The 123,332-nt window shown below is 34.6% G+C and overlaps 10 protein-coding genes and 1 pseudogene across 10 annotated transcripts; 5 read left to right on the forward strand and 6 right to left on the reverse strand.

Annotated features, from left to right (window-relative positions):
- Positions 1-11,323: 11,323 nt before the first annotated feature.
- LOC131845316 (motile sperm domain-containing protein 2-like) lies at positions 11,324-12,700 on the reverse strand. Its single transcript, XM_059194364.1, has one exon. It carries the CDS (start codon positions 12,698-12,700, stop codon positions 11,324-11,326), a length of 1,377 nt encoding a protein of 458 aa, XP_059050347.1.
- A 3,442-nt stretch (positions 12,701-16,142) lies between these two features.
- LOC131845314 (adenosine 5'-monophosphoramidase HINT3-like) lies at positions 16,143-20,408 on the reverse strand. The gene is made up of 4 exons (XM_059194362.1): positions 20,294-20,408; positions 19,970-20,174; positions 17,584-17,777; positions 16,143-16,712 (listed from the first exon to the last, which is right to left on the reverse strand). The coding sequence occupies exons 2-4, from the start codon at positions 20,169-20,171 to the stop codon at positions 16,686-16,688; spliced, it is 423 nt and encodes a 140-aa protein (XP_059050345.1). The 5' UTR covers positions 20,172-20,174; positions 20,294-20,408; the 3' UTR covers positions 16,143-16,685.
- Positions 20,409-21,625: 1,217 nt separating this feature from the next.
- LOC131845319 (EEF1A lysine methyltransferase 2) lies at positions 21,626-24,838 on the reverse strand. The gene is made up of 4 exons (XM_059194368.1): positions 24,305-24,838; positions 22,973-23,109; positions 22,153-22,312; positions 21,626-21,783 (listed from the first exon to the last, which is right to left on the reverse strand). The coding sequence occupies exons 1-4, from the start codon at positions 24,498-24,500 to the stop codon at positions 21,626-21,628; spliced, it is 651 nt and encodes a 216-aa protein (XP_059050351.1). The 5' UTR covers positions 24,501-24,838.
- A 371-nt stretch (positions 24,839-25,209) lies between these two features.
- LOC131845347 (alpha-1,6-mannosyl-glycoprotein 2-beta-N-acetylglucosaminyltransferase) lies at positions 25,210-77,161 on the forward strand. The gene is made up of 12 exons (XM_059194396.1): positions 25,210-25,675; positions 44,404-44,829; positions 45,837-45,935; positions 46,721-46,860; positions 58,244-58,387; positions 60,003-60,100; positions 61,444-61,589; positions 63,360-63,520; positions 65,915-66,046; positions 74,430-74,647; positions 75,744-75,923; positions 76,438-77,161. The coding sequence occupies exons 2-12, from the start codon at positions 44,715-44,717 to the stop codon at positions 76,505-76,507; spliced, it is 1,503 nt and encodes a 500-aa protein (XP_059050379.1). The 5' UTR covers positions 25,210-25,675; positions 44,404-44,714; the 3' UTR covers positions 76,508-77,161.
- LOC131845261 (uncharacterized) lies at positions 28,062-33,329 on the reverse strand. The gene is made up of 2 exons (XM_059194300.1): positions 29,550-33,329; positions 28,062-28,544 (listed from the first exon to the last, which is right to left on the reverse strand). The coding sequence occupies exons 1-2, from the start codon at positions 33,327-33,329 to the stop codon at positions 28,062-28,064; spliced, it is 4,263 nt and encodes a 1,420-aa protein (XP_059050283.1).
- LOC131845341 (uncharacterized) lies at positions 47,147-56,608 on the reverse strand. The gene is made up of 8 exons (XM_059194391.1): positions 56,523-56,608; positions 55,578-55,741; positions 53,306-53,453; positions 52,263-52,364; positions 51,309-51,460; positions 50,832-50,903; positions 48,938-49,049; positions 47,147-47,548 (listed from the first exon to the last, which is right to left on the reverse strand). Exons 1-8 carry the CDS (start codon positions 56,550-56,552, stop codon positions 47,300-47,302), a joined length of 1,029 nt encoding a protein of 342 aa, XP_059050374.1. The 5' UTR covers positions 56,553-56,608; the 3' UTR covers positions 47,147-47,299.
- Positions 77,162-86,290: 9,129 nt separating the features above from the next.
- Positions 86,291-88,285, forward strand: LOC131845345 (uncharacterized). Its single transcript, XM_059194394.1, has 3 exons — positions 86,291-86,494; positions 87,130-87,308; positions 88,091-88,285. The coding sequence occupies exons 1-3, from the start codon at positions 86,344-86,346 to the stop codon at positions 88,223-88,225; spliced, it is 465 nt and encodes a 154-aa protein (XP_059050377.1). The 5' UTR covers positions 86,291-86,343; the 3' UTR covers positions 88,226-88,285.
- Positions 88,286-91,937: 3,652 nt separating this feature from the next.
- On the reverse strand, positions 91,938-94,835 carry LOC131845340 (uncharacterized). The gene is made up of 2 exons (XM_059194390.1): positions 93,993-94,835; positions 91,938-92,437 (listed from the first exon to the last, which is right to left on the reverse strand). Exons 1-2 carry the CDS (start codon positions 94,833-94,835, stop codon positions 92,246-92,248), a joined length of 1,035 nt encoding a protein of 344 aa, XP_059050373.1. The 3' UTR covers positions 91,938-92,245.
- A 205-nt stretch (positions 94,836-95,040) lies between these two features.
- On the forward strand, positions 95,041-95,768 carry LOC131845346 (uncharacterized). Its single transcript, XM_059194395.1, has 2 exons — positions 95,041-95,384; positions 95,508-95,768. Exons 1-2 carry the CDS (start codon positions 95,199-95,201, stop codon positions 95,745-95,747), a joined length of 426 nt encoding a protein of 141 aa, XP_059050378.1. The 5' UTR covers positions 95,041-95,198; the 3' UTR covers positions 95,748-95,768.
- A 130-nt stretch (positions 95,769-95,898) lies between these two features.
- LOC131845343 (uncharacterized) lies at positions 95,899-96,952 on the forward strand (annotated as a pseudogene).
- A 1,180-nt stretch (positions 96,953-98,132) lies between these two features.
- Positions 98,133-100,148, forward strand: LOC131845339 (UDP-N-acetylhexosamine pyrophosphorylase-like protein 1). The gene has a single exon (XM_059194389.1). The coding sequence runs from the start codon at positions 98,452-98,454 to the stop codon at positions 99,913-99,915; it is 1,464 nt and encodes a 487-aa protein (XP_059050372.1). The 5' UTR covers positions 98,133-98,451; the 3' UTR covers positions 99,916-100,148.
- Positions 100,149-123,332: the final 23,184 nt, after the last annotated feature.

A 123,332-nucleotide genomic window follows, 5' to 3' on the forward strand; every position in this document is an offset into this window, starting at 1 on the left:
AAATAAACACATAATGTTTACGTTGTATTAAATGAATAGAGTAATAAGTTATTACATGTGTACATCTGTGCAATTCTGCTCTGTTAGGGTTTTCATTAACACCATATGTACGTAATTCATTTATTATTGACATTGTTATACTACGCACGATGTTGTTAAACAAACAAACGAGTAATTAATATCATAATATATATATATTCATGACTGAAAACTGAAATGGGGTACTCAGGTTTACCTATAGGAGTTCAGCTGCCAACCTTCCCAGAAATTATATATACACTAGCTACTCGCCCCGGCTTCGCACGGGTGTACATGTATTATATATATATAAACCTTGTTCTTGAATCACACTATCTATTTAAAATAACAGCTTCAAAATCCGTTTGCGTAGTTTTAAAGATTTAAGCATAACATAGGGACAGACAGCGACAGCGACTTTGTTTTATACTATGTATTACATAGGCGACCTCGTGGTCTAGCGGTCTAGCACACCGCTTTACGTCCGATGGCCGCGGGTTCGATTCCTCGCACGGCACAAACATTTGTATTCATGAGTATGATTGTTTATATCGGTCTGGGTGTTTTCTATGTATAATATGTATTTACGAAAAAAAAAATCTATGTATTTGTATCAGTAATCTAGTACCCATAACGGCTTTAGCTAGCTTAAGGTCTAGATGACGCAGTATGAATTGTCCTGAGATTATTATTATTATTATGTAATAATAATAATGATAATGACTATGTAATGATGATAATGATATATTTGACCCCATTGTTTTGCCATATAAATTTAAATTGCTATTAAAAATAGGGGTTGAATATAAATTTAGGGTTGTATATATTTTAATGCTACATTATAAATATAAATTGTTGTCTAAAAAAAAAAATATTAGGGTACCCTAATCACTTAGGGATATGAAAATAGATAGTAACCGATTTTCAGACCTACTGACCATACGTATAAAATATTATAAAAATCGACTAGGCCGTTTCGGACGAGTGTGGTAACTAACACACGAGAATTTTATATATAAGATTATTATTTTTCATAGCGGACCAAGCTTGCGGCTGACCAGATGGTAAATGATTACCGCTACCCATGAGCACTCGCAACACTAGGGTATTGCAAATGCGTAGCCGGCCTTTTAAGAAGGTATAAGGTTCTTTTCCTGAAGGTGTATGTATATGTATATGTCGCAATATGAATGTAGACTCAATAACAGTTGGAAACTTCCAGTACATCATATGAACTGATCACCATTAGATAAAGTTGTAACGGTAGTCAAGTTTCCACACCGAATATTTGTGGTCTCACACATACTAATTGTAGCGGAATTAAACAATAACATAAATTCATTAAGTAGTTACTAAAACTGCATTCCGATGCTTCTACTATTAATATAGTTAATTATAGGTGATTTCCATTACAAGATAAACATTAAAATAAAGTGTACCTAATAATATCCATAACGGTCAATTTTCTGAGGTGATAAAATGTTTCATGCGCCTATAATAATTTGATTCATAATTTCTCACTTTCATGATATTGCTATTTATTACCATCAGGCGTTCAGTTGTTTTATTCAATAAAAATTTGTGGCAATCACTACATAAAATACCACCACTGTAGGAACATCGCATGCTATTTTATAAATATCCTAGTTGATATATTTAGTTATATGTAGTATATAACCAATAGGATAAGTAAGTTCCTTGCAGTTTTTGTGTATTTTACAAAATAAAACAACATAAGATTTTTACTCATACCATATAAACTCTGATATCCTTACGCCCATAAATTGCAATATCTTCTGCTACTCACTAAGACTGCTCACCATTGGGAAGTGGTGTACCAAATGTCGTCATGTGATATCCATAATACTTTACCATTCCTAATGACTATTTGTTTTAATGGATGATAATGCAATTTTTTTGCAAGATTTTTTTCTGTCTATTCTAATGCTAATATAATAATGCAATAAGGGGCGAGTGCAGAGGAAGGACTTATGGAGCGGCTGAAGGACAACTCCCGTCTGACGGATACGACTTTAGCCTGAGGGCACCGCTTAGGGTTCGAATCTCGTTTCAGGCCGTCGTAATTTCGATCCCCGTTTGAATTGATCGGGGTAAAAGGTTTGTTTAACTATATAATATTATCTGTGGTATAACGTATCTATTACCTACATTGCATTTCTGTCTATGGGTCAAACATTAAGCACTTACGATAACCTTTCTTGCACTCCAATCAAATGAAATCTAAATATATTTATTCGTGTAGCTCTATTACAAACATTTATGATAACTTAATAAAGTACTGGTAAGAAACTCAGCAACTCAGCACTAACTCATAAACTCAGCACTAACTCATACGGTACATATTAAAAATAAAATTTTACATTCTCAGTTCAAATAAAAAAAATCTGTTTTCGACTGAGACTTATACATTATTCTGATAATTACAGGTATGTACTTAACTAGCGTAGCTTACGGCCTACCTTATGGTAATAGTAACTGTCATTTGTATAAATGATAAGCCTTATGAACATCACGTTATCATGTGACGATATGTATATCATGCCTCTTATCCTACAATTTCACCCCTCCGATCGATGACCCGTCCAATTCAAACGGGGACTGATGTTACGACGACCTGAGACGAGGTTCGAACCCCTAGCGGTGCCCTCACTAAAGTCGTATCGGTCAGGCGGGAGATAGCCTTCAGCCGCTCCGCTCCATAAGTCCTTCCTTTGGTTTGGAGTACCATCTGCACTCGCCCCCTATCGTCCGGTGAAGCTGTAAACGCCAGCTGCGGCCAACAGCATTAGAATAGTACGAAAAAAACCTACAATTTCACTTACTGATTGATTGAGAATGGGATTGTTAGTAATGTGGACTGATGACCCCACTGCAATGTACCATGTCAGGTTGACCACCATGTGTTTCCCCTGGAAACCATCATAAGTTATTGGTGAATTTGCCAGGATGTCCTAACTGACCTGACCTCATGTTCATCCTATCATCCTCCACTGGTGCCCCGCCAGCGTATACCGTCAGAGCAGGCGGGTGCACCATACCATTACAGACCGTATCAAACTATTATACAGACTATATATTAGTTTTATAATATTAATTCATATGTATGTTAGTCTATAAGGTATTTATAATATGGGCCTAGTTGGCTGAAATATAAAAAACCCACCAATACAAAAAATCTAAATAAAAACACAGAGTTATTAAATTTTTATATTCTGTAATTATATTTATTATCACACTACAATACAGCAATACAATTTATAAATAATACACCTACATACACAATATTGATTTGTGCATTATTAAAAAAGTAACGTTCTTAATTCAAATAGTTAACAGTTTTAAATAAAAAAAAGCGGTAAATTTTTAATATTTTTTTTAAACATAATTTATGCGTACAGATAAGGCAGAGTATACAGCTATATTTGATACATTTATTCAAATATTGATACAGTAGCTATCAAAGACAAATCATGAAGGCACTTCTTCCAATGAGTCAACAATATTTAATCTGTGTCATATTGGGTCGAGTAATTTTTTTATTTAATATTACAGAAATTTCGACAAATACTAAACTGTCTTATTGTAATCCCTCTCTTAATATTTTGTATCTATGTTCTCTATTAGCTAATCTATGGTATTGCAGTTTGTGATGTTTCAATTACATATTTATATGGCTGCATGTATTTTAATAGAAATATTGGCACACAAATAGACTTGATTTTATAGAAATGGTAAGTTTTATATCAATAAAATGATATATTTACAATCTAGTGATAGAATAGTGGATATGACTACATTAGATCTAGTGATATCCACAGATAATAAAAGGTTTACAAAAATTGGCGCCAAAAATGACACATGCATAGATACAAAATCCGAGCACGAATGAAATATACATTAATAGTAAAGACATGGAAAATAAAATTTGATTTGATTTATAACAAATATTTGGTAGACTAGTTATAATAAAAAAAGGAGTTATTTTCTATCATTGACATATTCCTTCTAAGCAATCTGTTAAATGTTTTGTTTTATAAAGCGCGCGCAAATTGGCGGGAAACAATCAAATAGTAGAAAATGACATTCTTTTTTTAAAAAAGTCAAATTGAATTACAGATACATTATCAGAAATATTAAAAAATTGTTAAAGTTATCACATACATTAGCCTATATTTGTTATTAAATAAGTTTTTTGGTTACAAATTAAACACAAATACCTCTATAGCAATAAATTACTTATAACTATTTTTTTTTATTATCTACCCAGAACATATTAATCCTATACAATTAAATAGGCATAGTAAAACACTTACATAATAATACATCACATTTGTTTAAACTCTAAGTTTAAATATTTAATTGTTCATGTTAGTTAATATCATTTATTATAAAGATTTTCAACTCTTATTTTTTATTTTTATAAATGGAATGTTATTTAACTTTTTCTACTTTTAGTACAAAGGCAAAAGAACATAGACTACAGTGATAATGTAATAAGATATATTTTAGCATAGACCATAGATAAAATTAAATTTTATTGAGACTTTACAATTTTCCTTTAATAAAATTCTTTTTTTTTTTTATTTGTATTTTCATATAAAACAATAAATAACAATAAACGTAAACATCTAAATATTTGATAGATATAAAGATTCTTTTAGGAACCCTAATATTGGATTAAAAATAGGTTTATTTTTGTTTTGGTTACATTTACTTTTAATAGCATTTTTTTATTATTCTAATACTGTTGGCCGCAGCTGGTCTTTACAGCTTCAACGTACGATAGGGGCGAGTGCAGATGGCACTCCAAACCAAAGGAAGGACTTATGGAGCAGCTGAAGGACAACTCCCGTCTAACGGATACGATTTCAGTCTGAGAGTATCGCTAAACAAGTTAAATGTGAATAGTGGGGCACAAGATGATGGTTTTAAGCTTTAAAAATGACGGTACTTCCATACAACCCTTCATCTCCCCTTTCAACCCCTTACAACCCTTTTTTGCATTAAAAAGTAGCCTATCTCAGGATGTAAATTTCATTTATATCGGTTCAGTACGTTTTGAAAGCGCAACAGACAGACAGACAGAGTCACTTTCACATTTATAATATTAGTAATAATTATTGATCAATACTCAATATTGTAATTTAAAATACAGATAATATTATCTGTAATTGATAGATATACCTATCTAGATAAATATATGTAACATAACATAAAATGCAATTGTTATTGTTAGACGGTAACTAAGGATGTTGTATTCAAAATAGGACTGTGTAGTTCGTGAATGAACTAGTTCAAAATAGCGCTCCCGATGAACTGCGCAAACTCGCAAACTTCCGCTCTTTAGTTCGTTTGATAAAATATTCCAGTGTGAACTACGAACTAATTCGCAGACTTCGCTCTTTAGTTCATTTGATAAAATAGTATAGAGGTCTTGGATAATAAACGTGATCAGTTACAAGCAAAAGGATACCACGATACATAGATTGATGGTTCCTCGCATAATGAAAACATTTGTATTCATGAGTAAGATTGTTTGTATCGGTCTGGGTGTTTTCTATGTATATTATTTATATATCTATATAAAAATGATTTTAATTATTTCTATCGATTGTCTAGTAATACAGGAGCTCTACTTAACTCGGGACTAGATTGCTTTGTATAAATTGTCTAGGATTATGATTATTATATTTATGACCTGTAAAAACTTAGACACAATATATTTCTAGCGTAGGAAAAAACAAGATATTTATAGGAATACAGGCTGGTTACCTAGCCTTTTTTTAACTCGATTTGGGAGCGCACGAACTAAAAAAGGAACTATATCGCGGTACACCTGTAAACGAAATTGAGCATATAACTCAAGTTGGGAGCGCACAAACTAAACACGAACTGATTTTCAGCAGACCTGAGAACGAAATAGAGCATCTAACTTAAGTTGGGAGCGTACGAACTAAAAAAATAACTAAGTTACAGTATCTTTTTGAACGAAATTGAGCGTCTAGTTGGTTCAACTTAAGAAAAATGAACTAATTCGCAGTAGACCTGAGAACGAGATAGAACGATCAGAGTGGCGAACTAAACATTAAAACGAAGTGGCATAAGTATAAAATTTAAAATTCTATTTCATCTGCATACAGCTTTGAACGAAATTTACAGTCTAACTCGAGTTGTGAGCGCACGAACTATATTACCGTAGATCTGAGAACGCAATAGAACGAGCAGAGTGGCGAACTAAACATTAAATCGAAGTGACATAAGTACAAATTTAAAAATTATATTTTATCTGTACTTACGTATGTAAAATGTATAATTATAACTGTAAATGTATATTTAACATATTGGGGCCATTGTATTAACAAATATGGAGATAAAATTATCAACATACGATACTACCAACGTCATGAATTACTGATTAATGCCAAATACATTTCCAATAATATTTATACATTTGTCTATCTATAAAATATATGTTGTAACACTCTTAAATATACTTGACTAGATGTTGTTTCAGGATTTGAACGTGGAGTGTGGTTATGTTGATCTTATTAATATAATAAACACGAAAATTTGTGAGTATGGCTGCATGGATTTTGTAATCTCAGGACAATTCACAATGTCATCTAGACCCAAGTTAAGCTAGCTAAAGCTTGTGTTATGGGTACTAGATAACTGATATATATACATAGATATTTTTTTTTGTAAATACATACATATTATGCATAGAAAACACCCAGACCGATACAAACAATCATACTCATGAATACAAATGTTTGTGCCGTGCGAGGAATCGAACCCGTGACCATCGGTCGTAAAGCGGTGTGCTTGACCGCTAGATAACCGAGGTCGTCAAATGGATGAATGTTTGTTACTCTTTTATGCAGAAACTACTTAATAGATTTTGTTACAATAATATAGCTTATGCATCAGAATAACATATAGACTATATTTTTTATACTGAAATTTAACGCAGATGAAACCGTGGGCTCTGCTAGTTAATATTATAAACGCGAAAGTTTATGAGTATAAATGGATGTATGGATGTTCGTTACTCGTTCATGCAAAAACTACTGAAAGGATTTTGATGAGACTTTACTGCAATATAGCTACATCAGAATAATACATAGGCTACAAAATCACGCGGGTAAAACAGCGGCTAATATTTTCATTTTTTTTTATTGGCAAACAAGCTAACGGCTGACCTTATGGTAAGTGATACCCGTCGCTTATATATATATATATATATATGTAGATGCATCATCTGTCTTTATGCGAGCAGCTAAGGAGTGGAAATCTCTACCAGCGTCTATTTTTCCTGCCTCTTACAACATTGGGTCTTTTAAGTCAAGAGTAAATAGGCATTATTTGAGCTTGCGTGTAACAGCTTAGAGCACATCATCACTTAACATCAGGTGAGATTGCGGTCAAACGCGCTCAAATTATGATAAAAAAAAAAACAAGTCATCATGTCATCATGTGATGACCGTGATACATCTCATGACTTGCCTCGTACCTTGTCATATCCTGTAATTTCTCTGCCATATCTCAACCTCGACCTAAACACATCTTACAAAGCAAGAATTTGTACATACTATCTCGCGTGAAATACAAAACGTTACACGTTTTCAGTCAATATGATGCATAGATTAATAAATATCTGATAGTTAAATATTTGTGATAGTGTAATATACTTGGCCGTAAACAATTATTATCGGCTTAGTTGTTTTTATCTTAACATAGATGTATGTCGTTATACCTTGTACATTTAATTTTTATTCAACGATAATACATAACCTTATGAAGTGTTGAAAGAGTGATTTCAATGATTTTGTAAAGTATTTTTAGGTTATTACGCAGACGAGTTTCTGCAAAATTCTATTTCTGTAACAAGTTTAGTGTATTCCTATACAAAATTAAATAAAACAATCATGCTTATAGCGGAAGTAGGTGATTGTTCGTAACGCCGGCTATTGACCCCATTGCTAGCAATGTACCATGTTAGGTTGACCTCCACGTAGTTCCCTCTGGAAAGCATCGTGATAAATTCTCGGTGAATTATAAATTACCCGAAGACTTTGTCACTATGTGCTAACTGACCTAACTCATGTTCATCTTATAATCCTCTACTGGTATGTCTTATGTCCTCCGCTAGCGTATACCGTTATTGAATTCCTGGTGAATTTATCACGATGTGCTAACTGACCTGACCTCATGTTCATCTTAACTTCCTCCACTGCCAGCGCTAAACCAGCGCCAGCACTATTCCATTATCATCCATTAAAAAAAAACATACTTATATCATATTGATAATAATAGTTTATTGTTGATATGAATAGAAAATGATATCGTAATAAAAAATCTATTTATCAGACGATTTGCGTGCGAATTACGTATAAACAGTTATCATGAGTCTTTTTAATTATAACAACTTATATACGTTTAATCGTTTGATTAAGTCCAAGGTACTATGCGATTTTGTAATATCAATCATGCGATGCAAATTCTAGAGCTACTCGCTGATGGAGCACCAGTGGAGGATGATGAGATGAGAAGTCAGAACAGTTAGCACATCCTGGTGAATTACTATTATAAAAAAACATTGGACGCTGCTTAAAAACCATCAGGACGTGGGACGCTCCAAAAATAAGTCTTGTACTGGGAAAACGGTACGGTTGGTAATTCTAGTTAATAAACTATTTTTATGAGTGATATTGGAATGGTGCACCCGCCTGCGCTAACGGTTCTGACAGGGCACCAGTGGAGGATGATAAGATGAGAAGTCAGTTCAGTTAGCCCCTCCTGGTGAATGACAAAAATGCATGGCAATGTTCATGCACGGGATTCTCATTTTATGTTAGACATAAATACCTATATAAGTATAGAATGTAAAAAACTGGCTTGAAAAAAAAAGAAAATCAGTTGAGTTTCTTGCCAGTTCTTCTCAGTTGTATCTATATAATTAGACGGTAGGGAAAAAATGTTAATTACAAAAAAAAACGTTATGAACGTGATTCTTTTAGCAGCTGTTGTTCTACTTGAATAAATAATTTTTTAATTTGAAATCACAAGGAATTTCTTACGATAGTTTCTAGTGGGGGGCGTGGAATTTATCACAATAGTTTCTACCGGGCCCGTGTAAAGTCTAACTAATATAGTAGCAATGGAATCACTAATACCCATTATTAATTACTATGTAGCTTATCAGGCTTCTCCTGAAACAGCCATAGTTAACCTTGCAATAATTTATAATAGACTGAAATTATTAAAATTTATACTTATACCACTTTGGTATTTCAGTTATAACGTATTTTTTTTGAAAAATTCTAATACTGTTGGGCGTAGTTGGCCTTTAAGCTCACGGAAAGACTTCTGAAGCGTCTGAATGCCAATTCCTGTCTGAAGTGCAGTTAGATTTATATCTGACATAGAAGTATATAGTTGAAACTTATTATGTCTCAATATGCTGGTCTCCAGAACAAATCAAGGACCATGTGACTTTACTACTGTAAAACAAATATGCAATAATCCTATATTATAATAAATAGCTTCTTTTTCGGACTACTCTAATACTGTTAACCGTAGCTAGCCTTTACAACTTCACCGGACGATAGGGGCCGGGTGCAGATGGCACTCCAAACATAAGGAAGGACTTATGGAACGGCTGAAAGCCAGCTCCCGCCTGACGGAAACGACTTTAGTACACCTACACCGTAACACTAGTATATGTACGTAAATTTCGAATATCTGTTGTGGAAACAGCGTGTGAAGCTTTAAATGAAATTTTTGTTTTAATATATTTAAAACAAAAACTTTTGATTAAACAAATCGGTATTAATAAGGTGGTAACATTATTTGAAAATTAGACATTTACACCTGTCAATTTAGTCTCCGGGATTAAAAAATAGTCTGATTTGGTTCTGGCCCTGGACCAAAGGGGCAGTTTTTCTCTTACGGGTACAAAGTCGCGAGTTTAACTAGTAGAAATACAGTTTCGGTATTTAGAATCAAGAAATAACAGAAGCCACTGAATAATGTTCAAAGAATTGTCACGTACATGGCATAGATAAGTGTCTGCGATAGGTACATACGTATTTCTATCGAAGTATAAGAGACCATAAAACGATGACAATAGAGCCGAAATTCCAACTACACCAGTAATAGAATACAGTAATAAAAATAAATAACTTGGTCCTTGGTTTTAAGGTAAAGGATTTTTTCATTGTAAACAAGTTGACTATTTGTATGGTGATAACGTACTTAAATTATTTACATATCCTTATGATTGTATGACTGTGTATATAGCGACATATAAAAAAAATAAAAAAAGATGTCTTCCATAATGGCGCCAATACAATTAAAAAACATTTGTCTTATTTTTTCTTTTTTTAAATTAATGACAATTTCCTTTGCTAAGGATATGAATACTGTGATATTTTTTTTAATCTGTTTATGCGCAAATGGAAAATATCTGTATAAAATTTTATTTTAATTGTAACTAAATCTTTTATTATAAGAAGTTGGTAACATCGTTCATTTTGTTTTTCTCTATATTGTGTATAATTTACTTAATTAAAAACCTGTAAACAATACCTACGATACCATCGCCTGCTTACAAGTAAAATGTTTTAATTATAAATACCTATTAGATATTTATAGGTTATTATATTTATCAATTTTCTTTTCAGATTTCAAGGTTATAAAATTAGTTATTTCATATAAGAATTACTGTGAATTTAATTACTATTAGCATAAACAGTTATTAAAATATGTATTTTTTTTTATTATGTAACGGGAAGGATAATCTGACTAGCTGTTAGGTGACAACCATTGACTGAACAACCCGGATATAAAATAATAAAGTCTAGGCTATGGCTATATATATCTTTACATTATACCTTGTATTTTCACTGCTGTATACCCTACCTTCAAGCCAAAACAATTAATAAAGCAAAGCTGGCAGCTGAAGTAGGTACGGCACATAGTCGTAAACAGGCGATGTGTATACTCCTTGTTTAATAATTAAATAAAAATAAATAAAATCTATATCTACCTCACAAACCTGTGCTAGTAATTACTATATAAATGATATTACACCCAGATTACACCTAGAAATAGCCCCAAATTAAAATGCATTATGTTTGACTATATGCAATAATTCAACTTTACGCACCAAATGACAATATATTACAAACATAATTGTGTTTATCATTAATATGACAAGAAGCAAGCTGTTCGAGACTGTGTTTGCTTCGAATGTGGTGTTGAAAACCACAAAATTTAAAGGCTACATGCGCTCACAGTACCTCTCGCTCGTGCTCGAGTGTAAATATACCAAATAACCTAGCAAGACAGAGACAGCTGTCATGAATAACGTTAAGAATTGGAAAACTTTCAACCTCTTAACATCTCTGTGCAGCGTTTCATAGTTTGACTGCAAATTGTTTAATGCCTTCGTAACTGTATCTTGTTTCTCCGGTGACTTACCATCCACTACTGTTCCGTTCCTTGCTATCTCTTTCTCGGGGAAGAGACACTTCAAGCGATACTCGTCCACTTTGCTGCCAGTCGAATTCTGCCAGATGTCAGCTAGTTCCTTCGGAAGCAAATCTGTTTTTGGAATCTGTACAGACATGACGAGGAACCTATCCTTCGCAACTGTACGTAGCTGGAAACCAGGTTGAACCACGATTAGCACTGTTAATGATGATCCACTAGCTAATACGCCAGAGCTGGGACGAACACGGAACTTGTCGGGTGAAGTTGTTCGTATTTTGAATGATATTGCACTTGCATCCATATTAGTTATAGTGAATTGACCTGTGACATCATCATTATCGTGTTTAAATACAATTGTATCATTCGGATTCAACCGTAACATCTCACCAGGAGAATGCTGGCTGTCTCCCTGTTCTGCGAACGTCACTTTCTTTGGTGTTTGCTCCGTACTTCTATTCTCCGGGACGAATTCATACTTATAATCGTCCTTACTATTTATCGCTTCAGCCAATTCGGGTGGCACAACATCCTTCAAGTTATCCTTTCCGACAAACTTCATTCGTTCCACAGCCTTCGCTGGCAGTAAGGATTTAACAACTTTAAAAGCAGCAGACAACACCCACGGCATTTGATAAATAACAATATAATTCAAGAACGCAGGGTAGTAATACTTGAACATACCAATTAAATATTTTATAAGTTCCATGTCCATGTTACTGAGCCCGCAGCCATCCATATCGAAGAATAAAGTAATAGGTTTTCCATTCTCCTCTCTTTCTATCCTATCACACCAGTAAATGATCAACTTCTTCAACTCTTCAAAGTCCTTTTGACCTTTTATATGTAGTTTTGCTTTTAGAACGAGTAATAACGACCCGTCGACGTCTCTACCCCTAGGGTAGAACGTCCCATCTTTGAGGTAGTCCAGACGAATAGTACTTTCATTAATATCGCTCGCTCCAACAGTCTTTCTCCATGTTAGTATATCCCATAGCATGTCAGCGGCGGCTTGCGGCGACTTCCCCTGGTGGGCTAGAAGCCTTTTCATATACCTATCATTTTTAACCCGCTCTAAATCGACAGGGTTAAACTCCCCGGGTGGATTCGGTACACCTTCTCTTAGTTTCTCCTCGAAAACCGCTCGTACGTCTGCCGGGGTGGCCATTTTCTTATAAAACAAATTATTCTATTCAAATAATTAGTTATGGCTAATAGATTTCACAGATAAATAAGTTTTTATTTTAATTAATGTAATAGATAATAATATAAAGGAAAGAACTTTGATACACACTTGTATTAATTGCACTTGACAGCGCACTTGACAATTTTGACATTTAAGTTGAATAATGTTGCTAGTTATTTTTATTTGTTACACCTAATGTAATTGTTACGGATGCCGTATAATTTTGAAATACAATTATTTTCTGCATAGTAAGAATAGTACGATAACTTTCTGAACCTACACCCTCTTTGAAAATAATTAAGTAAGAAACAAAATAGCTTTTGTTTCTTACTTACAACTTCTTCAACAAACAAAACAAATGTATTACAATTTCATATAAAATTATAATAAAATTAGTATTCACAATTAAATTTAGCGTAACTTAAACATTATGCCATATTTCAAGATTTTTCTTTTAGCTTCACCTGATGAAACAAAATCATTAGTTCGTTATGTGATAGTCATCATTCTAGTGGCACAGATGTCATCATTAAAAAACAGACCAAATTTGTTCTTGTTCCTACAATCAATACCATAGTCAGTTATAGAAAATATAGATTTAATATTGAAATAATACACAAAAACCTTTTATTAATTGTAGAAAATATTAATTGTATTAGTGTTTAGATGTTGAAATGTTAATATTTCAGAAATACTAGATAATTTGTATCAAAATCAATATGGTTTTAGTTAAACATATGGTTTTAGAAATTAATTAATGAAAGAATTAACAAAGGTATGGACTTTAATGTAATTAGTAGATTGCTTTATACGTAAAGTCCAGGTTTATTGTGGGCACACGTGACACAGTGCTCTCTGCAAGCGTCTTTAGGTCTTATTACTTCGAAATTAAAAATTACAGTAACCGTAAAATTATATTGAGTTATAGCAACACTGGTGGTGTGATAAGAAACTGATAATTGATATACTTATTACCCACGTACCAAAATACAGTAATTAGTAATTAATTGATAATTGTTACATTAAATAGATCGGCCGGTACTAGGCAATGAAGTTATATAATTGAAATATTCATACTCGTTATTAGGGTCAATGTACATGAAATAGATGTGTACATTACACTTAACATGGCCACTTCACTTTTTTACATGCGTGTGACGCTTTTGAATTAAAAAAAAAAATTTCAATAATTTTGTATAGGTTTTTATTTGCTCATACCAGACATAAGCGAATATTAAATATGTACTTATACTTACCGAATCTTGTTTTATCGAGGTTTTTTACCGCGATGCTGGCAAGTATACGGCCCGTCCGATGGTAAATGGTTGCGACCCTTAAAACACCGGTAGTAATGGGGACAAGAGCCTCATTGCTCGGAACGGCGGGCCGTCCTCCACGCGGCTAGAAACTATTATGGTAGACACCTTATAAAGTATAATAGACAAGCTACAGCCTGTTTTTTTCAAGAATTATTTATTAAAACGATGTATTGCAAATATTTACGTTAATAATCTCAATTTTTCTCAACAATTACAAACCATTCGGGAATGATATTCATGTATTTGATTTTTCAATCTTTGACATCCGCTCCGATCGATCCCCCGTACAATTCAAACGGGGATCGAAATGACGACCACCTGAGCTGAGGTTCGAACCCCTATCTTTGTCCTCAAACTAAAGTCGTAACCGTCAGGCGGGAATTGGCCTACAGCCGCTCCATAAGTCCTTATTTTGGTTTGGAGTGCCATCTGCACTCGCCCCCTATCGTCCGGTGAAGCTGTAAAGGCCAGTTGCGGCACTAGGTAGTCCGAAAAACTTTTACATTATTTTGATTGCTCTCGTTACATGATTATTTTTTGTAGCAGAGAAAAAAAAATTCAAAGAATGATCTTATAAAACATAGATTTACATGGTATAAGAAAATTGGAGTGATTTAAGACTAAAATTTTCCAGTGCAGTGGTTAATTTGTTTTAATTGCAATAAATAAAATATTTAGAATATATTGTACGTTGACTTCAATAATGACGCCACGGAATGTTCGAGAAGTCTAAAATTGTATATAAAATAACATCGATGTTCTGTGCCTGACGTTCGAAATTTGAAATTTAAAATTTTATTTTTAAATAAAGTAAAGGGCTATTTGCGATCGCAAACACTAAGCAAGAAATGGCGGTAAAGTGGTAGTTAAATAACAAAAAAAATATTTTCATACCCATTTATTAACATTACAATAAATAATTGTTAAATAATTTACAATTCTATAGTATTTATATAACATTAAATTCAAATTCAAAAATCATTAATCATGTAGATCTTCCAGCTAGCCGCTTATGAACATCTAATTTTTTATATTATATTTTTTCCCTACCGTCCAGTTCAATATATACATCCAATTGAGAACTGGTAATAAACTCAATTGAATAACAATTGAAACAAATTATATTTATATATAACTCAAAGGTGACTGAATAGTGATCTATCAACGCACAGCCCAAACCACTGGACGGATCGGGCTGAAATTTGGCATGCAGGTAGATGTTATGACGTAGGCATCCGCTAAGAAAGGATTTTGATTAATTCTACCCCCAAGGGGATAAAATAGGGGATGAACGTTTGTATGAAACTTTGCCAATTTTAAACCGATCAGGCTGAGACTTTGCATGCATAAATCTACTATGACGTAGGCATCCCCTAAAAAAGGATTTTGATAAATTCCACAACTAAGGGGATAAATTAACTTTGAATTTGAATTTATAGATTTAATCAAAATTTTTAAATATCTAACTGTAAATATAAATTACTTTAACAAATCGTCCATTAATAACTTACATTGAACTAATGGTACTAAGTTATTACTTACGTTATATTTTAATAAATAAATATGTTTAAGGGGAGGACCAGAAAATACAAAAAAACACTTCACTTAATTTATGGGCGCCCCTTTACGAGTATGACGGTTTCATTTATATTATTCTTACTTCCATTCCATGGAGAAAAAAAAAAGATACTATGGAGTAGAGCCGTAAAACGCTGACTTTACGTAATTATAATAGAATAGAAAATCATTTATTCAAATAAACTTACATTGAAGCACTTTTGAATAGTCATTACATTTTTTTAATTTACCACTCGTTCGGAAAGCTGTCTCATCACAAGAAACTTGCGTGTTGCTATTTTAAATAATTTTATTATTACTTTAGATTTTTAAGTTTAAGTGTGTGAATACAAACCACCAATTTGCACTAATTCAATTAAATACTCAAATAGAAAAAACATTGAATATATAACCAACTGGTTAAACAATTAATAAGAGGATCAGTCATAGTCATTAGAGCAGACCAGTCCCTACAAGCAGCACCTGTTCACGAGTATGACGGATGAGCCATCACTGCACTCGACCATATTTTAGGGAGCCCAATGACCCGGGCCACCACGCCGCCACAAGTCTGGACATTTTAGTGAGCATGACTACTCAAAACACTAGACTACGTCAAAGCTACTTAGAAAACTGTAATTACTTACTAAAATAATTACATAAAAAAAAATACCAAATAGAGGAAATGTCAGAAAGGCGAGCAAATGTAGAAATAAGCTATAAGGCTTGTGTTCTAAATTTTTATAGGCCTTAATGAACGAGAAAATCTCCCCCACAACCCTAACTTCAACCCCCCCCCCTCATAAGTCCGTTACTAATGTACTAAATCAGAGGGGGGACGGCGAACTCCAATCTTGTATCATTCAATGACTAAAGGGTGGAAAGATGATGATGATGAAACTTATATGGACGCCAAAAACCCCTTACAACCCTAACTTCAACCCCACAAATACATTACTATGGACTAAATTGTCGAACTCCAATCTTGCATTTTTCAATGGCTGAAGGGCAGGAAGATGATGATGATTAATAGCACCAGAAGACAGACAGACAAAATATATCACAATAAACCGGAACCCGCAATAACTTCATCATAGCCTTGAAATGACGTACTCGGGCTGAAAAGAAAAAAAGTTATATGAGATCTGAGAAGCAACAAAACGGACATACATATTGTCATGGCTGTAAATATAAATGGGATTTTTTTTGGGATTGTTTTATTGCTTTGAGCTATTGTCAGGTGCCTAAGTAAGACCTGTTTAGGTCTCTGTCTGTGTAGGTCCTAGGTGTAAGTGTCCTATAGATCTATGCTCGCCCTTTTTCAGAAAAATAGTCAGTCATCTATACTTATAATTAAAATTGGAGTGTCTGTTTGTAACATTGAAATAACCGTTTTTTACTACATGCATATGAATATAAATACGGTACATACATCAAAGTAACATTTTTTACAATTTTTGTCTGACCTGACCCGCGACTTCGTCCGTGTTGAATTTTTTTACTTTATTTTTCTAAATTAAAAGTAGTCTAAGTTACTCCTTATTACATCAGCTACTTGCCAATAAAAGTTGTGAGAAAATCGGTCCAGCCATTTTAGAGATTAACCGAAACAAACAGATAGACAGACAGACAGACAAAAATTGTAAATTATGTTATTTTGGTGTATGTACCGTATTTATATTCATATGCATGTAGTAAAAAACAGTTATTTCAATATTACAAACAGACACTCCAATTTTTATGTATAGATCCCGCTACCAAGACCCGTCAGGGACAAGAATTGAAGGATATTCTTAGGAGTTATAGTTTTTACCTCCTCAGGAAAGAGTGTATACTTTCCAAAGGAGATATTATTTGTTTTTTATATATTTATAATTCTTTATTGCACCAATTAATATAATTAATTAAATTAATTACTTTATTTATTTTTTTTTTTTTTTAATTTTTACTACTTAATTAATTAAATACTTACAAACACAGAATACTTACAGAGACAAACCAATATGAATCCTTTTTGAATACGAGTTTAGCCAAGAACCCCATCTCAGACTCTGGTGCTATTGCATGTAAATGTAGATGTTTGACGCTGGTGAAGGGGGGCCAGTGATATCCGAACCTTGCGTCCTCTAACGATAGCTCGTTCTTGACTATTTGATCTTTAGCCACCGACAGCATATGGGTCACTGAAAATTTAATAAAACATAAATTAAACCAGTTTTCTCGGGACATAAAGAACCAATTTTATTGTTAAGGAGGGCAATTCGAAAATGGCGAATATACACTTTGTTAATATTATATGGAATACTAGCTGTACTCGTGACTTCGTCTGCGTGGAATTTAACGTCATTTTTATAAAATAAAAGTAGCTTAAGTTACTCCTTATTACATCAGATATCTGTCAAAAAAAGTCTCATGAAAATCGGTCCAGCCATTTTAGAGATTAGCCGGAACAAACAGATAGGCATACAAAAATTGTAAAAAATGTTATTTTGGTGTATGTACCGTATTTACATTCATATGCATGTAGTAATAAAAACTATAATGTGTACTCACAATACAAATAATTCAATTTTTTTTATTGATTATTCAATACAAAATTGCATGGCAATAGTAGTTCATGCATGGGATCTTCATTTAAAATGTTCATAAATAATAATCTCAGTACTATTCACAGAGCGCCATCTAGACCCAAGCTGAAGCTAGCTAGAGCTTGTGTTATGGGTATTAAATAACTGATACAAATACATAGATTTTTATTTTCATAAATACATAAATATTATACATAGAAAATACCCAGAATTACACAAAAAATCATATTTATGAATACAAATATTTGTGTTCTGCAAGGAATCGAACCCGCAACCATCGGAAGTAAGCTAAGGAAGTGCTACACCGCTAGACCATGGAGGCTGTCAATATAATAATGATTAATTTTAATTTGCGGACGTTATAATTTCCTTTTCATACTGCTTTCTTGATATATGATTGCGTAGCGGCTTTTGTAGTGATTGCCGCATGCATCCTCATGTAAAGAGCGAATATTGTATCTACCATATAATAAATTTAAATGAGTAGCTATGATGAGGTCGAGTGGAATGAGTAGTCATGCTCACTAAAATGTCCAGACATATGGCGAGGTTGGCCGGGTCATTGGGCTCACTAAAATATGGTCCAGCCCAGTAATGGCTGGCTCATCCATCATACTCGTGAACAAGTGCTGCTTGTAGGGACTGGTCTGCTCTTATCACTACAACTGATTTAATCTTATTGTGTTTTTATATTTGAGCCTAAATGAATTAGTGTTGGTTGGTAGTTTGTATTCACATGTTTCGACTTGTAAAATGTGAACCTACAAGGATTGTTTAAAAGAGCAACACACAAGTTTCTTGCTTATGCTTCTTGTGATGAGACAGCATTCTGAATAAGCGGTAGATTTAAAAAAAAATTGTTGACTATTCAAAAGTGCTTAAATTAAGTTTATTTGAATAAATGATTTTCTATTCTATTCTAATGTTTTTAAAGTAAGAAGTTATGATGAATGTTTAGAATTTATAATGTATTATTAATGCTTGGATTAAAGGATTTGTATGCTGGAAACAGCAGAATATGATAAAATTTATATTATATAATTACTACCATTGTACATACCATATTCTAAGAAATAAATATCTTTTTTAATTATTTTCCTTCTCAGCTTTCACTGGTAGTTATGGTATGTACTGGCCAAAGTCAAATATGTAACAATGTTACATTTTTAAGTGTCATATACTATGAATATCGGTCTAATCTGTTTGAAGAAATTTTCTGCCTAAGTTGTATGTATTTAAGATTACAGCCTATTATTAAAAGTTAGACATAGACACCTAAATAATTAAACAATGTTAACAGACTTAAGAAAAATCTGTTGTATTACTTGGCACTTTTTTCTTGCCGCAATTAAATCTATAATATACAGAATGGGACTAAATAAATATATTAAAACATAAAAAAACTTGACTTTCTTAAGTGGCTAAATGTCCAACATAAATTATTTTAGATTTGATTTACATAAATAATAATAATAATAATCATTATCTTTAATCTCAAACAAAAACTTATACAATTGCTACCCATCATTGCTTAGTATAAAATAAAGTTGCTGTCACTGTCTGTCCCAATGACTTAAATCTTTAAAACTACGCAACTGATTTTGAAGCGGTTAATTTTAATAGATAGTGATTCAAGAGAAAGGTTTATATATATAATACATGTACAGCCGTGCGAAGTCGGGGCGAGTAGCTAGTAGAATAATAAAATCTAAAAGTTACGAAGGAGACAAAACGGTCTATAAGTCATAAAGATAGCAGTAAGCGTGTTACAGATTAGAAACTCTTACCTAACTCCTTATCAGCAGAAGTAAGTGATTTCGCATCTGGAATATGTCGTTTTGGCACTGTAAGTATATGATATCGACTGGCCGGTTTTATATCCCGGAAAACACAAACTTCATTATCCTCATACAATATTTCAGTGTTTTCTAACTTGTTAACAATGTTACAGAATATACATGATGTTTTCACCGGTGTAGCGGCCGTCATCTTCTGTGGAATTAGAAGATATCTTAAAACAGAAGCCAGTTTAATTGGTACTCGTTGAATTCTAGTATAGAATTTTAGGAATATGTCAATTTAAGTACTAGCGATATATACTGTAGACAAACCAAATAGTAAACGATGAGAAAAGACCGTAACTAAATTTCCTTTATCAGTAAGGATGAAATTAAATTAATGATAGAAGTAAGTAATGTGATAACAATTTGCACATTTTTTATATGTTTTACGGCTCTGGCAACTGGTCGTTGACTACAGGTTAAGCCTTTAAATTGCGTTAAAAGTAATATATCTTTCTTGAAGTTGCATTATTGTTTTTATTGGTTCCTTTAATAAAAAATTACTACTAAAATAAATAGTTGTAGGCAACTGTATTATTCTTTGCAATTATTATTAAAATATTAACATCTTTCTTTAAACAAAGAATCATTACACGTACCAAAGCACTATTTTAAAAATACCTAATAACCTCAGTTATATTTCCTGATAACAGGAATAATAAATTTAACTTTTTACACTGTTATCGTAATTTAAAAAATATGTAATTAAATTTTTTAAAACACTTTTATCGTCCAGATATGATTGATAACACAAAAAAAGGCAGGCAGGTGGCAGGTGTCACAAGTGACAAGTAAAGACAATCTGTCAATATCAACATTTTTTTATAGCAAACCTTTTCAGAGCTTAAGAATGAAGTCATACAACTATATGTATTGAAGTAACAATTGTTGAAAAACTCCTATTTGAAATGTGTAGACATAGGTACAATATAAAAAGTCGTATGCGTGGGTACATCTCCTGTCTCACCTATTTCTATTCGGAATCTGTGTTCCGGTTGTAAGGTACAGATTAAGCAGTCACTGATACTGGTCATCCGCACTTCCTTAGGGGGGGAGGGAGGTTAGGTGTACGGTAGGTCCCCTAGGATAGGGCCTCAGGGCGATCCCCTTTGCCCCGAAATTAACTGACTTACTTAAGCTATTAAGCAATAAAATTAAAGGACGAGTGGCATGACATCTTAGTTCTTGGACGGTAGGAGTATTACTGGTATAACATACTCATATTTTTTGAGGATCTATTAGGAAAAATATAATATTGTTTATATCTTTTTTAAAATATCAGTTTTTAGATACCTACAAAATATGTAGAAAATTGAAACAATTCTTAGTTCATTCATGTGGTAGGTAATTCTACCCTAGTTTTAGCAATGGAGCCTAATACCCTCTTTGCTGGCAATAAACCATGCCCATATCAGGTTGACCTCCATGCGATCCCCTCTTTATACCATCGTCACTATGTCACACAGGTTAATATGAGCACAGATAATATAATATGTATATGAGTAAACTAAGCTGACCTCAAGATCATCTTGTCATCGTACTCTCGTAGGCAGTTCACGATTGCATTGTCATCCATTAAGAAAAAAAAACCACAGATTTCTGTTATTTTTTAATAAATACCACAGATGATATGACACTGCCGACTTTCCCGCCAAATTTGAACTGTGGCGTTGGTATAACACATTTCAATTTCATCTTCTCCGAAAAGTGCTGTATTAATTCTTGGTCTGTCCAATTACACGATGTTATGACGAAGAGTCCTGGACATAAACAATAATTAAACTTAAATGATGAGAGTCGCTACATAATATAGTGTTTAATGTAGTATAAACCGGTTGCTAGTCTATACTTATAAATAAAATTGGAGTGTCTGTTTGTAATATTGAAATAACCGTTTTTTACTATATGCATATGAATATAAATACGGTACATACACCAAAATAACATTTTCTACATTTTTTGTCTGTCTGTCCGATTTTGATGGGACTGTTTTGGCAGGTAACTGATATAATAAGGAGTAACTACTTAAATTTTAGAAAAATTCTTTTATTTCAGAAAAATAAGGTTAAATTCTACGCGGATGAACGTGTGGGTACAGCTTGTCATTAATAAAACTGATATCAACTCACCATTGTTAGATAGCATATTTGTCACTTGTTCTAGATACTTCTGTCTGTTCTCCTTTGGATTGTCTGGATTCAAACTGACTGCATCATAGGTTCCTTTATCATGAACTATGCCATATTCTGTACCAAGATTTGATAGGTCATCTTTTATTATATCAAACAGCTAAAAATATATTACAAAACAATTTTAACTTTTCTTAAAATGAGATTATAAAAAATTTGGGCGTGGTAATCACTAAAAGGGGATATTTATCTATCTTTCAATTTCACTTACTGATTGATTGAGGATGGGATTGTTAGTACTGTGGACTGATGACCCCACTGGTAGCAATGTACCATGTCAGCTTGACTCTCCAGGCAGCTTCCACTGAAAACCGTTGTCATAAATTCTTGGTGAATTTTATGAGAGTCATGATGGGCTAACTGACCTGACCTTATGCTCATCAGCGCTGCTGCATAGAGGACAAATGAGCTTACGGCTCTCATTATATTGTGTTATGTACTAAAGTGGGTACTTTGTAATAGAGTCGAGAGATGTCATTCTGGCCAGTGTGATTTGTGCTTCTAAATATGTTTTTTAGTGAGTATATAATATAGTGTTTTTTTATGGATGATTATGGAATGGTACACCTGGCTGCACTAACGGTTTATGCTGGTGGGACACCAGTGAAGGGTGATAAGGTGAACATGAGGTTAGGGCTGTTTCCAAGGGTACCATGTGGAGGTCAACACGGTACAGTGGTTGTATAACATGGTAGTCTAGATATTGGTCCACATTACTAACAATCCCCCATGTAGAAGAAGTTGCAAGGTCAGCTAGTACCTTGTATTTGATTGATGGAAACTCCTCCTTTGTGATCTTCTTAGCTAACATAATAGCTTCAGGGCAATAATCAACACCTATTAGATTGGTAAAGCCTCGTCTTGCTAGCTCCAGCAAGGAATATCCATTGCCACAACCTGAAGATCAAAAAATTGTAACCGTAATTTCAAATTCAAATTCAAAATATCTTTATTCACGTAGTTCTATTACAGAGTCTTATGATATATGACCGACCTCGGTGGTCTAGTGGTCTAGCACACCGCTTTACGACCGATGGTCGCGGGTTCGATTCCTCGCACGGCACAAACATTTGTATTCATGAGTATGATTGTTTGTATCGGTCTGGGTGTTTTCTATGTATAATAAGTATGTATTTACAAAAAAAAAAATATCTATGTATTTGTATCAGGTATCTAGTACCCATAACACAAGCTTTAGCTAGCTTAACTTGGGTCTAGATGGCGCTGTGTGAATTGTCCTGAGATTATTATTATTATTATTATAAACCACAATAATATCAAATCTACTATCAGTTCGGAGTGCTTTCAAGCTAAGAACTGACAAGAGACTCGGCTCGTATTCTTTTCAAATGAGCTTGCACATGTTTACAATCATCATCATCATCATGACTGCTGGACATAGGCCTCCCCAAAGATCTCCATGTTTACAATAATACAGATTAATTTGTAAAATCAAATTAGAGGGTGTAGAGTGACCATGAGCATGTGATATTGCCAATTTTGTCAAAATAATAGTGTAATCGCTTAAACAGTTATTATTACTTAGGTAGTTTTTTATTCTGAGACAGAATTCAGGTTAGTTATCACATAATGGCAAGTTCACTGGGAACTGGCACTTTTTTTTTATGGATGATAATGAAATGGTGCACCAGCCTGCGCTAACGATTTACGCTGGCAGGGCACCAGTGGAGGATGACTAGACGAATATGAAGACAGGTCAGTTAGCCCATCGTGACAAATTCACCAGGAATTTATCATGATGGTTTCCAGGGAGAACCGCGTGGAGGTCAACCTGACATGGTACATTGCAATGGGGTTATCAATCCACATTACTAACAATCCCTTTCCCCTATACTCATGCATTGCCAGTCTAGACTACAAATGCTATAAGCACTTCCTGTATCATACCCAGTTCCACAGTTCTCAGTACAACAATCTTTACGGGCTATCTTTATGGTACAGCACGCCTCTTTATTTCTGATCATAAACGACTAGCAGCAAGCAACAATAGAATAGTTCGAAATTTAAAATCTAATAATTCTCCTTCTAAGGCACAAAACCATAGAGACGGTGTATTAAGTTTTAAAATTACCTAAATCAACAAAAGAAATATCCTTATCGATCCCACTAGTTGATATCCAATCGATAACCCTCTGCGCACTGTCCTCACCAAACCACACTTCACCAGGGTCGCCGTGTTCATCATAGTTGATTATCTCAGTCGTGTACGCTTTCTGCCAGTAATCAAATGTTCCCAACTCCGATGCGTTTAATTCTGAATCGTCCATTGTCTAATAGTTGAGGAATTAATAAGTATCTTCTTCTAGCTCCGGCGATTTAAGGCACTTTTAACAAATGAAAAATATTGAATAGCGTGTAACATTTAATAATTGCATGTCGGCATCACAGAGTAATTATTTACTAAATGTTTGCATTATCTGTTATTATAGAATAATAATTGTTTGTTTTGATTTGAACAATAACTAAAATAGGATAGATTGATGTGTATTACAATATAACACGATTTTTACAATAATTCTTTGTTTGATTGGTTAACTTTTAATTATTTATCTATTTCTTTAATTTCAAATTATTCTGTATGGTATTTACAGCTGGACTTGACACTTCCTGCTTGACAGCTAAATAGTTGCAATTATCAAAAAATAGAATGATCTACGAATTCTGCATGTATGGTAGTAATTTTTTAGTTACAGTATATTGTGATATAAGTACGTTATGATAATTATAACTTATACATAACCTAGTACATAACACACAGGTTAAACAGGTTATCTTGAAATTGTAATACTCAAATGTTTTCTACAAAATCGAAAACGAGTCTAGTTCAGCATGTGGCAATTAATGTTAATAAACGTAATAATGTATCTATTAAAAATTACAAAATAGTATAATCAGGTTGAAATAACTGGCCACACCGTTCAATTACTGTCAATATTCTACCAGTTCTACCACTAATAAGTAGGTAAATGAGTCGACTGAACAACTATCAATTATTTTTCGTTTCTTCCGCTGTTTGCGGTATTGTGCTTACGTTTTTGGCACATAACTGTTTAATTCATCAATTTAATAACATGTGACAATTTCTACGGCCTAATATAAGTGTAGAAAGATAAATTCCAATCGCTATAGTCCTAAATAGGATGGACAGTAATAAAAATTAATTATTTATGTTAAAGAAAACGTATATTTTAATGGCAATCAATATTTTTGAGTCATCGTGTTAGAAATTTTTCAAAAAATACAATTTATTGTAAATTGTACTTTAGATTTATTGTGTATATGCCCAAGTAGTTAATAAAAGTATTTTTTAAAAAGACAATTTTTAATCTGTGAATCTCTAGAAGGTGATATTTATTTAAGTGTTGAGTGTTTTTTTTTTCGCGTAAGTTTTTTAATTTGTCATCTGCGAGTGCAAGGAAAAGGATGTTATTCTGATTTATTGGTAAGTAAACACATTAAATACAGAATAAATATTTTTTTTAGAGAATTTTGATTCAGCACTTATAAAATAATAAGAGCTCTATCAAGTATATTTATTATTTTATCGTGTAAAATTAAATTATATAAAAAAAATCTGTATTCAATTAAACGTAAATTTAGGCACATTTGAATAGATTTTTTTTATTCTACGTCTCAATAGGAATTCAGCCAAAACAAATGTTTAACTTTACATTTTTTATCTTTATTTTTATTCTTTTGTGTCAGTAAAGTAAAATAATATTGAATAGTAACAATAATAATAAATACTCTAATCTCTCTAATCACTTTTCAATACATCATTTTTTATTACATATTGATGTTCATTCATATTATTATATTATACTCTCTATTTATTTTTTACTATTATTAATTGCATAATTGTTAAGTAATTTGATTCCCTATGTTTAATTATTAATTTCATTATTTATATCTATTATATTCTACCTATTATATTATGTTTTTGTTATGATGTTGTTGGTCGAGACAATGTATATTACAGATGGTAATAAACTGACAATATGTACATAGAAATATTGATCTTATATACTAAATAACAATAGGAAAATGTAAGATGGGGTGACACAGTTTAGACACAACAGTGCTTAGTAGACAATATTGAATTTGTCTTATTAAACATTATTAAATGCAATTATTATTTTGATGTATCTAGGTAACTGTGTCCCATATATTATATCCCGCAGTACAGAGTGCCTTATGCCAATGGCCTCCTCTAATTCCTTCCAGTGTACTCTATATTGCTCTGCTCTTCTCTGTGGTCTACCTCTTTTTCTTTTTGTTTCCCTTGGAGACCATTCAGCTACACATGTACTCCATTTTTAAAATAATAAAAATTAAACAAAGTAAAATAAAGAAATGAAATATAAGGTATATAAATATTTATAATTTAGTATACAGATTCAATTGAGAAGAACTTGCAAGAAAATCAACTGGTTAACTTAGGTCGCTAATCAGATTAGTTGCGGTTGACTGTTATCGATCCAGCGACTCCGGCATATGGCTTTGGGTGAGGGACACCTTGGGGTTTTTAGTGAGTAGGAGTCTCACAGTACCCGCGGGCTTCCCCCGGGGCCGGCGGGTCTCCATGAGGAATTTTCTCCAAGTAAAAAAAAAAAGGTCTCTAATCTGTACGGGTATCTATTCCCGTACTTGTTTGTAAGGTTGCGGGTGCAGGTGGAAACAAGAGCCTCCTCTCGAGCAGAGTTCGGTGGTCTGTACTAGCGATGGAAGCGGAATGCATTGTGCCGTTTTTTTTTTTTTTTCGGACTACTCTAAGGCCGTAGCCGGCCTTTACAGCTTCACCGGACGTTATGGGGCGAGTGCAGATGGCACTCCAAACCCGCGGAAGGACTTATGGAGCGGCTGAAGGCCAACTCCTGCCCGACGGATACGACTTTAGTCTGAGGGCACCACTAGGGGTTCGAACCTCGGCTCAGGCCGTCGTAATTTCGATCCCCGTTTGAATTGGACGGGGGATCGATCGGAGGGGCGACCGGGGGCGCCGGTGTGGAGCGCCTGGGCGCCTGCGCAGGCGCCCGGTTGAATGCGCGATATTGTGTGTTTGAGGTCGTCGTCTTCGCCGGCGAGGACGGTGTCGTGTGTGTGTGTAAAAGTGTGGTCGGGGTGGAACGGGTGGGCCCGTGGGGAGGTTACCTGCCGTTATGGGGTCGTCGGGGTCAATGAGAACGTGTGGTGGGAAATTGCGGAAAAATATAGCAAATAAGGTTTCACCACCATGCGGTAGGGCGCGGTCGCTGGTTCAGAAATATGATGTTAATTCGCTGACTGATTAAAACATTCAAGGCTTGTTACCTGCAATATATTGGGCTCGTACTCCTGGAGACCACCTCTAAACGGCTGTCGCACAGATCACAATGATATAAGCACAAAACACAAAAATATTGTCCAAATTCGAGATTAACTTTTAGCAGCGTGCACGGCGGTTGATTGTACAAATCAGAGAGTTTTCGAAGTGAATAGATGCACAATTGCACTCGCAGTGACGCGACAGAGGCGCCACTTTACAGGTACATACTTACCCGCTAAATTACAAATATACAAACCTTGACTGCAAATACAACAGACCAGCGAAATAACAATATATATAATTGTTAACAATAAAAATGTTATAAATGGCGTAACCATTCCCCCGCCCTTGAAAGGACCCCTTTCAAAGAAGAAAGGTAAAAACTAGTACCAAAATTGACAGTTTCGCGATAATTGAACCTTATTATAAATATAAACTTAACAATATAGTATAAAGAAAACTTAGCAATAATAAGTAATAAAATAAAATTAAACCTTAAATCCTAATGTTGTGCTTGTCATAGCTATTGTGATGGTAACGGACACAGTTTTACCACCGGCCTTTGTAAAATACCAGCCTTTGTTTTCACTTGAGCTACACGTATTACATTATCCTTGCCCTTATAAATTCCAACAATAAGCCCAAGGGGCCATTGTAATGGCAAAACATTATCCTGCATTACAACAACTACCATACCTTCACGCACAGGGAAAGCAGGAGTGTTCCACTTCTGCCTAACTTGCAAAGTATGTAAGTATTCTCCACGCCAACGCTTCCAAAAAGATCTAATAAGTTGATCAAGAAGTTCGTATCTCTTAAGAAGATTAGGAGAGGCTTCTAATCGTTCCAATGCGGGAAGCATTTTAAGCGGAGAAGTATTTAAAAAATGCGCAGGAGTCAAAGCCTCCAGCTCTGATGGATCAGAACTTAAAACAGTTAAAGGCCGTGAATTTAATAAACACTCTATTTGAGTGAGTACGGTTGAGAGTTCTTCATACGTCAAAATCTGTGACCCAATAACTTTATATAAATTAGATTTAAGGCATTTGATATTACTCTCCCAGCATCCGCCGAAATGAGGAGCATTTGGTGGAATGAGCTTCCATTGTATCCTATTTTCGGCAAGCTCTTGCTTAAACGGTCCGTCATATTCATTTGTGAGAAAAGTATAAAGTTCACGCAAATACGACCTAGCGCCAATATAATTTGTCCCGTGATCCGAATACATGCATTGTACAGGACCACGTCGTGAAAGAAAACGCTTGAATGCAGCTAAAAAACAAACCGTGCTCATCTCGCTCGTCAATTCAATATGAACGCAACGCGTAGTTAAACAAGTAAACAAACATACGTAAGCCTTACAACTTTTTATACCACGACCACGGTACGGGGTTACATAAAAAGGCCCTGCAAAGTCACTTCCAGTATGGAGAAATGCCTTTTGCGTTTCTCTCACCCTAGCCTCTGGTAAGTTTCCCATAATCGGATAGGTTGAACGAGGTTTAAACCGAAAACATACATTACATTTAGATAGCACAGACCGAATTATACGTCTGGCAGCCAAAATCCAATACTTTGTTCGTAAAATTGACATTAAAAGTGCTGTACCAGTATGCAAATTTCTAATATGATGATAAGATACAAGAAGTTCAATAATGTGATCCCTTCCGGGTAGCAGAATGGGATGTTTGTAATCATATGTTTCATTTGAATTAGCTAAGCGTCCACCAACACGAATAATATTATTATTTAAAAATGGATTCAATTTACCGATGCGATTTGAGCATGGCTTGTCATTACTCAAATTCTGAAATTCATCACCAAAATATTTTAATTGCACTTGACGAAACACTTCGTTTTCTGCAAATTCTAAGTCAGAACTAGTGATAGGGCCTAGCGGTAATTTTTTAATAAATTTAAAAATATAACAGGCAACGCGTATAAATTTAGACCAAAATGAAAACCTGTGTGAAAGTTCGCATAGAAAGGGTTCAATAGACGTAACTATTACCATTGAGACCGGTTTCAATTCAGGTATGTCTACGTTAGCAATCACAGTGAAGGGTTTAACAGGCCAATTATCCCTTGAAGACGAGGCCCATAGGGGACCATGGAGCCAAAGTGGATGACTCAATAATTGAGCTGGCGTTAACCCCCGTGAGAGGCAATCGCTAGGGTTCTCACTGCCCTTTATATGATAAAAATGTTCAGGTTGTAAATTATCCTGAATTTTCGTAACCCGATTGGCTACAAAAGTATGCCACCTATGAGGCGATGAATGAATCCAGTTTAATGCAACTGTGGAGTCCGAAAATGCATAAATTGCATCTATAGGGTACCTAGCTGAATAAGTTTCATAGACACGTTTAATCAGCTGGGATAGAATTACAGCAGCGCAAAGCTCAAGGCGAGCAAGCGAAATTACCTTTAACGGCGCAACCTTTGATTTCGCACAAACCAAAGATATTTGGTTTGAACCTTGTGCATGTGTTACATGAACGTAAACTACCCCACCGTAAGCCTTCTGACTAGCATCGGCGAAACCTAAAATAGTGACGGAGCATTGATCTACGACCCCTAGGTGACGAGGAAAATATAACTTCGAAATAAGCGGTAGTTCCGTTTGGAACTGAGACCAACACTTTATTATATGTGGAGGAGGTGTTGCATCCCAGTCCACCTTTAGAATCCATAACTCTTTTATCAGCAGCTTTGCGTATAGGATTACCGGGGCTACCAAACCCAAAACATCAAATAAACGAGCGACTGAAGATAATATATTTCTTTTAGTACAAGGTCGTTCGTCTGGGATAACCTTGAATGTGAAAACATCATTACTAGGGTCCCAACAGAGCCCCAAAATTTTTAAAACATCATTTTTATCAAATTCTACATGTTGTGACAGTCGATAATCTTCTGGAATTTTGTACAGAACTTCCTTGCAGTTACTAGACCACTTAACCAGTTGGAAATCTCCTGCCGCAAATAATGCTATTAATTCTTGAGATGCATTTATAGCATACTCAGGATTCATAATAGAAGTTACTATGTCATCCATATACAAATCTCTGTTTACGATTTCCTTAGCTAAAGGAAAGCGAGCGCCATCATCAATTGCAAGTTGAGCTATGGTGCGCAATGCCAAATATGGACTACACCGAAGCCCAAAGGCAACACTATTAAATTCATAAATTTGAACAGGATTGTCAGGGCGAAAACGATATAAGATACGTTGGAAGCAACGATTTTCCTTACGTACCTCTATTCTCAAATACATTTGTTTTACATCAGCCGATAAGGCAATTGGAAAAAGACGTAAGTTTAATAATATAGTCAAAAGATCCCTTTGTAAGTTGGGACCACTGTGCAGGACATCGTTTAAAGACAATCCATTATTCGACTTCGCACTGGCGTCTAGCACGGGTCTCACCTTCGTACTACTTTTATCTGCACGCACTACAGCGTGGTGTGGAATGTAATAACAGCGATCACTTCGTTCCTGTGCACTATGCACCGGCGACAAATACAATTTATTTATATAATCCTGTATGACGTCATCATATAAAAGCTTTAATTGGGGTTGTGCAATAAATTTTCGCTCCAAATATAAAAATCTGCGTTTTGCGACGTCAAAGGAGTTACCAAGTAAGTCGGGGCTACATTTAAATGGCAATGCCACTTTATATTTGCCTGCTGAATCACGAGTAGTCGTGGCAGTATAAAATTCCTCGCAATGTTTATCATCTACATTAAGAATAGATTTGGATTCTACCTCCTCAATTTCCCAAAATTTTCTAACTAACGCCTCAATTTGACAAGAAGCGGTAGTACACAACGCTAATGAACGCGGGGATTGCGCAAGCGTAGGCGCTTCCCCGAGCACGATATATCCCAACACAGTCTCGAGGGCATTGGGCGTGCCTGGAGGATTCACTACCTTACCAGACAACAACATCCTTGCGAACAAATTAACACCGATTAATAAATCAATTTCACCCGGTGTGTCCCACGAGTCATCAGCCAGTGGGATATTTCTAAAATTCTCGAAATTAATTGCGTCTACAGGGCATGTAGGGAGAGAACAAGTAATTTGGTTTAACACTAGCGGTTGAATATTAAACTGAAATTTAGTGTTAAACCGTGATTTGAAAGTCATATTTACAGATCCCTTAATTACTTGAGAAGCGCCACCTATGCCTTTAACAACGACAGGTGCGCTACGGTTAACATTGAGACCTAATTTAGAACAACATCTAGCCGTAACATAATGTTTTTGGGAACCAGGGTCTAACAGACACCTAATTGTGACGTCACGACCGTCGCGACCAATGGCATATACCTTTGCAGTAGCCAACACTTCTGTCGAGGCACGCACGGCACGTGGCGACATGACTCCTTGAGTTGATGACAAACTACAAATGGCGACGTTAGGTACAGAAATGTCATCAAAGGACGGGTTTTCGTCCTCATCAACTAATGCTACATTAGCAGTAGAATCGATTAGTTGCGACTCTTGCGACTGGTCCTTACCAAAATGAAGTAACGTATGATGTTTCATATTGCACTTACTACAACAAGATTTTGAATTACATTTCAACGTAGAATGCAGTGGACTTAAACAGTTGCCACAGCAATGATTACTTTTTATAAATTTAAACCTATCAATAGGCGCGAGTGCAAGAAATTGCTTGCATTTATAAAGATGTAGTTGCGAGGGCGAGGGTTCCCTGCATAAATTACACGAAGCCGGTAACGCGGACGCAGACATACAAACGGGTGCGGGAGCTGCAGTAGTTGCTGCTAAATAAGCGCGAGGCGGGCGAACAGCAGCAGCGGGCGGCGGCGCGCGCGCGCTCGCAGCTGGCGCCGTCGCGGCGGACCCGCCGACGGAACCAGTGCGGTTATTGATACGATGTAATATTTTTACATGCTCGCGGATAAATTTCACAAACTCATCATAGTCAGGTACTTCTGAACTACGAATGGAATTTTCGAAACATTTAGCGGTATCAGAATCTAGTAATTTTAATCCCAAATGGACAAAAATAAAATCACTCAGATCATTTATATTAAGCTGCTTTAATGCAGCGATTAAAGATGCGAATTTATCTATGGTTCGTTCTAAATTTACTGCCGAAGGACCGTTAAGAGGTTTCATAGAAAATAATTGATTTAAATACGACGTTGCCAACGCGCGCTTATCGTGATATTTATCAATAAGGGCGTTCCATACGACCGTATAATTCTCAGCGCATGGCACCAGACCGGCACACACGTTCCTAGCACGGCCGGACAAGTGTCCCATCAAATGGTGAATACGTTCAGAATCTGTTAATCTTTTATTTTCATGAATTAAACGTTTAAAAGTTTCATAAAAAAATGGAAAATTGTAGATTTCCCCATCAAACATGGGTAAAATTACGCGGGGAATATCTATTTCGTGTTTAGGTTCGTGGCTCGGGATAGATTGTGGAGTTATGTTCTCTAAAGACGCAAGAACCGTTTTAATTGGATAGTAAATATCATCGAACGCATTCACGTATTGATAATTTACAACGTAATCGTCATTTAATTCTAAATTCAATAAATTAATTTTATCGATGATATCCACATACTCCGATCGTATGTGGTCTACTTCACGAGCTTTCACTAAAAAGATCTCCGTAGTCCGATCTGTCGTTAATTTGGATGACGATTGATATATAGATTGAACCTGACTAAAGAGAAGAGCACGTTTTGCTTCAGATAATTTAAGATTTTTCTTAATATCCATTTTATTAACCTGAGCCATGTTCCAATAATATACTATATCGATATACAATATTAGGAAATAAGATAAACAATAGTACTAAATGTTATACCCAAACTCTGCCAATCCCAAGTAGAAAGAGGCGTGAATATATTAAGAAATTAATTACAATAAACCTACTATTAGGTATTTATGCAAAAACAAACGGTTAGTTGTATCTAACCAACAGTTAACTGTTATAAACAATAGTTAGATACAATTATAGCGGTAGGTACATTCATTTAATATTTGTACAATAGAAATGCAACTATAAAAATATTGCATAAATTCGCGCGGACTGACACCTGCAAGTTATCAGTATAACCTTGACCTATATATGAGGTTAAGTATAAGACTATACTGCGAATATTGGTAAACAACCAAATTTAAATATTTATATTAGATAATCTCTGCCTACCCCTTATGGGCCTAAGCGTGAAGATATAAAGATAGATAAACCCTAAATATGTAATCTAGTAAATTCAATTTATCAAACCGCGTACTAATACAATAAGTAATCACGTTTATGATTATATATATGTATATATACATACTATAATTATGTGCCCAAATACATATCTGAATTATTTCAAATTAAATACATTTACTAACTCAGTAGGTACATAAGCGATTCAATTACGCAGTAGTAGGAGGTTCGAGTCGATGCGGGGTGAGAAATAATTATAATCGAACACGAAACAACCCATACAACGTAATGCGGTGCAGTATAATACAATTAATTTTGCAAATACAATAAACAATGAATACACTTATATACCAGACTATTTTGAAATGCAGAGAAAATGAGACATGAACTATACGCAAACGAGTTTATCAAAAAATATGCGGGTACATAAATAAAAACCGTACAACGCTACGTGCGATTTAATTTTTATAAAGTTTAATCTCTTATGAAGAAATTTAATTTATATGTAGTTAATAATATGAAATTACTATAATGCGTAGTTAATATAAAATACCTATGCACTTTTGTATTTCGAGTTACGGAACTAGCTAATGAATACAATCGAACTTAGCCCTATTCATATAACAATAAGGTTCAATTTCAACTGTGCGGAACTGTCAACGTACACCAATTTCGTAATTAGAATTTTATATAATTGATTACTAATTACAATCCGGGTCGAACGGATCAAATATTATGGTGGGAAATTGCGGAAAAATATAGCAAATAAGGTTTCACCACCATGCGGTAGGGCGCGGTCGCTGGTTCAGAAATATGATGTTAATTCGCTGACTGATTAAAACATTCAAGGCTTGTTACCTGCAATATATTGGGCTCGTACTCCTGGAGACCACCTCTAAACGGCTGTCGCACAGATCACAATGATATAAGCACAAAACACAAAAATATTGTCCAAATTCGAGATTAACTTTTAGCAGCGTGCACGGCGGTTGATTGTACAAATCAGAGAGTTTTCGAAGTGAATAGATGCACAATTGCACTCGCAGTGACGCGACAGAGGCGCCACTTTACAGGTACATACTTACCCGCTAAATTACAAATATACAAACCTTGACTGCAAATACAACAGACCAGCGAAATAACAATATATATAATTGTTAACAATAAAAATGTTATAAATGGCGTAACCAACGTGCCTCGGGCGACGTTGTCGCGTATGTCGGATATTACTCCTCGGTGCGTAGTCGACCGCACTGACTATAAGCGGATTAGGGTGGGATTGGGCAGAGTCGAAGTAGCGTCGAGACGCTTCCTTCATAAACTGCTTGATGGAGGGCAGATTAAGATCGCGGTGGAGATCTACGCTGCGAACGAACCACGGCGCACCGGTGGCTCGACGCAGAAACCTATTCTGAATGACCTGCAGTCTGTTGATTAAGCAGTAGAGTATGTGGGCGAATACGGGACTAGCGTAGGTCATGATGGGACGGATGCAAGCCTTGTATAATGTCAGCTTGTTGCGAAGCGACATTTTACTGTGCTTGTTAATAAAAGGATAGAGTCGCCCTAGTATAAAGGCGGCTCGGTCGCGGTCACGCTTGATGTGAGGACGAAACGTTAGTTTCCTATCTAGGGTGACGCCGAGATATTTCGTTTTCGAAACCCACGGGATGTTTTGGCCGAATAGTTCGATCGGGTGATTCATAGAGTCGAATTCCCTGCTAAAGTACACTGCTGCACTTTTTTCGGGATTGACTTCTATGCGCCACCGACGGAACCATTCGCCCAGTATCGTTACGGCTTTCTGAAGCCGTCTGACTATTGTCGCTCGGGACTTGGCGGATGTAAAGAGAGCCGTGTCATCGGCAAACAGCGATATTTCGACTTTTAAGTCGGAGAATTTGGGGATGTCGTTGGTGTACAACGAGTAGAGCATCGGAGAGAGGACGGCGCCCTGAGGGACGCCGGCTCGTATGGGGTGCGGGTCGGATAACGCTCCGTTTATACGGTAGCGATAAGAGCGATTCGACAGGAAGTCTCGTACAATGAGTACTAGCCTGTCGGGGACACCTAACTGATGAAGCTTGTAAATCAAGCCGTTGTGCCAGACTTTATCGAAAGCCTTAGCCACATCGAAAAATAGGACGCCTGTACCGCCTTTGGGGGACTTGGTGGCGAAGTACAGAGTGTTTTTGTGAATGTGCTCCGTGATGCGGTGCACTTGATGGACGCATGAGTGTTTGGCTCGGAAGCCAAACTGCTCATTGATGAGCAGGCCTTTGGAGTATATAAACTCCTTTAGGCGGGCGAGGAGGATTCGCTCGTACAGCTTGCCTATAGCCTTGAGGAGGCTGATAGGACGATAACTGGACGGGTCGGATTTATTTTTACCGGGCTTGGGGATGCCAATGACCACGGCTTCTTTCCAGCTGTCTGGAAATATAGCGTTGGACAGCGCCGCGTTAAAAATAGCGACGAGTAATAACAAAAGTTGGGATGGCAGACTTTTGACTAATCTATTCGATATGCCGTCTGAGCCGGGTGATTTTTTGATAGGTAGTTGTTTAACTAGCGTTTTGACCTCATCAAGCGTGACTGGTGAGAGGGATTCGGTGGGCGGGGTGGACGCGATGCGTTCGACTTCGGTGTCTATCTTCTCGAGATGACCTGCCTCGACTGGGAGCGTGCTGGGGGAGCATTGGGCTTCTAAGTTGGACGCTAGACACTCAGCCTTGTCTTCGTCGAAGAAGGCTATAGTGTTGTCGGGTCGGACTAGCGGGGGCATGTCGTTTGTGTGTTGGTCGGTTTTGAGAGATTTCGCTATGCGCCAGTACGCGGTGTGGCATGGCGTTATCTCTTCTAGGAGCTTGCCCCACCGGCCGTCCCGGATCTGCGCGATGCGCTCCTTACCGCTACGCTGTAAGGCTCGCAGGCGCACCCGGTTCGGTTCGGAGGGGTAGCGATCGTACGCTCTAGTGGCTGCGTTCTTATCGCTTATTAACCTCCTTACGTCATCGGGGAGCTGCCAGCGACGGTCGTCCGTCGCCGGTACCTCCCTGGAGCAGTCCTTGACTGCCGACTGCAGGTGGTTAGTAAGCGAGTCGATCGCACGGAGAGTGTCCTCGGTGGACTCTATGACGTCGGGAATACGGTTGAGTATCGGTGTGTCGGTCGATTCGAGAGATTTCTCGAGTCGTTGCCAGTCTGTTATTGTTTTGGTTGGTAGTGGCGTGTCGGGCGGAGGGCCCAGAAGGAGGGTTACCGGTCGATGGTCCGAGTTAAGCTCGGCATGGACTTCTGGGGAGCTCACCCGTAGGGTTACGTTCCTCGCATTGTGCCGCGTTCGGCACCTATATTTATACTCCGCCCGCTCGCACCGTGTCACGTACTAGGTAACGATTGTGTTACGCACATAGGTGCGAGCGGGACGGAGAGCGCGAAAAGACCACCTCTACTCGCTTCTTTATTTATTAATTTAAATATTGTAATAGGTGAAAACTGTGATTGGTACAATTTATGCTGTAAATAATATAAATGACGTAGTGGAGTAACTTGAAACAGTCATGCTCGCTATAAAGTTCAAACTTGTGGCGGCGTGGTGGGCCGGGTCGATGTGCTCCCTCTAATATGGTTGAGTGCAATGATGGCTGGCTCATCCGTCATACTCGTGAACGGGTGCTACTTGTGGGGACTGGTCTGTTCAGGTTGCGAACACTGATTATATTTTTTGTTCTTTGCGATAGCATATGCTGTTGGTCACTCTATTCTCCCAATTTTGAATTTTAATGACTGTATTATTATAAACATGTTCCACTGTTATTTGAAAAAAATACGAGTTACTTGTCAGTTCTTCTCATCTCGATATCATTCCGAACTGACGGTAGATTTGACATATCATAAGAGTCTGTAATAGACCTACATGAATAAAGATATTTTGAATTGAATGCATGGATACTTTTTTTTGTAAATACATACATAATATACATAGAGACAATCATATTCATGAATATAAATGTACTGACACAGCTCGTATTCTTTGTTTGAAGTTGTTTCAAATTTCTATACTACACGAGAAGCACCCGTATTCAATATATAACGAAAGTAGTAAATATATTACGAAAATAGTCTCACTAAGAAACAATTTTGTAATAACATACACAATCGTATCTTTTTTCGAAATTCAAAATATCTTTATTCATGTAGGTCTATTATAGACTCTTATGATATGTCAAATCTAGTCAGTTCGGAAAGATTTCGGAATGGACAAGAAACTCAGCTCGTATTCTTTTCAAATAAATGTTGTACATCTTTACAATAATACAGATTCATTTTTAATTTCAAATTAAATGGAAACGTTTACAAATGGTAGGCTGCCAGTGGTGACAGAAATATTACTAATATGGGCATAAAATCGTAATTGTTGCATTTTCCTGTTCAATGAACACAACAATTACTTTGATTACAGTAATACAACAATATAACTACTTGATTGAACTTAATTAATATGCACCCCTCGAGGAATCTGACCCGCGACCATCAGAAGCAAAGCGATGTGTTAAACCGCTACACAACCGAGTACACTCAGTTTTATTCAAATTAAAATTCAAAATATCTTTATTCATGTAGGTCTATTACAGACTCATGATATGTCAAATCTACCGTCAGTTCGGAATGATATCGAGATGAGAAGAACTGACAAGAAACTCAGCTCGTATTTTTTTCAAATAATAGTGGAACATGTTTATAATAAATATAGTTTTTAAAATTCAAATTTGGGAGAATAGAGTGACCACCAGCATATGCTATCGCAAAGAACAAAAAATTTAATCATAATATATTATAATAATACAGTACAATTTCCCTGTGGATATACAATAATTATTTGATACCTACATTAGTTGAATTGCTTTTTATGTGAGTAGAGAGTTAATTGTAATATTTTTTTAAAATGTTTTCTACACTACACGTTGAGTTGTAACTCTCTATATTTATAAATAGCTGTACCCGTGACTTCGCGTGGAATTTAACTTTAGTTTTCGAAAATAAAAGTATCCTAAGTTACTCCTTATTACATCAGCTACTTGCCAAAAAAAGTCCCGTCAAAATCGGTCCAGCCATTTCAGAGTTACCATGTGAGATTGACCTCCACGCGGTTCCCTCTGGAAACTACCGTGATCAATTCTTGGTGAATTTGTCACGATGGGCTAACTGACCTGACCTGATGTTGAACTTATTGTCCTCCACTGGCGCCCCGCCAGCGTGAACCGCTGTTAGCGCAGGCTGGTGTACCATTCCATTATTATAGAGAATTAAATGAAAATCGGTCAAGCCGTTTCGTAGGAGTTCCATTACGAACACTGTGACACGAGATTTTTATATTAGATAATATATGTTTGTTTGTCTGTTACCCAATGAACTGCGTAATATATGACAAGCCCTACATTCTCCATACAAGTTGGGAGTGCAAATTCCTTCACACAGCACACATTAAATTCCACTTACTTTCCTAACCCACAAGGTGCAATTTTGAATGGCAAGACAATGTATTTGCTCTTCAATATAGAACCGTAAAGTTAAAGTTATAGAGTTGAAATTTGTTTGTACTGTGAAACAGCAAAGCGTGAGACGCGTTTGTAGTTGCGACAGAGAATAAATCAAATACAGGTTTTGATGCGATTTTATCATAAAATAGTAGTGTGTTTACATTATTACAGTGTTCCAAACACTTTAGCCACTAATTACACATAATACTAGCTGACTCCGCGACTTCGTCCGCGTGGAATTTAACTTTATTTTTCTAAAATGAAAATAACCTAACTTACTACTTATTACATTAGCTATCTGCCAATAAAAGTCCCGTTAAAATCGGCACAGCCATTGCAGAGATTAGTCGGAACAAACAGACAGACAGACAAAAATTGTAAAAAATATTTTTTTCTGTATATACCGTATTTATATTCATATGCATGTAGTAAAAAATTGTTATTTCGATATTACAAACAGACACTCCAATTTTATTTATATGTATTGATGTATAGATAAAAAAAATATTACATATGTCTAAATATACATATGATAGTTCACGGAAAATCTATTTAGTATGTAATATACAACTAATGAATACTAATTATCACATCTTACAAATAAATCTGCTAACCTCAATCTCAAATAACAAGTATATTTAAATGATTGGAGGTCATCTCCACGCATCATAGACAACGCTACAAAAAAAAGATTTAAACGCTTCATTCGTTCGACATTCTAATGTTGGACGATGGATAAAAACTAAATCTAAACTTTTTTTCATATTTAAATATATATATAACTCAAAGGTGACTGACATAGTGATCTATCAACGCACAGCCCAAAACCACTGACGGGCTGAAATTTGGCATGCAGGTAGATGTTATGACGTAGGCATCCGCTAAGAAAGGATTTTAATTAATTCTACCCCCAAGGGAATAAAATAGGGGATGAAAGTTTGTATGAAACTTTGTCAATTTTAAACCGATCGGACTGAGACTTTCCATGCAAAATCTACTATGACGTAGGCATCCCCTAAGAAAGGATTTTGATAAATTCCACACCTAAGGATATAAATTAACGCGAGCGAAGCCACGGGAAAAAGCTAGTCGTTTATAAGAAAGAAAACGAAAAAGTTTTGATGTCTTCATTTTATTCGAAATTTAAATAAGTTTTTAAGTAGGAATTAAATTAACCACGCCGTCTTAATCATTATCTAAATACTTTTAAACTTATATATATAATACTACTGTGTAAATTTAAAAAGTTTAAAGGGAAAAATAATTAAAATAATCAATTGAAGTTATATGAAGGTGCATTGAAATATAACATCAATATCTATAGGATATCCTGTGAATACAAAGATAACAATTAATAACGAAGTTCGATTTTTTATTGTTACATCCTTGTACAGAGGTATATTTTTAAATGCATGATAATGTAATGGTGCTCCCGCCTGCGCTAACGATGTACGCTGGTGGGGCACCAGTGGAGGATGATAGGATGAACATGAGGTCAGGTCAGTTAGCACATCGTGACCATTTCCCCAGAAACTTATCATGATGGTTTCCAGGGGAACCACGAGGATGTAATCCTGGTACATTGCTAATCAATATAGTAAAAATTAATGAAAATAGGTAGATGTTTGAACAGCCGTCTTTTATTGCAGAGCGCAGTGACAGAAGTATAATAAAATAAAAATTATTTAAAGAACATCATATTTTGAATATGGATAAAAAGAATATAAAATCTGCCAGTGACTCTCATTGTAGGTCTAACAAATATCATGTCAGATTGACCTCAATTGTCTGTCTCTGTTTGAAACTATAATGATAAATTCTCTATGAATTTATCACGATGGACTTTTTTTTGGGGGAACCGCGTGGATATCAACCTGGCTAAGCGATGTACCATATATTAGCAAAGAGACTATCAGTCCACATTACTAACCCTTTCCCCCATGATCAAATATACGATTAAATCTAGTGATTACAGCAGACCAGTCCCTACAACGGTTACCGCTCACCATCAGGCGGGCCGGCAGATTGCCACTCCAATTACATAAAAAAAAATGATGATGAATCTAATTGCCATAAATTGATATAAGTTTCAAATAATCTGTGGCAACAGGAAGTGATTTATACATAATTGGAAGTCATTACAGTCATTTGTCACCATACAAATGACTTCCATGGTTAACAACTTGACAAATAATCATTAATAATAATAACATTCACACAGCGCCATCTAGTCCCAAGCTGAGCAAAGCTTGTGTTATGGGTACTTAACTTTATTTTTCTAAAATAAAAGTAGCCTTAAGTCCCGTTAAAATCAGCCCATCAGTCCGAGATTAGCCGGAACAAATAGACAGACAGACAAGAATTGTAAAAAATGTTATTTTAATATATGTACTATACGTATTTATATTCATATGCATGTAGTAAAAAACGATTATTTCAATATTACAGACACTCCAATTTTATTTATACCTATGTATAGATAAAAAAAAACATAAGGGAATTGTATACATCCTTTTTTAATGTTGGTTAAAATAGCCAGTTATAAATACAGAGGACGCAAGAAATTAACCTAATTGTTTTGATGTGTTCATAAAACATACATTTAAAAGAGCAACACGCAAGTTTCTTGCTCGTTCGTCTATAAGTGTATAAGTTTATTTGAATAAAGAATATTTCTACTCTAATTAATTGAATTTCTTTACTTTGTTTTGGATGACATGGGGGGGGGGTGTAAATAATGATTACGTCATCGTCAGTTATTTACTTTTTTACACAAATGGCAATGCTCACATTGTCTTTGACTGAAAAATGTTTACGTAATCATGTGGGGTGAGTTTTGCTCACTTTTGCTATCTGGTGATGGGGGGGGGGGGGGGATAAATAATTGTAATAACTCAGCTCACATAATACTCGAATGGACCCTTATCCTTATGTGAAGTTGATTAAAAAAATGGAAAATAATGAAGACGGTTCATGTTTTTGTAGTCGTTTAAATACCGACTAATTGCAGTACGCATGGAATTACCGTCGCCATTTTGAATACCCAATTGTTTCAATAAAAGTGAATCGTCCATGAAAAATTTACATAACAATTATCATTAGATAATGTTTCATTTAGACGCGGCCCGGACTGTTAACAATGGATGCTAGAATGTTTGGGCGTGTCACAGGTCACGAGCGGTAGCGATTAGCTTATTAAAAAATATTATTATTATTAAATAATAATATTTTTTTTTTATACTACTATGGCGGCAAATAAGAACACGGCCCATCTGATGGTAAATGGTTACCGTAGCCTAGCCTAAAGCACCAGGGGTATCAATAATATATGATCTATCACCCCATCAAAGGGTAACTAACGAGACTACAGCATGGGGTTTTTCAAGAAGGGTATATTAAGATTTCTTAAGGGTCGGCATTCAGTAGATTTTTCGTTTACCATTTAGTGATTTCTTACCCGCTTTTATCCGCGTTCAATTTTAATGTAAAATATAGCCTATATGTTATTCTGATGCATAAGCTATATTACTGTAAAGTTTCATTAAAATCCGTTCAGTAGTTTTTGCGTGAAATAGTAACAAACGTCCATACTCACAAACTTTCGCGTTTATAATATTACCAGCTACTCGCCCCGGCTTCGCCCGGGTGTACATGTATTATACATAAACCGTCCTCTTGAATCACTCTATCTATTAAAAGAATCCGTTTCGTAGTTTTAAAGATTTAAGCATATATAGGGACGGACAGACAGCGACAGCGACTATGTTTTATAATAATAATATAATATACTATAATAATAATATAATTATTTCAGGACAATTCACACTATTTTTTATTTATTTATACTATATAATGATAATTATTAAGATTTAGACGAATCGCTCACAAATTGGACCAAACGTCAAAGACCTTCACAGCGGAGATTCCTCGAGCCGATCTAATTGCAACAGTGTGACAAACAAATATACAATAGTACATACGTACGTATATAGTTAGTGGCCTTACGAGGTACTTACGAGGCCCTTTATCCTTCGTGAAAAATATGTGATGCGATTTAGTTGATTCCAACGCTATTCCAGAACGATGTAGAACAGGACTCGACTCCAGTTGTTTTGCATATGATCCACCCCGACCACACTTTTACACACACACACGACACCGTCCTCGCCGGCGAAGACGACGACCTCAAACACACAATATCGCGCATACAACCGGGCGCCCCTCCGATCGACCCCCCGTCCAATTCAAACGGGGATCGAAATTACGACGGCCTGAGCCGAGGTTCGAATAAGTGGTGTCCTCAGACTAAAGTCATATCCGTCAGGCAGGAATGGTCCTTCAGCCGCTCCATAAGTCCTTTGGTTTGGAGTGCCATCTGCACTCGCCCCCTAACGTCCGGTGAAGCTGTAAAGGCCAGTTGCGACCAACAGCATTAGAGTAGTCCGAAAAAAAAAATGTTTTGCATATACATACATCGTTCGCGTATTTTTTTATGTATCTTAATTTTTACGCTTTCACGCAAAAAGTACTGAACCGATCATCATGAAATTTTGTACACATGTTCTTGGAGGTAGCATGTGTTCTTGGTCTAGTAATATTATAAATGCGAAAGTTTGTGAGTATGGATGTTTGTTACTCTTTCACGCAAAAACTACTGAACAGATCAAACTTTACAGTAATATAGCTTATGCATCAGAATTTCAATTTTTTTTTTAATTTAACGCGGGTGAAACCGGGGCACAACATGAGTATGCTTGTTTGTATCAGTCTGGGTGTTTTCTATCTATATTATTTTAGTATTTACAAAAAAAATATATCCATGTATTTGTATCAGCTATCCAGTGCCCATAATGCAAGCTTTAGCTAGCTTAACTTGGGTCTAGATGGCGCTGTGTGAATTGTCCTGAGATTATTATTATTATTTTTATTTTCACTTTTGTCTCATTCTCTCACCTTTTGCTAGTTTTTACGCTTTGTAGCATAAACTATTATTATTTTTATTATTAAGTATGTAATTACAAAAAAATACTGTATTTATATCAGTTGTCTAGTACCCATAACACAAGCTCTCTACCACATTGCTAATTATTTTTTATTATTGTTTCAGGAAATCAATTGAACAAAACTGAATCCTTGACCCAAAAACCAAGCAATGAAGCAGCGCCATCTACCGTGAGAATTTGTAAATTAAAACAACGCCATCTATCGTAGAGTTTTGGAAACGAAATACAACTGTATTGTAGTTTGAAGACAGTATTAATGAAACCACACTACCTACCTCGAATATCAAGATATGAAATTAGTATTTACCAAAACACGCCATCTGTTATCAGAATACAGTATTAAAATGCTTCTAACGTTGTCTTCAATGGACCGGTATTAAAAATGCATTCAGCACCATCTACCGCGTGAGACGCAATGCCACGGCTAAAATATGCGTCTGTGGTTCGAGTTTTGGTCATACTCGGACTATTTTGTCTATGGATACAGATTATGCTCTCTGCGAGCAATGGCGGGATTTATAGGGAAGCTGGTATGTTTTTTTTTATTTATACTAATTAATATGAATGTGGATGGATGTAAAGGGAGGGGACGCCCTAAGAAAAGATGGTTGGATTGTGTGAAAGATGATATGAATAAAAGGAGAGTATGTTCAGATATGACGACCGATAGAGAGCAGTGGAAGAGAATGACATACGGCGCCGACCACAAATAATGGGATAAAGGCAAGGCAATGATGATGAATGATGATGACTAAATTCCTAATAAGTACACTAACGATGTCCATATGCGGAAGGCCCAAAACCCACTGATAGGTGGGTAGATAGATAAAAATTTATTCACGTTAAAGACACATACACACAAGGCACTGTAATATTAAGAACAAAAATAAAAACAGATACATTAGTCAAGTCAAACAACATACATTACACAACAAATAAACAGATAAAATAAAATGCAATACAGTTAACGAAAAAAACTGTATGAGTAACGTAGAAAACTTCCACTGGAAGAGAAAGGTTGAAGATGGTACTCAGTGTCGTGCCTTGGGAAAGGCCTATGTCCAGCAGTGGACTGTAGTGGGCTGATGATATTTATATATAACTTGCTACACCAGCGACTTCGTTCGCTTGGAATTTAACTTTATTTTTCTAAAATAAAAGTAACCTCAGTTACTCCTTTTAGATCAGCTACTTGCAAAAAAAATTCCATCAAAATCGGTCCAGCCATTTCAGAGATTTCAGTTTCAGTCCAGCCAAACAGACAGATAGACAGAAAAAATGATAAAAAAGACTCATTCGGAAAGCTGTCTCATCACAAGAAGAATGTGCAAGAAACTTGTGTGTTGCTCTTTTAAATAATCATTGTAACTTTAAATTTTTAAATTTATATGTGTATAAAAGTGAATACAAACCAATACTAATTTATTAGAGTCATTTCATTATCATACAATAAAAAAAAAATGGAATTTACTTCGTAATCCATTTCCGAACTTTGTCATTATTACTGGCTACTGTTTGATTGATTCTTTTCTTTCAGAAGAGCTGATGAACGCGAATGAAACTTCAGAACAGGTGCTTGCTCTGGTGCCTCCCGAACTTCACAAGTACCTAACAGTGCACCCCAAAAATATTAGCGGTTAGTACAATTCACATATTCGCACTGGACACTCTCATCGAAATTACGGCAGCCTAAGCCGAGGTTCGAAATCGTAATCTCGTATCCTTCAGGAGAGAGTTGACCTTCATCCCCTCCATAAGTCCTTCCTTTGGTTTGGAGTGCCATCTGCACTCGGTCTTTATCGTTAGGTGAAGCTGTAAAGGCCAGCTACGGCCAACAGCATTAGAGTAGTCCGAAAAAATCCGCTGTATGGACTTAGACTCTTTGACTTTCCTATAAAAAATAAATAAACTAAAAAAAATACTAATTTAAAAATGCCAGCTGCGGCCAACAGCATTATAGCAGAACGAAAAAAGGAGAGATGGATGTTTCTTACTCTTTCACGCAAAGTAGTATATAGGTCGTGATGATAATATCCAGGTTGATGATCAAGATGATGATTCTTTTGTTGTATACGCTATAGAGGATGCAATACTTCAAAAATTACAGACTATGTAAAATCCACTCTATAATCTTAGCTTTAAAGTCTGTTACAAACAAACAAACATCTTTAAAGTTAGACTAAGTATAGGTGTAGATATATTTTAATTGCAATATTTTATCGTACCACCCGCCAAAAACTAAAATACCATCCCGATGAAATCCCGAAAACAGCACGATGAAGGACTGCTATTCATACATGTAGAATGCGGTCCTTCATCGTGCTGTGTTATAGAAACTTTTTGATACGCACTGTGGAAGACCTCCATTCATTATGCATCTTGCACATGTATTAGATAAAGAATATATTTTTTTTATTCCAGCAAACTCAACTGAGAAGGTTGGACCGAAAAATGTAACAGATATACGCAAAGCAATAGAGAAATATAATGACGCACAGATCATACATAATGAGGACATATTCGGACCTGTCCAGAATGACACCATCATCATAGCTGTGCAGGTGAGTAAATTTTCTTTCATAAATTTTGCATTTGCCGGTGAAGTTCTTGGGACTATATTGTTGAAGTGTAAAGTTCTTGGGACTATATCGTTGAAATGTGCGATACGGTGCTGAAAAATCTGTTTCTTTGTAACTGAATAACTTTTTTTTTTCTAAAACTTATATATTCTGTTCCAATTTATAATGATCTATTCAGGTTACGAATACTGATTAGACTTTTTGCTTTTGCAATAGCATATGCTGGTGGTCACTCTATTCTCCCAAATTTGAATTTAAATGAATCTGTTTTATTGTAAACTTGTACAACATTTATTTGAAAAGAATACGAGCTGAGTTTCTTGTCAGTTCTTTTCATCTCGCAATCATTCTGAACTGACGGTAGATTTGACATAAGATAAGAATTTGAAATGAAGTAATATTTTCTCAACGGTATACAAAATTAAGGCAAGAACTTAGGTATAGCCATCTTCCTCCTCGCTAAGATCAAGTTCTTCCCCGTCAGCCCTGTCAATGACACTTTCTTTGGCATCAGTCTGCACTCTTTCGGAATCGTCAACATCTTCTTTTCCTTTTTCTTCCCTTCTCCGTGCTTCTCTCTTCTAAAGTCTAGTGAACCAGGACGGTGTTCCATCCAAATCATCTGATCCTCTTCAGGAATACCGGTTTGGATGCGAAATTTACGGGGTACCTGAAAATATAATTCATTAAGGTGGTCTTGTTGGTCTAGCTGCGTAGCACACTGCCTTACTTCTAATGGTAGCGGGTTCGATTTCTCGCACGATTTAAATATGAGTATTGTATATAAAAATATGGTAGGATGGGTAGAAGGGATTAGTAAGGACTAGGACTAAGGACTAATGCTGGAAACATAGTTCCCAGCGTTTCAGTTTCAGTTAGACCCACAGTACGGACGCAATTTAAGAAAATATAAAACAGATATTTACCAAATAAAAAATAATATTATGTAAGAGAAAAAAACAAATTAAAAAAAACAGTAAAGTGTGAGCGCTGTCTTCATCGCGTTAAAACGCGCGCTGTCTTCACCGCGCCAAAAAGAAGCTCGTCGTCTTTAACGCGCTAAAATGCGCGCGCTGTATTTAACGCGCTAAAATGCGCGCGCTGTATTTAACGCTCTAAAATGCGCGCGCTGTATTTAACGCTCTAAAATGCGCGCGCTGTATTTAACGCTCTAAATTGCGCGCGCTGTATTTAACGCTCTAAAATGCGCGCGCTGTATTTAACGCTCTAAAATGCGCGCGTCGTCTTTAACGCGCTAAAATGCGCGCGCTGTATTTAACGCTCTAAAACGAGCTCGTTGTCTTTAACGCGCTAAAATGCGCACGTTCTCTTTAACGCGCTAAAATGCGCGCGCTGTATTTAACGCGCTAAAATGCGCGCGCTGTATTTAACGCGCTAAAATGCGCGCGCTGTATTTAACGCTCTAAAATGCGCGCGTCGTCTTTAACGCGCTAAAATGCGCGCGCTGTATTTAACGCTCTAAAACGAGCGCGTTGTATTTAACGCGCTAAAATGCGCACGATCTCTTTAACGCGCTAAAATGCGCGCGCTGTATTTAACGCTCTTCGTTGTCTTTAATAAAATGCGCGCGCTGTATTTAACGCCAAAAAGAAGCTCGTCGTCTTTAACGCGCTAAAATGCGCGCGCTGTATTTAACGCTCTAAAACGAGCTCGTTGTCTTTAACGCGCTAAAATGCGCACGTTCTCTTTAACGCGCTAAAATGCGCGCGCTGTATTTAACGCTCTAAAACGAGCTCGTTGTCTTTAACGCGCTAAAATGCGCACGTTCTCTTTAACGCGCTAAAATGCGCGCGCTGTATTTAACGCGCTAAAATGCGCGCGCTGTATTGCGCTCTAAAACGAGCTCGTTGTCTTTAACGCGCTAAAATGCGCGCGCTGTATTTAACGCTCTAAAATGCGCGCGCTGTATTTAACGCTCTAAATTGCGCGCGCTGTATTTAACGCTCTAAAATGCGCGCGCTGTATTTAACGCTCTAAAATGCGCGCGGTGTCTTTACCACGCTAACACGTCATGTAAAGACAGATATTGAAATATTACCATGAACTCATTGCAGACTTCTTTTATTGGTTTATAATGTGGTATATGAACTTGAGATTCAGGCTTGGGCACTCTAGCGAACATCACTTTAGGGAAATCTGGTTTCTGATACCTAAAAAATATTAAGTAGTAGAAAGTCATAATAATAAGACAGTAAAATTCAAACGGCGTGATTTTCCCAAGCTAAGAAGAGGTAGAGATATTATGGGTACTGGACAACTGATATACTTAACACGTTAAAGAGCGCATGCCCACCGGTGGGTCAACTCTGCAACGAAAGTAAATTTACACGTTGGGACCGGATGATCAGCGGTGGGTCACTTTACGAAAGTAAATTTACACGTTGGGACCGGGTGATCACCCGTGGGTCACTTTACGAAAGTAAATTTACACGTTGGGACCGGGTGATCACCCGTGAGCACTTTAATTGAAATAAATCTAGGGGTCTTATAATGTCTACCTTAAATTATTGTACACTAAAAACTAATATACGTAATTAACAAGAAAAAAAATGCCGGTCCCTATATAAGAAATAAGATTTTTCACGGTCTTCAACGTATGTACTGGACAATTGATATACTTAAATATATATTTTTTTTGTAAATGCATAGATAATATGCGTAGAAAACATTCAGAGAAATATAAACAAAGCCGAGGAACGTTGCTAGTATTACATTTCAAATATTCACGGCTCGTTTAATCGCTCGATAGTAATGTACAGACTGACATTTACAACTTATTTCTTATGGAGTGGCATTTCTGTATTATGGATTGTAGTAGACTAGCTGACCCTCGCAACTTTGTCTGCATTACGCTTACTTGACATTTATCATTATATTTAGCTCAATTTATATATATATTATATAATAAAGAACCCTGGATAATTATCACAACGCCATCTAGTTCCAAGCTAAGCAGAGCTTGTATTATGGGTATACAACTGATATAAATACTTAGATATATTTTTTGTAAATACATACATAATTTTATGTCTAAATTAGTTACAACAATATAACAGCATAGTTTGCGCTCTAGTGTCAAGTAATGGAAAGCGTATTTATGATTTCTGTAGTGGCTTAATACAGATACGTCAAATATAAACCGGTGTTTCAATTAATAATAAATGAACTTCCTAATTTAACAATCATATAATAAAACTTTTTATCTATCTATCTATCTATCTATATAATATACATAGAAACCACCCACACACCGATACAAACAATCACACTCATGAATATGTTTGTACCGAGCGCGGAATTAATCCACGATCATCAGAAGTCAAACGCTATGCACCGCTAGGAGCGCGGAATTAATCCACGATCATCACAAGTCAAACGCTATTCCCCGCTAGGAGCGCGGAATTAATCCACGATCATCACAAGTCAAACCATGCACCGCTAGGAGCGCGGAATTAATCCACGATCATCACAAGTCAAACGCTATTCCCCGCTAGGAGCGCGGAATTAATCCACGATCATGCCAAGTCAAACCATGCACCGCTAGGAGCGCGGAAATAATCCACGATCATCACAAGTCAAACCATGCACCGCTAGGAGCGCGGAATTAATCCACGATCACAAGTCAAACGCTATGCACCGCTAGGAGCGCGGAATTAATCCACGATCATCACAAGTCAAACCATGCACCGCTAGGAGCGCGGAATTAATCCACGATCATCACAAGTCAAACCATGCACCGCTAGGAGCGCGGAATTAATCCACGATCATCACAAATCAAACGCAATGCACCGCTAGGAGCGCGGAATTAATCCACGATCATCACAAGTCAAACCATGCACCGCTAGGAGCGCGGAATTAATCCACGATTATCACAAGTCAAATCATGCACCGCTAGACCACCAAGGTAGTAGCTAGTTAAAATAACAACGTACCATACCAAATCCCAATGGTCTCTGTACACTGGTGAACCCATTATGATCTCCATTCCCCTTAAAAGGTCGCATCTGCAGAGAAAATTTAATTTATAACACATATGTATTACGAATTTCACGGGATAATGTGATGCATGTGCAACCTCGTCGGTACGCACAAGCCACGCTAGCAATTCTCCCACTATGAGAGCATTGCAATTATTAAATTTATTTTTAGGTAAGGTCCAAGATGCTGACGTATATACTGAAGCCTTGCTTTCCATAATTAATAAAATAAGAATATTTTTATCATTGTATAGTTCAAGTATTATAAATAGTTTTAAAATATAAACGTGTTGGCAATTAACTGTAAGTTTATATAGTATTAATTAAATAAATAAATTCATGATATAGGCGACGGTTATATACCACTTACCATCAGGTGGGTCTCTCAGCTGGTTTGCTATACCAATTATAAAAGAAGCTACTTATACTTGCCGATTCCAATTCTTCCTAATACCCCAATTTGGTCCCGTCCGGGATTTGAACCAAGTGCAAAGCGTTAACGGTTTCCTTGTTGGCAGGGCTATGCTTCTTGTAAATCTTATGAACTCTGTCCGAAATAGCTGTCGCACGCTGTTTGATATCAACTGTATGGGATATAGGGAGACATTCGTTACGAACCTCGTGATTTCGTTTACCTTTCCCCCTGTTTTTGCCACAGCTATGACACTCCCCCCTATCCTAGGGTGTCGTCACATATTTTAATACCTACCCCCGACTTTGTCACATCTATGAGACTCCCTTCTCCCTAGTGTCGTCAGATATTTTGATACTTCCCCCCGTCTTTGTTACATCTGAGCATCCGCCCTCTAGTGTGTCGTCACATATTTTAATACTTCTCCCTGTTTTGTCACATCTATAAGACTCCCATCTCCCTAGTGTCGTCAGATATTTTAATACTTCCCCGTCTTTGTCACATCTATGAGACTCCCCTAGTGTGACCTTATATATTTTAATATTTGGACTATTTCTGGTAATAGACAAAATTTCGGGTTTTAATTAAGTATTGAAACATAGACATATTTGACAGCCTCGGGGGGGTCCAATAATCGCATTTAGCCGGTACAATTTATCCAATATATTTGTTTGTAGCAGTGTTTTCTATCTTATGTACGTATTTACAAAAAAATCATCATCATCTGCTTTTTCCTTATCCCATTTACAATTTATACGAAAAAGAGATGGATGGACTGTGTGAAAGTATATTTGTTTGTATCCGTCTGGAATGTATTTACAAAAAAATTATATCGATATATTTATATCAGTTATCTAGTACCCATAGCATAAGCATCTAGACTTGTGTTATATGTACTATGGATAGATGGCGCTGGGTGAATTGTCCAGGGTTGTAATTATATTCGTTCATTTAAAAGAGACCTCTGAACGTACCTGTATATCTTTGAAGTCATGAATATTGATCTCAGGTAGCTTCGAAGGGTCTTCCAACATCAAAAGTCGGGTACCGTTTATACAGTTTTCTTTTATACATTCCTAAAAAAAATTATAATTATAAGAGACTCCGTTACTAATACATTCCACTATAGAAGGCTGTTATCTTAGATACATGTGCAATAGTCCGTCGCTTCCTAAGTGCTACAAGAGAATAAAAATAAAAATCATCAAGCAAAATAAAGTAACGAGAGACTTGGCATGTTCCGTCGTCGGTACTAGACAACTGATACAAATACATAGATATATTTTTTCGTAAATACATACATATACATGGAAATCACCCAGATCGATACAAACAATCATTCTCATGAATACAATGGTTGTATCGTGCGATAAATCGAACCTGCGACCATTGGGAGTTAGTCGGTGTGTTAAACCGCTAGACCACCGAGGCCAAGGAGACGAGACGTAAATTTTTTTATATTATAATTTTATCGCTAACATCCAGCTCAGTATACAGATTCCTTTGAGAAGAAGTGGCAAGAAAATCAATCGTTTTTTTTTTTCCTTTTTTTGTTTTGGTTGTTCTTTTATAAAAAAAATTTGAACCTACCTGTATATCTTTTCATTCTCTTATAAAAAACCTTTTTTTTTTCGGACTACTCTAATGCTGTTGGCCGTAGCTGGCCTTTACAGCTTCACCGGACGTTATGGGGCGAGTGCAGATGGCACTCCAAACCCGCGGAAGGACTTATGGAGCGGCTGAAGGCCAACGCCTACCTGACGGATACGACTTTAGTCTGAGGGCACCACTAGGGGTTCAAACCTCGGCTCAGGCCGTCGTAATTTCGATCCCCGTTTGAATTGGACGGGGGATCGATCGGAGGGGCATAAAAAACCTCTAGTACCTATAGGTACTATGTATATATGGCACGGGGGGAATTGTTCAGGGTTGTTTAATAGTTCTTTTAAAAGAAGACCTCTGAACCTACCTGTATATCTTTGAAGTCATGAATATTTATATCGGGTGTCTCTCAAACCTGATACTGAGGAAGCCCTAAGTCCACCATCCATTTGGTTACATCCTCAACACTCCAGGATAAGGCATCAGGAAACCTCATTCTGTTGACGATTTGTTCAGCCATCTCGTATAAAGTGGTTGGCGATTTGAGGCAGGGATTCAGTTTCCTAAAAAAGAGAATAAAATAAATGAATAACCTGGACAGTTACACAGCGCCATCTACACCCACGGTAAACAGAGCTTGTATTATAGGTACTAGACAACTGATATAAATACATAGATATATTTTTTTTTATTAATACATACAAAATATAGAGATATAAAAAATAAGTTTAAAGCTTCTAGCATTAAAAATGACGATACCTCCATATAAATTTTCATCCTTTTTATCCCCTTTCAACCCCTTATAACCCTTTTATCGCATGTAAAAGTAGCTGTGTGGGACTGTGTATAGTGCGTTGGGGTCGGTGCAGCCAACGATGGTGGTAATTAAAGATGCAATATGTAAAAGGATAGTATATTATAAAAATATATGTCGTAACAAACTATATGAAAGCAAGAGCAATACAAGGAATAGATAAAAAGGAATAAAAAACAAAACCATAGCAACCGATATAAAATATAAATATTTAAAAATAGGGAATAGTCGTACCAGCCAGCGGCCAAAATGTAAGGAGTCCTGTACAGTAGCGTATGTCTTTTGGTACACATATAGTCTAGACCCTGTAGACTATATGTGTACCAAACTTCATTTAAATCTATCCAGTAGTTTTGGCAATAAAGCGAGACAGACTTACTTTCGCATTTATAATATTTAGTAAGGATATATTTTGTATGGGTATTAGTATGTTTATATACTTACTATTAGTATCTTTATATATAAAAATTACGTGTCTCGTTGTTTGTCCGCGATGGACTCCTAAACAACTGAACCGATTGCAAATCGGATTTGCACATTGTGTGCAATTTGATCAACTTAAAAGATAGTGTATCAATTTATAGTCGCAATATTATTTTATTCAAGAACCTTAGCCACAGCAACGCGTGGCCGTGTCTGATAATATATATTGTTTCAAATTCAAATTCAAATTCAAAAATCATTTATTCATGTAGGACATTTTAGCCGCTTATGAACGTCAAATTTTTACATTCCAATTTTTTTTTTATTAGGGTAACTTCTTTAATAACTATGAACTATACTAAATAAATGTTTTTAACTAACAATTGTATATGTATACATCAAATTACTATTTTTACATTAATATAATATAACTTTAAATTAACTATGTATTTCTCTCTTAAATTTCTATAATATTATGTCTTTTAAAATTTTGTATTTTCCCATTTGGCGCCAAAATATTTTATACTTTTTTTATGGATTTGTGCACACTAAGGAACCGGGTTGTCTGTAGATTGCTGATAGCGATAAGACCTCTTTTTATTTTTATTTTCAATATATTTGTACTTACTGTCTTAAGATATGTTTATATATGCCAATGAAAAGTTATTATTATTATTATTATTATTATTAGAGAATCCATTATACAGCTATATTGTTTTGTATAAACTCGAATAAATTATTTTTAGTTTATCAATATATAAATTTATGTTGTAATTTTTTTATGAATACTTAAGATATAAATCTTAAGTATTCCATTGAAAATCTTGTTATCTCTGATAAGCCCGACAGTTGACTGTTAGAGAATGCCATTAGGCATGAAATCAGCCATATATACAGTTTTGTGTGCAACCGAATAAATAACATTTAGTTTTGTAATATTTTATGTTGTAATTTTTTTATGACTTGGTATTAAACAAATCCATAGAAATTTTATCTTTTTACCCTTCTACAATCAACACGTATTTTTTAGCGATAACCATTACATAGTATAAAACAAAGTCGCTGTCGCTGTCTGTCCGTCCCTATGTATGCTTAAATCTTTAAAACTACGCAACGGATTTTGAAGCGGTTTTTTTTAATAGATAGAATGATTCTAAAGGAAGGTTTATATATATAATACATGTACATCCGTGCGAAGCCGGGCCGACTAGCTAGTCTTATATATAAAATTCTCGTGTCACAATGTTAGTTACCATACTGCTCCGAAACGAATTGACCTATTTTCATGAAATTTTATATGCATTTAGTAGGTCTGAGAATCGGCTACTATCTATTTAGTGGTATTATTAGTCCGAAAAAAAATAAGACAATAAATTTCACTCAGATCAAACAGTACATAATAATTAGAATTAAATAAATAAATAAATAATAGTAGTATCAAAATGAGTACTTGGTTTTTTTATAAGGGTCTTCATGTGGAAAGCAAGTATATGCTTTGCATCTGGTTTTGTTTGGTGTTATGAAGTGTCTCTGCTTCTCGGGCACGATGGTAGACGATGCTCGGCGTTGCACTATGAATTTTGCTCGTCGTATTTGACTATCGGTTTTCTTTTTCTTATCAAATCAAATCAAATCAAAATATCTTTATTTAAAGTAGATCTATTACAGACTCTTATGATATGTCAAATCTACCGTCAGTTCGGAATGATTTCGAGATGAGAAGAACTGACAAGAAACTCAGCTCGTATTCTTTTCAAATAAATGTTGTACATGTTTACAATAATACAGATTCATTTTTAAATTCAAATTCAAAATATCTTCATTCATGTAGCTCTATTACAGATTCTTATGATATGTCAAATCTACCGTCAGTTCGGAATGATTTCGAGGTGAGAACTGACAAGAAACTCAGCTCGTATTCTTTTCAGATATTGTTTATAATAATACAGATTCATTTTTAAATTCAATTTTGTGAGAATAGTGTGACCACCAGCATATGCTATTGCAATAATCAGTGTTCGTAACCCGAACAGACCAGTCCCTCATTCACCACGTTTAGATACCTCTATCTGCCCCATCCATAGTTGTAACTACCTGTTCCCACGACTTCGTCCGCGTGAAATTTAACTTTATTTTTATAAAATAAAAGTAGCTTAAGTTACTCCTTATTACATCAGCTATTTGCTAAAAAAAGTCCCGTCAAAATCGGTCCAGCCATTTCCGAGATTAGCCGGAACAAACAGTGAGACAGACAAAAATTGCAAAAAATGTTGTTTTGGTGTATGTACTCGTACCGTATTTATATTCATATGCATGTAGTAAAAAACGGTTATTTCAATATTACAAACAGACACTACAATTTTATTTATATGTGTAGATATTATTAATTACTTACAAAAGACACCTCATCGTCATGATCCAACATTTCAGAAGTAAGTTAATAAAAAAATACAATAATCTAAAATATTTACGACACTAGATGTCACAGATTAAAAATAATATTATGACAGTTTGAGAATTAAGAAATAATAACGAAAGAGATTTTAATGTCGCTGGAAGTGTTAATAATTTAATATTTTAATTTAAAAAACTGTGACTATTAAAAAGTGCTTATATTAAGTTTATTTGAATAAAGGTTATTTCTATTTATATTTATTTCAATCGTCTTCTCTAATCACTTACGTTTAAGTAATTCAATTGAGTTTCTTGCCAGTTCTTCTCAATTGGATCTATATACAGAACTGGACGGTAGGAAAAAAATTATAATATAAAAAATTTGACGTTCATAAGCGGCTAAACGTCCTACATGAATAAATGATTTTTGAATTTGAATACATATAACGCGATGTTTATTACGACCAAACTCCTACGAAACGGCTTTTCCGATTTTCATAAAGTTTTGTGCTTTGACGGTCTCGGTGGTCTAGTGGTTTAGTGGACGCTTTACGTCCGATGGTCGCGGGTCCGATTCCTCGCATGGTACCTACAAACGTTTGTATTAATGAGTATGATTGTTTGTCATTGTGTTTTCTATGTATATAATTACAATAAATTAAGTGTGGCGAATCTACTATCATCGTGCGGCAACACCGTTGCCTAGTTACGATGGGGCTAGAAGAATAACAATCTTGTCAAAATCGAGACCGAATCATTTTCTTGTACATACCTATATATTCATTGTAAATATTTCGTAATTATAAATATGTACATAACAACAATCTGGACTCATCATTTCACCTCCTTCTTTTCCGCTACTGCTACAAGAACACAACATAAACACAAATAATAGCGGTAACAATATAGACGCTAAATAAGTATTTCTGTATTTGTCTCACTTGTTTTGCGAAACTCTACTTTTTTTTTTTTTTTCTTGTTATATATGTTTTCTTCTTGTACCAGATTATTCTATATATCATTTTTTAATATAATATAGCTTGTTTCGCCATCTTTCACAAGTGAAATTGATACAAGTAGCACATCAAGCAGTCAATGGGCCAGGTATAAAACGAATTTACTCGTATAAATGAAAATTACAATTAAAATGAGCAAATGCGAGTATTTAAAAAATGAGTTAGATTTTCTTGGTTATCATATATAACGAGCCAAGGTATGAAACCTACGCAAGAAAAATGGCAAGCAATCGATAAGTACCCTAAACCCACGACAGTTATTTGGGTATAATGAATTTCTATTGTTACTAAAGTGCATAATATCTTAAAACTTACAGTTAACTTTTATAATTTTATTTTGTGTATATGTAATATTTTTTTTTTCTCAAAGGGAGAATATCTGGGACACAGTTGCCTAAATACATCAATATAATAATTGCATTTACTAATGTCTAGTAAGACAAATTCAATATTGTCTACTAAGCACTGCCGTGTCTAAACTGTGTCACCCCACCTTACAATTTCCTATTGTTATTTAGTATATAAGATCATTATTTCTATGTACATATTGTCAGTTTATTATCATCTGTAATATACTCGACCAACAATCGTATTATTAACCCGCAACAGTCTAGTACCCATAACACAAGCTCAGCTGAACTTGGCACTAGACTTGTTTTCATACCGTTTTCGTTTTTTTTTTTCAATATACATTTTTTTTTCACAGGTCCACACACGGTTGACATATCTGAGACATTTGATAGTGTCTCTGGCGCAGGCGCGAGATATCGACCGAACATTGTTAATCTTTTCCCACGATTATTATGATGAGGAGATCAACAATCTGGTGAAGAGCATAGACTTTACAAAGGTAGGGAATCTATTTTTGCGGACTACTCTAATGCTGTTGGCCGCAGCTGGCCTTTACAGCTTCACAGGACGATAGGGGGCGAGTGCAAATGGCACTCCAAACCAAAAGAAGGACTTATGGAGCGGCTGAACACTCCAAACCAAAGAAAGGACTTATGATAGACAACTCTCAATTCAAACTTTATATTAAACAAATGTTATGTAAAAAAGCCTATTATAGGATAGATGGATTTATAGATGATAGCAATATATAGCAAGTATAAGTTTATTTGCGGACAACGTTATAATTTATTTTTCATACTGCTTTCTTGATATATGATAGCGTAGCGGCTTTTGTATTGATTGCCGCATGCATCCTCATGTAAAGTGCGAATACTGTAACTACCATATAGTATTTTTGTAGCTGTGACGTGGTCGAGTGGAATGAGTAGTCATGCTCACTAAAATGTCCAGTCATGTGGCGGCGTGGTGGGCCGGGTCATTGGGCTCCCTAAAATATGGTCGAGCGCAGTGATGCCTGGCTCATCCGTCATACTCGTGCTGCTTGTAGGGACTGGTCTGCTCTTATCACTACGACTGATTTAATCTTATTGTGTTTTTATATTTGAGTCTAAATAAATTAGTGCTGGTTGGTAGTTTGTATTCACACGTTTCGACTTGTAAAATGTGAACTTACAAGGATTGTTTAAAAGAGCAACACACGAGTTTCTTGCTTATTCTTCGTGTGATGAGACAGCTTTCCGAATAAGCAGTAGATTAAAAAAAATGTTGACTATTCAAAAGTGCTTAAATTAAGTTTATTTGAATAAATGATTTTCTATTCTATTCTATTCTCACCTGACGGTTACAAATTTAGTCTAAGGACACCTCTAGGGGTTCGAACCTGTGCTCAGACCGTCGTAATTTCGATCCCCGTTTGTGTTGGACGGGGGATTGATCGGAGGTGTATATCCATTTGACAGTCTCTGTGGTCTACTGGTTTAGCACACCGCTTCCAACTTTCGCGGGTTCAATTACTCCCATAGTGCAAACATTTGTATTCATGAGTATGATTGTTTGTATCGATCTGGGTGTTTTCTATGTATAATACATAGATTTTTTTCTTAAATACTGTGTGTATTTACGTAATGTAAATCTATGTGTTTGTATCAGTTGTCTAGTACCCATAATACAAGCTTTAGTTAGCTTAACTTTTGAAATGATTTGTATTACATTTTTTTTTATATTATGCTTTTAACGCAAAATTGAATGTTTATTTGTCTATTATAATAATAATAATCTCAGGACAATTTACACAGCACCATGTAGACCCAAGTTAAGCTAAGCTAAAGCGTGTGTTATGGGTACTAGATAACTGATAATAATAATAATCTCAGGAGAATTCACACAGCGCCATCTAGACCCAAGTTAAGCTAGCTAAAGCTTGTGTTAAATACATACATATTATACATTGAAAACACGTAGACCGATACAAGCAATCATACTCATAAATACAAAAATTTGTGCCGTGCGAGGAATCGAACCCGCGACCATCGGAAGTAAAGAGGTGTGCTAAACCGCTAGACCACCGAGGTCGTCAAACTCTATCGTGTATTAATTATTATTACCCCTTACAGGTGATGCAAATATTCTACCCTTATTCAATACAAGTGCACCCACACGAGTTCCCCGGAATAGATCCCAAGGACTGTCCTAGAGACGCGAAATTTGAACAGTAAGTAGGATAATAATAGGGGGTTTCAAGAAGGGTATATTAAGGTTTTTTCTCTTAACCCTTCGAACGTTTTGACACAGATCTGTGCAGCCCTCTTGAACCGTATTACCGTCTTGTCACAGATCTGTGCCCGCAAAACAGTGACTTCTTTTTAACCAATTTAGTTCTTATTTAAAACGAAATAAGATTGAAATGTATTTGAAAAAATACAGCTGACGGCGCGCATACCGCCTCTTCACTTTCGCCGCGACAGACGATAAACATTCGAAAGGTTAAGTTTGAGACGAAGTTAAACAAAAGGTACACTCTATCCTGAGGAGATAAAAACCATCGCCCCTAAGAATATCCTTCAATTCTTGTCCCTGACGGGTCTAAGTAGCGAACTCTGAATAAGGGCGAGCAGAATAGATCTATGTAGGTCGCAGTGCCACAGGTGCTACAGGCACCTGACAAAAGCCCAAACAACCCAATAAATAAAAAAAAAAACAATAATAGGGGTTTTCAAGAAGGGTGTATTAAAGTTTCTTTGTTCTCTAAATTTGAGACAAAATTTGTAAAGGTTAAGGAATCTCCCTCCCTTATGAAGGTAAAATGAAATCGGGAAAGAAAGTTTGTATGGAAAATTGTAATTTTTTGATCTATTAGATCTATTTTTTATAGCATTCAATATCTGCCTTTTTTCTTTTATTTATTTATTCATGAACAATGTACATTGTATTTGAATGTTGATACGATGATTGATAAAATTAATAAATTTCCATGTTGTCATTTTACAGAATGTCATTAATAACAAAAAAAAATCATCAAAAATCGTCAACTGAGTATAGGCATTTGTCTATTAGTAGTGACTTCAATTTTTTTGTAAAGCAACTCAAACTATTGAATAATTTAAGATCCTTCGGTAACTTATTATAGAGTATCACCGCTTGATTTCTTGGGCAGTGTGTTACTACGTTTAGTGTAGGAATTATTACCTTCTGTATATTCATACATAATGTTAGGAGACAAGAAGTATTCCCGATGCAATACTTCTTTTCTCCTAACATTTTTTTTAGTCTATTTTCTACAGCATTCAATATCTGCCTTTTTTTCTTTTACCCCGTGCAATACTTCTTCTTTTCTCCTAACATTTTTCCTCGTCTATGTTCTATAGGATTCTATATCTGCCTTTTTTCTTTTACCCTGTGCAATACTTCTTTTCTCCTAACCTTTTTCCTCGAATATTTTTATAGCATTCAATATCTGCCCTTCTTCTTTTACCCTGTGCAATACTTCTTCTTTTTTTACTTTATACTATTTTAATATATTCAGACAATTTTGTATGATGGTTATTTTTTTTACAGAGCAATAAAACTGAAATGTAACAATGCTCTACACCCGGATCTGCACGGCCACTACAGAGAGGCGAAGTATACACAAACGAAGCATCACTGGTGGTGGAAGGCCAATAGGATATTTAATCAGCTCCAGAGCACTGCTGGTCACACAGGTAACATATATTAGAGTTAAAAATCTTCAAAATATTTTCACCGTTACTTCTCAATTTCTATACTCAAATCCTTACTAATATTACAAATGCGACAGTAACTCTGTATGTCTGTCTGTCTGTCTCGCTTTCACATCAAAACTACTAAAACCATTTAAATTAAATTTGATACACAGATAGTCTAGACCCTGAGTAAGGACATAGGGTACTTTTTAATGGGAAAAAAAGGGTTGTAAGGGGTTGAAAGGGGTATGAACGGTTGTATGGCAGAATCGTCATGTTTGAAGCTAGAATCTAGAAATTTATTATGAGGCTGTTGATTTAATATAAATAAATATAAAAAAAATTACCTTTAAATAAAATAGGGGATGAAAGTTTGTACGGAAATTCGTACCCAGCAGACGATGTCGCGGGCACGGGTAGTATTCTGTTTACAAAAATCTTCACTTATTTCCAAAAAACAGCAATATATATAATATTAATACTACCTTTAAAGACAAACTTGCTGTCCCCAAGTAGAGTATAGAAAAAGTCAACAAGTCTTCTATGGGGGTAGATATGAAAATTTACAATAAGATACCAAACGTTATACTGGAGTTACCCTTAAATAAATTCAAAACATCTGTTAAATCATACTTACTGAGCAAAGCCTAGGCTATGACGCTCTATTATAATTATTAATAGTATTTGACAGGTATGGTTCTCTTAAACGGAGGTGTCGTTACACTGTATCGATATATTTCGTTACGCGTATTGTTGAAATTGATCATTCCGGGCTAAGTCCGTGTATAAACCACTAGGCTATAACGCTGTATTATATTTATTAATAATGGTATTTTACAGGTATGGTTCTCTTAAACGGAGGTGTTGTCACACTATATCGATATATCTCGGTACGCGTATTGTTGAGGCTGATAATTGCCGGGCTAAGTCCGTGTATAAACCACTAGGCTATGAAGCTATATTATATTTATTAATAGTATTTTACAGGTATGGTTCTCTAAAAGGCAGCTATTGTCATACTATATCGATATATCTCGTTACGCGCATTGTTGAAATTGATCATTCCGGGCTAAGTCCTTGTATAAACCAATAGCTTATGAAGCTATATTATATTTATTAATAGTATTTTACAAGTATGATTCTCTTAAAGGCAACTATTGTCACACTATATCGATATTTCTCGTTAAGCGCATTGTTGAAATTGATCATTCCGAGCTAAGTCCGTGTATGAACCACTAGCCTATGAAGCTATATTATATTTATTAATAGTATTTGCAAGTTTTTTTTTAAAAGGATGATAATGGAATGCTGCACCCGCCTGCGCTAACGGTTTACGCTGGCGGGGCACCAGTGGGGGATGATAGTATGAATATGAAGTCAGCTATTGTCACACTATATCGATATATCTCGTTACGCGTATTATTGAGACTGATAATTCCGGTCCGTTTATAAACCACTAGCCGCTGACTTTATTTTATACTATGTAATCATTGGTATTTGATAGGTATGGTTCTCTAAAAGGCAGCTATTGTCACACTATATCGATATTCGTTACGCGTATTGTTGAGTCTGATAATTTCCTCTAATAAACCTCTAAGCTATGACGCTCAATTATATTTATTAATGGTATTTTACAGGTATGGTTCTCTCAAAGGCAGCTATTGTCACACTATATCGATATTCGTTACGCGTATTGTTGAGTCTGATAATTTCCTCTAATAAACCTTTAAGCTATGACGCTCAATTATATTTATTAATGGTATTTTACAGGTATGGTTGTCTTTCTCGAAGAAGATCACTACGTAGCTGAAGATTTTATACACATGCTTCACTTGCTTCGAGCAACGGCGGACAGAAGTTGTCCCCAATGCGAGATTCTGTCACTGGGTACATATTTGAAAACTTACCAGTATCATGTAAATGGGGATAAGGTAAGTTGGTCACATTCTCGTCACATTCTTGTCATACTTTGGTATTAATGTTAATAACATTATGTATGCGAAAGTTTGTACTGAACGGACTTTGATAACACTACTGTAATATTGCTTATACATCAAAATAATATATGAAATATATTTGAAATTTGACGTGAAACCGCGGGCACAGCTAGTAATTGATAATGTGATTTTTTTAATGTGACATAAATGACGGTCTGTGGTCTATATTATCTTTTTAAATTATACCCTATATATTATTGTGATGTATAAGTTATATTACTTTAAAGTTTCATCAATATCCGTTTAGTAGTTTTTGCATGAAAGAATTCAATTTATAGTCACAAACTTTTTACAATATTTTACAAGATACTTTATAGGCTAACATATATGTAATAATAATATAAATATAGGTGTGATATAGTACATCACCTTACTTCCGATGGTCGCGGGTTCGATTCCTCGTACGGTAAAAACATTTGTATTCTTGCTATCGTTTATATCGTTCTGGATGTTTTCTAAGTATAGTATGTATTTACAAAAAAAAGTATCTATGTATTAATCTCAATTGTCTAGTGACCATAACACAAGCTCTACTTAGCTTGCGACTAGATGGCGCTGTGTAAATTGTTCTGAGATATTAATTTTTGTTTTACAGTTTGGGTAATGTACTCTTATATAATAGTTACACTAAAAACTCCAATTTTCAAATTTAGGCTTTCACACTTTTCTATTTCTTTCTATTTGTATACTAATAGTTTCTTTTAATTATTATATTCATTCTTAATTTAAGGCCACGCTCGTGTGGTCTTAAATTATTAATGAATACAGCTCGCCACGCTCTTACTATATTACTATATTCCATGATTGTACATCATTCTCTTTACTCGTTGCTAAGACACGACTCCAACTGTTTCCTTAATTACCTAATGGATTTATATCATTCTGTTCAATTCCACTACTATTATCATGATCATGTATGAGACAAATATTCAGTGCGGAATCCTGACCACCGCTACTGGAAGCGTCACGACCTTCGTGATCAAATTCCGACCGTTATTGAGTCTACACCCATACTTCGCCTCTGAATATAGCAGCATCAGGCATGGAATAGAGTTTTGAAGCCTATTGCAGACAGTTCTGAGACTGGCTACGACCGTTCCTTTTAAATTAATTCTAATAATATTTAATCACTAAATATATTTACAATACTTTTTAAGTCTCTTTTGAATAACGAAAAAAATATGGGAACAGAATTTTGTTCAAATATTCCCCAATTTTGACAGCCTCGGTGGTCTAGTGGTTTAGCACACCGCTTTACTATCCGATGGTCGTGGGTTCGATTCCTCGCACGGTATAAACATTTGTATTCATGAGTATGATTGTTTGTATCGGTCTGGGTGTTTTCTATGTATAATATGTATTTATTTACAAAAAAAAATGTATCCATGTATTTATATCAGTTGTCTAGTACCCATAACACAAGCTCTGCTTAGCTTGGAACTAGATGGCGCTGTGTCAATTGTCCTGAGACATTATTAGAGACATTATAATTTTCCTCTAGCGGTGCTCTCAGACTAAAGTCGTATCCATCAAGCGGTAGTTGTTTTCAGCCGCTTCATAAGATCTTTGGAGTGTCATCTGCACTCGCCCCCTATCTTTCAGTGAAACTGTATAGGCCAATTGCGGTTGCATTAGAATATTTCGAAAAAAAAAACTGGTCCATAGACTAGTGACCCATCCCATCGGAGAAATGTAACTATTGTCTTAATAAATAAATGAAGACTATGTTACGCATTCATAATGTAGTCATTACTGGCTTCTATAAGATAAGTATTTTATGAGTTCTCTTGAAAATAAAATCTTAGATACGTTTATTTAAGTATAATTTAGATAAGACGAAAATATCTCGTTTAAAATAGATAACTGAGATCTCTCAAGTCTGTAAAGATTGTTAGGAAAACTGTAATGTAACTATGTATTTATATCAGTTGTCTAGTACCCATAACACAAGCTCTGCTTAGCTTGGGACTAGATGGCGCTGTGTGAATTGTCCAATGATATTATTATTATTAATTGCTAAGTAAACTAAACGTTATTAAAATATGTGATAGATTATTTTTTATTTTCTTTATTCACCAACTAGTATTTAGTTTTTGTTATATTAAGTAAAATTAACAATGGCTACATAATGAAAATTAAATGGAAAAAGCTACAAAAAAACAAATAGATAAATTAATATGTATTCCAAATATAAAAATAAAAAAAATATTGTTTCAATGTAATATTAAAGATAAGCTCATATTATATTATTTTATTCTCTCTAACATTAATTCGTAAGTAAAAGTATAGTTGTACAAAATTGGCAAGCAATTCTAAACCTTAACACAGAGGAAGAAGCAACTCACACTCAGCTACATCCAGCAAGTGAAAGCGGCGAACGAAGAAAGAAGGAGACGGCAACAGGAAACGCAGACCTGGAACTTCCAAGTGTACCCGAACATCTACTCGAACACACAAAAGGTTTTTGTTCTGTCATCTTTCTGTAATTTGATTCCTTTAGGGACCATTCACAAATTGCGTCACACGTTAACGATGGGTTGCCGATAAAGTGTGACAACTAAAATAATAGTTATACCTTTAACTGCGCAAAAGGGAAATATATTTGCTTCACTATGTTCTAAGTTTATATGTTCGATGCCGGAAATTCTAATAAGCGACATTAACACATATGTTTCTTATATACAGGCTGATCTTATAAGATTTTAGTTACTTTAGACGCATATATGCACACTAACAAATTTTTGAAGTGAATCTTCCATACCGACCATACACCCTGTATTAGGATTTTTCGGTCACGAAAAAGTGTTACCGTCGGAGGGTGGACAGAAGGAGAAAAGCTAGTACCAGTAGAGATACGACAACGGTCAGTTAGGTCAGTCAGGTCAGTTAGCGGAGTAGCGGTGGACTGACATTGCAATCCCGCGATTCCGACAATAGGCGCTTCAACGGGATACCATGGAGTGATCAGTGAGTGGAGTCTCCCAGTACCCGCTTGCCTCCCCGGGGTGGGCTGATCTCCGTGAGGGATTTTCTCCAAGTAAAAATGGGGTCTGAGAACTCCAAACCTCTAGAGTGTCTTATATTTTGTGACATTACATTTCTACTCCCCAACCTCCTAAAATCATGAATTATAGACACTCCATCCTCCTAGGGAGGTCTTACATTTTGTGACTAGAAATTCCCAAACTCTTAGAGTGTCCTATATTTTGTGACATTACATTTCTACTCCCCAACCTCCTAAAATCATGAATTATAGACACTCCATCCTCCTAGGGAGGTCTTACCCCCTTTCGAGTCTTAGATTTTGTGACTAAAAACTCCCAAACACTTAGAGAGTCTTAGATTTTATGACATATTTTAGTATTAAAGGAATTAAACTTTTAACTACTTTTAATTAGAGGGTGTAATAGTTCCTGTAATTGGTGTGACGTAATATTTGGATGGTCCCTTTTTAGCACATATTAGAGATGCTAATGAAGTCGGAATGTATCTAATTTTATTCGCTCTCACTGGCTGGTTAACGCTTGATAAATACCAGCTTGTTATCTCACGTTATTGCTAACAATTCTGATTAAACACCAACTTTTGGTTACTTACGGTTTCGTCTGTCTTTTTTTATGTCTTTCTTACGATAGGGAAAAAATTACAATATAAAAAAATTTACGTTCATAAGCGACTAAAATGTCCTACATGAATAAATTAGTTATTATTTTATTATATACTAGCTGTGCCCGCGACTTCGTCCGCGTGGAATTTAACTTTATTTTTCTAAAGTAAAAGTAGCCTAAGTTACTCCTTATTATATCAGCTACCTGCCAAAAAAGTCTCGTCAAAATCGGTCCAGCCATTTCAGAGATTAGCCGGAACAAACAGACCGACAGACAGACAGACGAAAATTATAAAAAATTATATTTTGGTGTATGTACCGTATTATATTCATATGCATGTAGTATAACGGTTATTTCAATATTACAAACAGACACTCCAATTAGACTAATATAATATTAATAGTATTATATTAATAAGGTTTTTATTCAGATCAACTTAGACACATTTATGTTGCAAACAAATATATATTATGTATGTATTTAATTGTAAATATGAAGGTTGGTAAATGTGTTTGAAATCAGAATTGTTAGCAATCACGTAACATAATAAACCTCAGGATGCATTAAGAATAGACTGTGTAATTTTAATACATATTCAATACTAGCTACTACCCCGGCTTCGCACGAATATACAGTGGACCCGCGGTAATCCGGCCCCTGTCTAATCCGGCCCCCCTTGTAATCCGACATTGTCTATTATTTGTTATTGAATATTACTTTGACAATATACTTCAGAGTGCATATACATACATACATATATAACATAGAATCTTATCACTGGATCTGTAATTTGTCGGATTACAAGATACTCTTTTGTAAAAAATTCCGGACTATAAGCAGAGGACCCTTAAGCAGCACTCTATAATCCGACAAATACGATGGTCCGACACTGCCCTGCAAAACGTTTGTCGGATAACCGGGGTTCCACTGTATGTATATAATATAAAGAATCATCATTGGATCTATAATTTGTCGGATTACACGGTACTCTTTTGTAAAAAAAATCGGACTATAAAGGGTCTTAGGCAGTACTCTATAATCCGACAAATTCGATAGTCCGACACTGCCCTGTAAAATGATTGTCGGACTACCGGGGGTCCACTGTACATGTATTATACATATAAACCTTCCTCTTGAATCACTCTATATACTCAAAAAACCGCTTCAAAATCCGTTGCGTAGTTTTAAAGATTTAAGCATTTATAGTGACGGACAGACAGCGACAGCGACGTAGTTTTATAATATGTAGTGATATGTATACAGTATACTCGGTGGTTTAGTGGTTTAGCACAGCGATTTACTTCCGATGGTCGCGGGTTCGATTTGTCGCACGGTGCAAACATTTGTATTCATGAGTATGATTGTTTGTATAGGTCTGGGTGTTTTATATGTATATTATTTATGTATTTACAAAATTTATATATAGATTAATTCCTCGATAGTTTCTTAATGCATCCTAAAATACAAGTCAGATTCAATCTAATAACAAAATTAATATATTAACTACTTAATGGAATTTATATTATTTTGTTTAATTCCGCTACAATTGTCAAGTGTGAGATCACAAATATTCGGTGTGGAAACTTGGCTACCGTTACGACCTTCTCTAATAGCGATCAAATTCCAAAATAATATAAATACATCGAGTAGTGAAATTGACTTCCGCAAAATGACACCTAATTTGATTAAATATTAGTAGGTTGTATTCGGCTTTATACAAAAGGAATGTTAAGATAATTGTAGCATGCATGCTGTTGTATGTACTGTTTTAAATTTTACGCTTATTATTTATACGTATTTTAGTAACTGTATTTTTTTTCTGTTTTCCATTCCTTGATACTATTAAAATAGTAATTGTGTACGTGGCAGGTCTCGAACACGTAAAAATTTGCTGTCAGTAACAATAATGACATCTGACAGATGTCAAAGGTTAAAATAACTGACATCGAGCTGTACGTGTTGTCACAAATGGCAGGCACAGAGTACCAGCGCCGTGACAGTTAGCTGTCACGGCATATGCTGAGTGTCAGCCATGTTGCCAACCATATGTAGAAATAATATAAGATGATTATTGTAATTGTTCTAAGTGTGTATGTATGTATATATGTATATGAGTGTGTGTGTGTAAAGTGTACAATTGTCAAATGTGTATATGTAATAATGGTTGACAATAAATGTTTTTCTTTCTTTCTTTCTTTATACGTATAATTGGTAAAAATCACGGTATCTTACCACGTGTTACCGTCAACGGCAACCGTTGGCCATCGTGCCCCGGTAAAGCAGATTTCGGTGACTACAACGCCATCTAGTTTGAATGAGATAAATGTATGTTCTAGAAGTTTGATATAATCATATTTATTTTTGAGTACAGGATATAAGTTCTGACAATATAAATTTTGACCATATCGGTTCTACCTACCTACTGTCTTTAAATAGAAATCTTTAAATTTAGTGCCATGCCCCAACTTAGCCTTTCTGAAGTTTATTATTTTCTAGCTAATCGCCCCAGCTTCGCACGAGTGTACATGTATTATATATATATATAAACCTTCCTCTAGAATCACTATTTATTAAAAAATAACTGCTTCAAAATCCGTTGCGTAGTTTTAAAGTTTTGAGCATGCATAGGGACGGACAGACAGCAACAGCGACTTTATTTTATACTGCGTAATGATAGAACATATCATATTGATTATATAATATTAATTAATTGAAATGGACACTTAAGAAACTTAATCAATAGGTTTTTGGAAGAAATTACTAAAAAATTGTTAATGAAACAAAAATTTTCAATGAATTGAAATGAATGAAAATTTTCAAAATATATAATGAAAAATCGAGAACTCCATAGAGATGAAACGTGGTAAGATCCCGTGATTTTTACTAATTTTAAGTTTGTATGATATTTGACTTTGTATAAAACTCGTCATAATAAAGAGTTTGTATGTTTGAAGAGATCTTGTTGAAGGAACTACTTTTATGTATGGATGTAGCCAGGTATGAGGGTTATCTAACATGTTTAACCTTTATCTAAGGTGATAGATAACCTCCGCAATTTATAACTATATGGAAGTTATTATGGGACACAGGGGGCCCATCTTCGATTAAATAGAAAAATGACTTTTTCAAAATTACAAGCTAGAATTACCTCCTTTTATATAAGTCAATTAAATTAACCACGCCGTCTTAATCATTATCTAAACACTTTTAAAATGATATATAATACTTCTGTGTAAATTTAAAACTTTAAAGGAAATTATAATTTAAATAAATAAAAACTTTAAATGCTTGTAAAAAATGTACATTTTGAATACTGCCATTTTTCTATTTAACCGACGACATTTTCTCTCAGTTTCTTAGATACATCAGAATAATAATTGCTATTATTAGAATAGAATAGAAAATCATTTCAGAATAGATAATCATTTATTCAAATAAACTTAATTTAAGCACTTTTGAATAGTCAATATTTTTTTTAAATCTACCGCTTATTTGGAATGCTGTCTCATCACAAGAAGAATAAGGAAGCAACTTGTGTGTTGCTCTTTTATTTTGATGTATCTAGTCTGTGTCTCATAGTTATCTACCGCGTTTTTTGTCAAAGTCTCATAATATAAAATCAAGCGTGCCATCAATATTAGTAAAGAAAACAATACTTAATGACTTTATATTATTTTGTTTAATTCCGCTACAATTGTCATGTGTGAGACCACAAATATTCAGTGCGGAAACTTGACTACCATTACGACCTTCTCTATTAGTGATCAAATTTCGACCGTTATTGAGTATACACGTGTTTCGCCTCTCTACGAGGCATCATCAGGCATTGAATAGTTCGGATATAGCTTGGAAGCCTAGCGTTGACTGTACGGTGACCAAACCACGACTCAGTCGATTCGCCAAACAGATATTTGTTAGTTGTGTTTGGAACGGTCGAAGTCTGTCTCTGAACTGTCTACAATAGGCTTCAAAACTATTCAATGCCTGATGCTGCTTTGGTGAGGCGATATATGGGTGTAGACTCATAACGGTCAGAATTTGATCGCCATTGGAGAAAGTCGTAACGGTAAATTAAGTTAAGTTTCCACACCGAATAGTTGTGGTCTCACACATGATAATTGTAGCGGAATTAAACAAAATAATATAAATCTATTCGATAAAATATAAAGAAAATACTAGTAGTATACGAACCTATATATTTTTTTAATTAGTTACATGTATAGAGGAAGTGTAATGGAAGATATTAGATTCAGAGAAAATCCTAGGTTTTCTACACTTCCCTGAACATCCTTGCTACGTCTATACACTGCGTATTTTGAACATAATTTGAGATTGTTCTATATATTACGTCATACGTATTAAATGACATTTTGAAGAACTTCCTCACAGCTGTGAGAGTCCCTTCTTCCTATTGTGACGTCACATATTTTAAAATTTCAAATGGAAACCAGTTTGAAACTAGCTTTTTTAACAGAACATATTTAATACGAATTATGACGTCATGACTTTTATTTCGTCTCTTGTCACAATGTCACTCTCCACTGCTTAGTATGTGACGTCATTTATCGATCTCCCTATCCAGCCTCCTTCCTTGTCTGCTGTATATTATGCTTGTGAACATATTTTCTACGTACTAGTACTTTACTCTATGGTTCGTTCAATGAGAATCATAGCTATGTCAACCTTCGTTTAAACACGGCTCGAGTCGACTAAAAGAGCGAGAGAGAAGTATATCTCTCTCGTTAAGACTCAACAAGTCAAAATGTAACAATAATACATAGTTTAGTTGCTATTTTAATTAGGACTCTGTTATTTATTTTCCATAGAGGTTAGCTAAATGACGCCGTCCTATAACCAACATGGCCGTTCAAGATGGCGGTGTAGTTAATTATTATAATGGCGTCACTTCAAATTTGATATGGCTTTGGAAGCTTGTTGTAAAAGATTTTTTTTAGTAATAATTAATTATTTTCAGTTAACTTGTAAATTAGTGCATCTATCTATAATCTAAGAAAGACAGAGAAGGTAGCGCCCTTATAATTTCCGTGGTAATTGTAAATATTATGATTGTTTTGTTTTGTTTCTGGTTTGGTTTTTGTTACATTTATTGTAAATACGCTATATGTTATATTATATATCGTTTAATATATAGGTGTCAATATAATGGGTAGCGGTATAAATTTATACAATGGGTTGGGTATTTACAATGTAATGGGTAACGGTATATATTTATGTATATATAGTTATGGGTAGCAGTATAGATTTACACAATGAGTTGGGTATTTACAATGTAATGGGTAACGGTATATATTTATGTATATATAGTTATGGGTAGCAGTATAGATTTACACAATGAGTTGGGTATTTACAATGTAATGGGTAACGGTATATATTTATGTATATATAGTTATGGGTAGCAGTATAGATTTACACAATGAGTTGGGTATTTACAATGTAATGGGTAACGGTATATATTTATGTATATATAGTTATGGGTAGCAGTATAGATTTACACAATGAGTTGGGTATTTACAATGTAATGGGTAACGGTATATATTTATGTATATATAGTTATGGGTAGCAGTATAGATTTACACAATGAGTTGGGTATTTACAATGTAATGGGTAGCGTTATATATTTATACAATGGGTTAGTTATTATATAAATATATTACACAAACATATAAGTTGTAATAAATAATACAAGATTACCCCAAGTAAATTATAGCGATAATTTTATACATTGCAACATTATTGTAATAAATTATTTTATAATGAATTTAGTTCATAATCCATTTGGGGTAATTTTACACACTGTGGTATAAAATTATGTAAGTAAAATAATTTAAGAAAATTATCATTGTTTTTGTTTTATACAACCATATTATAAATATTTCAGTGACTTTGTAGTTAATTTCAATATTTTTTATATACTTTTAAATAAATACAATTTATTAGTTGTGCCGGATTGTAAATTGTATGGAATAGAATGAAATAGTATAAGTTTTTAATATATATGCATGCATAATGAGAATGCATGTTGTATAATACACAGTATGTGCTAGATAGAGTACACCTGATTTCTTTATTCTTAGTATAGTTTCCGAGCATTACAAACATACATATAGGAGAAATATTCAAAACTAGTTAGTAATTATTTCATTCGCGAGGATTTCAACTTTATTTTTTATTGAATAAATTAAATGTTTAAAAGGAAATTGCTATATTATATTACTATTTGATATTATATTACTCTTTCTTACTATTACTTACTTACTATTGCTATATGATATTATATTACTCCCTATAATATTAGCTATCTGTGAGTGAGTCCCGTCAAAATCGATCCAAAGTTTCATCAATTAGCAGGAACAAACGGACAGACATATAATATTTTTTTATTTAAGTACCATATATACTTTCATATACACTTAATGTTATTCGGAAATTACAAACAGACACTCAACTTTCTTTATTGTATAGATATAAATACAAAGTTAGTTGTAAAGAGTGTATTAGCTCGATAACCAACTAGAATTTTCATGATACTGTGCCACTGTTACCAAAACAAGGTGGAAAACTAATAATAAATTGAGATTTAATATATACAAAAAAAAAACAAATCAATACTCACAACAAACAATACTTACAAATTATTGTAACCACATGTTATAATATGTAATATTCCCTAATATAAAAAATTGTGCTCCGGGATTATAGTCATGATGGTATGTTGGTATGCTTGGGGAACTTTACAGTTTCAGGAATTAGAAACCATTCATGTTTATTTAATCTAAAATTCTATAATTGCTTGGTTTGCAGTTTGATGCATGTATAATAATATTTCTTCATTGTATTACTTTAATATTTAGTAATTAGTGCTTGTCAAGTGTTTGGATTACCATAACGTTGACAGTTAACTTCTATATTATTAATTATTATCATATTAATATCATAACTTTGATTTATTTTGTTACTCAATATATTTACTTTCCAATTTTCCTAATTGTCAGTTTGTATTCACATAAACTCTTAAATATGTAATTCTGAGCAACAGTTATTTAATCGAGCAACATGCAAGTTTCTTGTTCATTCTTCTTGTGATAAGTCTGCTTGCCTAATCAAAAAATTATTTCAATAATAATTATTTCTATTCGATTCTATGACACTATACCCCATTACTAATAATCCCCTATCGTTATGTGGAATTACGACAGTGTATATTGCAATTACAGGTGGAAATAACGCCGTGGCACTCCAGTATGCACAATATGGGATTTGCATTCAACAAAACAGTCTGGAATGACATAATGGCATTACAGAAACAGTTCTGCGCCTACGACGATTATAATTGGGACTATTCTTTGTTACACTTGTCACAGAATAGACCAAATAGAGATAAATTCAAAGTGATCTTGTGCAAAGGACCACGTGTGTTCCATATCGGTGAATGGTAAGTTTATATTTGACGACCTCGGTGGTCTAGTGGTCTAGTACACCGCTTTACGACCGATGGTCGCGGGTTCGATTCCTCGCACGGCACAAACAATTTTATTCATGAGTATGATTGTTTGTATCGGTCTGGGTGTTTTCTATGTATAATATGTATGTATTTACAAAAAAAATATATCTATGTATATGTATCAGTTGTCTAGTACCCATAACACAAGCTTTAGCTAGCTTAACTTGGATCTAGATGGCGCTGTGTGAATTGTCCTGAGATTATTATTATTATTGTTATTATATAGAAATCAGTCAGTTCTTCTCATCTCGAAATCATTCCGAACTAACGGTAGATTTGACATATAAGAGTCTAATAGACCTACATGAATAAAGATATTTTGAATTTGAAATTTGAAAATAGCATAACGGCATCGGTGATCTAGCGGACTAGCACATCGGTTTCTTGCGATGGTGTAAGTGTCGGTTCCTCACACGGTGCAAGCATTTTGTATTCACGAGTATGATCGTTTCTATCGCTCTGGGTGTTCTATGTATGTCGTACAAAAAATATATCTAAGTATTTATATTTTTTTTTGTTTATTTATTATTTGTAATAATAATAGTAACCCTGAACAATTTACACAGCGCTATCTAGTCCCATGCTATGCAGAAATTATATTATGGGTACTAGATGACTGATATAAATAAGTAAATACATTATTTTTTCTAAATATATACATATAATTGGTTTGTTAGTAATACAACAATCATACTCATGAATACAAAAGTTTAGATTGTACGAGCATAAACTTGCCTTACGTTAACTTAACTTAGTTTATCGGGGTTTGAGTCTCTCTGTACATCTTCGCCAGAGAACTCTGTTCTGGGTTGTCTGAGTAGTAAGGTTGTCGTGGTCCGTCTGCTTCTTAATATTGTTCCACCAAGTAACGTGTGTTGTGTATAGATGGATATTTAGATTATATTTAAAAGGAGAGATAGTAGAATCTTCTTCCATTACCTGATTATTAGATATACCACTTCCGTTGAGTCACTTGAATTTGTTGAGTAAATGGAATATTTACAACTATATAAAAAAACGTTTACAGCGGTTTCCACCACAAGAAATCCAACTGCAACGCGTCAACAGTTATCAGCAAAGTACAGAAACTACTGCAGAACGCGAAATCTTACATGTACCCGACGAGAGTGACCGCTACCATCACGGCCGGCGGTGCAAAACACAACAAGAAGTTGGTGAAAGGAAATGGAGGCTGGGGAGATCTTAGGTAAGTTTATCTTATTACATAAGGGGGGAGAGTTTTTTTTATGGATGGTTATGGTACGGTGCATCTGCCTGCACTACCGGTTTATGCTGGCGGGGCACCAGTGAAGTATAAGATGAGCATGAGATCAAGTCGGTTAGCTCGTGACAAATTCACAAGGAAATTACAACGATATAGAAATTATAATGATATAAAAAAAATCTCGGTCATGTAATTCTGTAGGACTAAATTGACGTGCTTCTATATAATGTAATTTCACTATCATATTTTACTCTAAAATCGAAACAGCAGGGAAAGCAAACTGCTTAGCTGAATAGTTCACACTCAGTTACCTATTCTGCCTCGATTAAACAATATTTTGTTGGTGTACTTGTTAGGCAGAGGTTTAGCATCTTATAACTATTATGATTATAATAATACAATTAGATTAGAACACTTATTACTATAAAAAAAAACATTGATGATTATTGATGCCTTAATTTAGAAAATATTAATTGATTAAAACGTATCTTTACAGAGATCAAGAGTTATGCGCCAATATGACTAAAATAGGACGACAGAACAGGAAGTACGTGTTTTTCACATAAAAGAAAATTATAAAACTAGTCTGTGGAGAACAACCGACAGTATTAAAAAAATAACCCCAGCATGTAAAATGATCAAAGTGTGTAAAATAGTCATAACATTCGTAGTATAGAACGAGTGTGTAAAGTTATACTTGATATTTGTGATATGCCGCTAATGTGTAAATATAAACCGCATAGGGAAGTAACAATATTACCAAAATATGTAAAAAATATTGTTAAATTCGCAACTGTGTAAATTATTAACACTATTAATTTACACAATTGCGGTGTGTTTGATATAATGCACAAATCACTGCATACGTAGTATGTTACATTTGTGTAAATATAGCACAAACTTTGAAGTTAAAGTGACTGTAGTATGTAATGGTACAACCATTACCTGCTGTGTGTGTGCAAAAAAATACATAAGTGTGTAAATATAAAATAAATACAATAATAAAATACACCAGAGTGTGTAAAAGTAGTCCCAACAATTGTACCACGCCATATGTGTGCAAAGAAATGTCATAAGCGTGTAAATATAAAATAAACACAGCAGTAATATTAACCAGAGTGTGTAAAAGTAGCCGGAACATTCGTAATATGTCAGTATGTAAATATAACTAATATATACCTGTAAAATAGGTTATGATAAAATAATGTGCAAAAGTAACTTTGAGCCTAAAAATGTATATTTAATTTATTACATATATAATATATATTTATATTGGCTGCTACCAAAATTCACACAGCGCCATCTAGTACCAAATTAGTAAAGCTTGTGTTATGGGTACTAGACAATTAGTAAATGAAATATTTTTTTTTATAAATACTATTTGACGGCTTCAGCAGTCTAGCGGTTTAGAACACCTTACTTCCAATGGTCGCGGGTTCGATCCTCGCCGAATGCAAGCATTTATATTCATGAATACGATTGCTTGTATTAGTTTGGGTGTTTTATATGTATGTATTTAAATATTTCTATAAGTTGTTTAGTACCCATAGAAAAGTATGGGGTTTTTCAAGAAGGGTGTATTAAGGTTTCTTAAGGGTCGGTAACGTGCACGTGACACCCCTGGTGTTTCAGGCGTCCATAGGCTACGGTAACCATTAAACATCAGATGAGCCGTATGGTTGTTTATATATAAAATATATTTATAGTATAAAAAAAACAAGCTCTGTTTAACTTGAGACTAGATGGCGCTGTGTAAATTATTCAGGGTTGTCATTATATTAATATAACTTATTTATAAATATTGAACTGTACCGTGCAAGGAATAAAATACTCGACTTTCAAAAGGAAACCCGTATAAATTCCTACAGGTTTTGATATTTTTTTTAATAAGTTAATTTAATATCATAGGATATTTCAGGAATAGTACGACCTATAGATTGAAATGCAGATCAGGAATCCAATATCGGGAACTCAATTAAAATAAAACGTTGAAAGATCCCGTGATTTACGAATTATACGTAGAAATGCAGATCAATATGTAGCTGCCTAAAATATATACTTTATATATTAATAAAATTATAAATCATTTTCGTTACTATATAACATATAAATGCATTTTTTTTAAATAACCACAGATGTACACTTAAAAAAATTACAAAAAAAAACATTTACTTGTAACATTTTGTTGCTGACGTTGTAATCGCCGTCGGCATCACCCAGTGTTGCCAGATTGATACACTATTAATTACTTTTTTTTTGTAATAAAGCTCATAATGCAAATAATATACTCCACTGTACGTATGACAATACAATATTAATAACTTAAAGTTTTAAATTGAATAGGGGCCATCCGTAAACTACGTCACAGTTTGATGATGGGATTGTGACAACTTGTGACAATGTGTGACAAGTGGGAGGAGTCGTGAATTTTGTGACGTTACATTTCAAAATCTAAAATTAGAACTATTGTTACAAGAACTGGGAGTATTCGTGAATTTCGTTTTCATTTCAAAATCAAAATGTAGTTAATTTTAAAACTAACTACATTTTGATAAGTGATATTTGAATTGTTAATAAGTGATAAGTTGATAGTTGTGAAATTTGAACTATTGTGACAAAAGCGGGAGTAATTGTGTATTTTGTGATGTAACATTACAAAATCTAATATTAGATAGGTATTAAAATCACGAAATTTGAACTATTTACGAAAAAATTCCATAATGTTTATTAGCATTGTAAACTATATTAACAAGGCTGGAGGATGCCTATGTTTTGTAACATTTAAGAATCTAATATTAAACACGAAATTTCTATTTTCGCACAATATATCCATAATGTTTATTGTTATTGTAAAGTATTTGATGTCACATGACGGCGGGAGGAATCTCACAAATGTGACGTACTGTGACAAGCACGGGAGGAGTTCAGAAATTGAGTATTCACGTAACTGTTCGGATGGCCCGTTATAATCGAATATCAACCACTACTTATATTTTATGATATAACAAATTGTACTTACTTATTAATTAATTCCATTGTTATTGTTTTGTCGCCAACAAGTAGTTTCGCACTGTCTCACCGGTGATACAAACACCGTTAACGAAGCAAGTGAAAACTAGAGACGGTGACTCGTCCCAATACAGAGATCTCTTTTGGTTTTTATTTCAGTTTGTTTATAAAATTGATTATAAGTATTATTTTATTGTATTATGTTGTAAGTATTATTTTTGTTAGCTTTAGAATAATGGATATTTTGAAAAGGTAGTCCATACAGGCAAACGCAGTGTAGGACGACCTCGAATGGAATAATAATCTCAAAATATTTACAGGACGTTGTTCAATGCTAAGGGATGCAATAACTGTTTTTAGCACATCGTAGCGAATTCACTAGGAATCAACCACTATGGTTTCCAGGGACGACCGCGTGGAGGTCGAACTGATATATGACCGAAATTACGACAGCCTGAACTGAGGTTCCTATCCCTGGCAGTGCAGTCAGACTAAAGTCGTATCCGTCAGGAGGGAGTTGGCATTTAGTCTCTGCATAAGTCCATCCTTTGATTTGGAGTGCCATCTGCTCTCGCCCCCTATCGTCCGGTAAAGCTGTAAAGGCCAGCTGCAGACAACAGCATCAGAGTAGTCAGAAAAAAACAGTGTTTATATAATATTAAATTCAGAGATAAAATATATCGTAGAATTTGTCATTTTCACTCTTTTTTTCAAGTGCTGATAATCTATGAAATACTGGGGATTTCCCCAGTATTTAATTTTTAACGCATTACTTAGTATATTTATTGTCAAGTTATATTGTGTTTTATGTACATAGAAATATTGCGCAAAGTCGTTTGTTTATATATATAGATTTATATATATATATAAGCATTTTTATTAATAACACATTGTATACTTATTGTCAAGTTATATTGTGTTTTATGTACATAGAAATATGGTGCAAAGTCGTTTATATATACATAGATTACAATGCCATATACTACATTAGGTATAAAAAAAAGATGGTGCAACATTATATATTTAAGTGACTCATCGAATTGTAAATTTTAAGTTCAATAAATTAGAAACCTTATTTCATTATTGTTAGAATACAAAATTACGTGTATCCGCATTGAGATATACCAACTCGAATGTTCATGAATTTCTCAAACTACTCCTATTTTTGAACCACATATTTTACTTAATTTTTTTTATTTAAACCTCTTTTATTTGAAAGCTAATGCTCTTCGTGTTGTCCTATGTACATTTGGTCAAAAACCTGACTCTTTTAAAGTAATTTCATTTGGTTAAAAAAAACATGTCCAAAACCAACACGAATTTTCATGAATTTCTCAAATTTTTTTTTTTTCATCTCAAATCCTTCTTTTTATTTTTAACTTTTTTTTTTATTTAAATATAAATCAGCTCTTCTTGTTGTCCTATGTAGATTTGGTAAAAAAAAACCAGACATTTTTAATGTCATTTCATTTGTATAAAAAAAAATCTTTTCTGTACTCTCTGTGTCTAAAACCAACTCGAATGTTCATGAATTTCTCAATCGTCTGTATTTTTTAATCACAAATCTCACTTAATTTTTATTTAAACTTCTCTTATTTGAAAGCTAATGCTCTTTGTGTGGGCGTATAGAAATTTGGTCAAGATCACACCGGAGTTTTTTGATGTCATTGCATTTGTTTAAAAAAATATTATTTCTGTAGACTCCATATCTAAAACCAACTCGAATTTTCATGAATTTCTCAAACGACTCTTTTTTTTTTTATTTGAAGGCAAGAGAAGTCAAGGTCATACCTAACTCGACAAGGTCGATTATCATTTTATTTGTTTTTAAAAAAATAATTACCGGTCTATTCTCTAACTACATACTGTAAATTTGAGTTGTAATAGACACAGAATAAAGATGTTTTGTTTTGAAATTAAATTTTAATTCATTGAAATATTATCCTTTTATTTTTTAAAGAACAACAGTTTTATCTTTTTTTTTTCATATATGGCTTATAAGCAGTTAAGGGGTTTTGTTTGCGCCTGTATACCTATTTTCCTTTCCTAACGTCCTCTCCACATCTATCTCTTTCCTTGGCAAGGAATCTGAAAAGGACAGAGATGTTTCGCTCGAGCCCGATCGGCGAGACTCGGGCTGTCGCGCACGTAGTCATTCGGAGATCGTTGAACGGTGGCTATCATAGTTTTTTCATCCGCATTAAAATTAGTATTTTGGACAATATGTTAACTATCGTGTGACGCACCATTAATTAAAAATGGTAAAGTCAATATCATGTAACCTGAAACGGAACGTCAGAGGCCAGAGCCAAAGTAATCTATGTGACATTGACAAGTGGATGACGGATGATTGAACGGAGGCAGCGGGAGTTTTGGAGCGAAAGTGTTTATATTATTATAAAAACAAATAAGAGATAGGTAATTGTGAATATTGTAGGCATTGAGGTGTTTCTCTCCCTGACTAACCGGCATTACGCCTAAGTCGTCAGAATACTAGTGATTTTAAAAAATATATAAACTGATTTTGTATATTTTTGCATATAGACAATATTTGTGTGTTGTGAAGTGTCATAGTGTGCTGGTGCAGCATCGTACAAGAACGAAAGGACGGCCGGCCTCCGGGAAGACATCGAGTAATCCAGGTACCTTGCCTCCTTTCATCCTAAAAATCAAATATACAGTCCACTTTCCACTTTCCATTTTTCATTTGCGCATTTTATACACCAGGTTTATTTACCATACAGCCTTCGGTATTTTCCAATTTTTTTATTATAAATTATTTGACGTTTTGACTATCGAATTATTTTGTCTCGAAATAAAAAAGACATAAAAGTATTATTTTTATGTTTGTTTATTGTCAATTATTTTTAGCAGTAGGCGATGTTTTTTCTCTGTCTTTGAAATTAGTTTCATTAAAGATAAAAGAAGATGTACATATGTGGTATTGAAAATGGATATATACGATCTACGTAGATCTATTGTGCTCGCCCTTTTTCGTCAGGGACAAGAATTGATGGATATTCTTAGGAGCGATGGTTTTTGTCTCCTCAGTATAGAGTGTATACTTTCCAAAGGATATTTCGTTTATGCAGAGTGGGCTACCACATATATGTACATTCATGTATTCATAAGCAGATTAAGTTTATATACAGTATCCAAAGACGTTTTTTTTTTTCAAAAAGTTTATTGTAAAGGTCTTTTATGATTTTTTCTAAATGAATTAAATTTTATTAGATGAAATGTGATATTATAGGTTTTAACTGATTTTAAAATTGTATATATGTGAAAGATAGAGGTAGGCTGGTCCCCTGCCGCGTTGTATTCAAATATACAGAGCGAATGGGGATAGGACATGTTAGTCCAGTCAAAATAGACATTTAAGTTAGCCAAAATTCGCATAGAGCTGAAAATTGGCATAGACGTTAAATAAAACATTACAAATGAAATGTCAAAAATCACCTTCGATCCTACTTCTGCAAAAATTGTTATCCAAGGTCAATGGTCAAAAATTCAGGTTTTTCCCGTTTCTCTCTGAAACCGTTAATATTATCGTCAAAATAGGTCAGACAAAAATTGTAGATCATACAATTCTCTACAAAAGTTGTCCTACTACTTTTTTTCGTACGAATCATCATTCGTGAGATATCGCGATTTTAAAAGTTGAAAAATTTGTATTCTTAATAATCACGCATTTCCATACCACCTATCTAAATATATATAACTCAAAGGTGACTGACATAGTGATCTATTCGTGGTTCTACTGCGATAAAGAAAGTTTGATCAGTATACAGATCGTATCCTATTGATTGAAAGAATGGTACTATTGCTAATATTCAAAGTGGAACAGATTCTAAATGTTATTATGGTAAATAATTTTATTACCTCATAGGTGGTGCGGAAATGTGTGAATATGAAGAAGAATAAGAATTTTTCAACTTTTAAAATCGCGATATCTCACGAATGGTGATTCGTACGAAAAAAAGTAGTAGGACAACTTTTGTAGAGAATTGTATGATCTACAACTTTTGTCTGACCTATTTTGACGATAATATTAACGGTTTCAGAGAAAAAAGGGAAAAACCTGAAATTTTGACATTTGACCTTGGATAAAAAATTTTGCAGAAGTAGGATCGAAGGGGAATTTTGACATTTTATTTGTAATGGTTCATTTAACGTCTATACCAATTTCAGGTCTATGCGAATGTTGGATAAGTTATCATTTTTTATGGTCTATTTTGAATGTATTATGTCAAGTGTTGCGTTCACCACCACGGCCACAGGTGACATTGACTGTGACTATCCCATCTAGGATTATAGTCGTGATTGTATATTATTATTAATATAGAAAATTAAATTGCAATGAACTCGAATATGTTTTATTATTATTTCAATGTATATTTTTTTTTTAACTAAAACTTTTGTTTTTAGAAACAACATACGCATAATTATACAGCTTTATTTGTGTTAGTATTTTGTAATTTAATGGTGACACTGCAAAATTTATTTTGGAATTGCTTTTGTAAAAAGTGTTTTTTTTTTAATAAACTAAATACAATACAATATATTTGTAAGTGCTGCCTAGTCCAGTGTTTATTATGAATTGAATAAAGTGAAATATCGCAATTTTTATTTACAAGTCTTTTTCTTTGTAATTCCCAATAAATTTATTATATCAAATAATTACATAGTATAAAACAAAGTCGCTGTCGCTGTCTGTCCGTCCCTATGTATGCTTCAATCTTTAAAACTACGCAATGTATTTTGAAGCGGTTTTTTTTTAATAAATAGAGTGATTCAAGAGGAAGGTTTATATATATATAATACATGTACACCCGTGCGTAGTCGGGGCGAGTAGCTAGTAATTATATGAACGCCAAATTATACTCATCGGTGGTCTAGCAGTTTAGCACACTGGCTTACGATGGTCGAGGGTTCGATTCCCTTGCTCGGTATAAACATTTGTATACGTATATTTGTTTGCACCGATCTGGGTGTTTTCTATGTACATTATGTGTCTACAAAAAAAGTGTGTATGTATTTATATAAGTTGTCCAGTACCCGTAACACAAGCTCTGCTTACCTTGGGACTTTATATATGTATATGATAATGGAATGATGCACCCGCCTGCGCTAACGGTATATGCTGACGGGGCACCAGTGGAGGATGATAAAATGAGCATGAGGTCAGGTCAGTTAGCCAATCGTGACAAATTCACCAAGAATTTATCACGATGGTTTCCAGGGGTAACCGCGTGGAGGTCAACCTGACATAGTACATTGCTAGCAATAATATCAACAGTCCACATTACTAACTATCCACTTTCCCTCCTACTTTGTGACTAAACGGCGCTGTGAGTGTGATATTTTTTTTTTTATGGATGATAATGGAATGGTGCACCCGCCGCGCTAAAGGTTTACGCTGGCGGGGAACCAGTGGTGGATGATAAGATGAACATGAGGTCAGGTTAGTTAGCCCATCGTGACAACCTCACCACGAACTTATCACGATGGTTTCCAGGGGAAACCGCGTGGAGGTCAACCTGACATAGTACATTGCTAGCAATAATATCAACAGTCCACATTACTAACTATCCACTTTCCCTCCTACTTTGTGACTAAACGGCGCTGTGAGTATGATATTATTATTACAGGGTCACTTGCACACGCAATATTGGTCCTTTTTGTATATAGAAAAATCTTCAAAAGGTCCCCCTTCAGAGGGGTAACGAGGGTGTGTGTGATTTTGAGCCAATAAAAACCCACACACTGTACCTACGAGGGCCAAGCTTGTTCCTAAACGATTACTTGAATGACGAGCGTGCACGGCAATAGTTGTTCATGCACGGGATTTGCATTAATGTTAAACATAGACACCTATATAAATATACATTGTAAATACACTGAATTAAAAAAAAAAAAAAAAGGGTAATTCAATTGAGTTTCCTGTCAGTTCTTCTGGACGGTTGGGAAAAATATAAAAAAAATTACATTCACAAGCGGCTGAAATGTCCTACATGAATAAATGAATTTTTGAATTCGAATTGCTGGAGTCGCGGTGGCTTGGAATTCTACCATGACTTGGGCCGGCCGACGCGTTAGTCCGGCCCCATCTCTGCGTTCGGGCGACCTATCTCGCCCTACTCAATTGTGGAAGCGTATGGGTACATGCTCACGCTTCCGGGGCCTTTTAGTTGGTTTATTACCATTTTTACCATAAATACTTGCTATAAATAATATAAATAACATAGTGGAGTAACATGAAACAGTTGTTAGTTGTAAACCAGTGCAAGCGACGCCGCAAAGCACCATTTACCTCCTCATTAGTCGTTCTATGAAAATTTTCCTTCAAGCACTTTTATTGTGAAAGCTTTATCTACATAACATTTTGTAAATACGTATAGATATGATTCAGTGCGATAAAAACGTTGTTGCAGCGGGATATTATGCATACCAATCTTTAGTGTTACCATTTTTTTATTCGAATTAAAAATATCTTTATTCATTTGTCTTATGATATGTCAAATCTACCGTCAGTTCGGAATGATTTCGAGATGAGAAGAACTGACAAGTAACTCGGCTCGTATTCTTTTCAAATAAATGTTGTACATGTTTACAATAATACAGATTCATTTTTAAATTCAAATTTGGGTGAATATGTTTGAAGACGAAAATCTTTAACAAATGTATTCTCCTTGTAATGACTTACGGTGCAGAAACATGGACACCTATAGGCCTAGTCCCTAAATTAAAAGTCGCACAGCGGGCGATGGAGAGAGCTATGCTCGGAATTTCTCTAAGGGACATGATCCGAAACGAGGAAATTAGACGGAGGATCAAAGTGGACGACATAACTCTTAAAGTACGTCAGCTGAAGTGGCAGTGGGCCGGGCATAACAGAGTCAGCAATGATAGATGAGGAAGAAAGGTTATGGAGTGGAGGCCGCGTATAGATCGACGGAGTGCCGAGCGCCCTGCAAGATGAACCAACGACATCACGAAGGTGCCCGGCAGTGGATGGATGCGGAAGACGGAAGATCGCATGATGGAAGTTTTTGGGAAAGACTTTGCAGAAATGATGAAAAACTATATATTATAAAATAAAGAAAAACAAGTACATCAAGAAAATTTATGCGTAATGGTGGCAAAACTGTTTTAGCGGGGAAAACCACACGCATCTGTTTCAATGTTGCCTCTATGTAGTTGTAATTGATAAGAATTAGGTAGTAGTGCTATTGATTGTACTCCAGATAATTGATAATATATGTCGTATTTTATCTGATTACGTAGTGTTCAATGTTTTCAATGCATATAAAAGAGGTTCCTTGCTATAACTTGAAAATAGTCGTACTTTTAATTCGTGTTATAACATCCAAATCACTCGCTATTCGCAAGTATGAAGAAGGTTGCAATAGACTGCGAAATGGTCGAAGGCTATTCTAAGAAGTTGCTAGCCAGAGTTTCCATCGTCAACGATTCAGGTGATGTCATATACAACGAATACGTGCAACAAAATGACGTAAAAAATTACCTGGAGTGCATAACAGGTATTTTTTATTTTATTTTATTAGGTTATTTGTGCTCTAGTCAGGTGCTGGGACCTGTAACACTCCGACCTACATAGATCTATTGCTCGCCCTTATTCAAGTTTTTTCGAACTACTCTAATGCTGTTAGCCTTTACAGCTTCAACGGATAATAGGGGGCGAGTGCATATGGCACTCCAAACCAAAGTAAGTCCTTCCGCCTGACGGAAACGACTTTAGTCTGAGGGCGCCGCTAGGGGTTCGAAATTCGGCTCAGGCCATATCTTAGGAGCGATGGTCTAAACATTCCAAAGGAAATATTACGTTTATGTATGAGTGGGCTACAACCAAATAGGATGTGTAGTGGCGTTTCCTCTTCAGTTTGGCAAAATCTGCAGATTTTTGTTGTGCATAGACCTAGGTTTGCCATATGTTTGTTCAATTTGCAGTGTCCTGTGAGGGCTCTAGTCATGACGCATATGTTGTTTTTACTAGAGTTTAGAGTATGCTCAAATATGACAACTGATAGAGAAGATCTGTGGAAAAGAATGACATTAGACCACTAGCCCACCGAGGCTGTCGGTAAATAAAAATATCTTCATTTTGATATGCGTAAGACGTATCCATATTTTGTTTTTTACAAGAATTCCTTTTCAGGTATTAATGCTGCCATTCTACGCAGTGAAGGTATACCCTTTATCGTAGTTCAAAGAGAGGTAGCAAAACTCATTAATGGTCATATACTTGTGGGACACGACTTAAGAGCAGATTTGGAGGCTCTAGGTCTAACTCATCCAGTTGACAAAATCATTGATACATACAAGATTAAACCTTATGTAAGTAACTGTAGCGGGTCATTTTGTTTACCTTTTTTATTTATGGGGAGTGTCAACGGTACTAAATTTGTTAGAATATTTAATAATAGTCGAAAATTTGCTAACCACTTTATTTATTATATTAATTATATTCAATACAGAGAGTTTTTACTTTTTACTAATCATAGATCACACTGTATATATATATTACATAGAATATCTTTAACAAAATTATTGCTTCAGTATTCGCTCTATCTCTATTCTGAGACCTCTATGTCTCCCCTCACGTAAGTGAGATAGCAATACTTTCAATCGAGATTATGCAGTAAATATTTATGTTCCATTCGCAAGGAAATGCAAAGGTTTATTTATTATAAACTAGGCCAGTTAGCACATCGTGGGAATATCACCAAGAATTTAATATGAATTTAACTCCGATTATGGGGAAATTTTCCTCTGATTCAAGAAAATTATGAGATATTGTATTAGATATTGTAGGTACATGTTTTGTTGAATAGTTTTTTTTTATTTATATACTTTAGTGTTGGTAATATTGTTCGTTTGCAATTAAATGTCGTCGGAAATCGGGAAGTTTTTGCAACTTGCCACTAAGCAAAATGCCACTCAGTGGTTGTTAAAACTTTACTTTGGTTGTTACGCGAGGCCGCAGGCGATTGGCCTAATCGCCATCCCCTGAGACCTCCACTGCCAGTAGGAACGCGCGGTCAACCTGACATGGTCCATGGCTACCGATGGAGTTATTAATCCACATTACTAAGAATCGCCTTCTTCCTTTCTTGCAGAGTTCACATCCAACTCCATCATTGAAATTTTTGGCAAAACACTACTTGGGCAAGAATATACAGCAGGGCGTCCACGATTCAGTGGAAGACGCTAGAACTGCCATGGAGCTTTGTCTTAGAGTTTATCCGAAATGAGATCCCAGTTGGGATAAATAGAAGCATTGCCGACTGAAGCATGTCTGACTGGTCATAATGCTCAATAATAAATAATATTTAACTAATCAAATAGTTTTTTTTAAATATCTGTTATTGTTAACCTTACTGTAGCATGGACCTCAGAAGCGTAGCATCGTTGGTGGAGCCCCGTATAAAAATTTGTTTGGGGGCCCTTACGAACAATACCATCTTTACCATAAGAGCATATGTATTACATGTAAAATAAAAGGGATCACATGACCGTAACCTGCGCTTTAAAAATTCCCGCATCCTAACAACGCCTCCCCATAAAAGTAGTTTCATGTCCAACTCTTTTATTTTACAACCACCTACCACTATAACCAGTCACCTAGATACATAAAATAATAATTGCATTTAATAATGTCTAGTAAGACAAATTCAATATTGTCTACTAGGCACTGGTGTATCTAAACTGTGTCACCCCACCTTACATTTTCCTATTGTTATTTAGTATATAAGATCATTGTTTCTGTGTACACATTGTCAGTTTATCATCATCTGTAATATACATCGTCTCGACCAGCAACATCGTATTATTCACCCGCAACAACAAGCTTCAGGTCTCTGGAACTAACTGTCTGCAGATTTCCGAATACTTCCTACAAAATATAGTTTTAAAAAATGAGTCAACCCTTACCTTTAAATCATCTCTCGTAATACTGCAATAGTAAACATCACCCTCATCTTATTAACATGTGTAGTTTGTATCTATTGAACGAAACTGCGAGTTTCTGCCGTCCGGATACTGATGACTGCTCATCTACAACCTAAACCCAAAGATGTAGGTTAGGGAAGGAAAGGGTGGGCCTTCGCGTCGCTAAGGACTGACGCATGTCCTAACTCCAAACATTGGTAAAATTGTAATACAAGAAGTAGAGCGACGATCAACGTCAAAATATTAGGAACCATTGAGGTTACATCAGGGGCGTAGCATACGGGGCCCCCGGACCACGAGGGCCCCCAACGTGTGTAAGCAATAAGAAACATCCCAATTTTTTTTTATTTCACAAATGACAAAATTCTAATAGTAATAAATGTTGGACATGTTTACAGTAATTAATCTACTATATTACTATCCCACTAAAGAATTGTATTACTTTTGTAATGTACAGACCGTAAGACACACATATATATACAGGAGCGTACTGTGTAGACATTCAGATATAGAATAGAATAGAATAAAATCATTTATTCAAATAAACTTAATTTAAGCACTTTTGAATAGTCATAACAATTTGTTCTTTATCTACCACTCGTTCGGAAAGCTGTCTCATCACAAGAAGAACGAGCAAGAAACGTGTGTGTTGCTCTTTTAAATAATCCTTGTAAGTTTACATTTACAAGTCGAAACGTGTGAATACAAACTACCAACAAGCACTAATTTTTTGGGTCAAATATAAATATGCAATAAGATTAAATCAGTCGTAGTGATAAGAGCAGACCATATAGCGTTTAACCCTAACTTTCATCATAATAAACGTAGACCTAGTATAGTTTGTCCGACCAAATCATCTAATCAATAGTGAGACGGAAATATCAATATCATAGTTCAGTGTTATATAACAAAATTAATAAGGTACCTTTCATTTATCCACATATGTACACTCTGCGAATCTAAAATATTGTTGTTTCAATGACTTCAGAAACTAGATTACGACGACACTGAAAATCTCGTAAAGGTTTAAAATACATTTGAATATATAAAAAAAAATCACATCCCTAGCATTCAACCTATACATTCATACAGATACATATACTTACAGATCCTAGCGCTATAAGACTTTTCAAAGAAATAACGGAAAGGTTAGTCGACATCACAGAAGTCCGAAGAGCTGGCAGCTACCTCGGACAAAGAATTAGTCTAGCTATTCAAAGAGAGAACGCTGCCAGTATCTTCGGAACGTTGCCTAAAGGGACCCCTTTTAATAATATATTTTAGTCATCATATTATATTTTTTAAGCTTTTTAATTTTAGGTTGTAGTTGTATAATTAAGTTATGCAAATGATATAATTACTTAATAACTCAAGTAATTAATTTAATTAGTAGCCGTTGTCTTACAGATCTATATAATAACACATCAAATCAAATTACACTCACTACAACTCATAACCATTCAATATTCGTTCACAAATTGTATTGTCTTAAGTTTTTTCATTGTAATATTTTTATATACAGGAAACCTAATTAGTGAATATTGGCTAAGAATTTTGTATGTAATTTAACATATTTCTGTTCCTAAAAGTGTCCATATTACTTCAAAGAACTAAATATTTATTGTAACTGTAAATCGTAATCATGCATGCCTTTGCTTTTTCTTATATAGATATAAAATTCTCGTGTCACAGTTTTCGTTCCCATACTCCTCCGAAACGGCTTGATCGATTCTCATGAAATTTTGTGAGCGTATTGAGTAGGTTTGAGAATCGGCCAACATCTAATTTTCATCCCCCTAAATGTTAGGGGTAGTCCACCCCTAATTTTTTTTTTATTTTAAGGCAAAACAACGTTTGCCGGGACAGCTAGTATTATATAAAATTATTGTTATACTAACATATGTAACACCTTTCTTAAAATATTATCCTCGATCCTACGCATTACATGTCCATACCCTGATAGACGATTACTCTTCAACCTCTCTGACACCGGTGCCACTTTCATACTTCCTCTATCATGGTCTTGTAAATTTTCCCCTTAAGCTTAAGGGGAACTCGCGAGTCACACGTTGCCGTAACCTGCCGCCACTTCATCCATCCCGCGTTAATTCTATGCTTTATATGCAAATATCATCATTGCCTTGCCTTTATCCCATTATTTGGGGTCGGTGCAGTATGTCATATATATATGTCAACTTTATATGCAAATATAAATAAATAAAAATAAACCTGAATATTTATACAGCCCCTGGTAACATAGCAAATAAGCATACAATGGGTATGCTTATTTGCTTCTGACAGTATGACTATAGTGTTCACTTATTTGTTATTTATGTCTTCTTGTATGTAAGTTATTATCGACGTAATATCGGCTCGTTAGCCATAGCTCCACGTCTTTACTCCGCGGCGCTTGCGCAGGGAATCCCTTCCCTCTTGCGCACGGCGGTCCGTGTACGCTCGGCTCGAGACGATAGATAATAAACTGCTAGTGTTTCCACATACACTACAATGACCTGCGCATTTATTTCTGACAATATGACCTGACTTAGGCGTGTAGTTTATACAAGGTGAATGAAAATAATAATAAAAAATTGCAAAAATATTTTATTTAACATCGTTAGAATACAAAATGATAATTTTCATACGGAACACCAGCGACGACATAAAAGTAAAAGAAAGTAATTTTATTAGTATTTATTCAATGTTTCGTTTCTTGCAACTATATTTTAACGTAGTTACGGTTAAGCTGATCCAATATACATTTTGCATAATAATAAACCGGGACAATTCACACAGCGCCATCTAGTACCAAGCTAAGCAGAGTTTGTGTTATGGGTACTAGACAACTGATATAAATACCTATATATTTGGATTTTTGGAAGAAATGTAATATTATTTAATAGTCAACGTCTGTCAACAGAGTCGAAATATCGGAAACTCTTAAATAATATTACGGGAAATAGCTCCTTTTACATAAACGGGATATAAACCGTAATATTTCTTTCTTTAATTTCTTTGTTTGTTTCTTTCTAATATTATTTTAGCTAGTATATACTAAAAGTAAAAAAAAATAAACTAAGAAGAAAATATATTGTTACTAATTTACTATGTAATGTTCAAACAAATCATTAATTTATTTATGCAGTCCCCAATTTCGTTCGTCCCCAACTTTGTACGTCCCCAACTTTGTACATCCCCAACTTTGTACATCCCCAACTTTGTACATCCCCAACTTTGTACATCCCTAACTTTGTACATCCCCAACTTTGTATGTCCCCAACTTTGAATATCCCCAATTTCTTACGTCCCCAACATTCCCAACGTCATTCTTCAAGAATTCTCCTGTCGTATCCTCGTTTTTCGCTCATCGTGGCTTCCCATTTCTTGGCAACAGTGCAGTACAGCTGCATGGTGGCTCGGGCATCCTCGACCGAGCTGTGCTCACCATGCTGTATCTCTATACCGAGGATCTCCTTAGCCAGTCGTTTCAGAGATGGTGTACTGCCTTTTGTTATCTGCAATTTAGAGAGAAATAGCATTTAGATAAAATTAATAAGTCTTTTATTCATAGCATTTACAGTCATGAGTATATTTGGGTGTTTTCTAAGTATAGTATGACTGGTGAAATTGTAATTTTTTTGTAAATACACTATGAAATTATTACATAGTATAAAACAAAGTCGCTGTCGCTGTCTGTCCGTCCCAATGTATGCTTAAATCTTTGAAACTATGCAACGGATTTTGAAGTGGTTTCTTTTAATAGATAGAGTGATTCCGGAGAAAGGTTTATATGTATAATATATGTTCACCTGGGCGAAACCAGAGCGAGTAGCTAGTATACTACAAAAGAAAAGTCAGGAAAGTGTTATTTTATAATTTATATGTGTATGAAATATGAATTAGTGATGTGTAATTTATAGATTCATTGTAACAGCCTCTGTAGTATAGAGGTTTAGCACATCGCCTTACATTAAATGGTCGCCAATTTGATTCCTTGCACTGTACAAATATATGTATTTATGAGTATGATTATTTGTATGGTTTGTATGAAGTAAGTTATGAGTGTTTTCTATGTATATTAGGTATGTATTTAAAAAAAAATGTATTTATATCAGTTATCTAGTATCCATAACACAAGCTCTATTATAGTATGGGACTAGATGGCGCTGTGTGGAATGCTGCGAATTAACGAATACGAAAATTCTTTATTCAAATAAAGGTAAATTTAAACAATTCTGAAAAATAAGTATTTTATTTAATCTACCACATATTTGGAAATCGGTCTCATCCAAACGAGATATTTTTTTTATTTTTTATTTAATATTTACGGCTCTGGATACAAGTCCTTTTTAGCCCAACATAAATTCCAAAATCTTAAAACTTAAAAAAAATTACAATTTCTTGACAGTATTGGAAATAAATTTATATAAAGTCTTGAATAGTGCAGGCCATACAAGCTAGACACTTGCATGTTGCTATTTTAAATAATTATTGTAACTTTACGTTTTTAAGTTGAAATGTGTAGATACAAACCAATAACTAGCTATTAATTAGTACTAATTCATTAGAGTCATAACATTAAATACACAATCAACAGATTGTAGACCAGAGGTTCCCAAACTTTCTTGTGTCTTAGACCTCCTGCCATACTTTTCGGTTTTAGGTAGACCCACATCCTTATCTGGTATTGATTTTTTGTAAATTTCTAAATATTGTAACATTTTAAAAACATCAATACATAGTATAAAAACAAAGTCGCTGTCGCTATCTGTCCGTCCCTATGTATGCTTAAACCTTTAAAACAATGCAACAGATTTAGAAGCACGTTTTTTAATAGATAGAGTGATTTATACAGAAGAGGAAGGTTAATATATATAATACATGTACACCCGTGCAAAGCCGGGGCGAGTAGCAAGTAAATTATAATCAACAAGATGACCACTGTTGTAGACCCTTGCAGTTTGTCATAGACCACTGGGGGTCGATATAGACCACTTTGGGAATCACTGTTGTAGACTGCAGTAAATGTTACTCTAAAATTATTGGTGTCTCACATGACTACAAACTCACCTTCCTGAAAGGTTTATATCGTGACGTATCTCTAATACTCCGTTTCGGATGCGATAAAAAGAGAACAGCCAGATCATTCTTCAGCGAATGACCAACCAGGATCCGTCCTCTGATCAGTTCTGAGATCTCCTTCTGTACCACCGTAAAGTCTTCGCCATTGAGTAAATCCTCCCGTCGGACTCCACTGATGTCCGTACGATAATCCGTTACTTCCTCGCGAGCTTTAACATATTTATCGTAGATGCAATCACCAAACTTGTTTACTAGAGACACTCTGGCCAGCATATTGTCATTCCCGCCATGCCCAATCCCTACCATTTCACAATCCATAGCTAAAAATTTAGTTAAATTATTTTTCTTTTTTCTAAATTCGTTATCATTTTGTGCTATCTTATTATTCACTGTATTATGTTCTAGAATGTTCGTTTTATGATCACTACCATTCCCTTTACTATACGTTCCGCTTAAGTTTAAACTTTTGAGGTTATTTTCTACCGTATTGTTTATTTGTCTTGTCTGTTTCTTTCTAGTCCGCCTGAATGTGCCAGTGTAGTGGTTTTTGTCTGTCTCCACTGGTTTTTCCGTATTGTTGTCCATAATTAGTTTGCTAGACAGCAATTTCTGCCAATTAACATTGATTGCACCTCTTGTTGATACAGTCTGGTTATCCGTGTTTCTCTTCCGTTTCTTGGCTGACTCTGTCATATTTACATTAACAAAATGTTTTAACAACAGTTTCGGAATTATTAACAAGTAATTATATAATGTAAATATAATATTCAGTAAATAATCCACACAAATAAGCAATACATAACACAGTTGCACTAGGCAACCATTTGACATTTTATTTTTTTTTAATTTGTTTCTTAAAACATAATTTCACGGTTGTGACATCACGGATCATAAATAAAAGTTTCCATTTCGAGTCACCAATATAACACCAAGAAATTTAAAATTTGTCAATTTTCCAAAATATATTATCCTTTTTATAGACTTATTTTAAACCCCAACAATATTTTTTTTTAAAAGTAGTATTTGATAGCGATACATGATTTTTTGCTTTTTTTTTTAATTCGCGCTAAAACACTATGTCACGTGACATTTCCGACGAGCTATGACATCATATTTCGATAAACAAAACAAGGATAATACGGCGCTTCAACTGTTTTGAGTGATAATTATACAGATTTAATTGGAATTGTTAAAATGACAAGCTACAAAACGTGTGCGGTGCCTATGTGTCGTAGTACGACAATTAAATGTCCCAACAAATTGTTTATACACGTTCCTAAATGCCCAAAACGTCGAAAGCAATGGTTACAATTGGCACGCCGAGACCCACAGTTTACGTCTGATAAGTCTGCGATATTCTTTTGTGAGGATCACTTTGATGTAAGCATTTAGAATAAATCAATATGTTTGATTTTCCGAATATGTATTAAACCTAACCTAACTTCTTAGACTAGAATAAACAAACCTAACTTCTACCTAATGACACTTTGTTTTTCTTTATAGCTACCTTATGATATGGAAAATTATATCCAATACAGTATAATGGGTTCTATTGGTAAAATAAAAATGAAACCCGACTGTTTACCATTGAAATTTCATTGTCAACCGGACAGAATAAAACGAACAGGGCCTCCACAGCCTCGATCAGTTGTAAGCAAAAGACTACGTATGCACATATTACAAGAAATATTTTCTCAGGAAATGCCATCAACATCAGGCAAGACTTGCAAAAGCGGTGAGTAAAGTTATCAATTAGTAAGTTAGTCCAATTATTTAAAAATAGGTTTACTTTCAAAGTTTTGTATTTAGAACCTACTTTCTAGAGAGGTATAGTACCTTTGTCATGCACATTTACATACATACCTATGTTGTAAATAATAATAATTACCCTTTTTCCGAAAGTTCGGATACATTTTGATTTTTACAAAATGTCTAACAACTCAGTGAGCCTTTTGACATAGACCTCCTCCAGCTCTCTCCACTGGACTCTGGCTTCTGCAACCCTGTTCCAGAGCGGTCCCAGAGTCAGGTTGATGTCATCTTTCCAGTGTGTTCATTAGTGACCCTGTCTTCTGGTCTCGTCTCTAGGATACCAGAGAGTCACTTGCTTGCATGTTGTAAATAATACTTTTTAATTCTGTTTTTTTTTAGATTCCGTATCTAATACCTCATTCAGCCCGGATGAGAAACATAATTTTCAAGATCAGATGATACAAGTATACCCTGAAAGAACTGATAAATTAACTCAAGTATGCTTGTCTGCAAAGGTTAGAAGCAAATCTGTACAAACTACTAGTCAAGCTAAAGATAAAAATAGTTCTCCTTTAACAACTCATATTGTGACTACGGCAACATCACCTATTAAAATAGAGTCTCGAGTCGAATCAGAGGGGAGGAAAATACTATTTAGTGAAAAATTATCAGTGTCATCGTCAAATGAACCATCAAAACATTCACAGTTAACAACTGACACATCATTATCTGTTCAGTCCCTACCAACATTGTCATCAACTAGCAGTAACCAAGAAATTCAAGCTGAATTATCGGAAATAAAAACGGAAGTTGAAGTAGAAAATTTACAGGAAATGCCTATTGAAAATGCAACACAATTAATCAATAACAATCCAATGTATTACATAGGTATTTCCAAGGATTGTTATTATTTAATCGATATTATAAAAGAACATACAAAGCTTCCTTATTGCAAATGCATTACATCCATTTATAATTAAATTAAATAAAAGATCAGTGGAAAGAACCTTACCCATGGCATTTAGAGTTAAATACCATAATTGCTATTGTATTATTGACTGTCTTGAATAGACATTCAAAAACCATCAAATCATAATCATATGAAGAGCTGGATTAATGATAAATGAATTAATTTAATAAGACCTCAAAGTGTTTCTTCTATTTCTAAATTATCAAAACATTTCCTTTGTAAAAATTGTACTTTAAAATTGAAGATTTCTTTAATGATGTTTTTGTAGGAAAACTTGAAATTCATAGCGCTGATATTATCTGAATGCAGTAAGAATGAGTGGTTTCTATGTCGATTGTCGCATGCCTCTTACTTCTTATTGTGTAATGTATCCATAAAAAACTATTCAAAAGAGCAATACATAAGTTTCTTGCTCATTCTTATTGTGCTGTATCTGCGTTCCGAATGAGTGGTAGAATAAAAAATATGACTATCAAAAGTGCTTGTATTGAATTTGAATAATTTTAGATTATTTATATTTCTATCAAAAGATGATGTAATTGAAACAAAACAATTAGCAAGTTTTAGGGATCACATCGAATGAATTAGAAGAGAATTTTCTATATTAAAACCTCATTCCATAGTTAATAATAAATTGTTACTATATTTTGATGAATGTGTTATTATTGCCTGTATACTGATTAATCTACACGATAGTATAATTAAAAATACATGATTTTCTAAAATTACATTATTTTATTTGGTACTATTATATAATAATGAATACAAATTTTTGTTTCAAAAGGCTTTCAATTTATTAACATATCCAGAATTGTATTCTACAGGCACAATATTCTTACCATTACCTTACCATTTTACACAAAGAAATTTGCGATCATAAAAGATTCAATTCTGGGTAAATTTGAACTATCCGCTTTAATATCGCCTAATTACATTTCGTGAAACTCTTTAGACAGCACAAATTGCAATACATATTTGAGAGATTATTGTCCACTTTTTTTCAGCAAACTATAAAATTAAAAGTAAGGGATTTGAGGCAGAGTCCCGACGTTTTGTTTATTAAATTATGACATCATACTTGGATCAATCTTGGTGTCTTTGTCAACCACAGATAAAAAAACTCAGTATATTTTAAAAGAAAAAAAATTTTTTTAATGCCAAAACATGATTATTGTTTACTTAGAAGCTACCATAAAAAATATATTTCATATTATCACAGATAACATAATATTACATATTGCTACAACAGTCAGCGAGAGTGAGATAGAAAACAACTTGTGCAGGAATGTCAACGTTCTTCAGTAACTGTCATTTATTGACAGCTGACATTCAACTTGTTTCTGAGTTGTCAGTGTCACTTGTCAATCAATTCTCATTTATTTACAATATTTTTGTTGGAAATTTTTATAAAATTTCTTATAGGTGTTCTTTTCATCAACATAATAAGCAATAAACTAATTATCCAACTACTATTCGAAACTGTAATGTGTTAGCAAATAAATGGAAAAGTCAATTATGTAATGGAATGCATAAATTATAATGTAAATACATTAAATTATTCCTAAAGAATGTCAACTTTAGGCCGACGTGTATTTTGTTGTTTATTCGTGATGTGGTGGGAGAACAGTGAAATCTTTACTGTAGCGCGCGAACCATGAACCAGTATACGCTTTCTAATCGTGGAATACGGACTTAATATCAAATATAGCTGTATAAACATTAATAATGTCGTACGAGAATCTGTTGTCGATACTATCTGCTCACGGTCAAGAGCAACTTATAAAATACTGGCCGGAACTAAGTGAAAACGAGCGGGAACAGTTATCTAGTGAAATTTTGAATTTGGATTTCGGAGAAGTGAACGAAATATTTAGGCGGGCTAACGAAACATCGAAGGTGATATTCGATAAGTTGGATAACGATTTGAAACCAATACCACAGACTCATTATGAGTCCGTTCCAAATTTGAATGTTGAAAAAATTGAAGAATATGAAAATACTGGCCTAAAAGAAATTAGCGAAGGTAGAGTCGGCGTTTTATTGCTGGCGGGAGGTCAAGCAACTAGATTAGGTTTTGGACATCCGAAAGGCATGTATGATGTTGGTTTACCATCTAGGAAGACACTGTTCCAAATTCAAGGTGAACGAATTCGCCGCATCCAAAACATGGCTACTGAAAAATACGGCAAAGAAGGTAAAATTACATGGTATATAATGACATCTGAACACACAATGGGCCCAACAGCAGAATTCTTCAAAAGCCACTCTTATTTCGGACTCAATAAGGATGATATTGTATTCTTCAAACAAGGTACATTCCCATGTTATGATTTTAATGGAAAAGTTATTCTGGCTAAGAAGTACCATATTAACTCCGCTCCAGACGGCAATGGAGGCCTATACAGAGCATTAAAGGCTGAAGGAGTACTCGAAGATATCGCAGGACGAGGTATCAAACATTTGCATGCACATTCCGTAGATAATATTCTAATTAAAGTCGCTGATCCTGTGTTCATAGGTTATTGTAGTAGTAAGAATGCTGATTGCGCTGCGAAGGTGGTAAGCAAGTCATCTCCGAGTGAAGCTGTCGGAGTTGTGTGCCGTGTGAACGGACATTACAAAGTGGTGGAATACTCTGAGCTGACTGATGAAGCAGCGGAAAGTAGAGAACCAGATGGCCGACTGACATTCTCAGCCGGTAACATATGCAACCACTACTTCTCATCAGAGTTCCTTGCGAAAATCTGCAACTATGAATCTAAATTAAAACTCCATGTTGCCAAAAAGAAGATTCCCTACGTAGACGCCAACGGTGTATGCCAGAAGCCAGCTGAATCTAATGGAATTAAAATAGAGAAGTTTATATTCGACGTGTTTGAATTCGCGGAGAACTTCATATGCCTAGAAGTCGCGAGGGACGTTGAATTCTCAGCGTTGAAGAATGCGGATTCGGCGAAGAAGGACTGTCCGTCCACAGCTAGGGAGGACTTGCTTCGTCTACATAGAAAGTATATACGGCAAGCAGGTGGAGAAATAACTGATGACGTTGATATTGAGATTTCTCCATTGTTGTCGTATGGTGGCGAGAACATTGAAGAACTGGTGAAGAATGAGGTGTTCACAATTTCTCCATTCCATTTGAAGAGTTACGAGGAGGCCGCCACAAACGGGGTGAATGGTAAACATTGATTTTTTTTTCTAAATTAAAATTGTAAAAAAAAAAAAAATGCCACATCTATTGCAAAAACTTATTTTTTAAAATTCGACTTTGGATTTAAAACTTTAAAGTGCATTTTGCAATGTTTGTATTTCTTGAGAAGGTGTGCGATATTTTTCATTTGCGATGAAATAAATTCGACCGATTTGAATGATTATTTCACGTTTAGAAAGCTTCATTATTAGCCTATGACATGGCTGCAATTTTTTTTTAATCAATAAATTTTGTATTAAAAAAATCGAGTCATGTGATATGCTAATACAAACAACAATTGTAAACAAACCCAGGTTGCTATCTTATATGCATTTTCTTCATCGTAATTATTATAAATAATCTATATAATGTAAATATATTAATATATTGTTGATACAAACTATGTTCTGTATTATACATGTATATAGTTAATTTAAAACGGCTGTCTGTATGCAGAGAGAAAGGAATTTGTTTTATATATACATATATATATAAATGGAGGAAAGCAGAATTGCTGTAACTTGAAAAACCGATATTTTTATCACCAACAGATTAAAAAAACAGTTTCAAAAATTCATACCTAATATATTTGTAACTTGTAAAACTCAATGTTACACCAGCTCAAAACATTTGTTTCAAAAATACATGCCTCATATATTTGTATCTTGAAATACCCAATGTTACAACAAATAAAAAAAACTGTTTCAAAAATTCATGCCTCATATATTTATCAACATGGAAAGTTGTAAATTGGTTAAATACAGTATTTATTTAACACATTTTCAACTTTCTATCTCGATAAATATATTTGAAATAAAATTTAAAAGAATTTTTGTAAAGTTGGTGCTCTTTAAGTTACCACAATTCGGCGTCCTTCCGTCTATATATATATTTTATTATAATTAATTTAAACTCCTACAAGTATTACAAGTTATATATTAATTAATATATTAAAGCTACTTATATACATATATATATACAGGGTGGCCCAGAAGTCACTTTACATTTTGAAAACTAAATAACTTTTTTTCTATTCATATATTTCTTTTTCTCTTTTCAGAATTAAAAATATAATCCTTGGTAATTTTTGTCATGGATAAGTTTACGACAGAACAACGAGTGAAGATTTCAACAGCATTTGTTGAAAACGCTTCACTAAGTTCCTTATTGCAGGCCTACTAGGGGGATGTCGAACATTAAAATGGCGCATATACGAACTTTGCGTTGCAACAATTGACCATCCATTTTCAAAGTAAAATTAAATTATCTTCACTCGTTGTTCTGTTGTAAACTTATCCATGATAAAAATTTCCAGGTATTATATTTTTTAATTCTGAAAAGAGAAAAAGGAATATATTAATAGAAAAAAAGTTATTTAATTTTCAAAATGTAAAGTGACATCTGGGCCACCCTGTATATGTTGAACATATAAACCAAACAAAATAATCCATCACAGTAGGCTATTATATGTATATAAACTTATATTTTTAATATAAATATTAACATTTTAGTCAAATAAATAATAATACATCACATAAGCGCATTGTTTAAAAAAAACTACGAGGAGAGAAAGGAAAAACGTTAAATATAATCATTACATAGTATCAAACAAAGTCGTTGGCTGTCCCTATGTATGTATAAATCTTTAAAACTACGCAACGGATTTTGAAGCGGTTTTTTTTAATAGATAGAGTGATTCTAGACGAAGGATTACATATGTAATACATGTACACCCGTGCGAAGCAGGGGTGTGTAGCTAGTTAACTATAAACTGTGATTTCCTTGTCCACAAACAAAACCTTCCTAATTCCAAAAACATTCTATATACATGAGAAGTATGTGCCTGCAGAGAAACCCCGACAGGAGTTTTGCAGGATAGTTGAATTATAATAATGTAAAAATTGAAAAATAAAGACAAATTTTTATCTATTTGTTTATCAAACCATAATCAAAAACATTATAATTTGAATATTACAAACTTATTACAATTATAATATACTAGCTATCCGCCCAGGCTTCGCACGGGTGTACATGTAATACCCATATACACCTCCCTCTTGAATCCTTTCATTCCACTTATCTATGGCTATAAACTGCATTAAAATCCGCTATGTAATTTAAGATTTAAGTGAACAAACATGGATTATGAGAGGTAAACAAAGATATTCTGTTTTATTTTTAATTTGAAACGGAGGCCCGGAGTTACGCGCGTCAGCTAAATGCAGATTAATTTAAAAATTATAATATGTTTACTCATATATGATAATTTACAATGTCAAGTGTTAATTATCTATGAAATTAATCATATAATCATCATGATTGATTCAATATGAATATATTTCACTTTTAAATATATTTAGATCCATAGATTGCACTGGTCAAGACAAGTTTTGTTTCCTTAATTTTTATCTTGCTTTTTTTTTTAATTTTACGGCTCCGAGTATGAAGAAAATACTGGGAGATTGTTAGTTTCAGTTTTTTATTTTATTTAAAGTTTTATCCTTATATATATAATTTTATATTTATATACTTACTTTTATATTTATATACTTACTTTTATATATATAAAAAAATGTCGAGTTCGATATAAACGGGGATCGAAATTACGACGGCTTGAGCCGAGGTTCGAATCCCTAGCAGTATCCTCAGAATGAAATCGTATCCGTCAGGCGGGAGTTGTCCTTCAGCCGCACCATAAGTCTATCCTTTGGTTTGGAGTGCCATCTGCACTCGCCCCCTATCGTCTGGTGAAATTGTAAAGGCCAGCTGCGGCATTAGACTAGTTCGGAGAAAAAATCCCCGCCTGCACTAACGGTCTTGGCACCAGTGTCTATGAAAATAGAACAAAAGAAGAACAGAAAGAAACTTCGATCTTTTCGAATTTCGGCTCAGGCTGTCGTAAATATTTCATACATCCAAAAGCTGTATATGCCATTTAAAGTTATCACATTTTTATCATCACATTATTTTATATAACTAATACGATATTCCAGTTACCTAAAAATATTGTTTTTCTTTTTTAATAAATCTTGTACGGTAAAGTAAACCAAATAACTTGTATGAACAGCTAAAAAGAATCTTGTAGAACTGGTACTAATTATAAAAATGTCGTAATTGTCTAAATTAATGTCTATTAAAGTGAGATTTACTAATTATATTATTGCCAAATTGTACAAAATTTAGAATAAGTTTGTATAAAACTTGTGTTTGATATATTATAAAATTATATATATTTTCAACACACTTGCTCGTAAATTGGATATAATTTCACCGGTTTTCGATATATAAAGCATGTCATAAAATAAGCATGCGTTATAAACGCAAATAGTGAAGTTATATTCCATAACAGCACTATTTTTCTTTTTTTTTCAAATTTCGAACTGACGCCGCGCAGCACTGACAGTAGCGCGCTTTAAAAAAGTAAAAAGGCGGGAAAGCAGTATGCATCAGTTTTATGTTGAGTTTATTTAAAATGAAGTGTGTTGAATAACGTTGTACGATATACGTGCTTATTTAACGCACTCGGGTCTATTACGCCTCGTGTGTTATAACCATCATAACGCACTTATATCGTAATATATTGTTATATTCAGGAGTATGTTTTGTCTGGGTGTTCTTTTTATGTATATTATGTACTTTTAGTTGGAAATCGTGACTTCATTGGCGTGTAAATTTGTAGAACACTAATTGTTGATGATAATAATGAAATTAAATGTATTTATTTGCTTTTGAATTAGGTTTGAATGTAAAAAATAAGTTAGTATTAATAAAATGAATCACATACAAAACGTGTCACCGTACTACATTTAAGCAATAAACTTCATTACATTTATATCGCCATTGCTTTTGGCGTGCGAAATTTTAGTAATTTATATGTAAATGACTTTTGAAAAATTTATTTAAGAATAATTAACACAATAATTTCTATATGTATAACTTTTTATTGCACCTTTTAAAATATACAAAACAAAACTATGTATATTACATAGTATGTAGGTACAAAAAGTAGTCTTATCGCTTCTCTAGCGATCTCTTCCAGACAACCTTTGGGTAGAGGAGAAAAACAGAAGGTGGTTGATGATGGAATGAATAACGCATAATATATATAACATACATATAAAATAAAATCCTTGCTAATATTATAAATGCGAAAATAACTCTGTCTGTCTCTCTGTCTCGCTTTCACGCCAAAACTACTGAATCGATATAAATGAAATTTGATACACAGATAGTATAGACCCTGAGAAAGGACATAGGCTACTTCTTGAAGCGAAAAAAGGGTTGTAAGGGGTTGAAAGAGGAGTTGAAAGATTGTATGGAAGTATCGTCATTTCTAGAAGCTTGTAAATTGTTTTTGAACTGTTGCTTACATATAAATAAATGAGACATTCAAAGTTTCTAAAAATTTTACCCTTAAGGGATAAATAACCCTTAAATAAAATTGGAGATGAAAATTTATATGAAAATTCGACATTTTTGTAGCTATTTTTAATGGGGTCATTGACGTGCCATCAAATAATTTTGACCTTCTGATTATTTGGAAAAAATAATAATAAATACTATCAAAACTCTCTATGAAATATAGTAAACAAAAGAGGTTCATTTTGGATTGTTTTCATTACACGCATAAATTAAATTACTGTAAAATTAGTGTGACTTCTGTTGCTGCAGGTTAGATGACAAATAATTTATGTTAGGCTTGTACGATGTTACTTTTAGCAAAATGCATGCTGAACTGGATTCATCTGTCAAACGGTTTCTAACCGAGTTTTTAATGTTATTAATCTCTGAAAATAATGACTCGCAGGCATAGGTAGGTGAAAATATTGTTAAAATAGCATGAGCCAGCTTCTTCAAACAGCTTTATGATCGACGACGTGCCCAAAATATTGTGTCACGTGCCATTGGTTCGCCTACCCAACACTAGACCTACATATATACTGTTGTAGTCCGAATTTCGAGAATCAAACTCACGCCTTTTTAGTCTAGTTCAGTGCAACAACCACTAAGCCACTAACCACCTGTACCTTAATTACCATTTAATCACAATAACATGACGTGAAACAGCGATAACAAGAAATAATTATTAATTATACATGAAATAGCATATCTATTGTAACAAAATTGTGTTTTAAGAAATGTAAAGATTACAATGATAAGCAAATTAAATATATATCTAATAATATAAATGCGTAAATGTGACTGCCTTGGTGGTATAGTGGTTTAGCACCGCGTTACGATTGTCGCGGGTTCGATTCCTACACGCACAAACATTTGTATTCATGAGTATGATTGTTTACGTCGGTCTGAACGATTTCTATGTCAGATTTTAATGCAGTTTTCAGCAATAGATAGAGTGATTGAAGAGAAAGGTTTATATATTAAAATAAAATTCTTAATATTAATTATTTACATGAAAATATACACCTATTTATTTTGCTATCTGTAAACAAATAAAAACAACTTTTGCATAGATTATTTTAGTCCCACATGAAAGTTAACTTTCTTGTATTTATATATTTATTTTCCTACAGTACAGTTCAATATACAGATTCAATTGAGAAGAATTGGCAAGAAACTCAACTGTTTTTTTAAACCACTTTCTTTACAGTTTATATTTATATAGGTGTCTATGTCTAACATTAAATGAAAATCCCGTGCATGAACAGCTATTGCCATGCACGCTCGTCATTCAAGTAATCGTTTAGTGAGTAAAGCTTTGCTCAATAAATATTTTTTAAAGGAAATTTATATGTATGTTTATTTAAAGCTGATAGAAAATATATTTTTAAGTAATTGCTTTGCTTTAAAACACTATTTTCATGCGATACTTATAATTAATTTTATGAAATCAGTTCTGCAAGGTTGAATATTAAATTGTGTAAAATTATTAACGTGTAACAAAATGTACTTAATTATTTTAGTCATAGATTTAAAAATGAGATTTTTTATTTACCTACGTTCCTTTAAATACTTAGATAATAATAAAAATATTTTAATTAAAACTTTCTTGTTTTAATTTCCTTGTATAAATTTTTTATACTACTATCGTGGCAAACAAGCATACGGCCCATCTGATGGTAAATGGTTACCGTAGCCTATGGACGCCTGAGACACCAGGGGTGTCACGTGCGCGTTACCGACACTTAAGAAACCTTAATATACCCTTCTTGAAAAACCCCATGCTGTAGTCTCATGAGAAAACCTCGGCAGGAAGTTCATTCCACAATCTAAGTGTACGCGGGAGGAAGCTCCTCTGAAACCGCACTGTCTGAGACCACTTAGGTTCCAGCGTGTGGAGATTAATTCTCTGTTGATGGATGTCTGAGCGATAATTATAAAATGGCATGCAAAGGACGCTCGATTTGAACTACTTTGGTGATTTGTCAATGCTAATTTAGTAAAAATTACTTTTTTTTATTGGGTTGTTTGGGCTATTGTCAAGTGCTTGGGCCTGTAGCACTGCAACCTACATAGATCTATTGTGCTCGCCCTTTTTCAGAGCTCGCTACCTAGACCCGTCAGGGACAAGAATTGAAGGATATTCTTAGGAGCGATGGTTTTTGTCTCCTCGGGAAAGAGTGTATATTTTCCAAAGGAGATATTTCGTTTATGCATGAGTGGGCTACAACCACATAGGATGTGTAGCGGCGTTTCCTCTTTAGTTTGGCAAAATCTGCAGATTTTCCTTGTATACCTCATGATAAAATAGCATGCAAAGGACGCCTAATTTAAAATGCTTTAGTAATTTGGTAATTTAGTAAATATGACTTACTAGAATTTGTAAAAACTCGTCTGCGTGTTAATAATAAATATTAGTTAATATAGATTAAGATTAATTAATTAAAGAACCTTAGTTAAGTTCCTCTGTATTTCTTTTTTTTTTGCACAATGAAGTTAGCTTGTATTTGAACAATGGAATTGTTTGGCTGAAAGGAAATTACCAGGGCCGTAAAATGCTTAATAAAAAAAAATTCAAATAGAAGTTAAAACGTAGACTAGGCTGTACGGTCTAAAGATCTTTGCCTGTTCCATCATTGAAAAGGAGATGGACGATATGGAAAAAAAAAGACTACAATGCGATTATATATATATATATGTATATATAAGTTCTAGAGGCAAACTCATTGGTCTAGTCAATTGCATATTTCTGACACAACGCTAGTAAGAGGTGTTGCACAACGTGGGCGAACCAGTTTGACAGGAGTGCTGGCGTCGACCGGATTGTTTTGTAATTTATAACCCACAGACGACGGGGTCATGTTTTCGATTTTCGGGTCATATTTACATTTGAACTTACAAACCCACAAATATTATATCATAATAGTATTCATAATATAAATGCGACAGTTTGCGACTATGGATGTTTGTTTTTATTCTTCAGGCAAATGGTACTGAGCAGATTTTGATTAAACTTTACAATAACATGGCTTATACTTTGGAATAAAGCATAGGATATAAATTACATGCGGGTCAACCGCGGGCACAGCTACTAATAAATACAGTAAACAAGCTGTGGCCGCGTCTTCGTCCGCGTAAAATATTCGACTAATGAGGAATTTCCATTTCAACCTCCATTTTATTTTACCCGGGTAAAATTTATACAAACTTTGAATGTCACATTTATTTACAGTCAACAGCCTAAAAAATAAGTTTCAAGCTTCTAGCTTTAATAAAGACTGTACTTCTATATAACCTTTCATCCCCCTTTTCAACCCCTAACAACCCTTCTTTCGGGTTAAAATGTAGTCTCCTCTCAGGGTCTAGACTCTCTGTGTACTTACCAAATTTCGTTTAAATCGTTTCAATTATTTGAGTAGTGTGTATAATTAAATTAGTGGGGATAATGCAAGTAGGTACAATATAACATGATAAAATAACTAAACGAACAATTGCAAATCACACAAAGAAAGTGAATGTACGTAAAGGTTATTTTAGAATGCAAGGTAACACTTAGCCGGTGGTAATGAGACGTTTTGAAATCATAAATCATTTACAACGCGATAGATATTTATTTATGTATCATTACATTGTATAAAACAAAGTCGCTGTCGCTGTCTGTCCGTCCCTATGTATGCTTAAATCTTTAAAACTACGCAACTGATTTTGAAGCGGTTTTTTTAATAGATAGAGTGATTCAAGAGGAAGGTTTATATTAATACATGTACACCCGTGCGAAGCCGGGCGAGTAGCTAGTGTATTTATAAACTCAAACAACTAAGGGTACTCATTATTACAGGACCCGAGACCACGACTTTTTAATGGATGATAATGGAATGGTTGATAATGAAATGGAACCATCGTGATAAATTCTTGGTGAATTTCTCACGGTGTGCTAACTGACCTGGCCTCATGCTCATCTTATCCTCCACTGGTGCCCCACCAGCGTAAACCGTTAGCGCAGGTGGGTGCACCATTCCATTATCACCCATAAAAAAAACCGTTAGCGCAGGCGAGACCACCATTCCATTATCATCCTTAAAAAAAATCACATATTTGTGGATGAGTTTGTTAATATTTTCTCTCAAATATCAATTAATGAACTACAGGACTACAATGGTAATACAGCAGAAGAAAATGCGGAGATATAAAGGTAAGGTAAAGAATTGGTCATACACCATATGCATGAATGTTATAAAGGTTCTTTTTAGTATGCAACTGTTACCCTACCAATCGACTTTGTATGCAGAACACTCGGGCATTGAACCTATACTTATTTTCTTCCATATGTGGCAAATAGAATAATAATAATAGAATTTTTATTAACTCGTTTTTACAGTAATAACATAAGAAATACAAGAATAATTTACACATTAAAAAACGGAGTCAATGTGGACCACAACTCAGCATAATGCTGGAAATAGTTTCCAGCGCAAATCTACTATCATTATTGGGCAGTACAGCAAACCCAATATATATATAATAATAGATATTGAATTGTTAGGTTCGTAGATAGGGCATCAATAAAAGAGGAAAGTAAAATATTATATCACAATTATATTTCTCGATGAAGTCTAAATTTACAGTCTTTATTTTCTATTGTTCTAACGATGACAAGGAATGTACAATTTTCAAATTTATATTTTCTTTATACAAACTAAAGAGTTATTAACAATCATCGTGCGGCAACACCGTTGCCTAGTTACGATGGAGCTAGAAGAATAACAAGTTTGTCATTCGGGACCGAATCGCCTTCCTATATATATATTCATTGTTATTTCGTTATTATAAATATGTAATGTATTTTGACGACCTCGGTTGTCTAGCGGTCTAGCACACCGCTTTACGTCCGATGGTCGCAGGTTCGATTCCTCGCACGGCACAAACATTTGTATTCATGAGTATGATTGTTTGTATGAGTCTGGGTGTTTTCTATGTATAATATGTATGTATTTACGAAAAAAAATGTCTATGTATATGTATCAGTTATCTAGTACCCATAACACAAGCTTTAGCTAGCTTAACTTGGGTCTAGATGGCGCTGTGTGAATTGTCCTGAGATTATTATTATTATTATTTGTATTTATCTACCTTACTTAGATAATATGATCATGATTCTTGTCACAGATGGGATAGTCAGACGCAATTGAGTTTCTTTTCAGTTCTTTGCTCGAATGCACTCCAAACTGACAGTTTTGACATATCATAAGAGACTGTAATAGACCTACATGAATATATATGTTATGATTATGTTTTTTTGTGTTATTTATCCGTATAAGAAAGGCACAGAATCTAAGATCATACAGCCATTGTCTTTGGTATCATTTCTGTATTTTAATTTTTTTCCTTCTTCAGGTAACTTCTACTGTAGAGATATTTTGATGATATTTATAAATAAAAATCTCAAATAAACTCTTACTAAAATTATAAGTTTGTGCGAAAGTTTGTGAGTATGGATGAATGGATGTTTTTTTATGGATGATAATGGAATGGTGCAACCGCCTGCGCTAGCGGGTTACGCTGGCGGGGCACCAGTGGAGGATGATAAGATGAGCACGAGGTCAGGTCAGTTAGCCCATCGTGGTAAATTCACCAGGTATTTATCACGTTGGTTTCCAGGGGGAACCGCGTGGAGGTCAACCTGATTCGGTACATTGTTAGTAATGAGGTTATTAATCCACATTACTAACAATCACCTACCCCCCGATGAATGGATGTTTGTTACTCATTCACGCATAAAAAAAACTACAGAAATATAGCTTATACATCAGAATAAGACAGGGTATAAATTTCATTCAGGCAAAACCGAGGGCACACAGTAAGGTGCTCCGTGAAGCCTGTGAAGACACCAGAAGGTTTCTGCGCTTCTGAGAGAGCTTGGCTGGCTACTCTAGTAGTCTCGGCTCTACACGTACAACGGCCCAGATGAGAGGTTAAAAGCTGAGAATAGAGTTCATATTACCTACATTATATTAGGTACATTACAAACGTAGACACGGTTAAAAATATAAAATGAAAAATCAAAATTCAAAATATCTTTATTCATGTAGGTCTACTATGATATGTCAAATCTACCATCAGTTCGGAATATTTTCGTTATGAGAAGTACTAACAAGAAACTCAGCTCGTATTCTTTTGAAATAAATGTTATACATGTTTACAATAATAGAAATTTCTAAATTCAAATTTGAGAGAATAATGTGACCACCAGCATATGCTATTGCAAAAGCGAATAGTATAATCAGTGTTCGTAACCCGAACAGACCAGTCCCCACAAGCAGCGCTTTACTCATCATCTGCTTCTTCCTTATCCCATTTATTTGGGGTCGGCGTAATATGTTTTTCGCTTCCATTCATCCCTGTTCGCAGTCATCGCGTTATTTACTTCCTTTCTTACCATATCATCTTTCACACAGTCCATCCATCTCTTTTTTGGCCTTCCTCTGCCCTTATAACCATCCACATTCATTTGTAACATCTTTCTTAAAATATTATCCTCGTTCCTACGCATTACATGTCCATACCATGATAGACGATTACTCTTCAACCTCTCTGACACCGGTGCCACTTTCATATTTCCTCTAATGTATTCATTCTTTATCTTATCCATTCTTGTCACACCACACATACACACCACGCTTTACTATACACATATAAAATGTTATATTATTACAAAAAATGCGGTTCTGCATGATTTAAACGGCTGGTGATTGTAATTCGACCTTGACATTTAATGGCAGACGCGCGCAGTTGACATTTAAAAGAGCGCGAAAGTGATTTTTTTTTTATTTAGTCACCGGCACTGGAACTAAAGTTCATAATGATATGACATTTGGCGGTATAAACTATTTACCATAGATTGTGTAACGATGAGTAATACTTTTATAACAATACTAGTTCAATTACTAAATTGGTGTTACATTATACGTATTATTAATGACAGAGAGAGAGAGAGGGAGACAAACAGATATATTCTAAAAGCTGTTTATTTATCAGAAATTGTTTTTATGAAATAATATTCAATTGGTATTGTCGAGTTTTTTACATTGTACAATAAACTGAATATAAAAACACAATAAGATTTCTTTTTTTATATATGACAAAACCGTTACAACTGACTTACACAAAATACCAAACTGTCCTACAAGAAAAAAATATTCTTTTTAACACAATCTGGCTTATTTCTATCGTGTAAAACTATGCTTTATAACTTGTATATCAGTTTAAACGATGAGATTTGGCTGTGTTGTTACAGAGTGCAAAGACATTAGGGCACCTTAGTGCCCAGGAAGGGCAACGCATGACTTATGCGTCATGCAACGATGTATCATGTAAGTCGTAATATACATGTTGTTATACACGTATATACATAAGACGAGACGCGGCGCCGTAACAGTTTTTGCGTTAGTTGAGACAATAGTTTTTTTTTTTTGTTTCTGTTCATCCTTTAAGCAAAGGGAACTGTGCATATACAGCCGTCAACAGCTTGATTTTTGTTTGTCCTTTAACGTAAAGCAAATGGAAGTGCGCCCATACAGCCATGTCTGCATATTTTTTTTTTACAGTACAGTGCAAAAAATGTTCTTGAATTTCTTAATAATTCCTGAGGAGAATTAGGGACACACCCTCCACCATGGCATCTCCAAGCGCCAAAACTTCCCCATACAACGAACCCCCTATCCGGAAAATCCCTCAAAATCCACCACAGCGAAAACCACAATCCGCGTTCTGGCCCTTTTCTCGTCTGTTTTCCAACAGCTTGATTGTTGAACCACTGACATTAAAAAACGTAGTTGTTTTTATAATACATTCAAATTTGATAGGCAAAGAGCATAACCCATACTGTCTAAGAAAAGTTTTTTTTTCTTTGGCAAGAGACTAGTGTTGCCTATTATGCCACTAAAAACAGGAAACGAGACGGGATAATGGAAAGGAACGGGGTAAATTTTGAATATACTCATTTACTAATATACTAATTTTTGTTATTAATAAATAGATTTTTGTTACTCTTTCACGGAAAAAATATTGAATGAATTCGCGTGAAATTTACAGCACAGATAGATAGTAACCTAAATTAACACATCCTTATTTTAATAATTAACGCGGGAAATATAATATCTATTAGATTATACAGATGTTGAGACGTCTCTTTTTGGTTCGTATTTTTTCTTTTTCACATGTGTCGTTTCTTTGTTTAATGCACCGGAAATGTCAGAATACAAAACAATCTAATATATTACTGATAATAACTTCTTAATTGTACAAGATAAGGTTCAGATTACTTTGATAGCGTCGATAAAAAAACAATTATCTCTAGGTAGTATTCTTTTCCTTATTTCCCGCCAAATATGCAATAAACAGCTGATTAATGTATTTATGTTATTTACTACCTGACCTTCGCGGGGGGAAGGGGATTGCTAGTAATGACCAATGATCCCATTACTAGCAATGTACCATGTCAGGTTGACCTCCACGCGGTTCCCCCTGGAAACCATCGTGATAAATTCTTGGTGAATTTGACACGATGTGCTTGTTGGAAACTCCAACAAAAATAGGTATTAAAACTTTCTTAATTATTTACTTCATAATATTTAAATATAGAACGCTGTGTTCTAATAATTATATTGTCGTTTGTTTTTAATGTGCTTCAATATTTTGTTACACCGGTAATTATATCGACATTTTAATAAATATATATAATTAGGATTTAATTTACAATTTGGTGTTTTATAATTATTTACAACGAATACATCCACGCACCTCGTTGAGATTCACACAGTGCTAACTGATCTGACTTCATGTTCATCTTATCATGGTGTAAAAAAACCCTATCTCTCTGAGATGTGACACAGAAATAGTTGCGAAGGTCAGGTACATTTTTGTCGATAGTGAGTGGTCGATAATGGAATGGTGCATCCGCCTGCGCTAACGGTTTACGCTGGCGGGGCACCAGTGTAAACCGACCACTATAAAAATGTACCTGACCTTCGCAACTATTTCTGTGTCACATGTCAGAGAGATAGGGTTTTTTTAAGGGATGATAATGGAAGGGTGCACTTGCCTGCGCTAACGGTTTACACTGGGAAAAGGGGATTGTTAGTAATGTGGCTTGATGATCTTATTTCTAGCAATAAAGTCTGAGACTGAGTCCCAACCGTACCAGACTGGTTATTATTATTTTTATTTTTTCCAAAAATTCTCATCTCCCCTCTTAAGGAGAGGAGATGGCAACATACCCCCGGCAGAAGCACAGTCGGCCGGGGTTCAGGGCCCCAGGGAGAGAAACCGGCGTACAATGCGGGCAGAATGTAACAGCACCGCTTTCTGCATCTTTCCCGGGAGTGAGCCGCCCCGGAATCCCAACCGTCTGAGATGTTGCTCCAGACTGGTTGGGATAAGACCGTTCACCGACATAACGATTGGAACGATTTCGGTGGACATCACCCCCCACATTTCGGTCACCTCGTGAGTCAGGTCGAGATAGTTTCTCTTTTTCTTAGTTTCGGCTTTCACGAGGTTCTCGTCATCTCGTATGGTGATGTCCACCAAAAACACCCTCGAGAGTGCCCGATCTATCACCACGATATCAGGTTTGTTCGCAAGAACGGTCCTGTCCGTGATGATAGATCGGTCCCAGTAGAGCTTGACGCTGTCGCTTTCGTAGAGCTTATTATTATTATTATTTAGGCTGTTGATTGAATTGTATAGAATTCTGTATCATCATTTTTGTAGTAAATAATGATAAACAAATTAATCTATGATTCATTACAAGAGTATTGCTTATTCTTTGAAGTGTTTTATTATGACTAAGTTATATTACTATTATCAAGTATTATAAGTGTGTATTATCTACCACTTTACTAACATACATTTTCAAGTGATACTTAGTGTAAATATTACACTTACCCTCTTAATATTGTTTACATTTGTTTTTCACGGCCTCGGTGGTCTAGCGGTTTAGTAGACCGCATAACTCCCGATGGCTGCGGATTCGAATCCTCGCACGTTGCAAACATTTGTTTTATCGGTTTGGGTGTTTGGAAGAATTCTTTTTTTAATTTATTTGACGGACGTATATATATATATATTATGTATGATATAAAGAAATAAATATGGATACTAGACAACTGATATAAATATATAAGTACATATTTATATCAGTTGTCTAGTACCCATAAGTCAAGTTAAGCAGAACTTGACTTGACCGTGGGGCAAGATGGCGCTGTGTTACTTGTCTAGGAAAAAAAAATCATCCTCCACCGGTACCCCGCCAGCGTATACCTTTTTTTATGGATGATAATGGAATGGTGCACCCGCCTGCGCTAACGGTATACGCTGGCGGGGTACCAGTGGAGGATGATAAGATGAGCATGAGGTCAGGTCAGTTAGCACCTCGCGGCAAATTCACCAAGAATTTATCACGATAATTTCCAGTGGGTGGTCCCCCTTGGAAACCGTTTCGGTTGGAATTTGTGTCGGTCATCCTGACATGGTACATTATACAACCTCATGGTCATCTTATCATCCTCCACTGGTGCCCCGCCAGCGTATACCGTTAGCGCAGGCGGGTGCTGCATTCCATACATCTACCTATACATATATATATAAAATTGGAGTGTCTATTTGTAATATTGAAATAATCGTTTTTTACTACACGCATATGAATATAAATACGGTACATACACCAAAATAACATTTTATAAAATTTTTGCCCGCCTGTCTGTCGGTCTGTTTGTTCCGGCTAACCTCTGAAATGGCTGGACCGATTTTCACGGAACTTTTATTGGCAGGTAGCTGATGTAATAAGTGGTAATATAGGCTACTGTTATTTTTGAAAAATAAAGTTCAATTTCACGCGGACGAAGTCGCGGGTACAGCTAGTCATCCATAAAAAAAAATAGAGACAGTAGGCAGGTAACAGTGCACCAACCCGTCTTAGCCTTCCAGTTTGAAAGTAAATGACCTCGCAACTGCTAACCACAATGCAACCAAGTATCTTATTTATCCACTTCTGTATACGGAAGAAATGTTCAGACTTGTATACAGGTAATTTACGGAAAAAATCTGCAAATGTTGAATATAAAAATGTATATTTTTTTTATAAGTAGCTAGCTACACGCCGCGGATTCGCACGGGTGTACATGTAATATAAATATATACCTTCCTCTACAATCTATCTATTTAAAAAAACCGCTTCAAAATCCGTTGCGTTGTTTTTAAGATTTAAGCATACATAGGTATACACAGCGACAGCGACTTTATTTTATACTAGCTGTACCCGCGACTTCATCCGCGTGGAATTTAACTTTATTTTTTAAAATATAATAGCCTAAGTTACTCCTTATTACATCAGCTATCTGTCAAAAAAAGTCCCGTCAAAATCGGTCCAGCCATTTCAGAGATTAGCCTGTTTGTTCCGGCAGATAGATAGACAGACAAAAATTGTAAAAAATGTTATATTGATGTAAAAATCTTATATTCATATGCATGTAGTAAAAAACGGTTATTTCAATATTACAAACATACACTCCAATTTTATTTATATGTATAGATTATGTAATGATAATTATTTGTTTGTATCGGTCTGTGTGTTTTCTGTGTATAGTATGTATTTACAAAAAAATGTATCTATGTATTTATATCAGTGGTCATACCTAACATAACACAAGCTTTGCTTAGCTTAGGACTAGATGGCGCTATGTGCACTGTTCAGGGTTATAATCATTACTATTATATCTCAGGACAATTCCCACAGCGCCATCTAGTCCCAAGCTGAGCAGAGTTATTATTATTACTACACCATTATGTAGACTGTTAACTTTGTCATTAAAATTACAAAATATATAGCTTTCGGTTCCCACACTCCACCAAACAGGCTGTCAGGCTAGTCACATAAAAAAAAACAAAATATTTGTCTTTAAAATTATTTAGGTGAAAAAATGGAGCATCTTAAAATAACGAATTTGATATGAAATTGTATACACCGTTGTTACCCAATATACGGTTTCAATGAGTCTGGTAGGATAAGGAACCAAGAAAACTGTCTGGCAATTTAGGAAACTCAGTTTGAGAGAACTCTCAATAATATATATAAAGTTCAGCTTTATTAAAATGACGTAAGTTTATTTATAAAATAGTATAGTTTAGGGGCGTCCGGCGGGGGGTTGGAACCACACTAAGGGTCTGGCAACGAGCAGAGCAAGTTACAATACTGTTACGAGCAATGTGTGAAAAAATGCAGCATCTTAAAATAACGAATTTGATATGAAATTGTATACACCGTTGTTACCCAATATACGGTTTCAATGAGTCTGGTAGGATGAGGAACCAAGAAAACTGTCTGGCAATTTAGGAAACTCAGTTTAATAGTTCTCTCAATAATATATATAAAGTTCAGCTTTATTAAAATGACGTAAGTTTATTTATAAAATAGTATAGTTTGGCAATTTAGGAAACTGAATTTGTAGTTGCCGATGGCATTACTTTTTTCACCAATTCTAAAATTCCTATTTTGAAGTCTATCTTTTCTCTGCTGCTCATTTTCTTCATGTACGAACGAAAACTTAGCAAATACTGCGTATCATCATCATCACCATTATCATCATCATCATCATCATCAATTGTTTGACGTCGTTTGTTACCTTTTCTCCTAGTCTGATATAAGTGAAGATCTTCATTATGTACATCTATTCTATTATGTTTACCGTCGGTTTGAGGTTTAACTAATATTTCAACCAGTCGGTCCTCAAAATCCTGGTCTTCCGGTTCTTCTTCTATGCTGGAAGACTGAGTATCTTCATTAATTGTTGAGTTGCCATCGTAACTGTGAAAGTGAAAATATCATTATCTTATATATAAAATTCTCGTGTCATAGTTTTCGTTCCCATACTCCTCTGAAACGGCTTGACCGATTCTCATGAAATTTTGTGAGCGTATTGAGTAGGTCTGAGAATCGGCCAACATCTATATTTCATCCCCCTAAATGTTAGGGGTAGTCCACCCCTAAATTTTTATTTTATTTTTTAGACAAAATTTTTAGTTTCTATTTTTTTATGATACAACATACAAAAATACATACAATCCTAAATTTTCACCGTTCTATCATCAACCCCTATTTTTTATAGCGTTATAATTTATATGGCAAAACAACATTTGCCGGGACAGCTAGTTTATTATAAATGTAATTTTGTTTAAGTATTCAAGTGCATATATATATATATATATATATATATATTAATATTTTTTGCTGGTCCACCTTGCTGGAGTCCACCTTGCAGCAAGGTGGACCGACGATCTGGTCAAGATCGCGGGAAGGCATTGGATGCGAGCAGCGCAGGACCGATCGTCGTGGAGATCTTTGGGGGAGGCCTATGTCCAGCAGTGGACGTCTTCCGGGCTGCGATGATGATGATGATGATGAATATTTTTTATCTTTATATATATCGTATTAGTATCTGTATGTTGTACATTATATTTTTATGTTTAGTTTTAATTATTTATAACATTTTTATTAAATTATAATTTGCACATTTTAACCCACTCAACACTTCCTATGCCACGCTCTATTGGGTTGACTGGAAGAGATCTCTTTTAGAGATTTCCTCTATTGTTAACATTAGTTGTAATTAATATACTTACAAATGTATTTAAGTGCAATAAAGAATATTTATTAGAGGTGACTTACCATCTTGGCATGTTAAAAACTGGGTCCATAAAAGATAATAAATCGGAATATATATATCGTTTACGTTTCGAAGCTGCTTCGGGAGATAAAAATTTCATTCTTGTATGCTCTCGTCTGTAACAATACCTTATGTACGTCCATTTCCTCTTGGTATCTGCCGCTGTAATCATAGAGTTCAAAATTAAATAATAAATCCTTGGACTAAATTAATATGTATATACTAGCTGTTCCCGCGACTTCGTCCGCGTGGAATTTAACTATATTTTTCTAAAATAAAAGTAGCCTAAGTTACTCCTTATTACATGAGTTACCTGGCAAAAAAGTCCCGTTAAAATCGGTATAGCCATTTCAGAGATTAGCCGGAACAAACAGACCGACAGACAGACAAAAATTGTAAAGTGTTTTTTTGGTGTATGTACCGTATTTATATTCATATGCATGTAGGAAAAAACGGTTATTTCAATATTACGAACAGACACTCCAATTTTATTATAAATATATTCATATATGAATAGATATTTATTTTCGGAAAACCAAGGCTATTTACATAGTTATAAACAATATTAAATCAGAACGGCCACTTACAGGTTTTCACGGATAGAAACGTAATCTATATATATATATATAACTCAAAGGTGACTGACGTAGTGATCTATCAACGCACAGCCCAAACCACTGGACGGCTTTTTTTTTTTTTTAGTGGATGATAATGGAATGGTGCACCCGCCTGCGCTAACGGTATACGCTGGCGAGGCACCAGTGGAGGATGATAAGATGAACATGAAGTCAGATCAGTTAGCCCAACGTGACAAATTCACCGGGAATCCATCACAATGGTTTCCAGGGGGAACCGCGTGGAGGTCGACCTGACATGGTACATTGTTAGCAATGGGATCATTAGTCCACATTACTAACCCTTCCCCCCCCACTGGACGGCTCGAGCTGAAATTTGGCATGCAGGTAGATGTTATGACGTAGGCATCCGCTAAGAAAGGACTTTGATTAATTCTACCCCCAAGGGGATAAAATAGGGGATGAAAGTTTGTATGAAACTTTGTAAATTTTAAACCGATCGGGCTGAGACTTTTGATAGGCCTTTTGTTAAGCATATTTGTTTAAATTCTTTTTTTATATAAATATTTTTCTGTGCACCTTAAAGTGCACAGTGTTATAACAGTATTTTAACATATTAAGTAAAATATCGTATTTGTAAAAGATCGCATCAAACAAGCGCCATCTGTGTTTGACGAGCGGAATTAATTATGAAAGCCGTATAGCGTATATTTACAAAACTTATGCTTTTTACCAAAAGCACGTGCTTTTATATGAAAAGCAGAAATTTACGTTATTCATACACTGTTCCTTTGCGCCTTATCATTTAAAAATAAAAACAATAACAAGAACTCGCCTCTAACCTTTTTCTCGTTTTCACAAATGTCATACCAATCTGGATATAATTCACTATTGATACTATCCCATGCCTTATCTTTTACGCGACGATTGTTGTAATCTTCATGACTGATATTCCACAGACAAGGAAATTTTTCCAGACAACTTAGAAACAATTCTGTTTCCCTATGCATGTCCGTACGAAGTCTGCCCTGTAAACAAAAATCAAACCTGCAAACCCAACGTATGATTCGCTACACAGCTATAAAAAAAGACGAGTATTTAAAATACCTCGTAAGTAGTTGTTGTAAAACGACTAAATGATGCACATTGAACGCACTGAGGTTGATATTTTGATACATATTTTTGACGCCATTTTGACAACCCACAGATTAACAACCTATCCTTTTTTATAGTTGCCAACCTAAAAAACTATTTTGTCTGAATAGACAGGGCAGTACTATACGGGTATTAAGAGGACTATTACAAAATGATGCCGCTCAACTTTAGGTTTAATCGCATGGATTTACGCACACACACAGCAATACACGCACACAGACGCAAATAACCGTGTAGCTCAATCGGTGTGGATTTAGTATGAACCATTTTGATCCTTGTAATATTTTAATTAATAATGTGATATGTTTCTACTTAACTGAGACTACTTATTGGATTTTTTTAAATAACGTTATTTATCTTAATTATCAAAGTGCTAATAATGACCATATTTTTTTATTATATTATTCCTAGAGGGTTGATGTCAGGATGCTGGCCGATTGTACAACTAAAAGCCAAAACCTTAAGTAATATGAGTAACAAATAATTGGGATAAGGACAGGAAGATGAAATTACTATACAATAAATTTACTAATTAATTCTTCTTACATATTAATTCAGTTTATTTATTAATAGATACAATATAATTTATTATAAGAGTCGGATACATTATTGCCATATTCACTTGTTCTAAATATTATTTTATTTATATATAATAGTTCTGTTTTCAAGGCTTTGTTTTGATTTAAAGGTCCCATCTTTATATGTATATTAGGTGTGTCCGCGACTTCGTCAGCGTGGTATAATGAAATTGACCAAATAAAGGAAATATATTTAGATTATAACCTAAAAAAGTTTCTTTGTTTCAATTAAACAATGACGATACTTTTATACAACCTTTCATCTCCGCTTTTAATCCCTTACAATACTTTTTTCGCACTATAAAGTAGTCTATGACCTTTCTCAGGGTATACTATCTGTGTATATGTATATCTATCTATATAGACTACCTGTGTATATATATGGTAGTGAATTTACAAGGTACAGGGGAATAACACCCGAGTTTTCAGGAATGGTAACGCATGAGGGAAACAATGTGCTGATATGAACATGGCAGGTACTGCTCATGTATATAGGCGACGGTTACCCCTTTCCATCAGGAGAGCCGTCAGCTTGTTTGCCATTCTAAGTTGTAAAAAAAAAGCTTCAACTGCTATCATTGCTGTTCCTGCATCATTGACGTCGCCGCATGATATTGGCTGATATTGCAGCTTCTCGTTCTTGGTTGGCCGATTTTTGATTCTTGATATATAATTAATTGTTAATGTCAAACCTTTTTATAAATTATTATAAGACGCCTCATTGATTATATGTAATGAAATCGCCATGAGCTATAGAGATTTTGGACAGAACCTTAAAAGACCTTAGAAACACCTCTGCTCTCATTGGCGGGATTACTTTTATACTTTTGCTGGAGATTTCTGAAAGACTCTCTGTGTCATTAACATCGTCTCCCTTATGGACTTTAATTGAAAGTTTAAAACTACTGACAAATTTGAGAGCTCATTTTTATGGAAGCACAGATAGTGATTTCCCACACTAAATGCTCAAACTTGAGGAAGGAATTTCTCAAAAGCATGATCCAGTCATGAAATTTAAGCCCGCCGAACATGTGCAATGGCGTCCCATTGGATATATTGCTTACTAAAGAATTGAAGCTTATATACCAAGAATATCGATGATTCCAACTGATCTGCCAATACCATTTTAACGGCTTCAATTTCCGGTTAAAATATCATCTACACATGTAATAGATCTATGTATGTTTTGATCTTAAAAAACTACGCAGATTTTGATTCGTTGTTATTTAATAGACAGAATAGATAGACTCAAGAGGAAGGTTTATATATAACGTCCCAATACTGTACACGGATCTTTAAACGCGCGATAACCTATATATCCCATATTCACGCGGGCGAAGCCGCGAGCTAAAAGCTAGTCTCTAAATAAAAACATTTATAATGTTGTTGACTTTTCACCCAAACACGCATAATTATTTGACATAACTGTACAGTAATGAAAGTCCAACGAGTATAATAACAGAATAGCTGCAATTTAGAAATATCTGTATTGTGTAAAATAAAATAAAATTGGATAAAATATCTCTAAACATTAAGGAATATAATTTATATATAATTTGGTAATTTATTTACAATCCACATTGCATACTAGATGATATACACTATATAACACAAGACAAATGTACGTAAAAATAATAATGGTATTTTTATAAACAATAACCCTATTTTAATTTAGAAAAAAACTACAAAATAAACATAGAGTAAAATTGGTTTACATTTTCTTACATTTTTCTCTCAGATAAGCGTTATTTTTTAAAATACTAAAATGTTCTCTTTTTTAATTTTAACAATTAATTGCCATTAGTGTGACGAAATACCATGCTCTTGTGCTTTTCATAGTCCAGCAGGGTAGGTAGGTTTTATTTGTAGCATAACTGTACTTTTGTCTTGGCATGCTAAAATAAATATTATTATTATATATATATATATATATATATATATGTATATATATATTTAACAAAAACTTTAAATTAATATTCGTAGAAATAAGTATATATTAGCAAAATTAATTAAATATTACTTAAATTATCAAAATGGTTTAGTCGCTCTATACTAATGTTCACTGACGAATGTCTTATCTTAGCGGTGTTGTAAAAAATGGCATAGGTCCTACCTCGACGAGCGCTAGCGCAGCACTGAGAATTTACTTTTGGCGCAACGGAATTTTTACAACTTTAAATTATTATTATTGTTTATTTTTTTCTTAGAAACTTATATATTTTTTTTATATTTCTAATTTACAAGTATATTAACTTTATTATTATGTTTTTTTTATGCAAAAATTTCGTTGTATTTATGAGAAAATTAGAAATGATTATGGCAAAGTTTTGTTGAAATTTTGGGTTTCATTATGATCAATTTTTTAGATATTTAAGTTGAAAATGAAAAAAAGGACGATGCTGTCTCAATTTATAAAGTAATTATCAAGTTTTAGTAAAGATATCATATCAATTTATGTTTGTTTATTAATGAACGACGACCCCAAACTTCTGTCATTTAGCGTTTTTGAATAAACTATTTTAGAAATTAGGAAGACTAACAAAGAGAAAATTAACATTTCAAAGATGTTGTTTTTAAGATTAGATATCTATCTATACAATTCAGGAATCAAAATGTATATCCGACTCTTAATTTCTTAGAACCAGAACCCCAAAGACACTGCTTTTAGGCCAAAAAATGTGAAAGGCCTCTTAAGTTGTAACTAGTAGTACCAAGTTACCAAATAGTGATTGTAGAGGAAGTCGGAGCTTTCAGAGCGGACCTTAAAGATTTTACCGGGAATAAAAACGTGTTATTTTATATATAATACACATGATAATTTAATATGATTTATTACTTACTATAACGATTTATGATGACCGCGAGTTTGCACGTGTGTTAATTTGTAGATCTCCATCATCTATTATTTCTTTGCGAAAACTAAGTGAGGCAATTATATTTTTCCCTAAAAATATTATTATACCCTTTAAGAGTATTTTTCCTAACT

The sequence above is a fragment of the Achroia grisella genome, unplaced genomic scaffold (genome assembly GCF_030625045.1).
Source record: "Achroia grisella isolate CSIRO2021 unplaced genomic scaffold, CSIRO_AGI_Agris_v1 utg461, whole genome shotgun sequence".
Classification (NCBI taxonomy): domain Eukaryota; kingdom Metazoa; phylum Arthropoda; class Insecta; order Lepidoptera; family Pyralidae; genus Achroia; species Achroia grisella.

What these genes read in the sequence shown, in the direction of transcription:
- LOC131845340 (XM_059194390.1), bottom strand. Translation starts at nt 94,835, where the DNA reads ATGTCAAATGGTTGCCTAGTGCAACTGTGTTATGTATTGCTTATTTGT. An exon ending in GATATAAACCTTTCAGGAAG is followed by an intron (nt 92,438 to 93,992) that starts GTGAGTTTGTAG and finishes TCTAAATTGCAG; the next exon opens with ATAACAAAAGGCAGTACACC.
- LOC131845345 (XM_059194394.1), top strand. Translation starts at nt 86,344, where the DNA reads ATGAAGAAGGTTGCAATAGACTGCGAAATGGTCGAAGGCTATTCTAAG. An exon ending in TTACCTGGAGTGCATAACAG is followed by an intron (nt 86,495 to 87,129) that starts GTATTTTTTATT and finishes ATTCCTTTTCAG; the next exon opens with GTATTAATGCTGCCATTCTA. An exon ending in CATACAAGATTAAACCTTAT is followed by an intron (nt 87,309 to 88,090) that starts GTAAGTAACTGT and finishes CCTTTCTTGCAG; the next exon opens with AGTTCACATCCAACTCCATC.
- LOC131845319 (XM_059194368.1), bottom strand. Translation starts at nt 24,500, where the DNA reads ATGGACGATTCAGAATTAAACGCATCGGAGTTGGGAACATTTGATTAC. An exon ending in TATTTCTTTTGTTGATTTAG is followed by an intron (nt 23,110 to 24,304) that starts GTAATTTTAAAA and finishes TTTGATCTTCAG; the next exon opens with GTTGTGGCAATGGATATTCC. An exon ending in AAATATGCTATCTAACAATG is followed by an intron (nt 21,784 to 22,152) that starts GTGAGTTGATAT and finishes GTTTATGTCCAG; the next exon opens with GACTCTTCGTCATAACATCG.
- LOC131845347 (XM_059194396.1), top strand. Translation starts at nt 44,715, where the DNA reads ATGCCACGGCTAAAATATGCGTCTGTGGTTCGAGTTTTGGTCATACTC. An exon ending in GAGCACTGCTGGTCACACAG is followed by an intron (nt 61,590 to 63,359) that starts GTAACATATATT and finishes GGTATTTTACAG; the next exon opens with GTATGGTTGTCTTTCTCGAA. An exon ending in ATCATGTAAATGGGGATAAG is followed by an intron (nt 63,521 to 65,914) that starts GTAAGTTGGTCA and finishes ACCTTAACACAG; the next exon opens with AGGAAGAAGCAACTCACACT.
- LOC131845346 (XM_059194395.1), top strand. Translation starts at nt 95,199, where the DNA reads ATGACAAGCTACAAAACGTGTGCGGTGCCTATGTGTCGTAGTACGACA. An exon ending in TTTGTGAGGATCACTTTGAT is followed by an intron (nt 95,385 to 95,507) that starts GTAAGCATTTAG and finishes TTTTCTTTATAG; the next exon opens with CTACCTTATGATATGGAAAA.
- LOC131845339 (XM_059194389.1), top strand. Translation starts at nt 98,452, where the DNA reads ATGTCGTACGAGAATCTGTTGTCGATACTATCTGCTCACGGTCAAGAG.
- LOC131845314 (XM_059194362.1), bottom strand. Translation starts at nt 20,171, where the DNA reads ATGACGGCCGCTACACCGGTGAAAACATCATGTATATTCTGTAACATT. An exon ending in TTCTGCTGATAAGGAGTTAG is followed by an intron (nt 17,778 to 19,969) that starts GTAAGAGTTTCT and finishes TTAAATTTTCAG; the next exon opens with TGACCCATATGCTGTCGGTG. An exon ending in ATTCATATTGGTTTGTCTCT is followed by an intron (nt 16,713 to 17,583) that starts GTAAGTATTCTG and finishes TTTTCTTTTCAG; the next exon opens with CCCGAGTACGTCATTTCAAG.
- LOC131845261 (XM_059194300.1), bottom strand. Translation starts at nt 33,329, where the DNA reads ATGGCTCAGGTTAATAAAATGGATATTAAGAAAAATCTTAAATTATCT. An exon ending in AATTGAAACCGGTCTCAATG is followed by an intron (nt 28,545 to 29,549) that starts GTAATAGTTACG and finishes ATTGGGTCACAG; the next exon opens with ATTTTGACGTATGAAGAACT.
- LOC131845316 (XM_059194364.1), bottom strand. Translation starts at nt 12,700, where the DNA reads ATGGCCACCCCGGCAGACGTACGAGCGGTTTTCGAGGAGAAACTAAGA.
- LOC131845341 (XM_059194391.1), bottom strand. Translation starts at nt 56,552, where the DNA reads ATGTTGGATCATGACGATGAGGTGTCTTTT. An exon ending in GACCCTTATAAAAAAACCAA is followed by an intron (nt 53,454 to 55,577) that starts GTACTCATTTTG and finishes TCTCTTTTTTAG; the next exon opens with GAAACTGAATCCCTGCCTCA. An exon ending in GACCATTGGGATTTGGTATG is followed by an intron (nt 49,050 to 50,831) that starts GTACGTTGTTAT and finishes AATATTTTTTAG; the next exon opens with GTATCAGAAACCAGATTTCC.